Genomic DNA, 106,477 nt, shown 5'->3' on the forward strand with positions numbered 1-106,477 from the left:
TCTGTAATATTGTCAACAATTAAATAAAAACAGAGGAGAGGACAGGTCCAGAGCTCCGCCGAGAACTTAGGGGCGGGGCCTGGGGCGGGGCCTGGGCGGGGAGGGGCGGGGCGCCGGGGGACGGGCGGACCTTCGCGGGCCGCTGGAACTGCCGCCTCTCGGGGACGTCGAGGGGAGCAGAGAGTGAGTGCAGGCTTGTGGTGATCTCCGTGAGCTGCTGAGGCAGCTTCTCCTCACCTCCCCTAAACCAAAGCCGAGACCTCACTCTGCTTTTCTGGGGTGCGGTTCTCGTAGACAAGCAGGAAGGGGACTGGAGGCGGCCTTGCACATGGTCGCCCCCCCCCCCGATTGGTATGTCCCATCCCCGCCGCTGATCTGGCGGCTGCGCGCGCACCCTCGGGGCGGGGCGGGGCCGGGCGGCCTTGGGGCGCGCTCCCGTCCCGCCCGGGAACGCGCCCGCGCGCCTGGGCCTGGGCGGGCAGGCGGCGCTGCGGGGGCGCGCGCGGCGACTCCGCCCCGCCCCCTCCCCCGAGTCCCGGGTGCGCGGCTCGGCGCCAGGAGAGCGGGGACCCGCGCCCCCGCCCCGCCCCCGCCTGGCGCGTGGAGGCCGCTCGGCTCGCTGTCGCCGCCGTAGCCGCCCGCGCGGGATGACCTGGGGCGGCTCTGGAAGCCGGCTGCCGCGAGAAGTCTGGGGGCTCCGCCGGCCCGCCGAGAGGTGCGGGGTGGTCCCGCCGCGGGGTCGGGGGGCGGAGGGTCGCGGCGGGCGGCGGGCGGCGGGCAGGCCCGGGGGCGCGGGGTCCGGGGCGCGGGCGGAGTCGGGGGCCGCCCCGCGGTGGAGGGCGGGGTGTCAGTGACAGGGACCCGCCGGGCAGGTGGGGCGAACCTGGCGGAGAGCTGGGGCGGCCGCACGGCCCCGGGGGCCGGGGTCCCCGCCCCTCCGCTCCCCCCGCGGCCGGTGGTTTCTGCGGGGCGAGCGGGAGGAACGTGCCGCGCGGCGTGTCCTGGGCTGTCACGGGCGCCCTGGCCGCGCCGCCCCGCGAGCCCGCGTCCCTGCTCCGCGGGCGCCTGCGGGGCGCGATCGCTTCTCAGGACGTCGCCGCTCGCCGCCCGCAGCTTCCAGACCTTTGTTGCCTCCTCTCCGCATCCAGGGCTTTTCCGTCATAAATCACCGAGGGGGCCGAGGGACGCGCTCCGCCTGCCCTTGGTGGTTCCCCCGAGCCCCGGAGTCGGGGGCCGCTGTCCCGCAGGAGCGCGCCTGTCCGCCGGCCGCCCCGCCGAGGGTGGCAGGTGCTGCGGGCAGCCTGCGCTCCCGCGGAGACCTGGGCTGAGCCCCTGCTGGGCGCAGAGGCGGCCCGCGGGCCCTGAACCGGGCTCCTGGAGAAGCAGGTTGGCCTGAGCGCCTCGGCCCGTGGCCGGGACGCGTGGGAGGCCGCGCCCGGCCGATGCCCGCACCCCAGGCTCGCACCTGCGGCTCTTGGCGATGCCTGGTGGGCAGTGTCTGGGGGAGGTGGTGGGAGAGGGCTGGAGACGAAAGGGGTGTGTTCTTCCTATAATTCTAAGCATTCTTTTACATTTCAGAGCTTTTTTTTTTTTTTTTAGTATATTGTAGCTGAAAATGGGTGTGTATGGGGGGGAGTTCAACTTTTAGGACAAGATGAAAGGGGACTTCAGAAAATTTCTGGAAATTTTAAATCCGTGCTGAACTCGAAAGCATGGTGAGGAACCCAGAGAGGCACCCAGGCCCGGAGCTTCTGTTATGCCCATGTTGACATAAACCGCCTCCTACTTTTAAGCTTCAGGAGAATGGAGTGAAAACCTGTTTCGTTTTGTGAAGACCTGCCCTGGGTGTGTGTTGGGCCGTGTCCAGAACAGAAGCGTCCACGTTTCTATGAAAAACGCGACTGTGTGTTGTTTGACGTTCCAGGCGGAAACTCGGATGCAGTGTCTGGGAGATGTGTCTTGGTTGGAGTAGTGGAGTCAACCAGGAAAATCAGCTCCTGGAGGTGCAGTGTTTGTGCAGTAACCCACTTGGGATGCTGTGATGGACTGCTGCGGTTCCCGCCAGCCTCTTCCCTGGAAAGTACTTAAACAGCCCGACTCTCAAGTCGGGAGGCACAGAGAACTCTTAGGACGCCGGGCACGCTGGTCTGGCCCGCGCAGGGTGGGTTCTCCATCAGCCCTAGGCCTTGCCTTCTTTGCAGGTGGTTTGACCTTGAAAGGAATGAAGCTCCCTTTTAAGATAGGACCCCCTACTCCGTCCCCGAAGTATATATAGATGGATGGCTTTGTGTAGGAATGGGAACAATCCTCATAGTGCTCTCAAGAGATCAGGTAAAACTTGTTGACCAGCTCTCGAGCTTTCCCCTTATTTTTTCCACTTTGCCCTTACGCTTTCAGGACTTTCTGGACGATTTCATTTATGATTTTGTCAAAATCACAGTTGAAGTAAAATTCTCCTTCTCTAGAAATGTCTCTTTTGCAAAAACATTTAGACAAAAATTTGGTGATCGTTTCTAAGTCAAACCCTGGGGAAATGACTTCAGGAATTCAACATTATCATGGTGAAATCAGGCTGGGAATGGGAAATAAAAAATAACTAGTTTAGCCCAGCCGGGTGTGGCTCAGCGGTTGAGTGTTGACCTAGGATCCAGGCGATCGGGGTTCGATTCCCAGTCGGGCACATGCCCGGGTTGTGGGCTCGATCCCCAGTCGGGGGCGTGCAGGAGGCAGCTGATCAATGACTCTCTCATCATTGATGTTTCTCTCTCTCTCCCTCTCTTTTCCTCTCTCTGAAATCAATAAAGATGTATTTAAAAAATAATAATTTAAAAATTTGCTATTTATAACACTTAATTAGCTGTTGCCTTGTTATTAGCGTTTGTACTACGTAGAAGTGTAGGGAAGGACACATCAGAAGAGGAGAGGAGTTGTCTGCCAGGTAGTAGATAGACGATCTTACCACTTACCAGCAACTAATTAGATTAGAAAGGGAATTTGGAGTCTGGTTGCTAACTTTGAAGGACTTGATTTACAGTTTCTGATTGGTGCTTTTCCCAAGAAATTTTGTTAACTTGGGTCGAATTAGGGACTCTTTTACTGTTTTTATTTAAAATTTTGTGTTGTGTGTAAACATTCCATTTATTTATAAACATTTCATTTATAAGTGCTTGTTGTATATATGCTGCTAATTCGCTTTCAGGAGAAAAGGGAGGAGGGCTCTACTTGATTCTTTTCAAGTGTATGGAATATACTGACTGTCACTTTAAAACTATTAGATTACAATTAAGTGAAAAACTGGCTTGTTGGTTTGTTTTTATTTTAATCCTTCAAGTTTTCCCTCATTGTTTGTGCTCTTTCCCCCACTGTCAGGCTTAAAACATACAGTATCATTGTCATCTGTCCCCTGAATAATGGTCCTGAGGTGATATTATTAATGTGGCTTTTTAAAATCAAACTAATTATACTTGCCTAAAAGAGCCACATGTGTGTGATTCTAGCTGCCTGGTGCCTTTTGAGAGCCCTGGAGACAAGCTAGTGAATAGAGCTGAAAATTCATTCTGTATTTGATTAAATGGAACAGACTCGCTGCTCCTTACCCCAGCAGGGGCTGTGAGATCTCTTGATCCCCGAAGCGGCTCCGAGACCCTGGGAATTCCATTAGCGAGCACCTGAGGAATTTCTGCCCTGCAGTGCCTTTTTGTGTGTGTGTGTGTGTGTGTGTGTGTGTGTGTGTGAGAGAGAGAGAGAGAGAGAGAGAGAGAGAGAGAGAGAGCCGAGGGAGTGGAGTGGAGTGGCGAGGGGGGAGTGTGGGGGGGGAGAGACTGCATTAGAAGACTCCATATGTTAGCAGATCTAAAATCAAGGCATGACTTAACAGCTTATCTCATAAGAGAGGAGCCCAACCCAAAGGCAGATTGCTAGTCAGGACTCTCCTGCAAGCAGCACGGCGGTGTGTTCGCAGCCCTGCAGTGAACGCCACTGCTGAGTCCAGAAAGTCACTTCTCTGCTTTCCCTCTGAAGCACAAGCTATACACGTCACAGATTTGGTAAGTTTTCTCTGAATGATCTTTTGATAAGTATGTAAAATTGTGTTACAGTTTGGTCTTGCCTGTAAGGGTGGATGTATTGTTTCCATAACTTTTTAAACTGAGAGCTGAATCTGGCTTTCATGTGAAGCAAATCGTTTTTGCAGAGGTGAAATGCCTGTTTGAATAGGCACATTTTAGTTTGCGCTTTTGTTTTTGTATTACTTTATTGTGTATTTGTTATGTTATAGAATTTAAATTCATTTAGGGTATGTCTCTCTTCTGTTTTTTAAAGAAGTCTTTCTGATTTCTAGTATTTTTTTAAGGAATTGCTTTGCAGACTTGCTAGCAGCCACAAGTAAATGAAAATATATCTACTAAAAATATTCTGTAAACATTTTTGGAGCAAAGTTTTTGGGAAATATTAGTGCATCTGCCCCCCTCCCTTAACCCAAATAATTTTTTGGATACATTTTTCAGAATGTTAGCCCAGTTTGTTTCTTGTATACTTTTCAAGGAAGAGTTGTTCTGAATCTTGGATGCTGTAGTTAATTGATTTTCATCTTTTGAGAATAGTTGAACATGAATCTGAATTCTACTGCTTGTGGATTTCAAGTAATGCAGAAGAGTGCAGTAGCTTATTTGATGGTTAATTTGATATTCTGTTCTTGATTAAAACCATGTTGTATATCACAGCTCTTTCCATCCTATTACCATGTAGTCCTACCAAATTCTCCTCACGATACAGAATGTTTAGAAAATAAGCCTTTTAGAGAATATGTTTAATTTTTTTTTCCACTTTAATCCTGGGCACGTCTTCTACTAGTACGGCCAGATTGAAAGGACTCTTGAATGAATTGGAGTAAACACTGAAGTTAGCATTGTCCCTGTCTTGGTTCATAGTTGTCCAGTCGCTTTGCTGTGTGATGTATTTTGATAGCCACAAATAATGAAAAACTGCCCCAAAGAATATTGTTTCTATATATCAGTTGGAATGTGAGTAGGGACTTCAATTCGTGAGAGCCAGTGATGTATCTTTAATCATAGAATTAAGGAACTGTGAAGTTCCTTACACCTTACTTGAACTTAGGTTATATGTTCTGCTCATGTTTTGTTGCTTGGAACTGTGCTTGATTTTTTTTTTTTTTTTATATTCCTCTAATTCAAACAGAGAATTAAGAACTTGACATTTAGCTTGCCCCTCAGCTATTCTTGTTACGGACTGGCTCACCTCTATTTATGTGAGCTCGCACAGTGATCTTGACCTAAGCTTTGGTTTTCTGCTCTACAAAATGGGGTAATAACAATAGTATCTCTTACCACTGTTGTGGGGATTACAAGAGACAATGAAAGCAAAGCGCTTGGCGTAGGGTAAAACCTCTGTGAATGTGAGCTACTGGTATTGTTAGTAATTCCTCCTGTATGTTAGTCTACTTTGATCCAGACGTGATTTCCTTGAAGTACTAAATAATGAGGAATTCTCATAAGTTAGTGATCATGTGGGCACATGTAACTGTCGTAGTCTTAATGTGCTACAGTTCTCTTAATTTTGCAGTTGAAACTTGAAAGACACTTGGAAACAATGTGTTGCATTTTTTCCAGTTGAGGTATGATATAGAAGTGTACACAAGCACACATTTACTGTGCACTAAATGAAAGCTAGATGGAGTTTTACAGGTGCACACACCTTTGGTAACCATTGCCCAGATCAAGATATAGAACATTTCCTTAACCTCAGAAGGCTTCCCAGACAACACCTAATCTATTATGACTATAGATCAGTTTTTGTCATAGATTAGTTTTGCCTGTTCTTGAACTTTATAAAAATGGACTCATACAGTATGTGCTCTTTTATACCTGGTTCCTTGCACTGCTTATTACGTCTGTGAGATTCATCTGTTATCTTGTACGGTAGTGATACATGCATTTTAAATAGTTGTAATATCTTTTGTGTGTTTTGAAATTTGTAGTAGTTAATTTTATTGGCACACAGGGCAGATGTTCATTGGGGGAATAAATAACAATACTTCTTCCTAAGTTACTAGAAAATCAGATCCCAGTGGCTAGCTTAGAAAAATAACCATGACCTTATTTTTATACATAAAAATGGGTTGAAGGTAATATAATTACCTACAGTTACAATTCCACAAATCAAATTCTGTGATAACTGCATTTATCTTATTTTTTGTTTTTAGAAGGGAATAGAGGGAGCCTCAAAATAGAGGACCATCTAAGTCATCTTATGTCCTTCATTTCTAGGATTTAGTGCACTAATCAATACTTAGAATTGTACAGAAGCGACCATTACCCCAGCATTAGTGTAACATTCTTTTAAAAGGAAACAAAAAAACACAACGTTATTTTGAAAAAAAAAAAAAAAATCCACTATAAATGGAAGAAAATGGAGCTAGGATGTTATACTACAAGAAAAGTTTAAAGAACAGGACTGCTCACTTACATGGGCTATATAACCTTAACCATTGCTGGCCGGCCGTGCCTTTGTGTTTAGAATTTCTGTTTGTAGTGTTGGAATTCTCTAATATGGCAAATAAAATTTATCTCCCCAAACAGTGAAACAAGAATACCAGATGATGTTGATGAATCAAAAGTTTTTGTTCTTATTTAAATTTTGGAGGGAGCCGTGGTTGAGATGAATAATATTTCTGTCCTTGGAAATGTTGAAGGATTTTTCTCACTGCTCTGCTTGAACACAAGCCCCTTCTCTCTCAGGCGACACTGTATTTCCAGCATTTGTAGTTTTATTAAATCTATTATTCATAGTTCCTTGACACAAGGTCATTCTTCATTTACAGCCCTGTGCGGGGATGGGTTCCCCTGCACTCCAGAGGGGCAAGTTGTCCCCCTTTCTTCTTCAACCAGACCACCAGTAGCCAAGATTTCAATGGGGGTGGGGAGAGTTGAAGTAGTGATATATGATGCGTCTTTTGTTCCATCGGGACACTCAAAAGATGCAGATTTTGTTTCAAAAGAAGGAAGAACTGTCTGACAAATAGAGCTGCCTCATGATAGAAAATGCTCTTTGGAAGCAGCATGAGCTCCTTATGACTAGACATGTTCCAGTGGTGGTTGCAAAAGATGCTGTGGAAAGGTTCGCTTCCTTGGGGGACAAATTGGACCCCGTGACCTGTCAGGGTCTTTGCAGTACTGAGACTCCCTGAAACAGGCTTCTGCGTGCTGGCGCTCGCTTAAATGTGATTCTTAGTTTTCACTAATAAGTGAATGTCCTAGATTCTGCCTTTCCCAATATCCTAAGCACAGTGGTATCAGACATGATAATACCTTACAAGGCTAGTAGCTGCTTCCTTTCTATGTAGGTACACACCTGAGAATTTATTTGAAGCCATCTGTTGGCCTAGTTATTTATTCACCCCTACAACAAAGTATATATAAAGTAAAAATTAATAAATGTATCTCTTGTCTCTCTACCTATTTTCCTCCCTCCAAACTTTTCTACACTTGAATTTCAAGAGCGAGAAATATCTCACATGGGGGGAGAAAGGCCTGTATCAGTGACTTACCCAAGCAGTGAAACTATATTCTGGGGACCGTTATTTAATCGAACCATGTGCACATTTTGTATCTGTAAATATATGTTAATAATTGATATTTAGAATGATTGAAAGGAGTATAGAATCCCAGATCACCAAAATAATATTTTCTCTATTTTACAAAGCAGAAAAATATATTGAGTTTTTACTGTTTTATACTTATGTCCACACCAGAAGCCTCTGTACCCACCCTGTAACCCCTAAGATCTCCCTTACCTCTTCTCTGTTACCATTATCTTACCTTCCAGCCTTCTTTTTAAAACTCGGGAGAGGGATGAGAGGAGATCATCGTAACTCCTGCTTAAACGGGAGAGGGATGAGAGGAGATCGTCGTCGTAACTCCTGCTTAAACGGGAGAGGGATGAGAGGAGATCGTCGTAACTCCTGCTTAAACGGGAGAGGGATGAGAGGAGATCGTCGTAACTCCTGCTTAAACGGGAGAGGGATGAGAGGAGATCGTCGTAACTCCTGCTTAAACGGGAGAGGGATGAGAGGAGATCGTCGTAACTCCTGCTTAAACGGCTGCTGCCTCACCTTCCTGTCTCCAGGCTTGGTTTTCTCCCACCCCAATCATCCATTTTTCTCCATTTTGCCTGAGTAACGATCTTCCTAAAGCATTAATCTGACCATATGACTGCTCTTAAAACCAATTTCTCCAAAGCCCCCGAATCGCTCACTGACTAAAGCCCAGCCTTCACTAGGGCGCGGAGGGCCCCTTGCCTGCCTGGCGCCGGTGCGCTCCTTCCCTGAGCAGGCCTCGCTTCCTGTCCCGCAGGTGGGCGCTGTGTCTGCCTGGGCCTGACCTTACTCCTTAAGGACAGACAGTGGGCTCTCCCCCTGTCATCCCTCTCACCCCTTTCCTCGCACTGTGCCTGACAAGGGATCGGTGCTAACGGTGCTAACGCAGTGCTTCTCAAACTTTCAGGAGCATGGGCATTTCTCAGGAGGTGTTAAAATGCAGGTGCTGATTTGGTAGGGTGAATCCCAAGTCTTCCTTTCTAACAAGTTTCTGATGATATTAATGACTCTGGATAGCCCACACTGAGTAGCAAGGTGCTAAACTGTCTCCTGTAGATCCATGGATGATTTCAACACCGAATTTTGTTAAAAATCCAGTGAAATCAGTGCCTCTCCATGTCAAGTTCAGGTAAACCACGGCTGCAGATAATGAAGATGAAAGAAACTATAGCTAAAGAAAAAAATAGTGAACTGTTGCAGATACCAGGACATTTATTGTCACATTATTACTGGAACGCTTGTCTAATATTGCAACAATTTAATATATTTAAAATGTGTATTTTTGGTCTGTGCAGCATTAAATGTCTCTAGAGAGCTGATGTCATGTTTCGTGTGTTTGTTTTCAAACACTCATTATTACAGGAGTTCTCCTGGATGTATAGGGACTAAAAAGTACATTCTGGCTTCTGTCTCTTGCCAGGGAAATGTCTGACAGTTATTGGCTTTTTATGGTATCAGAGTAAAAGTAATTAATCGTCTCTATTTTACTATAATTTGGTATCTGTTCAGTGAGTAATCATACACACTGCCTGGTTGGAGGTAAAATTGGCAGCAGGGACGAATGTTTAATGGATAAAATACTACTTTTATCAGGCCATAAAATTACTGCAGTGACATCAGAACTTGGCAGCCTCTTTTATTCCAGTAAAAAGAAAAATAGCATCATAAGCTAGGGATAAGACATTTTTTCTTGCCCATTTATTTTGGCTTATTTTCATGGTTTTGGCCTCAGGGTGGGTGTATAACAAAATAACAACACGGAGTACCAGGCTATAGGAATTAGAGAGTGAGCAGTTTCAGCTGCAGTGGGCATGCTGTTTATCACGACCTCTGCTTCAGTGGTTCTAACTGTTCCTCTCAGATTGCTGCCTATGAGAGTGTAAGAGTGGGTGTGAAGAATCCTTACGTGTAAAACGGAGTTAAACTTCATTATCTGCCTTGATATTACATAGCTTGCAATATATTGAACAAGTTTGATGATTGGCTTATAAGATGGCCATGTGAGGGTGAATGTCTGAATGCAATTGTGAATGTGACAGTACAGTTTTGTAGGAAAGGTGCTGTTTGTTCCTCTTTATAAACACTGGTAATATGATGTTATTGGTAAAATAACATCGTATTACCAATCGAATCACTGTTCACTCTTGCTGTGAAATTTGATTTTTAGATGTTAGCATGTTTTCATGACAACTCATGTACCAGCATTTCAACTTGGTGTCCAACCTTCTGAGCAGTAGAGCAGATCCTGGGACTGCTGAATCCTGAGAAGATATTTTTATAATTCTTAATCGGTTACTGAAGTCTTGAGTAGAACTGCACTAAATTCTTACGATCATGTTGTGTCCAGGATTTACCTCGGGGGTTCATTTTACTGCGATCACCTTCTTAAACAAGGTCATAGTAACAAATGGGTTGTTTCTTCCATTAAATCTTAGATGTTCATCCAAAATGAAATTACAAGTTCTGTTCTGCAGTAAAGAGGATTATTTTAAAACCTAATTCTAAATATATACTTCTACTTACGAACGTTTTTTCAAGTCATAATCTGATTAGAAAGTTCCGGTCTCCTAATCGGTTTGTTTCCTATTTGTTGAAAATTGGGCATACTTTCTTCTTTATGGTCAAGTCCTTTTTGAAATTAAAACCAAAGCAGATCAAACTTCTAATCTGAGTTCCCAATTCCAAGCTCTAGTCATCATTTAAAAATTATTTTGTATTTTAGTTGGATTGGTCTTTTAAAAGAAATCGCAGTCCTCGCATTTTGACTGTAGCCTGCACAGGTCTTTCGTATAGTTTCCATCTTGCAGTTTAGGGCTAAAGATTCTCCTTCGTCCCGCTGGCTAACTGAAGCCAATTCTGAGTTATTACAAGACGGGTTGTTAACTGTGGTCTCTCTATTATTAGGCTAGCAAACACACTTGCCATTATTTGTCATTTCTTTTGTGTTTCAGGATGCATTTTAAAAGAGCTATTGTCATAGTGGTTAGGTCTTAAAATAATTTCACATTTGTTACTATGACAGCAGCCACAGTGGGATTTTTAATAATACAATACAGCTTGTACAGAGATTTGATATCAATGCTTTTGGCATCAAATAAATTTTAGCTCAGGGATTTGACTGCATGCATCTTACTGCTGTTAGCAGGAGTCTTCTAGCTGGAACCTTGTAAGTCGAGGCTATGTCCACCCCACCTGAAAACAACGATAGAAATTATTTTAAAGAAAAATTGTCACTGTTTTACTTACTTTGGCATTTCTCTTCCAGATAGGTAGATGATTAGGGAAAAGATAAGGGCATGATTAGCTCGGTAGAACAAAGCCTTCAATGCTTGATCAGATTCCTGGTTTCTTAGCTGGTTAGACATATGTAAGGAACACTTAATTCATTGTGGTTACACATGTCAGCTGATCATGGAGTCAAATTAACAGGCACCACATATCCAGCTCCTGAGGCCTTCAACAACCAGGAATGAGAACACAAGTTTTGAATTTTTATTTGTGCAATTAAGGATCCCCCCCCCCCCTTCTTGTTGAAATGTGAGTTGTCTGGGGAAAAATCCTTTCACATGACTTTAGTAGGCAAAGTCCCCATTTACTTGTAAAAGTTCTTTCTAATTCACTGAGAAGTACTAGCATCTGCTGTGTCTGATGCTGGTACCTGGAGTGACTGTGCCCCAGGTATCCTTGGGCAGTTTAATAAATAAACAATAATAAATAAATAACATTGTTTTTGCAGAGCAGGGCCCTTGTCTGTTTGGGTGCCTCCAGAGGCCTGGGGAAGGAGTGCGCTGTCTGGTCTGCGTGGCATGCACACCCGGGCACGAAGGCACTGGGACACGCCCTGTGCTCGCTTAGTTCCTTGCTGAGCAGTTATTATGAGCCCAGTTACATCTCCTGTCTCGTGGTTCTGTTTATTCCATACACAGAATAATCTCCTCCTCCTCGCTGTTTCCGATGGTGATCATTTCTTAAATAACTTTTATAGAGCCCATTGTACGTTGCAGAGTGTTTTACAGGGTTTTTTGTGTGTGTTTTTTTCTTTTGCTATTGACCATAAATGTATGAGATAGTAAAGTCTTCATGAAAATGGGAATCATGAAGGCAATAAACGATTAAACATTGGTTTCAGATACAAGAGTTTTAATGCAGTTCAGAGTCAATAATCTTTAAAGTCTCTTCTAAGATTGGAAAAGGAAGCTATTTGGAACTGTAGTCTTTTAAAACCGAATTTAGGTTATAATTGCACATTTGTCTGTGCTTAGAAATAGAATAAAGTAGTTCAGTTATAAGTTTTTTTGTCTGATATTTGTAAACCACAACTACATTCTGGATTCTGTTGACCTTATGGAAGACACTGAAGTGAATTTTGCCTAAGGTAAAATTGACCCCTTGGTGTCTTGTATTTTAAATCTCTTTCCTCTAAAGAGATCATTTCACTGTTTTTTTCTAGCTCCAGGAATCTTCGCTTTCTAACATTTCTTTACAGCAGGTACTTGGATGCTTAGAAATTCTTTAACAGTGTATTCCAGGTGAAAATGAAGTTTGAAATTTCTTCCTAATTCTATGTAAAGTGAGGAACGTAGCAAAGGTGGCTTTTTAGAAATAAATCTCATTTTATATCTGTGTCTTTCATTGTGGAATGAACCTATAATCTACATTGATATGCCCTTTGTCTTAACAATTGCTCCATGGTACTCCTGTATCCCAAACACGACAGGTGATGCCGAAACACAGTCTGGTTTTTCATTTCTTGGACGTGTTAGAAAATGAATACTAAGTTTGCAGTTTGAAGTGCTTCTTTCAGTGTTCTTTTGTCAATTGTTAGCCATTTCTCTTTTGTTGTATATCACTGTATAATGTTGGATAAAACAAATGCCAATTCTAAAGCATCTAATGCTGGCTAATTTGTTATTTCAGTGTAGATTAAAATGCCCAATGAAACAATTTAAAATGGTTTCATTACCAGTCAATGGCCGGATTGAGAAGGAAAGAAAGAAACTAGACACTCGTAAAGGCAAGTTTTGCTCTTCTTTTGTCGGAGTGAAGGCTGAGTTGTAATAGCAACAGAGTCCAGCTCCCAGTAAGAGGTGTGAGGCTGTTTATTTTCACTCTGGAGATGTATATACTACAGAAGGAAAACTCTGGCCTTGCTAAACCTAAGCAAATCATTACTTATCTACGACCTGGCAGGCAATTTGATTAAGGTTGACAGAGCTCGTATAATATCAGAACCAGGCCCTCGTCATGATTGATGAGCCTTGTCTGTAAGGTTTTTTTGTTTTTTGTTTTGAAAGGAGAAAAACTGAACAAGAATGAATATTTGTTCAGATCTCTAATTGCCAAGTATAAACCAAGTCTGTAAAGTAGTTTTATCTATAGTGACTAGTATGTATTAATTTGTATGCTATGTTCTTTGGTTATAATTAAACGGTTTTAAAATACTATTTCTGTGTCAGCAGCTTAATTTAGCTTTTACATGATTAAAATTTTGAAATTTTAGAGATTTTGTTTCACATTTTAACATCTTTCTTAACTTGGTTTTCTTTGATGTTCTATATTTAGTATAGTAGAATTCTTAACCTATAAAGAATTTTCCTTTTCATTTTCTAATAAAATTGAGTTATTTGGAAGTCCTTGGCTTTAATTTAAGACATTTATAACCCCTTGCTTTCTAAGTATATGAAAATGATTTGGACAATTGTAATAGCATCTCTGGGCTATTGAGTGTGTGACTGGAATGTGCCCGATGCTCTTGGCAACACTTGAAACCAGTAGTCTACATACAGGGCTGACTCCAACTAAAGAAGACAGTTTCTTGTTTTTTGTCATTTTTATGCTGCTCAGTAGAAATAGGTATAGGACTTGAAGACCACCCCCCCCCCCCATTGAAATAAATTTAGCATATGGAACTTTCTGATGAATGAAGAGATTGACTTGAGAATAAATTAGTTTTCTGTAAGTGGAATTTTGTTAACCTGGGAATTTTCAGGTAGGGTATCATAAGGATTTAGATGAGAGTCAGCTCTGGAGTCCGAGTGCCTGGGGTCAAAGTCAGACGCCATCATATTCTAGTGATGCCACCTCCCTGCCCTTTAGTTTCTGCATCTGTATAACGGTGATGGTGACTCATCAGGCAGGTGGATCACCTCATTTAGTCCCCACAAATAGAGTGATTGGCACTTGGTAGGTGCCTCTTGAAGGTGAGCAGGTGCTGCTGTTACTGCTATTTGTGAGATGGCTGGTATTGACAAAATATTACTGTGATATATCTGAATTAGTGGCTATTGAATCAAAAGGAGTAGGGCTTAAACTTTGGGGGAGCTGTAAATGTGGAAATAAGCTAGAATTGATTATGTGCTTTTGCTCTTGGGTTGGTTAGGACTTGGCTTGAGAGCCAGTTAGGTTGAGTGCTAATGGTGAACTTGTGTATAAATGCTCTTATCCCCAAACAACTAAACATCGTCTTAGACTTTCTTGCCCCAAATTTCAGTTTTGTTACTTTGAGATCTCCCCTTTCTCCTTCTCATCTCCCCAAACTCAATATAAACATACTTCAGTTTAATACCAGGAAAATAAAATTTAATTTATAGAAGATGTACTTTCTATCTCACCTTATTGACATGTTCTTAAAAGCAAGGGATAACTCGTTGGAACCCTTCGCCAACTTTTCTATTTCATTTTCCCACCAGAAGACAAATGTTGTCATGTAGGGGAAATCCCAGTGCTTTCTAGAATTTTTATATGTATACTTAAATAATCTTAATTCTTGTATGTGTTCTTTCAAATTTCCCACTCTGCAGTGGGGTGAGGGGTGGGGTGGGGGCTTACATATGGTTGGAGCACATAAACATTTCATTGGGATGGGTAGCATTAAACACCACCAGAAAAGTGTCATCCCCAAGTTGTTTCACAACCAGAAATACGTGGTGGGCAAAAGGAGATTTACAGTTGTTCGTATGGAAACACATGTAGGTTATGATGATTACAATTGCTTCGTTAACTCTGACTGTAAAGCCACTTTTGCCCACCCCTGTAGAATAGATGTGGGATCATCAGATGCAAGTATCTGACTTGGAGATAAGCCAGTTATGTACAGTCAGCCCCACCCTGGCCACTTCCCTATTTAGTTTCTAGCTGGCCAGGGGGACCCAAAGAACGGGAGCCAGGAGTTGTGGAGCTAGAACATGGCAAGTGGTGGGCTATGGTCCCCTTTGCAGCTAACCATTGCCTCCTTCTCCTGTGGTTTCCTTCTCTCACCTGCAGTGGTAGTAATGATGCTTCAGGAAGGAGATGCTTGTCTTACTTTTTTGTTGTTGTTGATATTAAATGTTGAGAATTCCATCCTATCCCCCGGATTGGCCTAGTTATTGTATTTTTATGACTGGGAGCCAGGTTTTCAGGGAAGCGCAGTAAATTTGGTGTTGATTCTGAACATCTTTGCAGGTGAAAACATTGTACCACGGCTCCACAAATGCACAGAATTGGAAGATACTCCATTTGGGAGTTATAAGTAGAAGATAAAGCTTGATTGTGTTATATCTGTGGATTCATACTGAAGTAAATGGACATAAAAACAAACCTGTAAAAGCCCTGAAAAGGGCCTTTTATTTAGAGACCTGTGTGTAGAATGGGGATTACTGTGTGTCGGAATTTCACCCCTGTCATTTATTAGCTGTGTAGTCTTGGGGAGGCTAATTGGAGCTTTCTGCATTTCCGTTTCCTCATTTGTAAAATGGGAATAATATCTATCTTTGAGATTGTGGGGATCGGCAATAATATATGTAAAATCTTTTCCCTATAAACCTAGTAATCGGTAGCTGTTGTTTTTCTTTGGAATAATTAACCTCACAAGACAGGTGTTTGGTAAGATGCATAAGTATGTAAACATGTTTCCACACAAACCAGTTATTCTCTGCTTGGTGGAAGCAAGAGGCAAGGGTGGAGCAGGGTGTCAGAATTATTTGGCAAGGGCTTCCACGCTGCATGTAGAGTCCTGCCTCCCACGATCGCTCCACGTGACGGCGGCCACCACTGTGCAGAGGCGGAGAGATGGCCGAGACCTGCTGACTCAAACACTTGAGTCTTTCCTCTGGTAGCTCTGATTTAAATACTTGTGTGATATTTTAAGGTTTTAACTTTATATTATCATAAAGATGAGCTTATTTATTTATCCAAATAATTAGCAGATTTGTATTGCCTGATATTGACAGGGAGTGACTGACTTACCTCACGTGTGTGGATAAATTAGCATATGGCAGATTGCTTACGGAATGTACTTGATTTTTATTATTGATTTACCAAATTCAGGACTTACAGAAAAAGCATTGGCAAGAGGTAGGACAGATGACTTGATGGTTTTAAGGAAATTTATGAAAACTATTTACCTTTTAATCTGGCCAATACTCTTTATGGATATTTAGAATTCCTCCTAGAGAGTTATCCTCCCACTTAATAATAGCATTATGTGGTAGAGTTTTGTTTTAACATAGCTTGCTATTACATGATTTCGACTACAGAAAAGTTCACACCATATTGCCGGAAACACGACTATGTACAATTAAAAAACTTGATCTTTTATTTATTTTTATTTTTATTCTTTTTTTAAAATTGGATGTATTGGGGTGACATTGGTTAATAAAATTATGTAGGTTTCAGGGGTACAGTTCTATAATACATCATCTGTATATTTCCCAAGTTGCCTCCTTCCATCGCCATTTGTCCCCCTTTTACTCCCTCCTACCTCCCCCCATCCCTCCTTTCTCTCTGGTAATCGTACAGTTGCCTGTCTGTGAGGTTTTTGTGTGTGTATGCTTAATCCCCTCACTGTTTCTACCCAGCTCCCCTTCCCCTCTGACAGCTGTCAGTCTCTTCTCTATATATGAGTCTGTTTTTATTTTGTTCCTTCGTTTCTGTTGTTCCTTAGATTCCACATATAAGTGAAGTCACCTTGGGAAGTTGTATGGTTAATCTCAGATTGCTGCTATTGTGCCAAGATATTTGGAGTTCTTTTGGAATTATTTTATGGCGCTTAAAATTTTTTTTGGTGTCCTTGTTTTTTTTTGGAAATAACCATTAATGAATAAATTAGGTGATAATGTTGGAGTTAAGACTAACTATATGGGGTTAAAAATCAGGTGTTACCATAACATAATGAGAATGATTTTTCTCTCTGGCTTATACATTGACACTGAAAATAATTAACAACAGATTTTCAGAAAAGTTTTGCACAGAGGAGCATCTGTGGAATAATGCACTTCTTCTAGGTTAGGTCTGTCTGCTGCTATGGTTTTCCCGTAGTGTATGTATGTGTGGTATATATATATGTGTGTGTGTGTGTGTGTCTCCTGGATCAGTGTGTCTTTGAATTATTTCTTTGGGCCATCCTGTTTACTGTGGTCCAGTATAATGTCACAATGCAGCAGCTGTTGTTTTGTACCCAGCAGAGTTGTTCAAGCAAGCTTTGCTTCATTTCTGGGAGATGGGCTAGACCTAGGCTAGATCTGCTTCTCCCAGTCAGACTAAGACTTCATGCTATATTGTGCTGTTTACGGAGATACTGTGATCTTAACTGATATGTTTTTCTATTTTCTAGTTCATCAGGACACTGTATCTTGCTCATTTCTTTGATTTTAACTTCCTATCAAAGTTTTCTGGGATGCAGATTTTCTTCATAAAGGCCAATGTGTGTTTTTACTTATCTTTAGACTTATCATTCCACTTGTGGTGATTGTGTGCTGACTGGTAATCTGTGTTTGATTCGTATGTCAGCCTATAAATGTGCTTGGAGTCCCATTATCAGCGCAGGGCCACTGCTCCGAGGTGCTCCAGCAGCCTCTACGAAGCCATGTCCTCCTAATACCCATCACCAGTTTAAGCAAAGCAGGGACTCCTATGAAATCTAGACTCTTTCAGTTATTTTTATGCAGCCAGGTTTAAAGATGGAATAAGGTGCTTGGAAACTAGTGTCACCATGTATCAGGTCTCTAGGAAACTTATAACTCAGCAGGTGACACAGAAGTCATGGTGACAGGTCCACCGCTCAGCCAGCATGAGACAGCTTCATCTGCAGCAGAGATTATCTTCTTAAATTTCTAATTTTTCCTTATTTCGCTTTTCCCTAAATGTTTGACTGTATATATTAGAATAGACTTCATGGAAATGAGCTCCTCCTTGAGGTTTTATTTTCTTGTTATTAAAACGAAATCTAAACCAAACCCCTTGAGGGTGAGTCTTTTGTAACTGCCAGGGAAAACGTGTTTCATCTGGGAAGGTCTAAACCAAGCACTGGACTTGCCAACAGCTGTATTAATTTTATAACCTAACACTTATCTGGAGCTCTTTTTCACGTTTTCATGTTCCTTCCTTTCATCCTCACCAAAGAACTTTAGCCAAATGTCTGTCCGGATCTTTAAGTGTCTGTTCAAGTTTAGCTAGTTCTTAGCAAGCTTAAAAATTTTGCTTTTAGCATTTGTTTTGTGGTTGCCATAACTCTTATTTTTCCCCCATGAAACCAATTCCAGTGACAAACTGGAAAATCTGCTGAGTGTTGGATTTGTGGCCAGTGTTGACTTTGTGATGCTTGCAAAGTAATCCCCTTGAAACTTGCTGTATTTTGTCTTGGTAATAATTGCTCCCCAATCACTTTTTAGAGTTTCGCTGTTTGTGTGCAGCTGTGCTTTTAAATATTTGTAAGGCTCCTGTATGACTCACTGTAGATGCCAGAATTATCTTATCTCCACAGTTCTTGGTTTCCTGTGCTCTAGAAGCAGGAGGAAATAATCTCCTTGAAAGAGAGTGGAACAGGAACACTTGACTGTTTCGTTAAACATACAAATACTGTGAATGGACCTAACTCTGCTCTCGCCCAGGCAACCTTCTCTTTTGGTGTGTAATTGGGACCACATTGACTCCTGTTGCAGCTGGCAGCCCTTCACTGTTGCCTTTTTCTGCTTGTGACCTTTGATCTCAGCGACCCTTCCTGGGGTTAGTCCTAGGCCCTTCATTGTGTTGGAGCTGAAGTGGCTCATGTGGAGTTGATTATTTCTCTGCTCATTTGGCCTTTTTGGTGCCATAACTCCCAGTCACTTCCATTTTCTTCTCTACTTTTGACGCTCCGCAGTGAAGGGAAATGCTTTGGAGGCAGCAGGATCAGTTTGTATGCTTGACTGACCCGATTGAGACTTCAGAGTGGGGGGAGGGTTGTGAAGTCTGTAGGTGTCAACATTTTTTAAAGTTGATCTGAATGATTGCACGATCATTAAGTGCTCAAATAGTGGGTACTGTGGAGAACTGCATTTCATACTGAAGGGCCTGAAGAGAGGGTGAGAAGAGAGGACTGCAGGTGATTGACCTGGGCTTGGGTGTTTGATGTCCAGCAGCTCGACTTCTTTATGTACCTCCTGCTGCCTCTGAGCTGCACGCACCTCAGCAGAGAACTCATCCCTGTTCATTGCACACGACTGCTTTAAGGGGTGCTTCAGTTTCTGAAAGAACGGGGAGGAACCCCGAGATGAATATGCTAACTATTGGATGGTATATTTGTTGCAACTAGATTTGTGGTAGCACTTTCTTTACCTCTCCTTTGCTCACCCTCCTCCTGCCCCTGCCCACTCCTCCAGTGAAATCACTGAAGGACGGATGCCAGCTGCTGCTCTCATTTTTCAAGACCCCATGTGGACAGCATGAAGACTGTCACTGATCAAAGGCTCCAGTGATCACGAAGGAGTCTGCAGTTGAGGAATGTGTCTGATTGCCCGAAACTGCGGTGCTCTTGAAAGATATATGTGTGTGAAATGCAGTGACATTTGAAACTCATTTTTTAAAAAGTCTGTTTCTATCCCTGAAATATCATTCTCTGTTTCTTCCTTTTGTGTGTAAATTTTTAAAAAAATATTTTAGTAGTATTGATAATATGAATGATTTTGAATGAGGAATTGCTGCCCCTTCAATGTGGTGTTTTTAGGATTCAGCCTGATGCCCCCTCCTCAATAGGGAGTCTCAGCTTTGTGTCTCACCTCCCAAATCTCTCAAGCAATTGGGGCTTCTTTCTGCTTGCCTCCTAGATGTCTGTCTTCGAGTTCCACTTATGTCCAACCCAACTCACTAGCTCTGCACCTTAGGATACGCTCTCTCCCTTCCTTGCCACCCCCAAACAGCAGCAGCAAACCACGGAAAACCCTGCCTCTTCTCATGTATTTCCTGTCTTAGGAAACACACGTAATCCACTCACTCACTTGTGCAAGTCAGAAATCTGGACAGCAGCCTCAATTCCTTTACTTATGGGGAAAGCATTGGGGAAACAGAGAAGTGGGCAGATAATGGATTCCAAAGACGTCTAAGAGATCTATTCTTCCTCAGTCCAAGTCACTCACTATCCAAGTTCTATCAGCTCTACCTCTTAAATATCGTTTAAGTATGTCCATGTCTTTAAAAGTACTTTTTAATCTATTAAATGTATCCCCTGGTATTTTTCTAGTACAGGTCCGGGTTCTCTTTCCCCCTTTAGCTATTCTCCACGGTGCAGCATGGGTGATTTTGGGAAGCCACAGGTCTCATCTTGTCCCTTGCCTGCTCAGAAGCCATCAGTACTCCCCTGAGGATAAAAACCAAACCCCGTCACCTGATTTATAGTATTTTATACTCAAGCTTTCACTCATCTCTGTGACTTACTGTCATCCTGTTCTTACTCTGCTTCCCAGCCCGTGTCTCCTTGCTCTCGCCTCTGATCCTGCGCACGCTCGATTCCTCCTGCTTGGAACCCTCCCCTCCCCTTGCTTGTCACCCCTCCCTCTTCCCTGCCCCGAACGCAGCCTTTGGTTCACCTAACTGTCTTCAGTCCCCTAAATCTAGGTTAAGTGGCCCTCTGGTTCCTGCGGCACCTGTACTGGCCTTATTCTGTTCCCACCTGTCCCTCCCTCACGGAACTGCTTTAATTTCCGAAAAGCATCGCCTCTTAGCAAAAACCATTTCCATTGATTTTGATGGAAAAGGTCATGGTGTGTTCTGTCCCTGTCCAAGAACATGAAACAGTTTCACAGATAGAAAAAGAAATCACTAAGCAATAGAAACAAAGTTGTAAAGTGATGAACAATAGTTTGAAAGTAAATAAATGCAGTTTGTTCCTAAATTAATTACAGCGAATTTATTGTGCTCAGCCAAGGAGAAGGAAGACTTGAGGGTGGCGACTGGGGACAGGGCCGCTGAGGAAGCCCCGGGAAGGGGTGGACAGGCAGGAAATGGACTTGCAGACAGGCAGTCCCTCCAAGGCACCTGGTTACCGTGCATTCACGGGCACCCGAAAGCACAGTTAGAGCACAGAAAGGCACCTTCACGGCAAAATAAAGGCTAACCACCGGGAGTGCTTCGCAGCTGGTGGAAACGTGTACTTCACGCGGATTAGAGAAGATGCTCGCTGTCCCTCTCTGGGCACCTATACGCAGAGCACCGTGTTCGGGTTCATCCGCATAGAGAAGGCCAGTCAAATTCTAGATTTGCTCACCAAATACCGTGGTGTCTTATAAACTGGTGGGTGTACCTTTGCTGTAATATCAAAGTACCACTTTTTAGTTCCTGATTGAAACAGTTGTTATGCTGAAACAAAAAGAAGCCACCCAAAAAGTGGGATAACTTTGCACGAGCCCTTATGGCAAAAAGTTTAGTTCTGTCTGATAACTGAGTCTGAATGTCGCCTTCACTCACGTGACGAAGCCTCAGGGAGGCAGATGTCCTGTCTGATGTGCTCATGGCTGAGCTCCCAGCATAGTACAATTCCCGACACACACCAAGTACAGTTTGTGGAATAAAAGATGAATTCCTCTGCTTTAAATTCTTAATACTTTTAACCCTCTCCTTGCACTTACGACACTTCTCTTTGTTCCAACGTTATGCTCACACACTCCTTTCTCCATTAAGCTGCAGTAGCCTTGAGTTCAGGAATTAGGACTTCATCTTCCGTATGTGCCCCTCACAGGATCCTGCTCAAAGTTGATGCCCTGTGTATGCAATTAATTGATTAAGTGACTATTTCCTGAGATGGTTAGGGTTCTTGGAGAAGTCTGCAGGAAATACTAGCTTCCTTGCTTAACTGTTCAAGTATTCAGCATGAAGGAAACTTTGACAGCAGACTGAAAGTTGGATGTGATTAAGGTCAAAGTAGTTCAGTGGGTTAAAAAAATGCATTGTATGTTTCACTTCCCTAATTGAAATTGTGCTGAATTAATCCGTACTTAATCAAAAATTTTTAAGTAGACATATTTTCTTTTTTCTTTTGTAGTTACCGCAGAAAACTCACATTTCCTCAACAGTTGGGAAGTAGCATGGTTTGAAATAGATTGTTTGAAAATATGGATCAGTTCTTTTAAAGAAGGAAATTACTGTTTTGTGCAGAATTAGATGCCTCTCTAAAAGGAAACTAACTTAAATAAGTTTCTATTTTGAAGAACAGTACCGACCCCCAAAGCCGAGTTTCTATTCACTAGTTAATCACAGTTATGCCCTACGCCTGAAAGAATACTTCAGGAAAGTTTGACATTGGCGTATAGGGAGGGGATAATTCCAAGAGAGCTTTGACCATCCTTAGGAAAGTAGAGGTGTTGCTTCTGGAACAAAGAAATCAAATCTAGAAATTCAGGAAAGGCTTTTCCCAGAGGATTATTCTGGCAGCATGTTGAAGAGGGGTTATAAAAGCATTAAGTTCACTGCCTGGACAATAAGTCAGGTAAATGTTAGGGAAGTATTTCCTTTCTTATTACTGTTAGTTTCCCTTTGCCAGCAGAAATGCTTCTGAGCCTGGAGTGGCAAAAAAGTACAGTTTGATGTGTAGGACAAATTCCCTCTGTGTAGATGAGAAGGGAAGACTTAAAGGTTTGTAATTCAGGAAATGCTAGCTATTCTTGAAGAACTCCAGGCCAGGACTCAGGGAGCAGTATTTGGGGCATATGAAGGTAGGGAACCCTCCAAAATTTTTTTACAGCATGCAGGAAAGAGTCCCATGATTTGGAGGGTTACTGGAGTGCTACACTTAGCTGTTCTATTCTGTTTTTATTTTTTTGTACCTACTCTTTTTTCTGGAGAGACCGTACTACCAGATACTTTCTTGGGAGCAAAGTGACCACTAAGCATTTTCTCAGACACTTAAATCAGCCACTCAGAACTACAGGGAGTCCTGGCCAATGTGGCTCAGTTGGTTGAGCGTGGTCCCATGCACCTAGAGGCCACCGGTTCGATTCCTGGTCAGGGCACATGCCTGGGTTGTAGGCTTAATCCCCAGTAGGGGGCATGCAGGAGGCAGCTGATCAATGGTTCTCTCTTGATGTTTGTCTCTCTCCCTTCCTCTCTCTCTCTAAATCAATAAAAACATTTTAAAAAAAGGACTGCAGTGAAAATACTAGAATTGTGTTGGTTGTTAACTTCCCCTGAAGATCTAAAGGAGGGAGGAGAGCTTCCTCGTGGTCATGTTAATTTCTTCTTAGACCAGTGAGTTGGATAAGCCATAGCAGTTCTGTTTTTCACATGGGGAATTGACTGGGTCTTTGCCAAAGTCCAACAGTAAGTCACGATTGAACCAATTTAAATCCAACCCCTTGAGTTATTTTATTATCTCTAGTAGTTTCAGGAAGTAAAGGGATTTTTTTTTTTGTAATTGAATGTTCAGATTGACAAGGTTTGTTTGATAAATGTGGCATGGACAGTGCCGATTCTTTTTGCATTACTTTTCTTTTAATTTTTAAAATTTATTGATTGATTTTAGAGAGAGAAAGTGTGTGTGTGTGGGGGGGGTGGAGACTTGTTGTTCCACCTATATATGCATTCATTGGTTGTTTCCTATGCGTGCCCTGACCGGGTATTGAAACTGAAACATTGGTGTACTGGGACAATGCTCCAACCGAGCTCCCCGGCCAGGGCCTTGCATTACTTTTATGTAAACTTAGAATATTGTTAGAAAAAGCCTTGCTGGATTAGACAGTGAATGTTGCTTTATGACCAATCAAATATTTTAATGAATTGCTCAAACTAATGTTTTATATTCACTCTTTGTTTAGCACAGTGTAAGGACTTAAACTATATGCCAGTGAGTGAGAGTCCCCCCCCAACTATCCCAATGGTGGTTGTTGGGGATAGATTAATACATTTTTGCCATCTCTTTCTTTTTGGAAAACAATTGGAATATATATTTATATTTATATTTATACTTATATTTACATATAAATATATTTTTATATATATATAGTTTTACAAAAGTTTGTACTCCTTGACCTAGTAATTCCACTTAAAAAAATCTATTCTAAGGACATAATGAGAGTGGTTAAAGATTTATGGACAAAGATATCCATAACAACATTATCTGTAATAGCAAAAAACCATATATACTTACATACACACATATATTAAAAAGTGTAACCTAACTATCCAAAGGGAGTGGCTAAGTAAATTAAAGTACATTCAATAAAGTATCTGTAGCTATTACAAATTGTGTTTATGAATAAATTTAGTAAGTAAAAATAATCATTAAATAAATGAATACAGCAGAATTTAAAACTATTGCATATATGTTATGATCTCAGTTATGTAAATATACACATATGGAAAGGATTAGAAGGAAAAGCAACAAAATATTGATGTTATCTTTAGGTGATGGAATTGTCATGTTTACTTTTTTGTATATTTATGTATTCCACATTTTCTATGCTGAATGTGTTTTTTTGTCAATGAGTATTTGTAGAAACATGTTAACAACTCTACCTATAAAAGTAACATTTTCATTGTAGAATATGTGAAAAAATGTGAATATTTTGTTTGAAATATCACCTGGTGTTATGTTAGCCGCATTGAGTACTTTAAAAAAATCCTAAGTAAGAAAAGCACTGAAGTCTAAAAAAATGACAGTGTGATTTAAATCAGAATTCTATTCCATCTGGTACGACTGAAATCAGCATTCTGATTCTGTCTTTAATTTTTGCATGAGAATATTTGAATGTTATATGCACTAGAGCAGAGGTCAAACAGCAAGTTATGTGCTGAAGTGATGAGTGGTGGAGTGGGCTGGATCCACTGGATACACTTACCATGACTGTTTCCTAATCAGAAGAGAGGATATGAGGAGGATGGGATAACGTTCATGCAGAGGAAATTAGGGCTGTTGTTTCCTTGCCAAGGCAAATTTTTATGGGTAAGAAAGACAACATACATGTTAAGGCCATTGATCTGTGTGTAAGAAAGTGGCAGGAGCCTTGTTCAATTGTAGTAAACTTGGCCAAACAAATTGTTCATTTGGTAGAGCAATGCAGGACATATATACTTATATACAAATTATATTATATACATTTTGTGTAATTATTTATATATAGGTGATATATAGGTTTTCCATAACTTGTTAGTCAAATAGCATTAACACTAATATTATTGAGTGTCCTTTTTCGACAAAGAGTACTTTTAAAAATGACATAGCATTGAGCAGTTTTTCAGTAGTGCTAGTGGATATACCCTGATTTATACATCATCTAACCTTCCTTGTGGTCAGCAGTGTTTATTTGGGAGGTTGGACCTAGGTTGCTATTGGTGGCTGTTGAATAAAATTTCAAGCTATCTGACCCATATATAGCAATAGAATCCAGGGCCTTGCTCTCATTATCATAATTCTCTAACAAACTGAGCAAGCTTGCCATAGATAAACCACCTCAACAAATATTTAGTAAATGACTGTTATGGTCATAAGTTCTTTCCAACCTCCAAAATCAACACATAGCATGTTGGAGTTCCCATTGAGATGGCAGTTAGGTAAGTGTGGTACTCGGAACCTCCCACAACCACGTCAAAATTACAACTAAACTACAGAACAACCGTTACTGAGAACTGCCTGAAGTCTAGCTAAACAGAAGTCCTACAACTAAGGATATAAACAGGAGGCCACATGGGGACTGGTAGGCGGTGCAGAGAGGTAGAATTGCTGGTCCCAAACCCACATGTGGTGGTTAAAAATTGGAAGGGATATCTTGGCTGTGGATGTCCTCCTGAGGAGCAAGGAGTCCCAGCCCCACACCAGGGCCCTCAGCCCAAGGTTCCAGTGCCAGGAAGAGAAGTCCCCACAACTTTTCGCTATGAAGACCAATAGGGATTGTGGCTTAGTGAGACAGAGGGCTGCTGGAGTCCCAGGTGTTCCTCTTAAAGGACCAGCACATGAACTCAGACTCACTTGCTCTGAGCTCCAGCACTGGGGCAGCAGCTCGAAAGGTGTGTCAGGGACATATGAGGAAGAACTGAATTATCTGGCTTTGGGGTGAAGGCTGAAGGGCCAGCCTTCTCCCAGACAGGTGCTGGCAGAGGCTGTTTTTCCTTTGCTGAGTCATCCCCCCACAGAACCAACAGGTGGGCACCGTTATCTGAGTCTCCATTAACCTAGCTAACACTGTTCACTCTGCCCTGGTGATTCCCAGAGATCCAGACCCTCCCAACTTTTAGGCCCACCCAAGCCATTTTCAGTGGCTTTTCCATACAAACAACCTGTCTTGGCTAATGCTTTGGACTTTCCTAAAATCTCTCAAAGATTCACAAACCCAAATAAGGAGCATCTGACTTAGGCGTGCCCCATACCTGTTGCTAAGTGGCCCCAGGCCCAGCATTAGTGGTAGTTGGCGTTCGTCCACAACTTGGCCTCTCCTGGGCACCTCCAAGCCAAGCACAAGTAGCAGCCATCTGCAGATTGCTTGTAGCTCATGCCAGATGGCCCAGGGCAAGGCACAGGGCAGTTGATCTTGGACTGCACCTCCCAGGAGGCCCCAGAGCCAGTGCTCCTGGTGGCCAGCTTCAGACCACACTGAAGCACTACCCAACTACCTCCACCAGAGACACCTTAAGAGGCAGACTCATTGGGCACCAGAGCCCTGCTGAAGTAACTTCTCTGTGGAGTCGGGCCATGCACAGCAGCTTCTCTGTTGGGGTCGAAGTAAGTCCTCTCAGCCCTTTGGCCTGGAGCTAAATGCCTCCCATTGACATGCCAACAGCAATCAAGGCTCAACTATAGTAGGAAGGTGCACACAGCTCAAATGGGGTGAACTTGGAGTGCCCAGATCCAGTAACCAGGGAGGCTGCACCACTGGGCCCTATAGTACACCTACTACATAAGGCCACTCCATAAGACTGGGAGACATGGCAACTCTACCTAATATATAGAAACAAACATAGAGAGACCGCCAAAATGAGGAGACAAAGAAATGTCCAAAATGAATGCGCAGAACAAAATTCCAGAAAAAGAACGAAACAAAACGGAGATAAGGAAGCTCAGTGATCTCAGTGAGAATATAAACAAAGAGATAGAAAACATAAAAATGGAGTTATAAAACATAAAAAAGAACCAGTCAGAAATGAAGAATGCAATAACTGAAATGAAGAATACATTACAGGGGGTCAGATCAGTGAATTGGAAGGTAAGGCAGCAGAAAACACACAGAACAGTAAAAAGAAAAAATCAAAAAAAATGAGGATAGTTTAAAGAACCTCTGGGATGACTTTAAATGTACCAACATTCACATCATAGGGGTGCCAGAAGGAGAAGAGAGAGTGCAAGGAATTGAAAACCTATTTGAAAAAACAATGATGGAAAACTTCTCTAATCTGGTGAAGGAAATAGACATGCAAGTCTAGGAAGCACAGAGAGTCCCAAATAAAATGAACCCAAAGAGGCCTACACCAAGAAACATCAGAATTAAAATGCCAAAGGTTAAAGATAAAGAATCTTAAAAGCAAGAGAAAAACGGGAGTTCCCACAGGGGAGCTCTCAGAAGACTCAGCTATTTCTCAACAGAAACTTTGCAGGCCAGAAGGGCTTGGCAGGAAATATTCAAAGTGATGAAAAGGAAGGACCTACAGCCAAGATTACTCTTCAGCAAAACTATCCTTTAGAATTGAAGGTCAGATAAAGAGCTTCTCAGACAAGAAAAAGCTAAAGGAGTTCATCACCACAAAACCAGTATTATAAGAAATGGTAAAAGGTCTTTTTTAAGAAGTAGGAGGAAAAAATGATAAAAATGTGAATAATAAAGTAGCAATAAATACATATCTATCAACAGTTACTTTAAATGCAAATGGATTAAAAGCCTCAATTAAAAGACATGGTGGCTGAATGGATAACAAAACAAGACCCTTACATATGCTGTCTGCCAAAGACTCATTTCAGATTGAAAGGCACACAAGACTGAAAGTAAAGGGATGGAAAAAGATAGTTCATGAAAATGGAAATAATGAAGAAAAAGCAAAACTGGGGTAGCAATGCTTACACCAGACAAAATAGATTTTAAAACAAAGGCTATAACAAGCAACAAAGAAGGACCCAGTGATTTCAATTCTGAGTATTTATCTGAAGAAACCCAAAACACTAAATTGGACAGACATACGTACGGTATATTCACTGCAGCATTATTTACAGTAGCCAAGATATGGAAGCAACCTAAGGGTCCATCAAGAGGTGAATGGATAAAGAAGAGGTGCGTATATACAACGGAATATTATTCAGCCGTAATAAAGAATGAAATCTTGCATCTGCAACAACATGGATGGATATTAAGGGTATTATGCTGACTGAAATAAGACAAAGACAAATGCCAGATGATTTTACTTATATCTAGAATCTATACAACAAAATAAACAAGCTGAACGTAGATACAGAGAACATTTTGCCAGTTGCCAGATAGGAGGTGGTTGGAGGGATGGGTGAAAAAGGGGAAGGAATGAAGAAGTACAAATTGGTAGTTACAGAACAGTCATGGGGATGTACAGTACAGCACAGGGAGTTTAGTCAATAAAATTGTAACTATGTATGATGTCAGATGGGTACTAGGTTTATCAGGGTGATCATTTAGTAAGTTATATAATGTCTAATAACTATTATATACCTGAAACATAATACACGCCAACTGTAATTGAAACATTAAAAATTTAAATAAAAAACAGCATGTTATGAGTAACCTAATAGAAAGCTAGATTAATAAAGGCTATTCCCGTGTGCTAATATTTAGGTAGCAACAATGAGCTGTGAAATTTTAAGGGACAGCCCTAAAGTAGCTCAGTAGGTCACATGCTAGGGTTAAAGTTGACTCAAGAATTTTTTCACTGCTTTTCAATAAATAAATAGTCGAGGAAAGATTTGGCAAAAGGAAGAAACACTCCTCCTTGTCCTCATTCTCTGAGGAAAGTGCCTCCTGTTAACAAGTTATTTGAATGTTTACTTTGCCTTGACTGCTGAGCGGTGGCGTGTCAGTTCTTACCCTTGAACCAAGTGAGAATTCAAATAAACCAAACAAGTTTTCACACAGATGGCCCCTTCTTCCCATGAGCGGTACCAATATATCCCCTCCCGTTTGTAAAAAGAGGTCAGCGAGGAAAAATCGGAAAGGCCCGTGAACTGATAGCCCGTGATGGGAATAAAGTGGGATTTGCTACTTGTAGATTTTGGAGTACCTGGCATTGAGAAGGAAGCATTTTCAGCTTTGCTAAATGGCTGTGCTATCTGTATACTAGAAAAGCCCCAGAAAAACAAGCCTTCCCTCGACTGCCATTCACCTCCATCAGCTCTCCCTGTTTTTCTGCTGCCCTTTTATAGCAAAACTCTTAAGGAGTCTCCTGTGCTGCTCTCTCCGCTTCCTCCCTGCCCGTTCTGTGGTGAACCCACTGTCCGTCTGTCCCTCTGCGTTGAAGCCGGCCTTGTCAGTGTCACCGGTGATCTCCGTTGTGCCTTTCTGATGCCGTCTCATCTTACCTACCTCTCAGCAGTGTTTGAGACAGTTAATGATTCTGCTAGAAGTGCATTCCCCCCCATTTTTCTCCCTGGATATGACATTCTCTTAGATTTCTTCCAGGCTCATCGATGACTTTTTCAGTCTCCATGGCTCCTCCCCTCTTCAGCCTCTGAAGGTTGGAATGTCCCAAGGCTCCTCCCAGGTCCCTCTTCTCTCGTTTTCCTCAGACAGAGCTCATACAGCGCTATGGCTTTTAGAGGACTAACATCTGCATTCCAGCTCTGACTTGCTCACAGCTCCAGACCCCTATGTGTCACTGTCCACTGACAGTAGTGCCGGGCTGCCTAATAGCTATCTCAGACTTAGCTTGGCTAAAACACCGTTGACTAACCCGCTGTTTGTCGTCTCCCTCTCTCCGAGCCTCCCCATTTCAGTAAACAGAGCTATTATTCATTCTGTTAAACCCAAACTGAGTTTTCCTTGGCACATCTCTTTATCTCACACTGTATCCAGGCCTTCAGCAAATTTTGTTGGTTCTGTCCTTAGAATATGTTCTGAATCCGGTTACTTTTCACTGCCGCCGCAGTTGGCTCACTGTCTGCCCACCGCGTTCTTGTCTCTCTCCCGAGTGATTACATGTCTCTACTCCATGTCCTTCTTCCAGTCCTGCGCTACTTCAGTCTAGTCACTAGCAGCCAGTGATCTTTTTAAAGCATCCGTGAGATCCCGTCCTTCCCCTTCTCTAAGTCCCCTAAGGGCTTGCCATTGCATTGGGAATAAATTACACAATCTTTTTTTAATTTGTTAATTACAGTTGACATACAATATTACATTAGTTTTAGGTGTACAGCATAGTGATTAGACACACCTTACGAAGTAGTTACCCTATTAAGTGTAGTAGCCATCTGACAGCATATATCGTTTTGTGGTATTTTTTACCTATATTCCTGTGCTGTACGTTACATCCTCTTGACTGTTTTTATAACTAGCAATTTGTACTTCTTAACCCCTTTCACCTTTCTCACCTGATTCCAAAAGCTTTACCATGGCTTTGAAAGCTGGGTGGACTCTGGACCTGTGCTCTTTTCCCGGCTCCTGCGCCCTCAGCACAGTGGTCCTGGGGCTTCTGCACACATGCTAAGTAGCTGCATCCCAGCATAGGCCTGCCCGTGGCATCCTGTTGGAACAACCCATGAGCCTGGGTCCCCCATGTGAAAAAAAGGGAAGAAAGTCAGTAGTTCCGATCTCATAGGGTTGTTGCGAAGATGAAGTTAATACAATAAAAGCGCCGAAATGGTGTCCGGAACATACTAAATACTCTGTAGATGTTAGCTTTTATTTTGTTTCTGTTATTTCTGTTTTAAGAACTGTAGAGGAGGAATGCATTTTGATTGTGTTGAGCTGGAGATTCTTGGGAGATGTAAAACAAATGTACCACAGGCTGTGCATGTATTCATTTGGAATGATGGATTCTGCAGAATAAGAGGTATCCCAGTACCTTGGGAGGAGCAAAACTAACAGTAATTTAGCGTCTAGAGGCTAGTTTGTGAATTGGGAAGATATGGATCATGCTCACAACTCTATTGACTATTGGGATTAGTGAGGTCAGCTGTTTCTGTGGTTGAGATTTTCTTTCCTCTGCATGTCTTTCAGTGCTCCAAGGCCTGGATTTTGCTCTGGAAACCTGTCCTGCCCGCGTCTGTAATCTGGCGCTATGCATCCGGATCCTGGCCCCTTACAGACACTGCTGCATGTTGTTCTTTTGGCCCTGTGCTCTTCTGTGAGTTCAGGTAAGAGGGGAACCATAGTGTTGTAGCTGAGCGTTTCCTCTTCTTCATCTTAAATAGCCTCCACTTCAGTATTTTGCTGGTGGTAATAGATTCTAAAGACATTTGTAAAATTTGTTTGACCAGCTGAATGATTTAAAGACGTTGATTAATTTAGCAATTTAAGAATCTCTTAGTAGTGCTGCTTGGACATTAGCAGGCCTTCCCATCATTGTGCTAATTTATTCCTTTTGTTGCCTTAAAAATAAATATTTTGCAACTGTGCCTTTCTTGGTAAGAAGATATGTTTCAAATTTCTGAATTTGGAAATTACAACAGGAATAAAATGCTGACTCCATACCACCAAAAAGAAATTTTAGAATCAGCATGTAATAGTATTCAGCTTGGAATGGGGGAATTTGGTTCAAGTCCCAGGTCTCTCATGACCTTGTCTAATTTATTACCTAAGTCTGTGCTTACTGAAAAGCTTAAATGTGTTTATTGTTAAGTGCGTACGGTAAGCCTGAGCCTAACAATGGCCCACAGGCATTTCTTTTTATTTTAGATCTTTGTAAAGATGTATATATGTTATACATGGATATTTATTCATGAAGTAATATTTATTTTTCTCTGTTAAAGAAACTGTACAACTATTAGATTTAGTAAGGGAAAATTGATTTAGTGATTTTATTACTTTTTTGTTGTTGCTAAACAGCAACCTCAGATTTAGTTAAGAGGCACTTTTCATAATCTTCATTTCTGATCAAATGTCCTATAAAAGTAAAATCAATAATTTGATTTTTTTTTTAAGTATTTTATTCTGCCAGAGTAACAGCATTCCTGTCCTCGGCCCTCTTTTCTGGGTGGAAGAGAGAGCTCTGTTTTGATACTTAAGTGCATGAACTCCTCCCCCCCAAGTTCCTGGAGGAATAGACATAATGAATGAAACTGTTCCAAATAACAAATAAAAATAGTAAGGTTGATACCCCATTGAGCCTTCTATCCAAAATAAAGACTTTGTAGTTCAGTGAGGCTTCCTAACTTTCTACTTCTACTTTCCTAAAAGCTGAACATTATTTCATATTAAAGGTTAGTGGTAAAGAAGAACCATAGCCTTATTTATAAAATAAATTGCTCTTAAAAGCCAAATCCCATTGGTAATATGGGAGAGAATTCTTTTTAGTTTGAAAGTCATCTCCTCTTTTTCAGACAATTACTTTTCATTTCTTAAGAGCTACTTCCTTAAATGAGCAGTTCGCTATCTCTCATTTATATCATGAGGATTCTTACCCATTTGCCTTAATTGTTAAGTTATAGGTTAGCATGTTGCCTTTTTTCCTTCCAAAAATGGGCTTTTAAGACTTCCCAGGACTTTCACAAGCATTAAGAGCCATAACACATAGATAAAGCAGGGGATTGCCTGTCGTTACGTAGATTGAGCTGAAGTGTGTTTAATGTACTTTCTTCCCATTCTCCCCTTCCTTCGCACACGGGGAATGCTCCCTTGTAGACTTGGCACCTTATTTTATTTCTGAGCCACTGTCCGCTGTCCAGAAACTTGGGGGACCTGTAGTTCTGCGTTGTTCTGCTAAACCCGTGACCGCGCATATCACATGGTTGCATAATGGAAAAAGATTGGCGAGAACCTTGGAACAGATTAAGATTCATCAGGGGACTTTGACTATTCTTTCTCTCAACCCCTCCCTTTCGGGTTACTACCAGTGCATCGCCAACAGCAGCGTCGGTGCAGTTGTGAGTGGCCCCGCCACAGTATCCATTGCAGGTGAGTTTAATCTTGTCCCTGTTATATGTGGGTTTTCCTGAAATTACTGTTCGTACTTGCACTTTGGGATAGTGGGAAGGGCATGGGTTTTGGAGGAAGATCACAGGGGTTCTCATCCCGTCCTTGACTCTTGTTGTGTGTTTAACTTGGGGAAATGTACTTGAACCTCTGTGAGCCTAGCCAGTTGTCTTCATCTGTGACAAGGGTATGGAAGTGAGTTTTTACGTAGGTAGGATGGTTTTCTACAGTGAGTTCTGAATTTCTTTGTGAGTATTTAAAAGTCCTTAATACGAGCAACAACAGAAAATCTGTTGTCTACTTTGACACTCAGTTATTTTATACAGTTCTTTATCTTTCTTTCACATCTGATTGTTTTATTTGCCTGATTACTGAGTGATTTTAATTTATGTAATTGAAACCAGGCTAAAGAAACAGGGAAATAATAACTGACTGTAAAGAAAGGAATGTTGAGTATAGAACTTAGGGAAGATCTGCAATTCATAGTTTTCTTAGTAAGTTTGAGCCATTTGCCTTTCAAACAGTGATGGATTCCAGTAATGGACACTGTCTTTGCAAGGGCACCCCTACTTACAGAACAAATCTAGATTCCCCAGGAGTAGTGAGTTTGTCATAACTGAGAACAGTAAATGTTTGTGTAGAGCTATGACCCGTGGACTGCTCCAGGACACACACTGGAGAGCGGAATTCGAGCGGCAGGCTGCCCACTGCGCTCAGCACTGGCGATAACAGCCTTCCATGCAGGCTGCGTCTGTAGTAACTTACACGGAAAGGGACTGAGACCAAGTCAGTATATTCAGATAATCCACATGATGCACAGCTTTGTTTTTCCATGTCCTGGGTTCATTCTCATAAACCGTTTTATTGACTATGAGCAGCTACAAACAGAATAATGGTGCATAGGGAAAATCAGTTTTGATGAGGGACTGGATTGAAAGGATCCATCTTGACAAATAGGAATAGTTATGCTTTGTAGTTCTCCCTAATGCTTTAAGAGCAGTTGTTTTTCTCATCTGGGAAAGGGTTCCATGACTTAGTTCTGGCCCTCAACCATGCACCTCTATCCCAACTACTCTTTGAGATAAAAAGATCATGCTACCCTATGAACTGGGATTAGCTGCCACAAACAACTGTGTTGCAGAAGCTGTTTCTAGTTTTTAAACTTCTTTTGGGAGAGAGAGTTCAAATTCACATATATTCATTTATCTATTTATTTATTTTAGTTCTTGGTGATTTTGACTCATCCACAAAGCATGTTATTACAGCAGAAGAAAAAAGTACTGGTTTCATTGGCTGCAAGGTACCAGATAGCAACCCCAGAGCTGAAGTGCGCTATAAAATCCGGGGGAAGTGGCTGAGGCATTCTACAGGTGAGAGTTTTCATGAAAAGCCAGTGGCACCCACAGGTCCAAATGTTTATTCAGGAAACTACTGTTAAGCTCTGTGTGCTGGGGATTGTGGGTACAAAAATATGTAAGATACATGTTCTCCACTCTCAGAAGTCAAGGGGAGACTAGAAGAAATGGTTACATTAAATAAATGATTACAGTCTACACTCCCAGTGCTCACCCCCTGGTCTCATTCAGGCCTCTACTCAGATAGACCTCCCTGAGAAGATCGCCCTCAGGGCCCTTTCTAAAATAACATGCCTGCTGCTCTCTTCCCCTATATTCAGCCTTACCTTTTCCTCAAAGCATTGTGTGATACATGTTTTTGTTTGCTGGTTTGTTATTTACCCTTTTTCTGCGCTGGACTGTCAGCTGCATGAAGGCAGGGCCTTTGCCTGCTTGCTTCATTGCTGTGTCTTTTGTGCCTGGGCCATCATTGGCAGAAAATAGGCACTTAGTACGTATTGTTGAGAAGAAAATGAATGGACGTGACCGAGTCCTGGGTGGTCAGTGCTCAAGGTGCAGGTTTCCCCAAGGAGGTGGTTGTAGCTGGTCATTGTGTCTTTGTCTAATTGGCTTGATTTTGTTACTCTCGTACTACTGACTTTCTTTTTTGCCTGACTTTTCCTTTCCTTCATTTAATGAATTTTCCTCAATTGCTTATTTGCTGCTAGTCTTATGTCTAAATTTAAAGCATAGCTATCAAAATTGATTTGTTTTCATTGGTGTCCTTTGTAAAGAGAGAGGCCTAACTGCATTCCTTTCCTTCCTCAGAGAAATACTTAATCCTTCCATCAGGGAATCTTCAGATTTTGAACGTATCCATAGAGGACAAGGGGTCATATAAATGCGCAGCTTTTAATCCTGTCACACATGAATTAAAAGTCGAACCCATTGGCCGAAAGCTCCTTGTGAGTCGTAAGTATTTGGGAAAATAATGGTAACTAGGAAGAGTCCTTGGAATATTCCTCATAAAAAGTTGACAAATGAGAGTTTGTTTTTCCTTTATATCATGTTTGTTTATCATGAGAAAGTCTTATAAAAATTAAATACATGGATGTATTATAGAATAGCACTGTACATGTTTTAAAATGTAATGATTCATTAGAGGAGAATTTTGCTCAAGATGACACAGTGGAATATATGTGGAGAACTTTGCCCTTTGCTCAACTAAAAATAAATTATAGAGAAAATATAACTTGATCAAGTTATATTTAGTGGTGATCAAGTTTGTGGCTAACTGAATTATGAAAAAATAGATATCTGTTCTCCTTCATACCCGACTTTCAGAATATGGTAGTTCAGTTGAGGTGGCACCAATAGCCAGAGCTTAGAGAAGTTCGGGGTTCCTGTTCTTGGTGAGAAGTCTGTGGTTCTAAACTGCTAATTCAGAAGTAGCCCTAAAGGATCACAAGCTCTTTTAATTTTTATTCTCAACTAAAAATGATTTAGCTACCAGATAGGACCTTGTAGTGTAAAGAAAGTAGATGGGGAGGTGGGAAAGCTCACAGATTTGCTAGGGAAGAGATTGGACGTGATAATAATCACTTGTTTTCTCTTCTTTTCCCAGGTGCTTCTTCAGATGATTCTCACATTCTTCACCCCACCCTTTCCCAGGCACTGGCTGTGCTTTCTCAAAGCCCTGTCACCCTGGAGTGCGTGGTGAGTGGGGTCGCAGCATCTCAAGTGCACTGGCTGAAGGACGGTCAGGACGCGGTGGCGGGGAGCAGCTGGAGGAGGCTGCGTTCTCACCTTGCCACGGATAGCATTGGCCCGGTGGATGCTGGGAACTATTCCTGTGTGGTGGGCAGCAAGTCTGGAGGCGTAAAACACGTCACTTACATGGTTAATGTACTTGGTAAGATGTTCCTCAGTAAATTTCTTTCCAGTTAGGCTATTTTTCTGATTTAATTGATGTTTGAATGGAAGATCTGATTGTGAACTATAAATGAAATGAGTACTATGAAGAAATATCTACACCAGTAGACAGAACAAGCTTCATTTTCCTAACGGACTCCTGAATTAGGCAGTATTTCTGGGTGTCGCAGAACATTTCACCTGGACATTCTTGGGAACCTCACCCCAGCCTGGTTACATAGTGCAGAGCTTGTTCTTCTTAATGACACAGAGGAAGGAGACTGGGATTCAGCAGGATGGAAGTTCTGGGCCGTTTTCAGGTGTACTATCCAGTAATGGTAACTAGTACTGACTAGAGAATTTCATCTCTAAAAGAAATCTGTCATTTTATTTTCCCTAATGCTTTCACTATATGAAGCTCATAAAATATGCATTAGTTTCACCTCCATTTCTATGTAAGCTTTTTATCTCAGAGCTATTCCTTTCTCCCAGCTCCTTAAATCACTATCATGTGTAGTAGCAGAAAACGTTTTCCTTTATCAAAACAGGTCTTCATGAAAACCAGAAAAAATAGATAGTAAGTGGTTTCATACTTTATATAGCTTTTGTAAATCTGCACATGTGTAGTTGCAACAGTGGCCTGAGGTAGGTCACACTGGAATTAATGTAAGTATACGGCATGTGGGCTTTCAAGTTTAATGATCATTAAGACTAGATTAATATGCAAAATAATTTAATTTGGGTGTATGTTACAAATGTAGATAAATGATTTACTTTGTTTAGGTAAAAACTCACTTGATGGATAGTAAAGGAAGTTTTTTGCCCAGTGTATACCTAACCTCATAGCAGAATTGGCCATAAAAAGAATTTAACTTCTGAATAAGAGTTTTTCTGTTTTGGCTCTTGTTTTGTGTGAAACCCAGGGCAATGATTACTTTATTTCAAACAAATCACCTGAAACTAATGCTAAGAGAAGCCCCAAATCAGAAACTCTGTGCGTATGTGGAGGGAGTTAAGTGGTTGGAGAGATCTATAAAAAGAGATTATAACATATTAGTAACGTATGGTTTATCCTGTTAAAGGACAGTTAAAATACGTTTCTAATTTTTTCTTGACCACAACAGATGGGAGAATGTGAATAAAGAGTACAGTTTGGTTTTAACTAGTTATTGGCAGGGAAGATTTTATGTGACTGGTGATAATTTATGTTTTGTTTTCAGAACACGCTTCAATTTCTAAAGGACTGCAGGACCAGACAGTGTCTCTGGGAGCCACAGTGCAGTTTACTTGTGAGGTTCGTGGGAACCCATCTCCCAACCGTACCTGGTTTCATAATGCACAGCCTGTTCACCCTTCCCCACGGCATCTACCTGCCGAGGATGGACTGAAAATCAGAGATGTCACCATGGAGGACTCTGGGCTGTATCAGTGTGTAGCGGACAACGGGATTGGATTTATGCAGTCCACTGGGAGACTTGAAATTGAAAAAGGTAGTCTGTAGGTCACGTAATTAATTTTAGGAAATTTTACTTTTCAGATAGGCTTTTGTCATGGTTGAAATTTAACTAAAGGGAATGACCCTAGCACCATAACAGGATTGTCTTGATGTTCCCCGGTCCTTTCTAGTTGCAGATCGACGTTTCCATGAAGAAGCAGCCTTTAATCAACCCATTAAACATTTTTTAAAAATATTTTTCAACAGATACGATGTAGTTTGAAAGGTATTCGGTAAAAGTTTCTCACTCCTGTTCCCCAGGAGTATCTGGTATAAAAAGAACTCCAAACCATTACAAAAAAGATAAATGATCCAGTAAAAAAATGGACAAAAGGCCCTTCACAAAGGAGGAAAGTATGTGACACAGAAACATGTGAAAATATGTTCAGCATTGTTAGTACTCGGGGAAATGCAGGTTATGACTAGTGAAGTTAGCATTTAACACGTAAGAGATTGACAAAATTCAGATGTCTGATAGTACCAGCTGTTGGTTTCTCAAATGTAGGAAGCTAGACTAGAGAAAGATATGCTGGAGGAAATGTCATTTGTCATCAGTATTCCATTGTAGGCGTACTTAAAAATAGCCCCAGAGAGGACCTGGGACCAAATGCAAAGCGTTGGATATTTTTCAGGGCACAAGATATGTGCCCTGACTGGGAATTGAGCCTGAAACATTTTGGTGTATGGGACAATGCTCCCATCAACCCAGCCACCTGGCCAGGGCTCGCAGGCTTTTTATAATCAGACACTCCCCCAAGAACTGACTATTTTCATGTAGGACTATTTAGTTTTTTTATTACTTTATACCTTTTTTATGTTAATGTTTGAGGTTTTGGCTTCACATGGTCTATATTTATAACTGTCAGATGAGTGGAGGGTGCTTATTGGGAAGCTCCCAACAGATTATATAATTCCTTTCCTTCTGAAGGACAGGAAATCTGTGTAGGAAATATCCGGGAGCCCACAACTATGAAAAAGCCTACTCTTTATTGACAGTTTTACTTGGTGCAAGTTGAGAAGGAAGTTGTCTTTGTTCTAATCATCACTGTCATGACTGTGTCCCTGCTTGCATGTGACATCACGAACACTTCATTTCAGTGAATGATCGTGTGCTTCACACTGTTCTGCGTGGAAAACACTGTTTAGAAACAGGTGTAAAAAAGATGTTTCTGACTGCTACTTGCTCATGACGTCGAGAACATTTGCACAATAAGACACCATTATTTTGCATTGTAGATACTGTAATATTCTTAATATTTTGTATGTGAATGACTTTTTTAGCAGGCAGTGGACTCAAGCCTGTTATAATCACCGCACCAGCAAGTACAGAGGTGGTAGATGGAGACTTCGTTACTTTGTCCTGCAATGCCACGGGAGTGCCCGTTCCAGCCATTCGTTGGTATGACAGGCATGGATTGATAACCAGCCACCCATCTCAAGTCCTTCGATCCAAATCCCGAAAGCCACACTTACAAAGACCTGGAGGCTTTGACCCGGAGCCTGCCCACTTCGTCATGTCCCGAGCTGGCTCCAGCTCGCTGTACGTCCAGGCCGTCACTCAGGAGCATGCCGGGAAGTACACCTGCGAAGCCACGAATGAGCATGGCACCGCACAGTCCGAAGCTGTCCTCACAGTGGGTGAGTTGCCATGAGTGTTTTTTTCCCAGGTGAATAGTTTTCTTTGATAATAGGGGATAAAGTGCTTTAAAATATTATTTTAATGAATCCAGCAATCTCTAAAGATATATTTTCCCCAGTGACAGTGATATATAGAACTGTAGTTTTTGGTATTTGGCCTTAACATGAACTGGACAAACACTGGCCTCCTTTTCTGATGTGTTTGCTAAGCTTGTAGTTGTCATATAGAAGCTCTCATTTGGGAAGCGCAAGGTATGACCCACGGGGAGGAACAAACTTTTCTGTACCCTCAAGGTTCTTCTGGCTGGTCTAATAATCAAATAGACATAAGACAGATTAGCAAGAGTAAGGAACCAAATGTAATGCATACACATGTATTGGAGCCCCACATGCACCAGAGACTCAGAGACAGAAAGGGAACATGGGTACATAAGACATCTGAGCTAGGGGTGTGGGAAGGTGCCTTGGGGGTGTCAAGGGGTCACTGCAGGATGGTAAGTAAAAAGAAGTTTGCCCTGCCCAATAGATAGGTCAGAAGAAGTTATCTCTCATAATCTTTCATGGGCAAGGCCTCTAATCCAGATTCCTCCAGGTAGTTAAGGTAGGGGGCAGAAGTTTCTCTTGAGCCTTCAGCTAAAATTGCCTTTAGCTCAAAACAGTACCACAGAGGCACATCTTGGGATGACTCATTCTGGACCCCCACAGAGCTCTTTTCATGATTAATGCTTTTGATTTTCTAAGTTACTGAAAATGTCACTGCAGACATTTTTAAGGTGAGCCCTTGCTCAGTACAATAGCCACAGTCTAAAGGGTTGGCTTTCGTGAAGAAAGTGGAGCCGTGGTACTACCAAACAACACCTGCATGTCTGTGTCCCCCATCTTACTCAGTTATTTTTCTAGTGGGGTGCATAGTATTAATTCTGTATATTTTACTGATTTTTTTGGTGATGATGACTTAAAAACATACAGTTTTTGAAATACTGGTAATAGAATATCAATATTATTAAAATTAATTCAAATCTGATTAAATTCAAATTCAAATTTTACATCAGTAGGTATTTAAATTTTTTAAATTTTATTTATTTTAGAGAGAGAGGAAGAGGGGGGAGAGAGAGAGAGGGAGAAACATCCATTTGTTGTTCCACCCAGCAGTGCGTTCATTGGTTGCTGCTTTTATGTGCCCTGATGGGAGACTGAACCTGCAACCGTGGTGTATTGAGACAACGCTCTAACTAACTGAGCTACCCGGCCAGGGCCCATCAGTAGGTATTTAGAGCAGCATTCTCAGCAGGTAGTCAGTTGAGTGGAGATTGTCACCATATTTGTGGTGCGAGAGTAAGAGCATCGTAGAGCAGTGCTCCCCTTACTCTTGGCAGCTGAAGCTCCTGCCCTGGGCCTCTGCTTTGGAGGGCTTCGTGCGACCCTCTTCTGCATGGGTCCTCAGGTCCCACAGGTCAAAGAGTACTTGGGTCGAGGGGCTGTGCTTACCCAGAGGTTGGTGCCCATGCTCCTGTAAAACAGGCCTGGGCTTCAGAATTCCCTGCTTTAGTTTACAGTCTGATTACACACAGGTCTTTCCCCTGGCCCATCCTCCAGAGTGTGGGCCACACCACCAGTGTGCAGGTGCCCTTAGACCAGAGGAGTGATAGGTAGACAGAGGGTGGGTGGGTGCACTGGTCTTTCCATTTGCCTGCAGGCAAGGACCCCAGCTCTGGGCGCTGCTGGAGGTGGAAAGAGGAGAGGGGAAGCCAGGGAACTCCATTTCACTCTGGGCTGCTTACTGCATGGATGCCAGAGGAGGGGATGATGTGAGGTTAAGCACGCAGGCTGTGTGAATCCTGCCTCTGCCACTTACGAGAGTTGTACCCGGGGCAAGTTACTGAACTAGTCTGTGCTTGTTTCTTCATGGGCGTAACAGGTAGAGTGACGTGCCCCACTCATACAGGCGATGTGAGAATTCAAGGAATTAGTACGTGTGAAGTGCTTACAATGGTGTCTAGCAACAGAAATCCTTCAATAAATACGAAGTATTAGGTTATGATTATATACTAAGTATTAAGTTATAATTACCCATGTGGTGATTAAGGAAGGAATAGTTACTGATTTTAGTAACCTTAAGAATTCTCAAATAAAGAAGGCATTGAGTGCTGTATGAGTTTATACATATATGTGACTATGCATACATGTGTGTTTATATATCTATTCTGCTAAGCAAAAGTAAGAGTGGCTCTATACAGAATTGTTAGTTGTAAGACAGATGTAATGCAGGTGCTACTTGCGTAGCATTTAGCTGAAGTGATTATTTTATGTAAATGTAGGGTAGAGGGAGCTGTAGAGGTAGGTCATAGTCATAGCTGATGAAACGAGATATTTTGTCTAAATGCCTCATTTTAAATATGACCTGAAGCCCTCAGAAGTCACATGAACTACCCTGTTTCAATTAGATCTTCTGAGACCTTTAAGATGGCCCCCTTCAGGATTTTATGTCTTGATAATACCATTTTTATGTACAGTAACCGCATCACCTACATCCTACCTAAGTGGTCATGCATTGCCTCTCTTACATGCTATCTAATAATTATTAAGATCCAGCTGAGTTCATTAATGCTCAGAACAGTACAGAACAATCTTCTTCTTTCCACCTGAGCCTTGTTAAAGTCCAGTGTACTGACAACCATTTACTTTGTTCATTGTGAAGGGCAGTAGGCAAGCTCAGAGAGAGATGCCTGCCCCCTCACCCCCAGTTTTTTTCTTTCCAGAGACCTTGGGTTTTGAGGCACTGGGTGTGCAAATATTTGTACAGTGAGTTGTAACTCTTCAAAACTACACTGGGAGCTGGCCTGGGTTTCCCAGAGGGTTTTGGGTGGGGGTTGTTGCTATGAGGGGTCATAGTGGGTACAACTTTGGCAGATAAGGTTATATTCCCTTTTTGATGAGCTTCAGCTCAGAGTCGTTAAATTCATTGCCATAGTTAGAGTATTTAGAAAACCACAGTTTTATTAACCTCTTTTTCAATTCAAAAAAACATTCTACCTTACAAAGTGCTAGATATCTATTCTGACCATTTCACAGAGTTATTTTGAAGACAAATTGAAATAATGTATGTGAAAAAAATTTTTGAAAGTACTGTTAAGGCCTTATAAACTGTATCTAGTATCTTGTGAGTGCTCAGACTATATTAGTGGGGCTAGTAAATGAAGATGAATGGGATTCTCTCTATAAAAACAGTTATGGAAAAGTCTCTGCGTCCTGACTAACAGAAGTAGAATCTTGAGACAGACTGTAGCGTACATTCTTCTCATGCCTCTCTATAAACTGAGGCATGTGGTATTTAATCTCTTCTACAGCCAATACCACTTCCCAGTGGTAACCTTCCCAGAGGTTCCATGAAACTCCTATTGATAAAAAGGTTTCTCCACTGCCCAGAGCCACAGCTAATTACCTCCACTTGCTGGAGTCCGTCTCTGCATCAGCAGGCTCCAGATCCCACCCCTAACATCAGCCCACGTTCTGACTCACTAGATAAACATGGCTGTTCCAGGAGCAATATTTTGAAGTCTCAGCAAGCTTAATTAGTTTTCTTCTGTATCGTTTTCTCACTAGCTTCTTGTTTTCTTTTACAGAGGATGCTTCTGGGACACCTTTTCTCTCTTTTAAACAAACAGAGAACTGACCTTACACTGTTAGTCCTGTTTTTGTTGCTTCTTTACTAAACTGCAGTCTTTCTCCTAACAACACACCCTCCCTTTACCAAAAATCTGACTTCATTGTGGAAAAGAAACTCTAATGTTGTTTCCTGTGCTCCCTTCCTCCACAAGAGTAGTCCAAAAAAGGAGACTTTTTTTCTTGTTCAGTGTTCATCGCACTTTAGAGAATGAGGGCTGTGAATCCTTAAGTTTTCTCATGGTGGGAATATATTTGTTCTCATATGTTGCTCTCTGACTTTTTCATAGCAGTACTGCTAGCATCCTTCTGCCAGCCCTTGTCACTTAATTTCTCAGAACCCTAATTTCTTCATCTGTAAGTGGGAATATCACTGTCTAAGAATGTTGCTTTGCAAATTAAATGAGATAATGTTTATTACCATCTAGCACAATACTCGGTGCATAATATGTGCTCAGTAATTTTGTATGTGTGCAGCCTGTTGTTTTGGCATGAATGAATTATTTTTACCTTCCTCTGGGTATTCCACCTGCCTCTGGGAGTCAGTATAAGGCTGCCAGCTGTATTATCTTTCCTTAGATTGGCAGTGTTTTTTAACCTCCGTAAGTTTTGTCCAGATCCAGGGCTTGTTTGGAAATAAGTAAATTCCTTTCTCTCTGCTGGTTTTGTTTCATGGCTTTCCCCTTCTTGAACGCAGATTGTTTCTGTGTTTACGATGGGTATTTTAGTTATCCGTTGCTGAGTAACTGCCCCAAAGTTTAATGACTCAGAACAGCTGCCTTTATTGTCTCTGACACTTCTGGAGGTTACGCAGGTGCAGCTGGGTGCTCTGCTGGCCTTTCTTGGGGTCCCTTATGCTGTTGTCATCAGGGGCGAAGGGCTAGGATATTCAGAGTGGCTTCTTTGTGAGGCCGGGACCATCCCCAGCTCTCTCTGTCTCTCCATGTAGTTAGTCTCGCCACAGGGCCGGCTGGGCCTCTGTATGCGGCAGCACAACACCAGAAGTGCCAGGCCTTCTTAGTGCTCGTGCCCGGAGAGCACAGCCTCCCCTCTCCCTCCCATGGGTTCAGGCCAGTCGCGAGGCCAGCCCGCGCTGGGCGTGGGAGAGGACCGCCCAGGGCTGTGGATAATGGGAGGTGTCTTTGGAGACTAGTACCTGGTAGGTAGGTCAGAGCCTAACCCCTGACCATTCCCTGTTCCCAAGGGAATCAGCTCCGTGTGTTTCATTTACCAACTAGAGTTAAAGCTCCATGTTCACTGCCCAGAATCTTCCGAGGTTAAGGTAGCAAATTGTTGTTGTAAATGAGAAGGAATGCTAGTGTAGAGCAAGGAAGAAACAGAGTCCTTTAAACCACTAAACTCTTGCATCATAGAATTGATTTTTCAAACACTTAATGTGCTCCTTCGTGAATAAGAGGTAGCTACTGGAGGTGAGATGTTTCCATGAATTATACATGGAAACCGCACCTGCTTTAACTTCTAGGGCTGATCTTGTATCAGTGCGGGTAGGTGGGTAAGTCACTGCATAGAAGATACTGAAGTAATGCATTTCTTCAAACTGTCTCCCCTCTTCCTCTCTCCCTCCCTGCCCCTTCTCTGCAGTTCCTTTTGAAACGAACACAAAAGCAGGAATATTCACATCATCTGATGCCACTCAGAGTGGTAAGAGAGATGGTTCAGAAACTGGACTCTTGGGTTCACTTCCAGTGAAGGAACATTCCAGTGCAGTGGAATCACCATCGGAGAAAAGCACGAGTGGGGCCTCAGTCCCTGATGCCCCCATTATCCTGAGCCCCCCTCAGACCCACACCCCAGACACATACCACCTGGTCTGGAGGGCGGGGAAGGACGGCGGGCTGCCCATCAATGCCTATTTTGTGAAGTATCGAAAGGTAATGTCTTCTCGCACGTCACCTTTTCTCACACCTAGCACTGTGTGAATAGCGTATACTTACTGTCCTCTACTTTTGGGAGTGGCAGGAAAGAGAACAAGACACTCTGGAGGGTGTTTGGGAGAAGCGTCCCAGCTGGATCTACCAGCGTGTAAAAGTAATAAGAGTGCAGTATAAACAATTTCCCCCAAATTTGGATTCAGAGAACCCAGTACCTCCTCAATATATTCTATCAAACGTTTTAACCCCTTGGGTATAAAGTGCTATATAAACCACTTTTTAAAAAGTCATCCCCCTCTCTAGAATAGTAGTATTGGTAATTTATTGCAATAAACTTTGGTCCTTTGTTGATGTTTCAGATGTTTTCCTGCCAGAGACTTGTGTTAAAGCAAAATTAAAAAATCACCTCTGTTTAATGAGACTAGCAGATGAATGAAAGGGAAGAGATGCACTCACTTTTAAAAATGTTTTTTGTTCAAGACATTTGGTGTCCACCATTTAATAGTAATATTTTTAATATCTGGAAAAATTAACATCATGAGATTTGAACGTTTATTTACTTTTTCTAACCTGAGAATTCTAGATGCAGGAAGTTTCACTGGAATTCTTACCACATAGAAACTTCCAATAATGTTGTCTCTTGGTTCCATTAGTGGAGACATAATGGATTGGATCTTGTTTAAATTTATTTCATCCAACATGTATTAAACAGTGTCAAGACATAAAGCAAGACTGCTAGAAATATATGACACATAATTATATAATACACAATACACAAACATGTATACTGTATTCTAATGTATTACATGTATCATGGATAGTATATACTATTATTAATACACATTATTAGATACTTATTTTATTACCCCAGTAGCCCAGTAAGAAAGGAGTATTGTTTCCACTACAAGTAAAGGGAATAAACTCTGGGAAATCATTTCACTTGCTTGAGGCCTCAGTTAGTGGTAGGGAGCAGAGCCAGGAGTCTACAGTGAGAATTCCCAAGTTCTTGCTGCAGGCCTCCTTGTAACTCTTATATTAATATGAAGAAATATTGTGTCCCTTTTATTTAAAATGGTACACTCCTTCCCAAAATTCACCTGGAATTGAGTAACTTCTAGTTTTGATGAAATTTGAACGGAAGCTTTTCCTACCCTTTGTCTCCCTGTTTGATGGCCTGTTTTCTCTTGAGTAGCTGGACGATGGTGTTGGCGTGGCGGGGAGCTGGCACACTGTTCGAGTCCCGGGGAGTGAAAATGAGCTCCATCTAACGGAGCTGGAGCCGTCGAGTCTCTATGAAGTTTTGATGGTCGCAAGGAGTGCAGCGGGTGAAGGACAGCCTGCCATGCTCACCTTCCGAACCAGCAAAGGTGAGTAAACCCTCCGTAAGAGGAATGAGCTGGCTGCCTTGATGTCACTTTATTAGCAAGTATCCCTTTGGGTAGTAGACATTCTTATGTATAAATTCATTAAATAAGCTTATTATGGTACCTTTTTGGGCCACATTGGATGGCTGTATTATTCCATCCCACTCAATATTTCACAGATATTTTTGAGAGCTTATGATATGTATAGGCCTTAGGGTAGGTGATGCAGGGAGAACAGACATGATCAAGATGACATACATCCGAATGGAGCTTCTGCTTTGCTAAGAAAGGTAAGACATATCCATAAATACCAACTACAAGGCAAAAGTTCAGTTCAGCTAATATTTACTGGGTGCCTTCTATGTGCCCGGCAATAGACAAAATATACAAAACTCCTTGTTTTCATGGAGCTTACATTCTAGTTGGGAGAGATTTATACCTAAGTTATAAGTATATTAGAAGGTGGTGAATGTTAGCAAGAAAAATAAATTAGGGGATGGATGTAGGAAGTATATGAGGTAGCAGTTGTCACAGTTTAGGGAGGTGGCCAGAGAAGTCTTCAGTGAACAGCCGACAGCAAAGCAGAGCATTATGGAGGCGAAGTAGAAACCCATGTGGCTATCTTGGGAAAGAGCATCCCAGCAGCGAGAATAGCAAGAGCAAAGGCCCTGGGGTGGGGTGTGCTTGGTGTACCCTTGGAACCCTGAGGCCCTGTGATGGGAGCAAAATAAGTCAGAACACTCAGGGAGGTGACAGAGCGGCCAAATCACACAGCACCTTGTCTACACTGACTTTGAGTGAGCTGGAAGCATTGCAGGAATTTGAGCAGAGTTGTGACACAATCTGCTGTGTGTTTCAGTGGACAGTTCTGCCTGTGGGGTAAGGAGGAGGGCAAGGGTGTAGGCAGAGACCAGACTACGGTGAGCACTAGGAAAGACTGACAGAGGAAATGCCAGCGGTGTACAGAGAAAGCATATTCCTTCAGTGGGGAGCTTGCGAGGGTAGGCCAGATGGAAAAGCTGCCATCATGGCCTGGCCCTAAATGACCAAGAAGATTCAGGGAGCGAAGACGGGGACTGGGTGGGAGAGTTTTTATTATGGCCCGATAATAAAGGAGGCATGACCATTGAGCAGAAATTTCAATTGGTTTTTGAAAATGACCCTTTCATGTAATTACTGAGACTGGCCAGAAAAAGAGTGAGTCTTTCTTATTTGAAGTGTGATCTGAGTTGATCTTTATAGTTAGTCTTCAGTTATTTACAGAATCTGACCCGTTACTGAAAGATAAGCATGTATTTCAGTTTTAAAATAATCACCCAGTTTCACCTTTTACCTCTTAAAATTTTAAAACTTAACAAGACAGTTTTCCTGCACAGAAACTTAACAGATGCTCTTTAATAATGAATTTTATGTTTCAGAATTAAGAAATACGCACAGTAAAAAGAAAAAGGGACAAAGAGTTTGAAAGCCTGGACCCTGGTCATTTGACTTTTGTGTGTGGGGTTTTTTCTTTGGGTAAATTAAAGTTAGCCAGTGAAGAAAGACCCCTTTTAGTTTTCCCTTTAAGGCACTAGAAGCAGATAAAGTAATTTTTAAAGTCAGTGCCTCAGAGCAGCTGAGTATTTACAAGGTGGGTCTTAGATTTAGACACTGTGACAGGTAAGTCCATATATTTACATCTCTGTGCCAGTGAAATTTCACGGTATCTTTTCTTACTTTGCATATCCACAGAAGCTTATGCTACAGTATTGCTTTTTAATCTTTCTAGAGAAAACAACCTCATCGAAAAGCGCCCAGGCCTCCTCCCCTCCAGCGGGCGTTCCTAAGCGCCCTGTGGTTTCGGAGGCTGCCGACCACTTCGGAGTGGTCCTGACAGACTCCTCCAGGCACAGCGGAGGTAAAGAGAAGAATCTTCCTTACTCATATTTTGTTTGTTTATAAATGTTTCAGATGATTTGGGGGGCGAGTGGGACGGGCTATTTATTATTTCAGGTTATATCCTACCATGTACTCTTCTAGGTCCTATTTCAACCACTTTTTAAAATGCCCTGTAGTATGCAAATCTTGGTAACCCAGTGGCATGATTGGTGTTTAAGATAATACACTCAGATAAAACATCTGGTGCTAGGTTTTTATAACTCACAAAAAGTATTTTTCTGTCTCTTCTCTGGCAGGGAAACCAAATTTATATTTTGAACTCTAAAAATCTGACTTTTTTTTATGACTTATCAAAATGGTGGTACCTAAGATTTAGGTGTTCTTTTTTAAATTGAAAGATTACAAGTCACACTCAGTTTCATTGCTATATCTTGTCAATCTTACGGTTTTTAGATATTGTAGCAGTGAAATCCTCAAAAGACGTCTTTTTAGTATTTGAGTTTCATAGCTATCAGTTCTGCAGTGAGAGTGGTAGACGCCACACTAACTGCTGGAGCAGCAGAGATAAGATAGATTTGCCTACAGGAAGTTTGCTGGGTGATACAGAAACTAAACCCATAGCAGTGTAGTGGGCGATACGGACAGGCTACCTCACAGCAGTGATTTTGATTCATTACGTCTGAGATCTACACTTGTTGCTGTGAGATCACAGGAGAAATGTCTGAATCACCCACTTGATGGAGAGGAGGCCACGTGGTGGATGAGAGCCTCCCTGAGCTAAGCCTCAAGGACATGTAGGTGGGTGAAGAGACAGAAAAAGAGGTCCTAGGCCAAGGCAGCTCTTTGTGCAAAGACACATGTTCTGTTTCATTGAGGGATTTAGAGGTTAGAGAGTTCGTTAGCGTGACTGGTTGCTGGCGAATGAGGCTAGAGTGGGGGAAGCAGGTGGGTGCCTTGTACAATGTACTTAAAACTTAATCTTCCCCTGAAAGCTATAAAGAACCCTAAAGGATTTAAAGAGGGAGGGAGGACGAATGGCAAAAGCTGAGGCTGGAGAAATAATGAGGATGGCGACAGTGTGAAGGTAAAGAGGACGCAGGTGACAGATAAGGCAGTCGAGTCTGCACTGAGTGAGAGGGAGAAATATGGTGGCTTGGGCTTGGGCAACTGGGGCCCATTTACCAAGAGGGGTAATAAGAATTTATAGGTGAAGATGATGGATCCAGTTCTGGAAGTCATGAGTCTGGCGTTGTCCAAGCAGAGATAACCATCCGAAGTGATTTATTTAATCGTCACAGCAGCCCTATGAAGGGGGTGGCATGACTGTTTTACAAAATAGGAAACTGAGACTCAAGCGGCTATGCCGCTTGCCTGAGATCATCCAGGACCCCAAAGAACTGCTGTTCAAATTCAGATGTCTTAGCTCGAGTGCAGTGTTCTTTCTTTTACCCTTTAACTGTCACATGCTGTTTCTCTTAGATATTGAAGATATCCTCTGTAGAGACTTTTTCCCTAATAACTTCCTTTTTCTATTCAAACTGTGGTGTTCTTTGATGAGTTTTAACTTCATATGAATCAACATAAGGAAGTTGTTTGGTTACATAGTATTTAAAAAGAGATTTACTAACAGTCTATTCATTCTGTTTCCATTGCCTTCTAACTTGAAAGGAATACAGTAAGTATCACTCAGAGTCGCCTGCTTTGAATATATTCCTCTTAATGCATTAAGCAGTTTGTCTTTAAAATGCCACAGTCTTCTCCATACAAGTACCACATGCAGCAGTATTTTGTTCTTATGTATTTGAAAGGGGGTTGAAGAGGTGCTGAAACAGAGGGTGTCGCTTGAGGAGTGTGGCATACGCTGGACAGAGACCGGGCTCCCTTGGGGACTTCACCTAAGTAATGTAACCATGGCCAGAGTGGATCCTTGTCCAGCTCCGGAAACTTGATTCCTAGCATGCCCAAGAGAGCTGGTCTCTTGAGAACTAGCTCATTTTTACAAAATTCACAGTTGAGTGGCAGAATCCTAATTTGTGATGTAACTGTCATACTGACCAGGTTGTTTCTATCAGCATTCTGTCCCTGTTGGAATGAAGTGCGAAGCCCGTTAGGGCCACACAATTGCTTGGTCAGCAGGGAGAGTTAGGTACACAGTTTAAATGGCTGATGTTTCCCCTGCCCCAGAATCTAGACCGTCTAACCTGTGGGGTAGGACCTCCCCTCCCCTTGGCGGTTTGAACTGAAAACTGCTAGACATTAGCTCTCTGACCCCTTTTCTCTGTGTTCATGCGGCTGGTCGTGTGTTTCATCTGTTTTCTTTGATGACATACCCTGTCTTCCTGCTTTCATCCTGAGCAGTGTTCTCTTTCCCTTATTATCAGTATTGATTTTGTTAGTCAAATTTTATCTCTATTCACGGCTTACAGCCTGCGTTTTGGAGTAGCAGTCCTGTGAGGTGTGTTAAGATAGGATAGTAACAGGTAATGTAATAATCTGGAGAGTGTTTGCTGGATGTGTTTTATGTAGCTTGGATGGATCAAACAAACATTTAAATAAGATAACATAATTTTGAAAATTTACTATAAATTATGAGCACAGTCAGACTTGAAACACCCAGTAATAATTACTGTCCACTGTTTTAGCCACGAACCCAAATGAGCATGGTCACAAAGATCATACTCTCAGCTTTTCGCAGACAGTTAAGGTTAGTAGGTTATTTTTACTTTCCTTCCTTTTCCTTCCTGTATTTGCCTATTTCATTGCCTTTTAACAGGAAGATCTGTCAAAGTTTGAAGAACCTTTAATTAAATGGTATTTGCCACTTGCCCTTTCGGTTTATTTCCACCCTTCTTGTCTCTGGCGCCGGGGATTCTGAAATGAATGTTTCCGCTTCTAGTCCCGGAGGCCCCTGACCGGCCCACCATCTCCACTGCCTCAGAGACGTCCGTCTACGTCACCTGGATCCCTCGGGCCAACGGGGGTTCTCCAATCACTGCCTTCAAGGTGGAATATAAACGCATGAGGAGTAGCGATTGGCTGGTGGCAGCTGAGGACATCCCTCCTTCCAGGCTCTCTGTGGAAGTTCGTAGTTTAGAGCCAGGTAGTACTGTTCAAAGATTTCCTTTTTTTTTTTTAACCATCAATGTTGACTTCAGATGCATAGCTTTAATAACCATATAGTTTTAACTGTTAAAGTAATAAGAGCTTATTGCATAAAAATTTGAGAGTAAAGAAAATGTAAAGAAGAGAGCAAGTCACCTGAAACCCACCTATCCAGAGATAACCATTGTTTACATTTTGGTATATCTCTTTCTAGTCTTTTTTCTCTTTTGAGTACAAACTGGGATCATGCCATATACATTGTTTTGTGACCCCATTTTCCCATATTGTATCATATGCATCTTCCAATATCCTTAAAAGTTCTTCAAAAACTCAACTTTTAATAACTGTGTTTCTTCCAGGTAAGTATACCATAATTTACTTAGCCTCATTTTGTATTTCTGGGTTTTAGATTATTTCTAACTGCAGATGAGTAGAAACAGTGTTGTGGTTACCTCTTTGCATGTATTTATGTCACTTGGTATGAGTGAGTATTTTAAGAGGAAAGTTGTTTGATATGATGCATCTCAGCATAGTTACACCTAGTGATTGTTATAGCACAGTTGTCATATTTTGAGTATTGTACCTTCAGTTGTCCTATTACAGCTTTTTATAAAGATTCTCGTTTTTTTCTCTCCTCAAAAGGTTCAACATACAAATTTAGGGTCATTGCTATCAACCATCATGGGGAGAGTTTCCGGAGTTCGGCATCTCGCCCTTACCAGGTGGCTGGGTTCCCCAATCGTTACTCTAACCGACCAGTCGCCGGGCCTCACATCGTGTACACAGAAGCTGTCAGTGATACGCAGATCATGCTCAAGTGGACGGTAAGCGACACACACGGCGGCTCGAACGGGATGGTTTTCTGGCCGTGTTAACAATGTACTGTTCTCATGACACAACAGTAAACAGCAGATTTTGGAACTTCTAAGTGAGGAAATTGAAGGGCACAGATATTTGTCTAAAAGCACGTATTATAAGTAGGACAGGGTTAAAAATAAGATTATTGTTGCCTCAGCTCTCATCCAAATGTTAACGTAGTTGCCATTTCATGATTTATTCATTTTGAACCAAATGTACTTTTTTATGCCTTTGAACCTTGTGAAATATATTGCTTTATTTTTGGTTGGCCCTGCAGTAAGCTAAATGCTCTTAATACTTCTGAATTAAATTTAAAATGGCCATCAAGGATGTTTGCAAAATGAATCGAGAGAAATGCCACACAGATAACTAAATCTTAATGGACTTGAAAGTTAAATTTATTTTTGTCTTTGACAAGTTTTTGCTTCTGTTTTTTAGTACATTCCATCAATTAACAATAACACTCCCATTCAAGGATTTTACATTTATTACCGGCCAACAGATAGTGACAACGACAGTGATTACAAGAGGGATATTGTAGAAGGTAAGATCCATCAGCAAGCTGGGGTCCCAATAAAGAAGTTTTGGAAGGGGAGAGTTTATAAATATTATGAAAAACATCATCACAGGTTAAGATAGAGTAAAAAAATGAAATGGTATTTGTACTAATACTTTGAATTTTTCCCAAAGAAAGGTAATTTTTCAACTTAATATATACATAGTAGCTTACATTTTGGTTGTAAAAACTGACAGTTACAAAAGCATGGGGGAGATATAATTTGTCAGTAGTTCATCTGAAAATAATTTTTGTTTTCTGTTCTGTTTAAATGAGTAGTAACCTGTATATAAAAACTGCAACTTCTAGTTATATTTTAAAAAATAATGTCTCAGTGAACAGTTCCATTGAAGTTGGTACTAGAAAGATCACACTTTTAGAGATGCTGAGGAATTGGGGTATATGTAGAGAAAAAACCAGGCAAGATGGTGAAGGGTGTTGAAACTGCCTTTCCCCTACCTTTAAAGTACAATTCAGAACTTCGTGTGTGGTCTGAAGGCACTGTCCCAGGTTAAGAATCTGGCTGGCCCCTGCCTGCACCTCCAGCCGTGTCTCACGCACCCCTTCCTGTCTCACTGTGTCCTCTGTCACACACTGGCCTTCCTTCAGCTTCCTTGTGTGCACCAGGACCTTTCTTGCCCCAGGACCTTGGCACATGCCAATTCCTGCTCTCTGTTGTGCTCCCCTCCCAAGGCTTTATCTAGGTTCTCTACTTTCCTCTGTTGCGTGCTTAAATATTTCTTCCTCAGATAACCTCCTCCCACTTAATTTCTAATCGCACCCTTTATGAAATTTATCATAGATGTGTGTGTGTGTCTGCATATGTGTGTATGAAGTTATTTGCTTAAAGTTTGTCCCCCTACTAAATGTTAGCCTCCTGTGAGTAAGGGGCCTTTTCCCAATGCTGTATCCCCAGTCCGTGATGCAATGGCAAAGTGTTTAGTATTTATTGAATGAATGAGTGAATGAATGAAGTCCAAAAAAAAACAATGAAACGTCTGGGATGATCAGTCTGGAAAAAAGACGACAAGCAGCGTGATAGCTGTCTTCAGATATTTAAGGACTGTTATGTGGAAGAGAAACCCAGTCATTTGGGGGAGGGGCAGTTAAAAGGAAATAGTATAAAGGAAGAATTCTTTAATGTAGCATTTCCCATTAAATAATACACTCCCTAGTTTTGGAAGTGCTCTCAGCAATGTCTTGGAAGGGGTTCTTGCTTTGGGAGGAAGGCTTCTTCCGAGGTCTTTTTTCACCCCTAGATTCTGATTCTTTGAAATATTAACGTCCTAAGGGACCGTGTCAGAAAATTGCCCTGGGCCAAGCTTATTTTCACATGACTCCTTGACATCTAATACTGCATATAGTCTTTGTTTTAAGTAGTCTTACAATAAATTTCTTTAAATATGCTATACACATCATATTTCTTTAAATAGTGTAGCATTCCTCTTACTGTTTACCCATTGGAATTATTTTTGTAATATAATTAACAATTTATCATCTGAGTTTTAATACCTGGCACATAGTAGGTGCTCAGTAAATATTTGTTGAATGAAATTGTCTTTCTTTTCTTAATCTGGAAAAGTAGAAAAGAAATTCATTCCTAAAATTTTCTTTAAACATAAACAATTGGGGAAATGTAGAAAGATAATTGTTAGTAGCAAAACAATTGTCTGAAGTCAAGATAGCAGCTGCCTTGAGGGAGAAGTGACTGGAAAACGCAAGAGGAGGACCTTTGCGTGCCAGTCATACTCTCTTCCTTGACCTGGGTGTCGGCACCGTGTTCAGGTTGTGAACATTCAGTGAGCTGTGCAGTTATGGGCACTTTTCCTCCTGCATATTTTACTTCATAAAAAGGCTATTTTTAAAAAAAGAAATGGAAAGAATTGTTAGTGACTGTTCTACATCTTAGTCCTAGCTAGGTCTTCATTTTAGTTTTGCTGGGTTAGGAGCGTGGGACTGTCAGATTTTTATTTTTTAAATCTTTTGACGGAGGTTAAACATTTGTTATAAAATAGTTTTAAACAAGGCAAATGTAAATAAAATTAACACCCCTCTCTGTCTCTGTCTCTGTCTCTGTCTCTGTCTCTGTCTCTCTCTCTTTCTCTCTGTCTCCCCCCACCCTCCTAGTTCTCTTATTTGGAAATATCCACTGGTAAGGTTATAAACTGTCTCCTGTAGTTACAGCTGTGAACTTTGTGAGCTTTGTGCTGTGAATATTGAGTGTGGAACTGGGAAGTTACTTTAAAGGAGCGCTTGTATCCAGTGGGAGGGCCTTGACTGTGAGTTTCGCCTCACGGTTCACAGAGACCGTGTTTATAAACGAAGCCGACGGAGCAGTTAGATGTTTAAGTGGGCTGCACTGTGCTGTGTAATTTGCTTATTTCTTATTTTCGAGTTTATGCATTTGAAATTCTTTCTGTGGCAGTTAGAAGCTATTGGCCTGCTCTCCCAAACCAAGGAACACACGTGTTTCTCCTTCCTGCATAAAGCTGTCTTTAAAGTAAAGGCTTAGGTTTTCCTATGCATATTGACTCAGAATCGGTCAGGCTTTTGAAAAGAATTTGAAACTCGCATTATTGAGGAATACAGTAAGAGGACATTATATTAAGTTATCCTATTTCTGAATGAAGGTCCACGTCTAGATGAATTGTAAGTGTTTATCGAATACTAGGGCTTTTTTGTTGGTATTTTTATCTTATCAAGTTGAGTTTCATATAAATCAGAGTCACCAGTCATTTAATCTTTACATCGGTGCTTTTGGTTTCTCACCTTCTGTAAAATATCATTTGAGGGGGAAAAATGCCTGTTGATTTTAAACCTAATAATGTACTTAGTTTTATTCATCAGTGATCAGTAAAAAACAAGCTCTTTCTGCCGCAGTTTCCTGTCATTTTAGCCATTGGAATAATTACCATAACAATGGGACATTAGTCTGTTGTTTTCATGGTTTCCTCTTACTAGTAACATATCAGAAGCTTAGTTTAATTCCGTGTTACTGCTATGAACGGAAAACTTCAGATCTAGTATAGTAAATATTCACAAGAATGTTGATAGTTAGGGCTGGGCTAGGAAAGACCTAAGAGTAGAGGAAAAAACAGAAGTTTTTTACAAAGATTTTGGAATTTTACCCTGGCCAGTGTGGCGCAGTTGGTTGGAGTGTTGCCCCATGTCCCGAAAGGTTGCTGGTTCAGTTTTCTGTCAGAGCACATGCCCGGGTTGTGGGTTCGTTCCCAGTTGAGGGACATGTTGGGGGCAACGGATCTATGTTTCTCTCTCCCTCTCTCTCTCTCTCTCTCCCCCCCTTCCTCCCTCTCTCCCTTCTCCTTTCTCTAAAGTTAGTAAAACATATCCTTGGATGAGAATTTTTTCTAAAAAAAGAAAGACTTTGGAATTTAGAAATAGGTCTGGTCTAGTCTCAACCAGATTTTGAGTCAAGTTTCTTTTAAGGTTCTCCTTACATTTATAAACAGGGCATAGATTTGCTCACTTACTGAGCCTTTTCAGAGTCCCTTTATCCTAGAACAAGTAGGTTCTTCATCTTATAAAATATGGGTCTTTATAAATGAGGGGTTTTGTATTGGTGACCTGGGGAAGGGGTTGTGCTTTTGGATTGAAATATTTTTGTCTGTGTTGAATTAGAAAGGAACCTGGTGCTATTGGTCCTGTCAGGCAAATAGATCTGACTTGTATGTGTGTTTTGGTTTTTTTTTTCTTCCCCTTTAATTAATTCTTAAATCAGTTGGTGGTATAGTTGAGTTTCTAAGAAACAGTGGAAACAGTTTGAAAAGGTATTTCCTAAGAGGGATTAAAGGGGCTTGAGGAGTTAATTAAATTTGGCAGAAGTGTCCTGTTTATTAAAGTTTGTCACAGGTCCATGGAAGTAAAAATGGAGAGAGATTTATACTGGAGTGTTCAGTTTAGGAGTGTTTCTAAATGAAATGTTGGCTGTGCGCCATGGATAACAGAATCATTCTATTAGAGGTACTTGTGTGGCTTGGAGACCCTGACCCGAAAGAAGAGAAATCCTGGGGCAGTAGCCAGGGGTTTCCCGTGGTGGATTTTGCCTTTCGATTCTTCTCACCCTTTCATCGGGCCTTTGTTTGTATGTCAGTCCACGTCACGTTCATACAGTGGAATCGAGGGTTTTGCTAAGGCCTGTCTTGTATTGTGCATGGTCGGTTGTTCTGTTAAAGGCACCCCTTGCTGGTCTCATGTGCAGTGTTGCTTCTTGCTGGGTGGACAGAGTGGGTTAAAGGATTAAAGCACCTGAGGGTGTTTTCTACCTAAGACTCACCAGCCATAATTTGTAATGAAACAAAGTATTACTGCCAACACACAGGTATAGCTTTAATTCCGTTTATCTCTTTGTCATTTTTTCCATACCATGTAATAGAAATGCGACGTATCTGTGATGCATTACCAGAACACTTACATTACGTACATTTTTATTGCACACACTGACTATATGCTAATGGGTGCTGCTCCCACCTCATTTTGAAATTATTAAGTAATTATATTGAGTGTCATTTGGCTTGTGTGACATGTGAAGCTTACCCTTACCTTCCTTTTCAGGTTCAAAGCAGTGGCACACAATCGGGCATCTGCAGCCAGAAACCTCCTATGATATTAAAATGCAGTGCTTCAACGAAGGGGGAGAGAGCGAGTTCAGTAACGTGATGATCTGTGAGACTAAAGGTAAGGGGGTGCAAATTTGTGCTTTTTCCAAACTCTGGATCATCCCTCCTACTATGGATATATTTACCTAAGGAAACTTCTGCTTTGGGCCTTTTGTAGGTGCATACAGTTAGACTGTCCAAACAGAAAGTATAATATGTTGGCTAGAGCACTTGTCTAAAAATAGTTTACACAGGCATCAGTCACACTTATTCATTTCTCTGTCACTCTCAGTCACTTCTTTTCTCTTTTTCTCCATCAAGAGAACAGAAACATTTGCGAATTTCTGAGATTGCTGTGAGAATTAGAAAACTAAACAAAACGTGTAAGAATTTTAAGGATAAGTGCAACATGTGTTTGAAGTGTTTCTAAACACAGTCGCTAATTCTAAATTGAAATTCTCAATATGCTTATATACCTATTTTAACTGAAATATTACCATCCTTAAAAACAGAAGATAAAATAGAAACAGCTAGTGTGGATATTCACAAATCAAAAGCACTCGTGTTCAGCCTCAGTCTGACAGAAAAAGAGACATTTTTCATTGTCTTTTTTTTTTTAATCCTCACCTGAGGGTATTTTTAATTGATTTGAGAGAGAGAGAAAGGGGGCGAAGGAGAAACATCACTTGGTTACCTCCCATCTGTGCCCTGACCAGGAATTGAACCCACAACCTAGGTATGTGCTCTGACTGGGAATCGAACCCAGAACGTTTTTGGTGTGGGAGACGATGCTGAACCAACTGAGCCACCCCACTGGCATCTTTGTGCCTGTTTTTAAGAATCAGGGAAAACTTCCTTGAGTCCTGTAGTAGATCCCCACCCCCGTGTCTTATTGGCCAGAGCTCGGTCACAGGCCCCTGCCATGGTGGATGAAGGATCAGGATCCACTCCCGAGTTCCGTGGCACTCAGTGGACACCTAAACAGAGGTGGGGTCCTGTCAGCATGGGAGGAGGCTGTTGAATGGGCCGGGTAGCCTTTAGCACCTGCTACAGGTGATTTTATTGTCCGGATTTAAATGAGGAAACTGAGGGTCAAAAAAGATTGACTTAGTTCCATCTTTTAATTCTAAATTGTGCCTTGCTGTTGCAGAATTCACATATTGAATCAACATTTAAACATATACATACATAGACCTTTAGACTTAACTTGAATTTTATTTGGTTAGCACACATGTAAGTGCCTTTTTGTATCAGACACTCCGATGTGTTCACGGACATTTCTTATTTGCCCACTGAATGGCAGGTGCCGAAGGCCCACTGTTCCCCCAGCCTCAGATCATAGACTGGCGGGATTTGTCTTTCGTTCTCTCTCTGTTTTTGTGTGTTTAGGTGTGTGACTATGTTCCAGGATCTTCATGTGTTTCATGTCGCCTTTCTTATATCACATTCTGAGCTGTCTCTTACTGATGTTCGTGGGTGTGTCCCTCTCGCCCTCCACTGCAGAAATTTTTAACTTTAGCAAGAGGTTGGCAACAGATCATCAAGTTGGTAGAATTATGAATAAGTTAAGGGTAAATAAAGAGTGAATAAATCTGAAGGACTTCCCTGGGAGTAACCATGATCTTTAACGTATAATCTGTAACATCCGTTTTGCCTCAGAAACTTGTTTGTTTTCTTTAGAATTGGCAGGGACCTGAGAATTGTTTAATCCAACATACCGTAATTTCCTTTGGAGTCTCCGCCAAGTATTCATCTAGCTCTCAGCGATGGAGAGCTCTTCCCTCCAAAAGGTGGCCTCTCCTTTGCCACCCCCAGCTCTGTTCTGTACAGTTAAAGTTGCTAGAAAACTGAACTGCAATATGGAAGTAGATTTTTTTTAAAAGATCACTCTGCTCATATGGGTTGTTAGGGGCCATGACATGAAATACAGTGTAATAAGTAGTAATCGTACCACAGTTGAACACTGCCACATGCAAGGCTCTGTTCTACGTGCTTTATGCGGGTTAACTCGTTTACCCAATTACAACCTTGTGGTGGAGCTGTTCCTATTATCCCAGTGTCCCACATGCAGAAACCAGCTCATGGAGGTTAAGGTCACACAGCCTAGGACAGCGGCGGAGCAGGACATAAACCTAGGCAGGCTGCTTCCGGGCCACACCGTCCTCCACTGTGCCCACTGCTTTTCCATGATATTTAAGGCCCTAAGAGCATGTTGTTTGGGGACAGAGAAAAACGGGGTTTGAGTCCCATCTATTGTTAGCTTTTGTTATCACTGTTATATCAATGAACTAAGTAAAAGTACTACATTTATGGGAACTCCAAACGTTTTGTATTTTGAAATGCCTAATATTTATATGCGAGGTTTGGGGGATTGTATGTAATTGTTCTAATAGTCCAGAGTCACATCTTCTAATATTAGTCACATGGTAGAGGCATAAATATGTAATTCTGAGCCTCATTCAGCTCAAAGTATACCAAATGGAAAGGAGTTTCTATCCCATCATAAGTTGAAATACTTTTATTTCAGTCTTGAAATATGAGCCTTCTACAAATACAAATTGAGCAGATAATCAGCAGTTTGGGTTAGACCAAGTGCATATGTTTTCCTGATGTTCTGTTTTCTCTAGAATTTGTGGACTAAAACTTTGGCATACCAGATCTGGAAACCTTTGAGCCCTCTTTGTGACTCATTGGTGGTCAGATCATCTCAGAAACAAGTGTAAACAGACTGGCGTACATTCCTGACTAGACCTCCTTCAGAGAGTAAACCATTCCGTAGAGTCTGCGTTCACCCTGACATCATGTTTTCCTTTCTGTTTCAACCAGTGAAGCGTGTTCCTGGAGCCTCCGAGTACCCTGTCAGGGACCTGAGCACCCCGCCCAGCTCTGCGGGAGGCGGAGGCAACGCCGGGCCTGCAGCCAGCCCGGCCCGAAGCAGCGACATGCTCTACCTGGTGGTGGGCTGCGTGCTGGGCGTCATGGTGCTGATCCTCATGGTCTTCATCGCCATGTGCCTGTGGAAGAACCGCCAGCAGAGCGCCACGCAGAGTAAGGCATCCCCAGCAGGGTCTTCTCTTTCTTGGAAAAAGAAGGGTAGGAAAATATTGGCCGAATAAACATTGATTTCTAGCAGTTCTTGTGCTAGTGGCGTAGAACACACCAGCTGCTCTTCATTCAAAGGAGGCGACTTTGAAACTGGTTTAGCTGTCAACCCGAGTAAGCGAAGCATCTGATTAAATTGCCCAGCAGAAATAAACAGCAAAGCCAAAGCTAAGCTGGGCTCTAAGCAAAGAGCTGACTGCGCCCTGGGAGACACCGGCTTTGTCAGACCGCCAAAGAGGACAAGTGCTTGAAGCAGGAACTCTGCGGTGGCAGGAACACCTCCGACTGTACCAGTCCTGTCAGCAGGGACTGGAGAGGCATGAGGGACAGGAAGGTAGTGAGGGCTTTTCCAGGTTACCATCCCTGAATGACACATATTAAGATAACACAGGCCTGTTTCGGTACCTGATGTCCCAAAACTGCTCAGGTGGCATCTCTCCCCCAAATGCATCTGGTAACAGAAGTGCTTAGTGGTCAGCGATGGCCCTGCATTCACACACGCCATCTAGACGCCTTCCCTTTTCCTCCTCCAGTTCTCTCCCCTCACCGTCCTTCCCGTCCTGTCCCCAGCTGTTATAAAACAGGGTCATCAGTCAAGCAGAGATTCCGCTTTGGTGGGAGGAAGTGTTTTGGTTTTCCCTTTGGCCCCAGTGTAAGAGAATGAAAGAAAAGCCAAGGAAGACGCCAGCAGTGACAGGCGGTTTCGGCTGCGATCAGCCAGTTCCCTCATGGGATCCCTTTGTAGTTTATCACTAAGGGGACAAAGTGGCTTTATTGGCTTGGTCCTTCCAGGAGGTAGGCAGGGAAGAGGTGCTAGTGAGGGTGGTGCCAGGCTCAGAGGGTTGAGATCGTTTCTTGGGTCTTTTTCTAAATGGTTTTAATGGCGCTGACTTTAATTGTGTGAGCGTGGGCTGAATTATTAAAAGGAAAGTGATGATTTGGTTGCCTGAGCAAGATGAATCTGATTAAAGTTATTTTCTGTAACTTGATAATGTCTAAAGATGGAAATTTAAAGTAGTTATGTCCATTCAGTTGTCATTCAGAAGGCCCTCGCCGACTCTTCTGTGTGCCCGGCTCAGAGGCACAGCGGTGATATGCGGGCAAGGAAAGGAAGCGCGGCCTCTGCCCGCAGTGTGGAGTCTCAGGAGCAAGGCGAGCAGGCCCCTCCCAGCCACACACTGTGCGAGCTGCTCACGAGAGGAGGGACCCTCATCCAGCCCCTCTCACTCTAACAAGGCTGAAGCATTTATCAGACTCTGACAGCAGATCCTGGGAATTCCGATACTGTGCTTTCGAGGGGGTATTTTACTTTTTTTAAATGTTCCTGGTAGCTGTGCCTCCGGAAATCGGAATTTTGAGGCCGTTGTTTACGTGGTTTTAATATAAGAAAATGGAATAATTAGCTTTTGCCTTTAGTACCCACAACTTCCGAAGTAGCTATAATAATGAAGGAACTATATGAGTAGTCAGTAGTTGTATACACAGCTCCATCCTTAGAAGTGTTATTTATTGGTACTTGAAGTATCCTGCCTATAGTTCGCCATTTGTTGTTGTTTTATACAGTTTCTTTCTGCACTTTGAACTGTAGGGAGTTTAAACTCTTAGTGTTGCCAGGACCTTGATCGTTCGGCTTGCACAGTATATTAATTCTCTTTCACGTAATTGCTCTCTGGTTAATTTCTCTTCTCATTAAGAGTCATAATTAGCTCAGAGTCCCTAGATACCTGCACGCAGTAAAGGAAACGACAGCAATGACTTCATTAAAGCATATCTCACGAGTAGGCTTTCCCTGGACACCTGTGGAGTGTTTTATTTTAGTGTGTTTGTAGTTTCTTAATGGCTTTATTAATAAAACTTCCTAAGCAAGAAGATTGTCCTTATCAGTACCTTTTTTTTCTTTTTTGTTATCTCCTAACAGAATATGACCCGCCAGGATATCTCTACCAGGGCTCGGATATTAATGGGCAGATGGTGGAGTACACCACCCTGCCCGGCATAAACCGGATAAATGGGAATGTTCACGGAAGCTTCGTAAGCAACGGGGGCCTCAGCAACGGCTGCTCCCACCTCCACCATAAGGTCCCTACTGGAGTCAACGGAGTCATGAATGGGAGCCTCAATGGAGGGCTTTACTCTGGGCACACGAGCTCTGTAGCCAGGACACGTGCGGATTTCGAGCACCCTCGTCATCTAGTGAATGTAAGAGACCCGATTATAAATGAAACCTCCCTGTGCCCCATGGTGCCAAGGTCCAAGAGCAGGGTGGGCGCGCTGGCTCTTTTCACTGTGGGAACCTCGCTGGTTCACTCGCACGGAACTGGTGTGTATCCCTGGGAACCCCTTGATCCAGCGTAATCTGTGTAAGATTTCTATTGTCAGGTGATAGATATATTCATCAGTTTGGTTTATATTTTTCAGTGATTTAGCACTGAAAGTAGAACATGTAGCAAATAAACTGGAAGTTATTCTTGAGATGAGATGGACAAACCATTGGGTGAAGACTGGATCAGATACTTCAGATTTAATTCATTGAGAGCAGAGTTTGAAAACTCCTGTCGCTGGAGGATTCTGATCATGACACTGAGTGGAGCAGGTTAGGGATGAGACTGATGTGGAGGAGAGGGCGTACGGGAGGGCACACTTGCTGTCAGCGGAGCAGCTGGGATTCTGTCCCTGTTGGCTGCAGGACCCAGTGTGGCCAGATCCCTGCTTCTTCAGAACATCTGTAAATATAGGTGAAATCGCCAGATTTTTACATGCTGGAAGCGCATTCTGGTTTTCAAAATCATCACGTGGCCATGCAGAACATGTCTGCGAGTCCCAGACCACCTCTAACACATTGTGATTTCGTTTGTTTGTTTGTTTTGCCCAGTGTGTGGTGTTGGTGCCTGTAAGAGTTTTGCATTTTACGGTATTAATATTCAGCCACAAGAGGTGATAAACCTTTAAAACCACTTTAATTAAGGAATAACTAGCTGATACAGTTTAAGTTCTGAAATGGGAACAGAATGCGTAGCATATTTTAGATGTATTTTGGTCAGCGAGGTTCTTGGCACCAGGAAGTTTGGCTCATTACGTGGTGTGGATACGCATCCATGTCATTGTTCAACCAAATAGGTAATTCTAGTTGATCAGATATAAGTTTCTGTCATGGTTCTGATTACAGTTAAATTTGCCATAACTCATAATGTGCTACAATTGGAAGAAGTTTAGTTTTCTTATCTTAGACTTTAATAAAGATTTATTAAGTATTTGGAGAACAGAACAATAATATATATTCGTATCTTAAAGCTAGAAGTCTAATAATGGCTGTTGTGTGACCTCACCTTAGTATGATGTAGAAAAAATATTTTATTTATTTTACTCATCTCATCACCAGAAGAGACTAATGATTTCATTATTTTGTGCGGGAAGACATGGCTTATATTCAGACTTCTGAAACCTTTTTTGTCACTATTCCTAGTCCAGACTACGAACATTATCCAAGAAACTGGAGGAGAGAGCATTCAAGTCTGAGTTGGACATGCTGTTTCCAAAGGAAGGGAAAATGAATCTGATGTTTGCTTTAGTATTTGAACACAGCACTTTGGGCTTTTGAACAATGAATTGCTATTAAAATAGTAGTCAACCCATTCGGTGTGAAGTTTTAGAGGTTGTCACCTGTGATTTTAACTCACTCATTTTCTTATTCTGTTCTCCTGGGTGGGAGGAAATCTGGAAATTTAAAAAATGATGGTCAACATAAAAATCATGAACTAACTTTAATATGGTTAGTGATTCAAATAAGTACATTACCCTGTAGATTGTTCACTTGATTTTCCGGAGCTTTGACGTTTACCCCTGTGGACTGAATATAGCCTAGGAATAGTCTTTCTTTCAATGTTTTCTTAAAAATTCCTGTCGCTAGTTGGATCAAGAATGTTGAGAGAGATTTGCAGTGTTTTTGGTTTGCTTGGATTCTGGCTGTTGGTGTGAGATGAATGGAAATGGAAAGTATCCTGGGAAAACAATTGCCTGAACTTTTCCTAACCTTGAAAGCCTGCTCTGAGTCTGCCGAGTGACAACCTCTCCCACCCTTATCAAATTCGCTTCTGCTGTTTCTCATCTGGGAGCAGCGTTTTCACTCCGGCTATAAGGCTGGTTCAGTTCTTAGCTTCGGTTGTTAAGAACTCTTGCCATTGTGTATGTCAGGAGAACATTGCACAATGAGGTATGTGTTAATCTGGGCATTTTTCTTAATTGCTGGGCAGTTTTCGCCAAAAGCAACATCAAAATATTAATAGTTCCCTCCAAATCATTGCTGGCTGAGAATCTGCTCCATCTGGAAAAATACAACATGTTTTAAAACGTCGTGTAGTCAAGTGAACAGACCTACTCGAAATAATCACAGGAAATGAGGATGGGTTTATCTTATGACGTCATCAGCCATTTCCACCCTGCTTCTCCAACTGGCATCGCATGCAGTTCTTCCACGGCTGCCAGAAAAGTGCAGGAACGGGAGGGTATAGTCCGTAGTGTGCTTTGGGCCCATTACGTTGGAAACACTGAGGGAAATGACTAACCTCCATTGATTTGCCCCCTTCAGTACAGAGACCCACGGGAAAACCTGGCATTGAGTTTCTGGAGCACAGGGTTAATGCCGTGCAGAACGTGCTGGTGAATATAGGTAGATGGTGAGCACAGCATTGCCTTAGGGAGCAGGTTGGCGTGGGCCACGCATCCGCTATTGCCCGGGGCCTTTCTGACCGTGAGGGTTGGTCAGCGCTCGGGGCGCCCTCAGCCCTCTTTGTACTTTCTCCCTGACCAGGGCGGCGGAATGTACGCAGCAGTCCCTCAGACGGACCCGGGGGAGTGCGTTACCTGTCGAAACTGCTGGAACAACAATAGGTATGTTGCTAGGTATTTGCACGGGTTGGTGTGAGGAGGTGTATGACTCCTTTTATTTTTTTTCCCTTTAGCAAAAGAAGTTCTTCAAATTTTACCTAAGACGTAAAACTCTGAATAAGAGAGGCTGTTACTGATTTTTATTTTTTTTTGCCCCTGCTTTACAATTTTTATCTTTCTATGCTTTAGCAATATTGACAGTATTACTTTGTTTCTAAGATATTAAAAGGTTTGATGTTTTTGAAATCTTTAAATTAGAGTCATTCTCTGCATACAGACTTTATCTTTTCTCACCTGTTATTTGCTACTCTATGTTATAGGGTGTTCTCTACTCATGATATGAATGAGAGCATGCTTGATTATTAGGGAAAACCCCGTGTGTATAGTAATGGTTTTTCACAGTTATAGTATTGAAATTTTCTTACCAGATTTCTCAGTGTTTTTTTGAAAATTCTTGAAACCTTAAGATAACTAAGCAAACTCTTGCTTTATTTTCGTTTTCTGTTTAAAAAATAACAAATGTAAAATGTATAACAAATGTTTAAATTTTGACAGGATATTTAGAAAGCTTTTGTGCTACCTGTTAAATTCAAGGATTGTAAGATTTTTGTTGTATTGTGTCTGGCAGAAATCTTAGCTCTCCCTTTTATGTAATGATAGTATTGGTTTACATGGTCTCACAAGTTTCTCCAATGGCTAAAACTCTGCAATTTAAAAATGATCTCATAGGTAGTACATAAAGAACCGGAGTATGGACTGGAGTTTGGATATTGCATTATTGAAATGGGATTTGACCCATATTTTAAAACTTAGTTATAAGGTTAGGTGTTGTGTCTGAGAGTTACCAAAAGCAGAACTTGAAGGAGGGTCCCGTCGACCATAGAATTGAGGGCCTGTTGTTTCAGCATGAGTTCTAAGAGCTGCAGACAAAAGCAGTGAAGCTGCCTGGAGACTTCTCTTTATCTTTTACTTAACCCATCTCAGGGTTTGTGTATCAACAGGAACCATCTTTCTATTTTGTGTACTAAGATTTGCTCGTTACATTTTTAAATACTACATGCCTCTAGCTAAATGTTAAGATATCCATAACATCGAAGCGATATTTTTGTTCTGAGCCTCTCATAGACTTTATCACAATCTGTTAGTAACATGCTGAAGGACTAGTAAAGATGTTTTATACACCTGGTAAGTAATCAGGTGGATTTAATGAAAACAAAAGGCATTGCCTAAGTACATGTTTTCCTTTGTGGTTCTGGTGGCCATCAGCAGGTCCTGACTCAGTGTAGACTGAGAATGATGTTATGAGAGGGCCTCTAGCCCAAGAATTAATAGATGGAGGCTTTGCCACTGTTTAAATCTGTGATCTTGGTAAAGTTATATAATCTGTCTGAGGTTATTTCCTTCTCTGAAAAATGGGAAAGTGCCCTAGGTAATGTAAAATCGCCCATAGCATACTCTGTGGAATTGGGTAATCTGCTGCTGTGTACTTCTTTATGATGAAGTATCATCCTATTTCCTTAAAAGAATTTAAATAACTTATGCCATCTTGCACTCACAGTCGTGTGTGTGTGTGTGTGTGTGTGTGTGTGTGTGTGTGTGTAGTATTTGGAGGTTTTTATTATACATGATTTTTTAAGACATTGGTCAGTTAGCCCAGCCGGTGTTGCTCAGTGGGTGAGCATCAACCTAGGATCCAGGAAATCGAGGTTCGATTCCCAGTCAGGGCACATGGCCAGGCTTTGGGCTCAATCCTCATTGGGGGACATGCAGAAGGCAGCCGATCCATGACTCTCTCATCATTGATGTTTCTGTCTCTGTCTCCCTCTCCCTTCCTCTCTCTAAAATCAATAAAAACATATTAAAAAAAAAAAAAGACACTAGTCAATTATATTTCTATTAACTTTCAAATTGGTGACTTCTGGCATTTCATGTGTGGGGGTTTTACGTTTTTTTTGGAAACAGTGAATTCTCTTCAGCCTGAAAAACCAGCTTCTGTTTGTCCCTGGCTAAAATCTTCTTCCCACATGAGGGTGCACCTGTGTAGGGCACGTCTTTGCTTGCCTGCGTGGCCTCCGAGGTTAGCCAATGTCACATCTGGCTCCCAAGAGCTATTATGTAATTGGACAGTTAATAACTGGCCAGATAAATATTGATAAATATCTACTTTCAGCTCTAGAAAACTGGACTCATTAAATTCAAAGCTTTTAACTCTTTTAACTTTGTAATTGAAACAGGCATCTCTTCTCAAGATCCCTCAAAATGGAAAAATTTAATAAGCTTCAAATGCCGAGAGGTAGATGATATATGATTTACTCCCCAGATATGCTCAGTGTTAATTAATTTATACTTGTAGAACATCAACATTATTACTAAGAATAAATGTGCATTTTCTAATGCCATCTGAACTAGTGTGCACACAGAAGGAGCATAATTTTAGTCAAGTTCCATGAGGGCTGTCAAGTAGGCATTTTAGAGCTTTTAGCTCTTCAGTCAAAAGAAACATTGAGCACCGGCCAGACACTGGAATAGGTTCTGAGGTGCTTTCAGGCGGAAGGAATTGCAAGAAGTCGTGGAAGCAGGAAGGGTAATAATGTTTACATAAGGGTGAATAGTCTAATTCAGTGGTTATCAAACTTGAGCGTGCGCTAGAATCACTTGGAGTGCTGGTAAACCACAGGCTACAAGGCTCTGCTCCCAGAGCTCTGACTCAGTAGGTCTAGTCAGGCCTGAGCACTTGCATTCCTAATGAGTTCCCAGGGATCTGCTGCTCGTCCTGGGACCTGGCCTTGAAAGCCACTGGAATAATTTGCCTGGTGAAGTACAAGTAGAGAGTAGCAGGATATAAAACTGGGAAACCGGGCCGAGTTTTATCGTGGATGACCCTGAATATCAGGGTTTAGTAGTTTATTTAATGAACATTTACTGAGGCCCGGCCAGCGTGGCTTAATAAGCTTGAAGTCTAGTGAGTAGAGTTTGAAGAAGCTCACTGAATCTTATAGTTTTATATTTAAGGAATGGAAATGATCTGCATTGTTTCTGTAATATACAATACAGAAGGGATATGAGATTTGTATATTAATCAGAAGAGGTGGGGGATATGGGTTCAATGTTGAGAAATATTGGGCTGGTAGTATCATAATTTTTTCTAAGGCTTTTCCGAAGGGGAATGGGCCAGTCAGAGATGTGTTCAGGTTTGACGGATGGCGGTGGCAGCACAGGGGTGGGACTGGAGGGGGAGAGCAGTGTTTCTGTAATGAAGACCGTAGCCTCCGTCAGTGACCTGGTGATTGCCACGGAGATGGTCATGGAGATGAGAAACTCAATACAGTGGTTTATTGAGGAAAGCTGATGCATTTGGTTTGGGGCATTTAGAGTTTCAAGTGCCAATTGGGTATCTAAGTCAAGGAGACAAGTGGAAACGCTGGTCATGGGTTGGGGGGGAGACTGGAACTATGATATATATTTAGGAGCCATTTGTATCAAAGTGATAGAACTTAAAAATGGATGGAATCACCAAGGCCCCTCCACATTCTTTCTTCTCTGCCTTCTTAGGTTTAAACTTAAACTCATTTCTTGGAGTGGACTTTTAGGAAAAAGTCATTGCCAACCTTAGGTCCCTTGATCAGACCTCTATTTTGGTAATAAACTATTTGCATCCCTCTATTTTAATAATAAACTATCTGCCTTTATTGTCTAAACTGGAGTGTGTTGACGTGAACATTTCAGAACAGGCAAGGGGAGTGTGTGCTGTAGCAATGTGTGGAGTTTAATTTGTTTCTAGGGCTTTGTGGCACATTATGAATGACTGTCTCACTGTGTCCAGTTGATTGGAACCCTTTTCAGGTTTTAAGAGTAATATATAATAGCTCACTATCAACAGCTAGAGAGAAGCTACCGAATAAGCTTTTCCGGCATCCAGTTCCGTACACTAAAGACAGTTGAGAAATCCTTGTGCAAAGTGGGTATTTCTAGAGTTAAACAGATTTTAATCTAATAAATCAAAAGTGTTCCACCCGTGTTGTCTCCTCTCCTCAATTCGAAAGGCAGCACTGTAGTTCTGGATATGTAATCAAATGGAGTTTGTCAGCTGCTTGGCGAGTTTAATGGGAAGGGATTGACATTAAATCTGGTCTGTTTACCATCAGTCTTGATAATTTGTTAAGAGTAGAGAGGACACTGATGAAATTCACAGATGAATGAGCTGAGAAGTCCCATCAGGAAGGAACAAGAAATTACGGGTCCTAGAGAGAATGGAAAAGGACAGGAAGTAGCCAAGTAAAAATCAGCTTGGAAAAATGTATATAATCCATCTGGGAAAAAAGTATAAGCTATGCACAGCTGATAGTCAAGAGGAAAAATAAACTACTGGGAGTAGTGCTTTAGAAAACACGGCTCTTCCAAATGATCTCCAGGTTTTTACATAACAATGACCTTGAAGCCTGTTGCTGGGTTTGAGAATGCACTTGCACCAACTGACCCTGCCACTGATGTCAGATATGCTCAGATTTTTAATAACAGTGTAGAGATGAGTATGAAAACATTTTATGATAGTAGTTCTTCCGGGCCTAGGGTTTGATCTTCCCAGTTGGTCTGTTGAGTATGAAAACAAGTCCTTGTTCAGTTCACCTGAACCCTGTCCCCTGCATGCTAAATGTTATGATCCATTCCCTCTCCTGTTTCTGATCACTTAGCTACTTCAGAGCCAAGGGACAAACACACAAAACCTAAGATTTGGTTTCCCTTCCATCTGTGGTAATCTGCCTAATTCCCTAAGAAAAAACCCAAAGCACTGTGTCTAATTTTTAAAATTGATCAATACCTTCCTTCGGGGGACTTAATATATCTCCTACCTCTAATAGGGAGAGGAGGGAGGGCCTGTTGTCAGGGAGTCGGGGTTAAGATAGTGCTTTTGGTCTTTTATTTGTAAGGATGTGTGTGTGTGAACTTGTCATGTTCAGTAATGTACTTAGTAATTTATTGTCACCAATAAACTAACTCCACAAAGGAAACTCGCACTCTGGGGCTGGTGTCATTGCAGCATCCAACAAAGAGTGTACAAAGAGAGTGGTGGACAGCCATGGCCCTGGAGGAGTGTCATCAGGGTTCTGTTGCGTAATGACTGACCAACTCCCCCAAATAAGGGCCACGTCAGCAAAATGACAGACAGTGGCAAGAGGAAGCAGCGGATGTGAGCTGAAAAACAAACCACTACCAAGATGTGACTGCTTCAGAAGTCTCAAGAACAGAGTCATGAAAATAAGTGTCAGACTTCCAAGAGTTTCATGGATGGTTACTCCCTGCCCTCTGGGGACAATCAGAAGAGGAAACAACGCAGAATTCACCTCGTGGTCTAATCAGAGGAATTCTGTATGTGATCATGCTTCGCAAGCATCCACCTGTGCAATCAGAAATGGAACACTTCTCCAGAAGGTACCTCCGAGGTGCTATACAGTTTCCCTGGAATGTCCAAAATATGGTTAGTCAAATACTAAAGCAACATATTCTTCCAAGCTTGATCCTGCGCTACTATTTCAATCTGTTTCCTAGTTTGTGCCATTCAGATTATTGGTTTAAAATATTTTAATATTTTGGTGACACTATCTTACAGGTTGGTCAGACAAAGTCCCTCCCATTTACTAAAAGACATCTTGGTAAACAGACCCTACACTCCCTGAATTCTTGCAAAACGGTACAATTTGTGTCAGTGGCAAGATGCAGAGTTCTTTTTACTCAATGTCTTTCAAATTTAAATGTAAGAAAAGTAGTTTCATTGATCCAGAGACAGTTCAGTGAAAGCTTTCACTCCATGTTAAGTCAATAGCTGCAACTGAAGCATTGTTTGAAAAGCCTAAGTAGTGAAATTATAAACTCTTTGTATTGATTAAACGGTATAATGTGCATTGCAAGAGCGTCTTAGTGAATGTTACATACTTGCAGACAGTCATTTGTCCTGTTGCTTTCTCTCCTTGTAGATCTGGGTCTCTTAAGTGTACATATATACAGGTATTATTTTTGTGATTATCTGGTTGCTTCAGAAATTTTAGTTAAAGCACTATCAGTAAAATTATTTTTATATGCAGTTTGCCTAATTATATTCAGGACAGGTTTTTTTTGTTTTTTTTTTCAGGACAGGTATTATATTCCTTTTCTGTGGACTGTTCCTCTATGCTTATTTCCTAGCATGGAACCCCCAAGTTAAAGCTATTTTTATGCTGACACAAATAGACCTCTGGAATTTAACTAAAAAGTAATGTGACTGAAGTATTTACATTTGGTTATCTAACTGGTTAATTACTGATGATTATGAGTTAGGATTTGATAGAGTAGAACATTTTTAATTCGTTTGGTTTATTTGTTGAAAGTTGGGTTATAATTACTTTAACAGCCTGACTCAGATTATGTTCCTACTGTCAGCACCACTCTGTCAATTGAGGGTCACAATTCGGAATAAAAGTAAACACTGCTGTGATTTTGTGTTTCACTTTCCTGAAAAATAGATGCTAAAGAATAGGTGGTAGGAAATTGTACTTTGCTGTTGCTAAAGACCTATGATGTCTTTTCACACATATTTGTATTTACTCTGCTTCTTTACTCCCCGCACGTAAAACCAGGTGATGGCATCAGCACATAGTCATCACCGGTGTAGGTGGCCTCCGTCCTGACCATTCCTTCAGTCCTGCCCCATCAGATAACTCACCTTCCCTGTCACTCTCACAAAAGTGATGAGAAGACATTAACCAAAGATCTTATATACATATATGCATAGCCCATGTACACAGACTAGAGTGGTGAAGGCCTAGGGTGGGGCGAGGACTAGCGGGGGTGGGGGGCAAAGGAAGAGAAATGGGGGACATCTGTAATACTGTCAACAATAAAAATATATATTAAAATAAATAATAAAATTTAAAAGCAAAAAAATCTCATCCTTTGCTTTAAATTAAAGAAATGAGCAGGAAAAAAAGAAACAGAAGAATTTTAAGCACCTTATTATCTGGTGAGTCTTCGTTATTTTATGTCAGTGTTATGAAATTTCATTCATGTGAGCTTTATATAAACAAATTATTAATGTATAATATTTTGTTTTTAGGGAACTGCCCTGGTTTTGCACATTCTGGCAAGTATTTTTTTCTACAGATTAACTTGACTTCTTTTAAATGAAAACTTTTCTTCTGAGCCGATACTTTCTGCTTTTAGGTTTCAAGTACCTTTGTGTTACTTCCAGGTTCATGCAGAGAAATGAGACATGCAGCCAGAAGCTCCTTAGTTTGTTTTACAGCATCACCATGGGGATTTTATTAAGTGCCTGCCTTTGCTGTACATCTCACTGTGCTAAGAGCTTTCTCTGACACTGAGGACAGTCACTGTCTGGCCTCCAGAAGATTGAAGTTCAAGTCAGAGAGCGGTGAAGGCAGTAGGTGTCAGAAAAACTGGACACCGGAACCCATACTGAACAAGGACAGAAACCTAAAGGGTAAGTGTATCCGTCATTCTCACCTGACTATGCATGTCTGTCTTAGTATTGGATATGGTCTAAGGTATTTTGAATAATTAGCTTAATTGTTGCTCTCTAATAATAAGTCTACTTGCTTATGAAAAAGGATATGAAAATGTCTGACGTTCTAATGTTTATTATTTATTTAACATTTTTGAGGGCCTACTGTATGCCGTTTACTATGTGCTTGCTGCTGGACATTATGCCTTTAATTAGTCTACTATATGTTAGTACTTTTACCACTTCCTAGGCAATAAAATACTTTAGAACATGTTTACTCCATTTTCTTCTCCACTGTTTTGTGTTATTTTTGTCATATGTTTTCACCTACAGATATTTGAAATCCTCCAAGACATTACACTTAGTTTTTTGTTATCATCATTTATTCAGAATTCTATTTTTGTGGCTGCTCCTTTCTCTCTTTCCTTCCTTCTGTCCCCTGCTACTCATTTTCTTTCAACTTGAGCTGTCTTTAGTATTTCTTCTAGTGCAGCTCTTAGGGTGACAAATTCTCCCAGGTTTAGGTATGAAAATGTCTTTAATTCATCATCCTTTTTGAAGGATATTTATTACTGTTTATTGAATTCTAGGTTTACAGTTACTTTCTTTTTATACTTTAAAAAATGTTCCATTATTTTTTATTGCTCCCATCATTTCTGTTGACAAATCAGCTGTTAGTTATTGATAATTTGCACTTTCTATTTTGTTTCCACCAAGTTAATTATTCACATTCAAAAGTGTAATTTTCTTTGTATTTATTCTACTTGGGGGTCATAGAACATCTTAAATCTTTGTCTTCAGTTTTTATCAGTTTTAGAAAATTCTTGGCCTTTATCTCTCCCAATATGGTTCAGTCCCATTTTCCATTCTCTCCTTCAAAGAGACTCCTGTTATATGTATTTTTGATCTATGCTTCATATGTCTCTTAGCTTCTCTACATATTTTCCATTCTTTTGATTCTGTGCTTCAATCTCAGCACTTTGCAATGATGTGCTTCATGTTCAGTAAACTTTGTCCATCTGTGGCCAATTTGCTTCTAACCTCATGGACTGAGTTCTTAATTCCAGCTATTCTACTTTTTAGTGTAGAAATTCAAAATTACTATTAGTAGATTCCAGTTCTCTGTCAAAATTCTCCATCTTGCATCTATTTTCTTGACTATATTCATGTAGTTCTTTTAAAGTCTGTACCTCCTAACTCAATATCTGTATCACTAGCTTTTTCTCTTGTTCCTGTAACCTGATATGTTTGGTAATATTTTATTATATTCTGGACATTTATATAAAAACTCAGGGGCTCTAGAAGATGTTCCTTGCTATACAAAGAATTTACTTTTGCTTTTGGCAGGCAGTTAGTTAAAGGGCAGATCACTTTAACCCAATCAGGAATGAGTTAATTTAAGGCTGAATTTTAGTCTTTATAAAAACCTGTCTATTCCCGTTTCATCATTATCTTTACAACCATAACCCTTCAAGGGTCCCAATTAAAAGCCTTGAGCTGGGCCTTTTCTCTTTGGCAAGCTCTAAATTTCAATTTCCCTTTTCCCCAGCCCCCAGGAAACTGACAAAAGCTCTGCTCAGCTTCTTACCTACCACTTCCTGCTTCAGGTCTCAGTGTTTCAGCCTGTACTGATTTGGGCAAATGCCTCAAGAAGGAAAATAGTGCCAAAACTCAGAGTTACATTGACCTTCTCTCTGGAATCCCAGCTACTCAAGTGCTTTGGTAGCTCTTCCATGACTTCAACAGATTAAAATGCAATTTCTCCTTTTTAGTTGTTCTTGGCTGGAGACTTGTTCTGATACAAACTAATCAGTCATAGCCAGAAGCCAGGAATTTAATCTTTAAGAATTATTTCCAAGAAATCATGGTATCCATATAGATTCCCCTGACCAGAGAGATGTTTCTGGTTTTTTAAAATCAGAACCCTTCTTATTCTCTGATTCCATAATTGCTATCTAGTATAATTTCCTCAATTATGAGACAACTGAGTCTGAAATAGAGGAATGTACACCAGTCTCTAGTTGGTAATGTGGGAAGCCACACATCTATAACTCCTGTCTAGCTTGAGTGCTCCCAGTGTCTTTTATGTCTTCTTATGGAACACTTACTACATTATATTGTAACCATTTGTTTACTTCTCCATCTCCTCTGCTAGACTGGGAGCTGGAACTCTGTTGTATTTACCATTATATTTTTAGTGTCTACCATAGTATTTAGCATTTAGGAGGTATTTAGCAAAGGCTTTTAGAATAAAGGGCTCTTCTAGATAAGGTTACTTATATATAGATGAATAATACCTTTAAATTCTCATTAGCAGTAGTTTGAATTCAGAAAGGTTTTTTTTTAACCCTGACTTTGCCCACATTTTCGATGAGTACCCTATTTAGAATCTGTGGATTCCCATGAATTTTTAATGCATTCAGGGGATTTTTGAGTTCTCTGGGCATTGAGACAGTGGATGACACTAATGATAAAGTACCAGAAGGGAAGAGGCTGCTAACATGGGTAACATGGAAATTTAAAAATGGCTATCAGGAGATTAGTACTCACCTTTATCAACATCCCAGATCTCTGAATTTAAGGTTTGGAGTTGAGTAAAACATACAACCAAACAAATAAGGACTGCAATACTCTTGTGGAATCATAATCCATCTAGCCCAGTGCTCTGGTTCTGGCTCCAACAAGCCTCCCTCTATACCAGTGCTTCCTTTACTTTTTATTGGTTTAAGGCATGCATGGGAAGACTTGGGTTTCATTTGAATCAGGTATATATTTTTGCTATATTATTAAAAGTTAAAATTACAGTTCTATTAAATTATACTGTACTCAAATTATTCTGTAGGAACAAATACCTGACCTACCTACTTTGCTTTCATTCCAGATGATTGGAATCCGAATTCCACCAAATGTGTAGTGAGTATATTTCTCTGTTTGACTTTAAATTGGACTTATTTAAATGAAAGATTTGGTTAACTGACAGCTGTCTCACTCTCTTCCAGGTTCAGATCTTTCTTCATGCTTTGCATTTGGTGTTTCCAGTAATTTGAGCCAACAGAGCTGTTAGCAACAATTGCATGGACTTTCTTTTACTGATTTTCATATGTCTCAGAAACATACCATCCCATGTTTAAAGGATGGAAATCCAAAGAATTCTTATATTTATTTCTTAACATTGTTTATCTGTGTTTCCTACCTAACATGCCCAAATCAAAGCCATATGGAATGTCTTCTCCAATCTTTGCTTGCTCCCAGTTTTAGAAATAAAAAATATATTTCTGAGTTTCCAGCTTCTGTTAATGGTGGAATAGCTTGATCATCCACAGGCAATAATGATGACATGTGGACAATTTGAAAGTATTGGAGAGTAACCAGAAGCAGGCAGTAATATGTGTAACCTTGAAAGACAGCAATGACATTTATTTATGGGTTTTGTCTGAGAGCATTCTTCAGGCTTGGGTCACAGACCCAACAGAAGGTGTCAAAGGATGGAGTTCAAGGCCAACAAAAGAACTAAAAAATTAGAGGGGAAAATCCATTAAAAAAAAAATTACATCTGAAGAAACAGGAAAATGTGATACTTCCTCAAGAGGGAAAAATAGTCAGTAGAAACAGACCCTGAGATAACTTGATGTCACACCCAGCAGACAATGACTTTAAAGTAGCTATTAAAAATATGTTCAGAAATTTAAAGGAAGACACACACAATGAATTTACATATGGAGAATTTCGGCTGTGAAATAGAAACTGTAAAAAGAAAAAAAAAAAAAGCCTAAATGGAAATTCCAAAGCTGAAAGCTATAATAACTGGAATGGAAAATGTACTGGATGGGCTTGACATCAGATTGGCGGCAACAGAAGAAAGAGTCATGAACTAGAAGACCAATAGAAATTATGTGGTCTGAAGAATGGAAAGAAAAATAAAACACGTATCTTGGGTGAAAACCGGAAGTAAACGTACGGCAGGATTGAAGTGAATGCCCGGTGCTAATACTAGCAATTAAGTCTGCAAAGAAAACAACTGAAAAGAAACACAACCTACATTTTGAATATCTAATCCTTGTAGTGTTTCTTCCAACGGTGAGAGGGAACCTGTTACCTGATTTCATAGTATGTTTTCCTCTATTTTCCTAAGGCTATTTCTCTTATGTAGACACTAGTTTCTTGGCTTTACGTTCTCTTTTTTCTCTCTTATTCCCCTCATTTCTTCCAGTGGCTATGGCTTTTTCCTTATGTGTGCTACATTCAGGAGCCGGTTAATTATGAAATAGCTAACAGTGATGGGCCAAGGCAAAGGAAGCGTGTGGGACTAGGTCATCCCATAAGGTTCCGTTCCTAAGCGGTTTGCTACCTGATTTATGCACCTGCTGTGTTCCACCTGAACTGTAATTTTAGAGTACTTGATACAGCAAATCCTAGTGAAGCATTTAGGTATTTTTAAGTACCAGCCTCTCTTCGGAATCTGTGATACAGAATACCAAATGATATTTCAAAATCAGTGTATTTTAATTATTGATCCCTCCAGACAAAATAGTTTCTTTTGGTTTACACTTTGTAGGTGCTTCACCAAAACTAACGGCACTTTCAGCAGCAGCCCCCTTTCTGTGGTCCCAGTGGTAGCACCTTGTCCCCAGGATGGTTTGGAGATGAAGCCCCTCAGTCACACGAAGGTACCTGCATGCCAGGCTTCCACAACCCCTGACTGCAGCCCGTCACCTGGAGAGAGCAGCAGGGACGATGTCGCACCAAGACCTGCTCCACATACGTGCTGCCAGGACAGCGGGAATGAGGTCAACTCTGGTTCCTCAGAAGATGCAGCAGAGTGCCACAGAGGTACAGGGGACGCCATACGAGCTAACTTTCTAGATGGTCTTCATCTAGCTAAAGGCAGGAAGGTCATACAGAGTGTTCTCTCTGGGATCACTCACTTAGGTCTCAGGAGACTGGGCGGGGGTGGCGGATACTTGAATAGAAGTTGACGAGGTAGATGTTGAAATTTTGTTATTTACCTCCTTCCTCTCAGGCTGTTGATCCCGTTACATTCTGGAAAATAAATCCAAATAGGTTTTGATTCAGTTTGCACCTGGCCAGTAGACTTGCTCGAAGAATGTGTTTTGTGGCCATGGACCTCTGGTTCATTTGAGTTGGTTATTTGGGGGCTTTTAAGGGCTTGCTGTAACCCTGAGTGAACTGCATAACTTCATCAGAGCTCAGCTTTATTTTAAACCTTTCATACTTTTGTCTCCCTCAAATTCAGACTAAACGTAACTGGGCCCTACTTCAACTCATTCTTTATTGCTCAAAGTCATGTGTTGAGACTGCTTTGTAAAAACCAGCCTTTATGATTTCATAATGCTCCCAAATCTTTGTGTCTTTCAGGAGACAGCTGTGTCCATTCAGAAACAGAGAACAAAATTTTAAGTTGGAATCCTCTTATTTTGCCATCTGCTTCAAAGGACTGTACTGAAAAGACAGCGTGGTCTCCTGGGATTCCATTAGACAGCCCCCCCGGGGTCCTTCAGCAGCCCCGGGAAACCTGAGGACGTGCACACGACTAGTCTCATTCCCCCTCCAGGCCAGTCGCTGCACAGAACAGGCCTGGCAATGGGCCGTGTGAAGGACATTAATTCAAATCAGAGAAAAAGCATTATTTATTTTTGTAGTAGTAATGTCATATGAATGTATCTTAAAATGTGTGCCCTTTTATATTATTTATGCCTTAAAAGTTTTCCTATCTCTTCCTCCCCCTCAGTAGGAAACAGCCTAGTTTGCATAGTTTTCAATCATCTCAGAGCATTCCATGTTTTCCACGCACCTCAGTGACAGAGCGCCTCGTGCAGGGACCCGGCCTGTTGGCTGACTCAGCTGAGGGACTGCAGGCCCTTGAAGTTTCACATATTGTCTTTCAATATTGTCTTACCAGACTTGCTGAGAACATTTTGAAGCAACCACAGTTGTAACCTGCTGTTGACAGTAGCAGATCTCATGATTTTTATTAGTGCCTTCCACAAAAGTGATAGCTGAGCTGGTGACTCACTCTGTCTGCACATGGGTACAAGCCACATTCCGTCTTCTCGGCACTGATCACACACAGGGTCCTGGACGTGGCTGAGGCACGCTTGGGCTGTCGCAGCCCACAGAAGGGAACCAGGGCCAGAGAGGACAATGCCTTCAGGTCCTACTGCTTTAAAATTGCATTTGTTTATAAAATGCTTATACCGTGGGCCTCTTTGTAACTTTCTAAGAGCAGAAACAAAAATAAGACTTTAAGTTGATGACTTTGAGAGAAAGATTGACATTTTAAGAAGGAAGGGCAGGGAGGTTTGCAAGGGCGCCCGGCCGCAGCAGCTCTCATCAGACGAGGGCTGTGCCCATGGTGCTGCACCAGCCCAGCATCGTCCTCACGTCCAGCGTGGACGGTACCTGGAAACGTGGCTGTTAGAAGAGGCTCAGCGTGGGGGTGAAGGAGGGTAGGGATTGAAATTTCCTGACATTCTCAGATGTCATTGTGAACAGGCACCTAAGCTTTGGTTAGCAAGCTCGTCAGTCACAGCTACGCTGCCTCTGAGTGACAGGGCGTTTGCAGCTGCCTTTGGAAGGTTTTCTCCACATCTTAAAAAAAAACAAAAAACACTGTGTGTTGAGTAGCTGAGTCCAGCTTTAATGGATCATTGCTCCTTTGTGGAATGTGTGTCCCTTTGGGGAAAGAAACTGAAAATTCTCTTTAGAGTCCAGCAGTTTCAGCATAAATGAAAAAGTTCTACAGTTTCCCAGAAATTTCAGTGAAACAGACTAGAATACTGTGTTGGTCGGCTGTCTACATACGTGTCCCCGTTTCCCTCACACGTTCATATGTTTCATAAATAGAGCTGTTAGTGAGATGTGCTGTCGGAGCTGAGTCACTCTGCAGGCATCCCCCCGAGTAAAACAGAGTGAACGGAACTTCCCCGCCAGGTAGCAGGGATGCCGGAGAATCGATTTGTCCACTCACATGTCCAGGCCTGTGCCGAATAGCATTTCTCCGTGTTGCACAGATGCAATTAGCTCTGGAGGGGTAGCTGCGTCCTTGACTTCGGTGACTAGCAAAGGACCAAGTCCCGGGACACAGACTATGAAAGCGAACGCCGTGTTTGCCGGTCAAGTTACAGCGATGCTGTCACAGAGCGAGTTTTGGTCATTTTGATTCAGGAAACTAGTAGCGTGAGCCTAGGTCATAAACTGCTTAGAATGATGGAGTTTGAACACGGGATCTGCCCACCAGGAAAAGAAAGCGACTTTACCTTCAGGGCAATCTCATTGTGGACTGCTTTATTTATATGATTAGTAACGCTGTTTTAAGTGTTATCCCTTTTATTGTATTTTATTTATAAAAAAAAAATGCCTTTATATATTAAGATATATAAATATAAATATAACTATATATATAATTGCCTTTATGTGTAGGAGTTATGAGTTCTCCCTCATCAGGAGTTGTTCTGAGTTTTCATGCCCTGCTCAGTCCCCAAAACTAGTTCTGCCTGGTGTCGCTTCACCAGGAAGTCCAGGGACGTGGTCCACCGCAGGAGGTGGCACCGACATCCGTGCAGTAATTGCTGTGCACGGGACGCCCAGCTCAGAGTTGTCCCTGCTCTCTCACTGACCCTCACAGCAAACCCACAAGTAGGTGTCGAAGCCCACAGGCCTCGCAGTGAGCCGCAGGGCCCGAATCTGAACCCAGTTGATGTGGAGCCGTAATCGGAGCTCCTTTCGTTTTTCCACGCTCCTTTCCAAAAGCACTGCGGTTCCCTCGTGATGGAACCAGTCCAGCTCCGCATGCGGCGAGATCCCCTGACGCTCCACCAGCCAGAGAAGCTGCCCTGTGCCCCGCGTGGGCAGAGCTGTGCGCTGTTTCTCCGCCTTCCCGGAGCCCGTCTCTCCCTTTGACCCCACCCCACCCCCACCAGAATCTGACCTTCGCATGGCTTAGGGACACTGTAGTCGGCCCAGCCTCCTCCTGTTCCTTTTCTCCTCTGTATTGTTATTTTTAGCACTAAACTGCCCCATTTCTCTTATATCCTTTCACTCTCTCCTTTTTTCAATAATGCACTGGTAGTGTGGTGACAGGTGACAGTCTGGTGACAGGTGACAGCCCGGTGGCGTACGGGATGTTAGTTAAACTGCAAGGTTTTGAACCTTATGAAGTGGTCTTTTCAAACATTTCTCCCCGAGTTTTGTTTCTGTTGAGCAAGTGTGAAGGCCAGCCCGCGGCCGTGCGCAGCGGGTCAGGCCGGGCCGCAGATCTCATCGCAGCTACAGCACTGCCAAGAAGCTCGTTTTGGGACCGGATCTCACCTGTGTTGCTGCCTTTTAAAGTAATGACTTTGAGATGCATGTTTTTGTATCATATTGAAAAGTATGTTTTGTTTTCCTGAAAGCTGTAATAGTACGTTTGAAACTGTACATATTTTAAGTGATGTAGCTTTGACAGGTCCTATTTGATTGATATGATGTTATATTAAAAGAGAATGCTGCTTTCATGTGGAGCTGCAGTGAAGAGGGGACGCTCAGATACTCCGTTTGTATAAAGCTGCTTGTAGCTTGTCACTGGGGTGAGGGGGTGTCTTACTCTGAAATTCTCCGGAACCTCCACCCTGCCCTTCCCTGGAACCCCCCACCCCCCCCTCCACCCCCTGTGCAGGGTCCAGGAGCCCGGTGAGTTAATCCCTTCCGTTCTGACTGCAGCGATCCAGGCCCCGAAGGAGCAGGATCTGGGACAAATTTGGGGGGGGGGGGGTCTGGGAAAATACCTGAGCCGTGAGCAGGCAGACCCCTTAGGGGATCGCAGTGTTCCTTTGGAAGGAAGCGAGGGGAGTGGGAGAGGAGCACCAGGATGGGGAGCGGTCCTGCCTCACACAGCTCTGAGGTCCCCGCTAGAGCTGGGCCTCCTCAAGAAGCAGCTGTTTTACTGCCCTTAAAAGTCAGTGTCTGGGCTGCTCTGACCGGAAAGCCAACAGGGTCCCTTGCACGGGGTGGGCCTTGTTATCTTATTCCCCGTATTTAAGCAAGGCTTCCCTAAACCTTAGCCCGGTCCTGAGAGCTCTGAGGGAACCCCAAACCCCCTTTCTCATAAGGTCTCAGATCTGAGACCCTGAGAAGCAGCTTCGGGTCTGTGGGGCTTCCACCCCCTCGGCGCCACTCCCGTTCCTGGCAGACCGTCTCCAGCTCCGGCGTCCCTCCGAGTCCCCTGCGGAGCCAGCTCCCAGTCTTGACTCTTCTGGTCGAACAAGCACTCATTTGTGTTACGCCGGGTTTCAGACACACTCAGAGGCGGTGAGTCATGCCGGCAGCTGGCGCAGTGTGACTGGAACAGCCCTGGTCCCCTCTCGGCCAGCTCCCCTGGGACAGCGGCAGGAGGCTGCCTCTGCGGGCCGCGGGGCACGGGCTCCCGGAGTGTGGCACCCGCGCCCCTTCGGCCCCTGCAGGCTCGGTGATATTCCTCCACCAGATGTAGGAGAGAGACCCTGGCCCTGGCAGCTGGCTCTGCCACCGGCTCTGAGAAGCTGGTCCTACCACAGAACCTTGTGTCCTTGGGGAGGGAACTGAGACGTGGAGAGGAAAGAACTAGAAGGCCGTGTCTCGCTAGTTGAATGAAGGGAACACATGCTACACATCTCGTTTCCCATCTCCTAGCTCCCAGTAGGAGAACCTGGGCCACCTGGACCCGGGAGCAGCCTCCCCTGTGGGAGCTGCAGCTGAGATGACCCTCGTAGTGAGAGCATGGGCGTGATTTATTGGGAACTGCTTGGTGCTTGGGCTTGGCCTGCGGCTCTGGCTCACGCAGCGCCAGGCTGTCTCCAGCACCGTCACCTCTGCCCTCGGACACCGCTGGTCTCTCCAGCTGCGTGTCTTACCCGTCTTTCCACCTCTGTCTCTCACCGGTGGGGCCAGGACTCCCCTCGTATCCAAGTTATTTGGGGCCATGTGGCTGGGCCTTGCACCGGATGCAAAGGCTGGGCATTAAGTGGGGAAGGGGACTTGGTGTCTTAGCCACCTTGCTTTTAGGACCTAGTGTGACAGGGGATCTCTCCTCCACCACCACCACCCCGCCTGCCTCCCCTGAGCACCTTCCTCTCGGGGCCTCACGGTGTCGCTGTCACTGTGATGGTGACGTTTACTGGAGTATCCGTGGATTCCTGAGGAGGACCCGAACCCGGGGTGATGGGTGGTGTTTCAGTGCCTGAAGAATAGACATGAACACAGGAGAGGTGCCTCAGGGGTGTCCCAGGTTGTCCTTAGAGGACAAGAGACCGAGTGTCACACATGAAACTCAGGGCTGCCCTGCTTACAGTCACCTTTGGGGTAAACTGGCGCTTACCTGCCTGTGCCCTTGGGCCTTCCGCTGAGCCCCTGGGTGGGTGACTCTGCTCCCTGAAGGTGAAGTGGGTGAGTGAGGTTAGTGACATCCACACCTTCCCAACCTTCCTTCCCGGTGAGAGGAAAATCCTGACCCCGGAATGCCAGGTCCCCCACTCACATGGGAACAAGCAGCTGACGAAGGCCTGTAGACAGAAAGGGAAACGGCATTTGAGCCACCAGCCCTCCCTTGCCCACAGGCTCCATGCTAGAGCCCAGGATCCCAGAGGGGAAGCCCCGGTGCCTGAGGTCAGGGTTGGACACACTGAGGAGATGTCACACATCGGAGAGCCCAGATTTCCTGCCCCCCCAGGGGTGGGGGGGTGTCCTGCAGCTCCCTGAGGTAGGTGGAGACCTGGCCACCTTCTACGGTCAAGAACCCACCCCCTTCAGTTCCCACTCACAGGGGAAAGTCTCGGGGTGCCGGGCAGCGTACTGAAACACCAGCAATGAGGCCACCATTGCCACCACCATTCCTGTGCCTGCTGCACCCAGCACGGCTGGGTAGGCGCTGAAGGGGGGGTCCGCTGGGAGGGGAGAGCACCGGTTGCCGGGGACAGGTTTAGAGCCAGGCCTGAACTTGGCAGCAATGGCTTATAGGGTACTGAGCAGGCAATGCCCTGCTCAGCCAGGGCCCCCTGCACCTGAGGTGGGTGACCAGGGGCAAGGCTGGGCCCAGAGCACCTGGAGACCAGGTCTCTCCCATGGAAAGAGGTGCTCTGTGTGCCTGGTGCTTTTGAGGTTGGAGGCCCCCGCCAAGCCCCCTGTGTTTTGCACAGAAGGCAGCGGGCCAGTTATCCTGGCAGCTCGCCGTGTAGTGAGGAATTCCCAGGCTGGAGAGATCAGCGGAAGCCGAGCCCACGTGTGTGCCCCAGGAGAGGAGACTGAGGCACAGAGAGGGGCCCTGTCCTTAGCTAATCTCCCCTTTCCCTACTTCTGATTCAAGCTGAACTACGGCTCCCCCCATCGGTGGGGCTCCGGGCCTCTCGGGAGGGATGGGAGAGACAAGTGGAGGAAGCACCTGGGGGAAGGTGGGGGAGAGGAGACGTGGGGATGGAGGAATCCAGCAGCAGGAGGCTGAACCAGGGCTCAGCTTTGTGGGGCCCGCCCAGCACCTGGTATCCTGCCCTCCGAGGGATGTCCAGCTGTGCGGTGGTTCAGAGCCAGGATGCGGAAGGCGTAGAGCACCCCCGGGTCCAAGCCCCCCAGCCGCCGGGTTCTGCTCTCGGGCTCAATGTCACCGGCTGCTGTCTCCCAAGCTCCGGCTCCTGGGCCCTGAGCCCCGGCCCTCCGCTGCACCAGGAAGCCCGTCAGGTTCCCAGGGCCTGCAATGGCCCATTGAAGCTGCACCTCTCTCCGCTGTCTCCCATAGGTCAGGCGGCTGATGGTGACATTGGGAGGAGCTGGATACCCTGGGGGTGAGGGTGGGAACGCATGCAGACACGTGCACGCCCACAACTGTGTGTGTGCACGTGTGCTGTGTGCCCAAGTTTGTTCCAGTTTTGCTGGGAGCCCGAAAAGGCCCTGGACTGGGATGTGTAAACTTGATCAGTTCTGCGTGGTTTGGGTCGGTGTTACCCTAGACTTCCATTTCTAGGCCTCAGTTTCCTCATCTATGAACCAAGGCAAAGGAGCTCATGCCGCCTGCATGGGGCTCTGTTGGCCTGTATTCTAGACTGCGCATGATTCATGTTCAATAGCCATCTAGGTTCGTGTTTGTGAGGCCTGTCTGTGCCTGAGGGAGCTGCCCCATCCAAATTCCGAAGGAGGAATTCCAGTGCCTTCCACCTGCAGGGCATATGGGGCTGGAGGGTGTCCATCCCCCTCGCCACACAAATGCACCCCCCACACTCACTCAGCACCTCCAGCAGGACGCTGCGACTGCTGTTGCCCAGGGCGTTGCGAGCCACACACTGGTAGGTGCCCCTGTGGAGAGCCGGGTCTGCAGCTTGGATGCTAAGATGGAGCTGGGCGCCCTCGGGGTGCAGCATGAATCCAGAAGTGCCTGCTTCCAATGGCTGTCGCTGGGGTCCCAGCCAGAGGAGGTGGGCAGGCGGTGTGCCCCCCAGGAGGGCACACCCCAGCCAGGCCTCTTCTCCCTCCAGCACGGACACCTGGAGCTTAGTCACTGCCAGCTGTGGGGCTTCTACAAGGACAGAGAGAGTAAGGCGAGAGATGTCCCCTGGGCCCCGGGCTGTGGGAAGGCTCAGGGGTAAAGTGCTGGCCAGGGATGGAGGGGAGGGGAGAGAGAGAAGATGGGGCTGTGGAGTTGACAGCAAAGCTCCTCTTGGGCCTGCCTGCCTCCTCTGTCAGGCTTCCATTCTATGCCTGATTCCTACCACATCTGGGCCAAGTTTGGAGATGACAGTGGTGTCGCTCCATGTCCTCTGCACCCAGCCCCAGGCTCCCCCTGCAGGCGGGGCCCCGCCTCCTCCCTCTCAGTCCCCACCACGTGGTCGGTTTTATGGGCTGATTCCTGAAGACCCAGAGGTCCGGGTATCAATGGGGCTCTGACAGAATTTCCAGCCCTGAGTAATAGGGAGGGAAATATTTCGGGTCGAGGAATTTCTTAGAGCTCCTGAAAACAGTCCAGTCACCAAGCCTTAGAGACTGAGATGGAACTCATTTTGTGAGAATTGTTATATATAACGGCCCCTCTACTTGATTTTCTCACACTTTTTACTTCAGTGTTTAACTCTTTTTCTTGAGTTAATAAATGGGACTGGCAGAGCCAGCAGACAAAGAAAGGAGCCTGACCAAAGGCAACTGGAGCGAGTGAGAGAGGTAAAGGCCTCTGACACCTGAAACATTAATTTGAGTCAGGAATTCGATCAGGCGTCTCTCCTGCAAATTGATGGAAATGAGGCAGACAGGACCCCTAACTGGCTAGATGGGTGCTGCCCAGCCATGTGTGACTACTAAGCACTTGGAATGTGGCCAGTCACCCTTGAGATGTGCGGTAACTGTAAATACACCGGATTTTGAAGACAGTAGAAAAAAATGTAAAATATCTCATTAATAATTTTCTGTTACACATGAAGTGATCATGTATTGGATATATTGAGTTGAATGAAACATTTCGCCTATTTCTTTTTGCTTTTTTAAATGTGGCTACTAGAAAATTTAAAATTATATGTATAGGCTGGCCGGCGTGGTTCAGTGGTTGAGCCAGGAGATCGCGGTTCGATTCCCAGTCAGGGCACCTGCCTGGATTTTGGGCTCGATCCCCAGTAGGGGGCGTGCCGGAGGCAGCCGATCAATGACTCTCATCACTGATGTTTCTATGTCTCTTCCTCTCCCTTCCTCTCTCTGAAATCAATAAAGACATTTAAAAAATTATATGTATGGCTCACATTATATTTTTATTGGACCACACAGACCTAGACTAAACCCCCGATTTTATGGATCAAAAAAACTTGAGTCCCTGGGAGGTGAGGTGACCAGCCTCTTCGCTCACTCTACATTTCAGCACAGCTGTCCCCCAGAGCCCCTCATCCCGATTTTAAAGGGCTGCTCCTCCCTTCAGTCCCAGAACCCAGTCACTAGCCCCCGCTCACCCAGCTGAAGCCGGCAGTGGGGATCGGGGGCTCTGAGGGGGTGAGTGCCCTGGCAGGTGAACTCTCTGCCAGCCAGGTCGCCCTGGGCCTGCAGGAGGTGGATGGCCAGCGAGGAGCTGCGGCCGCCCAGAGGCTGCTGCTGTCCATCCAGCCAGCTCAGCAGGGCAGGGGGCTCGCCTCCAGCCCACTCACAGCTCAGCATGATGAACTGGTCTCCAGCTGTGGCCATGGTCCAGCACGAGGGGCTCCGGAGGGGTTCCCCTGAGGAGGGAATAAATGGCTCAGCATAACCCTCCAGGGGGAAGAGGGACCCAGCAGGCCTAGCCCATCCCTCCCTCCTTCACTTATTGCTTCACTCTCCCATTACCCCGTTTACTCAGTCAACTCATTTATGTTTTTATGCATCATTTATTGAAGGCTGACCATGTGCCAGAGAAATAGTGGGGAACAAACACTAGCAAACAGTTACAATACAGTTTGACGAATGCTGGAGTATAAGTAGGGAGACAGCTATCGGGGTGCAGGGAGAATGTTTGAAAACAAGATGACGTTTGAACTTGGTCTTGGTACATGGATAGGAGCTTCCCATGCGGAGAGAGTTACAGGCACAGTTCGAGACCAACATGAAATAGAGCAGGAGAGGGAGAGCACAGGAGGGTGAGAGCCTGCTGCCCCTGGAGGCTGGGGGCAGTTAGGAGAGTGTCAGGGTCCCCAAGCCTGAACCAAGGACAGGCCACCATGTAGATGGAGACCAGACTGGGTGGAAAGAAGCTGGGATGTAGGGTCTGGGCTGAGTGCCGCCACCTCTTTGTTACATGGCAAGTCTCAGAGTCTGTGGTCTGGAGCCCCACCCAGGTCCCAGGGCCCCTCTGTCCTCTCCCCTGACCCCTAAATGTCAGAGCCCTATCTCCCCCGTCCACTCACACACTGTGATCCTGCAGACGGCAGGCAGGGCCAGGGCTGGGTGCTGGCTGGTGCAGGTGAAGACGCTGCTGTTGGGCAGCTGGGTGGCGGCGTGACTCCAGGTGACATTGCTGAGGGCAGTAGGGCCATTTCCCCGGGGCCCTTCCCACTGCAGCTGGGCAGCTGGAAGCCCCCCAGGCCAGGTGCAGACCAGAGTCACAGCCCCGGGCGTGGGGAGCACTGTACAGGAGGGCCGCCCCTCGGGGGGATCTGGGGGACAAGTGGGCTCAGGTGGGGCTGGACCAGGCCACACTGCCAACGCACCGACACCTCTGGGGGGCCGAGGTGTCAGTGTGGGGGAGCAGGGAGAAGTGGGTGCGCAGGGACAGGCCACTCCCTCTGGGGGGCTGGTGAGCAGAAGGCTGAGCTCTCAGGTCAAGGAGCGGTGGTGTGGGAGTTGGGCAGGAGGTCAGAATTCACTGGGCAACCCCAGGGGCTTCCACGGAAGCCCCAGCAGGGAAGTGTTCCCATGTCCCATTGTCATCTTTGCCTGGCTACTTTGTCTCACTGTCCTTACCCTGCCCTTCTCTGTGCCTCAGCCCAGTCCTGGGGACCCTGGGAACAACCACTTGGAATGGAGTGTCCCTCTCCCAGCCCCGTCCCATGGCTCTTTAGCTTCTTTCCCTGCTCTGCAACCCCATTTGGTCTCCCGGACCTGCCTGCCCCCCGCTTCTGCCCCATTCCGCACAGGGCGCCTGTATTTCCCAGAGCCCAGGCCCGCGGAGGCTCCGGGGGAGGGCCCCCCCCACACTCACAGTAGACGGTGAGCTGGACGGCAGTCTGTGTGCGGGTGTCCAGGCGGCTGTTGTGGGCCAGGCAGGTATACAGGCCTGTGTGGGTGCGGCTGGCGCTGCCGATGGTGTAGGTGGGCCCGGTGTGGACCTGAGTGTGGTCCCGGAGCCACGCATAGTGACTGGGGGGGTTGGATGCAGCCAGGCAGCTCAGAGTCACTTCTTCCTTCTCAGGGGCCCAAAAACCCCCCTCAGTGAAGCCCGGTGGCTCCATGGTGATCACAGGACTGTCTGGACCATCTGGAGGGCAGGGAAAGCCTGTCACACCTCCCCAGTCTTCGTTCCTTCACCCACTGCTGAATTTACAGCTGCGGCAACCACTATGCTTAGGCCTCTGAGGGACCAGAGTGCAGGGGCCCCAGGCACAGTCCAGTGCAGGGGATGGGGTCTGCGGAGTGAGCCCCCAGGCTGTGGTGGCCCAGGGGGCACCTGTGACTCTGAGAGGCTTCCCTGAGGGAGGGGTGGGCTGGGCTGAGGTGGGGGACAGGCGAGAGCTGGGTAGGCAGGAGAGACGCAGGGCGCCCAGCCCCCCCACACGGCCTGGCGTGAGGGGTTCTCAGGACTGGCTCACTTGGTCCCTCTAGACGGGAGGGGGAGGGAACAGGGCGGGAAGGTGCCCTGAGCGCAATCCCAGCAGCCAGCGCTTTCCGCTTCTGTGGGCCACCGCCTTCCCCTCTCCCCCGTGTCTTCTTTCTCCCTGACTCCTGGAGAGGACTCACTTATTTTGCTGCCTCCGTTCTGCTTCTGCATCTTTCCCGAGAACTGTTCACCCGTCTCCTCCACAGCCCTCAACTCACAATTCCCACGAGCCACCTCCTCCAACAAGACAGACATCCCTGCTCCCTGAACCCTCTAGGCCAGCGCTGTCCAGTAGACATGGGAGCCACAGATTTTAAAATCTCCGGTTAGCCAGGTATTCAAGAGACAAGATCCCCTAACTCCACCAAGCAAAAACATCAACAGGTTTTAATAATTTTAATAATTTTTATTTAACGGAGTACATCCAGAATATTATCATTTCAGTGTATAATTAATATAAAAGTTATTGATGAGCTATTTTATAGTCTTTCTTTGGACGAAGTCTTCAAAATCCACTGTGCATCTTACACTGCAAGCTCATCTCAGTTTGGTTTGGCCACGTCTCGCGTGCTCGAGGCCACGCGTGGCCCCCACGCTGGACAGCTCTGCTCTAGACCATCTAGTCTTCACCTTTCCCACAAACACTGATTCCTTTCAGAAGCTCATTAGTGCCCTGTGTTCCCCTCTTTCCTGAAATGACTGTCCTGGCCTGTTGTCCGCTTTTGCCTAGCTGGCTACCCCCTCCTCACTGGCTGCTTTGGAGTTCTTTGTATGTTCTGAAAATAATCCTTGTTTGCTCTCAGAAGTTGCTCTTGGGCCAGCTGGTTGCCCTCTCTTCCCACAGCGCCCCCTCCCTGTTTTCTCAGGTTCAGGTGGTGCCTGAGAGTCCTTGAGGCTTAACCCAAAGGCGGACTTTCTGGGCCACCCCTTTACTGTGGGTAAAACTGTGACTACGAATCTATGCACATTTTCCCGGGAGGAGGGGCCCATGACCTGGACAAGGTTAAGCCCCCGTGTACTGGAGCCCCATTTGGCACCAGTGGGTGCAGTGCCCAAGGCTGGGGTAGCCCTGGGGGGCCTGAGGTGCGTCAGGAGGCTGAGTTAGGGTGGATGGGTGGCTGCCAGCCCTGACTCCCTTCCCCCACACCTGTGTGACTCACAGATGACGTCCAGGAAGGCTCCGTCACTGCTCAGCTGGTTGACTGCATTGTGTGCACTGCACACGTACCAGCCCAGGTGTGTCCGATTGACAGGGTCCAGCTGGAGCTGTTGCTCTGTGACCCCCACCAGGGCCTCCTCGGGGCCTCGGGGTGCCTGATGCTTCCAGGCAAAGCTCATGGGCTCTGTGCCCTCCCGCACTGCGCACGTGGCCACCACAGATGTCCCCTCCACTGGGGACGGCTTGCTCAGCCGCACTTGAGGCTTTGATACAGGCACTGGCCAGAAAAAGAAGAGGCTCTGTGTTTGTCATCGCAGAACCAGGCTGTGACCGGCTGTGTCAGTGACCCACCCCTTGCTAGCTGGGGGCTGGCGTGTCCACTGGGTTCCCGGGCTCCCCAGGCTTCCTTGTCCCGTGGCCACAGGCCTTGCAGAACCTGGGCGCTCAGGACACAGCCCACGCTGGCAGCACATGCGAAGGGTGCAAAGCAGCACTCGCAGTGGCTCAGGCCAAAGCCCCCAGCAAGGCCTCACCGAGCACGGCCAGGCTGAAGTGGGAGTAGGCGGTGTGCAGCCAGCCTCCGGTCGCGTGCAGGGCCTGGCACAGGAAGCGGCCGCGGGCACCCTCCCGCAGCTCCCCCAGCACCAGGCTGCTGTTCTGCAGGCTCACGGTCCCCAGGGCCGAGGCCCCGGCCTCCACCTTGAACTCTGCTCCATTGGTGACAGCCACAGGCAGGGGAATCAGTGAGCCCAGGGGGGTGAAGCTCCAGAAGACCACCAGGGGGGCAGGTGGGGAGCCACAGGCCAGCTCCACGGAGCCACCCCTCACTCCCTGGATGGATGCCACCTCCTCATGGGGCTGCCCTGGGGACAGAGACAAAGCAGGACATCTGAGCTGTACTGGGTTCTCCTGCTTCCCCTCCGTCCTCAGAGCCGCCGTTCCCGCTCTGCAGTCGGGCGGACTGGGCAGGGGTGCGTAAGATAGCAGAAGCCCCGCTGGAGTTGGGGGAGGCAGAGGTGGTTTCTGGGGGAGCCTGCAGCCTCCTGCTGGGCTGTGCCATAGGAGCGGCAGGCTGGGGGGTCCTTGACCGAGATCAGCGAATGGACTGGAGCAGAGGTTCCCACCTTCGCAGGCCATTGGACTATCTGGAAAGCTTGATAAAAACACAGATTCCTGGGCTTCATTCCAAACTATAGTCAGAATCTCCAGGGCGTCAGCACCAAGCACTGTATTTCTAACAAGTGTCCAGAAGTTGATCTGATGATCAGCCAGATGACGCCTCGAGGGTCAGGAGAACTGTGTGGCCACTGGCCATCCAGGCTCCTGGGTGCAAGGACTCCAGGGGGTTCCAGACCCACCAGCAAAGGAAAGGCCACACCTGCCTGGGTCGGCCCACCCAGCATCTATTCACTTGTCAGCTGTTTAAATTATAAAGTGCCTGCCTCGTGCCAGGCACCAGGATCACAATGACAAATGAGCCACCCTATAGTGACTCCCGTGGAGCTTTCAGTCTGTCGGAGAGTCCGACATTAGCTAGTCATCACGGGGTAAGGCTGCCGAGGCGGGCACGGAACCCCAGCATCTGCCCGAGCCCCGTGTGTTCTCCTGCCCCTGTGGCCAGGTTTCTCCAAAGTGCTGACAGCCCCAGCAAATGGGGATTAAAATAAGTGCGTCAGAGGAAACTGAGCCACAGAAAGAAATCACACCAGCCTGCCTTTGCTGAGTGTGAGGCCCGTCCTGGCCTCTTCCCTCATTACCTGCCGACCTTAATCGTTACAATAACCGCATCCCCTGAGACTCTGAAACACGAAATCGCTTGGTCCAAACCACACAGTAGGTGGCAGAGCTGCGTGGAGCCCCGTCTGACCCCCGTCTGAGATTCTCCCGGCTGCTATCGCTTTCTCCAGGGAGGAGACCGTCGGAGGGAAGGGATCAAAGGCAAAATTCTTTCCCAAGAAGGGAAAGAACCCAGAAACTGGTTCTTTCCGATCCCACCAGCTGTTGGCGCCCTGACGACCACCTGGCTTCGGGGAAACTTGATGGAACCGATCTGGCCATGTCACTCCTGCCCTCACAGCCGGGCAGAGGCCCTCAGGACACCCCGGCTGCTAAGGTAACGCAGAGCGCTGTGTTCTGGCCCGGCCTCCCCCCCGACGGCCTCGGCTGCTCAGAGCGCGCTGGCTAAGGTCAGGCAGGTCAGCGACGTTGATGGACTTCCCTGAATGGCTATGCGAGTGGGAAAGAGGGATCCTGAGGAAGAAGCAGGAGGAAAGAGTGGGATGGGAGTGGGAACGGCCACTGGGCAGGGTGGGCTGAGAATCGCTCACCTGAGGCCCCCAGATGCAGAAGGCAGAAGGCCGTCAGCAGCAGGAGGCTGGGTGGTCTACGCGGGGCCTGCTGACTCTCCGCCACCCCCATCGCCCGGGGTGGCTGCCCGTCTGAGACAGAGCCTGCCTAAATCTTGGGCTCCATCTCCACAGAGCAAAGCCCAGCTCTGGGAGGATGGGGTTCTGGCTCAGGTTGCCAACCTCAGCCCTCCCAACACCTTCGCCCCCAGTCTCCCGTTACCCTCACTGCCCTGATTGCAGGTGAATTATTTACCAGATGATTCACTGCATCCATAATGCAGAGGTGGGGAAGGCAAGACCTGGCCGGGCACACACCTAGGGAGGACCCCGAGTTCCCGCGTTTTTATTCTATGACATGATAAAATTAGAGAGTCACTGACATAGAGCTGAAAAAGGCCCAGCCTCGTCGAGTCCAGCCACCTGCCCCATACAGGGCCCCCTCAGGGATCCTGAGGTTCAAACCCACCTTTAGGGCCTTTGTCCCCTCTGCTTGCCTCGTGTCTTGTTAGGAGAGGCAAGTGGAGCTGGGAAGGAGCTCTGGAATCAGAAAACTCCAGTTTGGGTTTGACCCATGAACTGCGAAACATTAGGACATTTCCGAGCCTCTACAAGCTTTCGTTTTTTTCAGAGAAATGGGGATAGTAACATCTTCTTTCTTGTAAAGATTATTGTGAATATTAAATGAAAAGCTTACATTAGCATATGGGGGGGCTTCTTGGGTGCTAGTAATGTCTTATTTCTTGACTGGAGTAGGGGTTACCGTTCATCAAGTTGTACATGCATTTTTTTATATACTTTTAGATATGCTTGATAAAATACACACACACGTGCACAGCACTAGCACGTAGTTGGCGCACCCTCATGCCTGCTCCTATCTGGATTTGACCTACACAGGCTGGACCCGGAGCTGGAGTCCTCCCGACCAGGGCTCTCTGGATCCCAGCTCGCTCTCTCTCTCCCTCTCCCTCTCCATGTCCTGCTTCCCTAGCAGTTTTCGAGTGACAGCTTGAGATGAGGTCAGAGTTTTCCATCCTCTGGCGGCAGCTTGGGAGGGTGAGGATCCTAGACCCCAGTGAGACTAGGGATCTGGTGTCTGGTGTCAGGTTCATCGGGCTGAGCAGGGAGAGGAGACTTCAGAGCTTGGGCCCCTCCTGCGCCCAGAGGTGCTCACTAGGGCACCCTCGGCTTCTCACTTGCCCTAAGACTGTGGCTAGGCATCTGTCCCCCTCTCACGCAACCCGCGGCCAAGGACCCTCCGCGCCCTCCTTAGGATCTTGAGCCCCCATTGGGCTTTAAGCAGAATGGCAGACGGTCACTGGGGCTCAGGCTCTCATGAAGTGGGGCTCACACGCGTTTGGCCGACTCTATTGTCCAGGATACATGGCCCCCCCACCGGAATATCCTCAGAACTCCATGAGATGTTCCTTTGGGAGCAAAGAATGGGGATTAGACGGCTGACTTACCTCTCGGTGGGCAGCAGCCCCGTCTCTAGAGCAAATGTGAGAATCAGGCAGGTGAAGTGGGAAACCTTTAAAGGATTCTCTGGCTCGCAGCAAGCGTCTATGTTGGCCCTGGAGTTAGTATATTCTGCTTGTGGAGTTAGCACCTTCTTACCCAGGAGCACCAGGGTAATAGCAGACTAGGAGGTGCTTCTCAGCCCACTGGGTCTGTCTCCTTAGCAAGGGAGACCTTGGGAGGGAGAGTCGGGGAGGGAGGTGTATTAGAGAGGATTCTCCAGACAAACAGAACTGATAGAATGTGTGTATATATAGAAAGAGACATATGGTAAGAAAGTGCTCACATGGTTATGGGGGCTGGCAGGTTCCCTGATCTGCAGTCAGCATGCTGGAGACCGGGGAGGGCTGAAGGTGTAAGCTCCAGTTAGAAAGCTGGCAAGCTGGACACCCATGAAGAGCTGATATCTCAGTTCCAGTCCAAAGGAAGGAAATACCAAAGTCTCAGCTCAAAGCAATCAGGCCGGAGGAGTTGCCTCATCTTTGGGGGAAGGTTGGCCTTTTTGTTCTATCCAGGCCTTCCACTGATTGGATGAGGCCCACCCACGTTGGGGAGGGCAATCTGCTTTACTGGGTCCACAGATTCAAGTGTTAATCTCATCCACAAATACTTTCAAAGACACACCCTGAATCATGTTTAACCAAATATCTGGGCACCGTGGCCTAGTGAAGTTCACCAGTAAGTTGACCATCAGAGAGGTGAATGGACCCCCGATCCTGCAACCTGGCTCTGCCAGGCAGAGCTGCAGCCCCCCCTGAGAAGGAAGAGGGAGCACAACGGGAGTAGGAGAACAGGCCCAAGGCTCCTGTCTCTGCTGCCGTGGGAGCTCGGGGCCAGGAGAGACGAGAGAGTACAGTGGTCAGAACACAGCTTCGTCTCTTTATTACTGTGTGATGTTAGCATGCTACTTATCCCCTCTGAGCTTCCGTTTCTTATATGATTTTTTCTTAAGAAGAATAAACGAGGTTATGCATCTATAGCACCTGCCTATTAAAATTACATGTGCCCCTGGACCTGAAGAATGTCAACAATTCAGCGATCATTTCTTGAGCATCTATTAAGTGCAAGGCACCGTGCTGCGTATGGTAGGGCGCCGAGCTTCCTCCCCTCCCCTCTTTGCCAAGGAGCAGCAGCCAAGCCTGGCCTGGTACTGCACCCGCTCTGGGCATGCTCAGTGCTCCTCATCTCCCCTCCTGCTCAGGCCCTGTGAGCTCCTTTGTCCACAGCCCACCTGCGTCCCACGGGCTCACACCAGCACCTGCATTCTCATTTCTTTGCGACAACCTGGAAAGTGGGAGCAACCCTGAGTGGCCTCTCAGCTAAACTCAGGAAAGAGGAATTATAAGGATGGACTTGAACATCGAGAGGTTTGAGGTGACATTTTGGAGAACAAGGCTGAGGGCTCTGAATGGGTCCTTGGAACCTCCCTTGTGGCACAGAGGCCCCCCTGCAGCCTCCTGGAGAGACCCGCCTCAGCCTTTCCCAGGGACCCGCACTGGCAGGCGTGGCACTAGCCGCACGGCCTGGGCAAGCAGCGTCCCCTCTCTAAGCTACATCGCCCTCGTCTTTAACAACAACCTCGCACGTTAGGGACACGTAGGATGCAACCGCACCTATCGAGCACCCGTAGGCGCCTAGCACATGGTACACGTTCGATAAATGTGTGTTCTTGACCTCTTCCTGTTCAGGTTGAACTGGAACCCGCCTCCCTCACACCCCCACCCTGGGGCCCGAGTTCCCCTGGAGCTTTAAGGATCATTCCCATCCCTCTCCAAATGCAAGTCAGCCCCGCGCCAAACAGCAGCCCAGCCCTCTCCCTGCGCCTAAGAAACGACGCCCGGCCGCTGACCGCAGGCACGTGCTCGGTGAGCCGGGGCTGCCCGACGGCCCTGCCCCCACGTCTGATGCAGGCTTGGACTCTCTGCACTTCCCATGTCCCAGGTTCCTCCCCACCTCGGTCGCTCTCCAGTTGTCCCCACCCGCCCGAGGCTGTGTTGACTCCAGCGGGGCAGGGGCCTGCGGAACTGCTCCGTTCCTTCTCTCTGACGAGAAGGCTCAGTTACCTGCTGTGCTAGAGTTTTGTTTGTCCGGCTAGCTGACATTTATTTCCTGGCCACTGGGCACGGTCACTCCGCTGCTTTCCAGGCCCCCGCACAGGCCCGTGCAGAGGCGGGCGGGAGCCGGCGGCCCCGTGGCCTCAGTCTTTGACCAGGGAGAGCTGTGGCGGCAGCGATGTCCAGGTTTCTGGGAACCTTCTGCTTGGCGATGGGCAGTTGTGAGTCCCATGTGTCAAACTCGGGGCCAGGTGCCTCCGGTCCGGCCTCCTCCTGCCTTGCGCTCACCTCCCCTTCTCTGAGCCGACCCGCAGGGCCCTCCCTTCGCGCTGTGGGGTTCACCCAGCTCTCCTGCCTGCTGTGACATCTGAGCCGTGGTTCTGGAAGCCCAGGCTTCTGGAGGAGCAGGATGTGAAAGGATGGGAATAGCTGGGCCGGAGCGGAGGAAGCAGATGCTCCTGAAAAACAAATGGCTTTTCCATGTGTGTCCACGTTGCCTTGTTGGAGGCCAAGCATAGGCCCTCGGGAACCCCAGCAGATGAGCCGAGGGCTGGAGAGGAAACGGCCGAGGCTCAGCAGCCCAGGCGACATGGCTCCTGCTGCTTTTGTGGCTGAGAAGTGGGGGAGGAGGCACGAGGGCCGAGGGCCTGGCCGGGGTCACTGCTCGGGCACTCCACTCCGTTAACTGCTCCGTGGAGGAAGTGAGTAGATGAGTGAGGTCCTAGATGGAGGGGTGAAGAAAGACTGGGGACCAGGAGAGGAAGGAAGGGGAAGGGAGGGGAGGCTGGGGGGCTGGGAGGCTGAGGCCAGGTTGTGGCTGTGGAGGCCCCAGGGCAGGAGGCCGGCTTCTGCGCCAGCTCTGCCTGGTAACTGCCCTCCTTCCATCTGCTTTAAGGTTCTGGGAGCCCTTTCACAGCCAGTCCTTCCCCGGCCACCGTGAGCAAGACACGCCATTGGGCCTCTGTTTCCAGATCAGTTAAACATGTGGCTGTAATGCTCCCCGGACGCTTCTCAGGGTTGTTGTGAGAGCCGGAGGGTGGACAGTCGGAGAGGAGTGAAAATGTACCACTGTGCAAAGAGGGCGGTGAGGGGAGAGTCCACCTGGGGACGGGATCAGCGTTCAGGTCCTGACTCAGTTGCCCAGTAGCTGAGTGACACCAAACAAGTAACTTATCCACCCAAGTATCAGTTTTCCCCCTTAAATTGAGACACATTGTTTATTGGATAATATTAGAAAACTGTTAATTTTATATGATCACAGTTTTGTGATTATGTAAGACAATGTTTCTATATTTAACCAGATCTTCAGTTCCTCGTGGCTGCGGGGATTTTTTTGGAGCAAAAGCTGCTTCCCACCCAAGTTAACACATCCCAGTTTGTAAAAGCTGAGCTCATTGACAGGTTGTGTTGGGCGTTGTTGGAGGAAGTGGCAAGGAGGAGAAAGGAGGGTGCCTTCGGAGGCAGCTAGAGTGGAGAGGAAGGGGTGTCCCCAAGTTTGGGGACAGGTCAGAGGTCCCTGGGTCCCTCGGTCCCTGGGAGAGCATGAACCTCACAAGGCAGAGAAGTGGAGAGCCCCCAAAGGCCAGAACCCTGAGGAGGTCAGCAGCACCTGTGAGGGCCCATGGTCAGAGCTTCTCCCTGGCGTTGGTGCCTCACGAGCCCCCTGGATCTGGTGGGAGCCTGGGAGGGGCAAGGGCCCCAGTAAGGGAGTCCACTCTGATTTTAAGGAAAATGAAGGAACAGGCGCACACACCTGAGTTCATAGAGTGACAGTCACGCCTACCTCGCTGCTGTTATTATCATCAGTGTTGCTGCTATTATTTATATGAGGCAGACTGGAGCCTGGGCCACAGCACAGTTAGGTGTGTGGATTGCTGCCCCAGGGAGAGGACTGCTGGGACTGGCAGGGGTCCCTCCCTCAGCATAGGACCCAGGCCCTTGCCTGCCCAGCTGGCACTGGGGCTTCTGCCATGCGCAGAGTGACAGTGTTAGGACTGTTTTCTGTAGTTGAGGATCTGGTTCGAGAACTTGGCCTTGGCTGGGCCCAGCGGGTGTCTGTGTGCCCAGGGCTACCGGAGCCAGGCCGGGCATCTGAGATGGGTGGAGGAAGCCAGGGCCCAAGGAAACCTTTCTTCTCTCTCCCTGTCTTCTGGCCTGGTCTGCCCCCATCTCCCTGCTCCCAGTACTCCCCCCCCCCCAGCCCCCAACCTGGCTAGATTCTCCAAGTTCCCTGGCTCGGAGCAGGAGGGAGTAGGGAGTTTCCGGAATGTCTCTGCAGAGCTCCAGGGGGAGGCTTGGCAACTGGAAATTGTCAGCAGTCTCCTTGGCGACTAGCAGCCAAATAATTCTGGGAATGGAGGCGGGAGGGGACCTCTCTGCAGGGCAGCCAAGAGAAGCCGCCCTCAGCCCCTCATTACCTGTGTCAGTCCGGGCCGATCAGGAGACAGAAACCACTCCAGTTACTTGAAAAGAAAGAATTTAATATAAAGGATTGATAACTAGGTATAAAGTTGTTAATTAGGTGACGGAAGGGTAACAGAAGCATGCTCAGGCACCGTGGAGGCCGCAGCTGCAGAGCAGCCCCCCTCTCGGGGCTGGGGAAACCAAAGCACCAGGGCGCAAGGACTCAATGACATTTTGAGAAGGGGATCAGAGCCTGGAACCCAGACCTCTGAGGACAGGGTGCCTGCCAGCTAGGGCTGGGGTCTCTGGGGCAAGGGTGTGGGGTGGATGCTGAAGCTGCAAGTGTTGGAAAAACTATAAACTGGGTTCAGCTGCTGCTTCAGGAGGGGCCTGCTGCTGTGGGGTGACGCTCGCTTACCGGGAGCACAGGGAGGGAAACAGGCAAGAGCATGTCCACCCTTCCTCCTCCGGCCTGCAGCCTCCCCCTAGTGGCCCCGACTGGGAGACTCTAATAGGAAGCATATGGCAACACAGAAATGGGGGGCCACTGCATCGCAAAGCCATGCAGAGAGGACAGGCCTGGAGCCGAGAAGCAAGAACCTTCAAGTGTTCGTCACTGTCTTCCGGCCCAGCTCTAGTGGAAAGAGCAGTGCCAAGCACATAGTAGGTGCTCATCTAATATCATCGTCGGGCCTCTGCGTTGGTTGGTTCCTGCAAGGGCATGTGGGAGGCCTTCTCGAACTTACTCTGGCTTTTGTTGCAGAGTTACTGACGTTCCCAGGCTCCGACAGCTGGAAGGAATTTGTATCATGGTGATGGAAACAACAGCAGTGAAAGAATGTTAGGTAAGAGTGGCCCCAGGAAAACTATAAATCACTGTGATCAAATCATATATTAAGGGCAAAGGACAAGATAAATTGATCTATGGGATGGAATTAGAGCCAGGCCCAGGAACACATCCCAGTGTGTTGGACTGTAGGATAATATACAATAAAAGCAGTATTTCAAGCCAGTGGGGGCAAAGGGTAGTTTATTTAACAAACTGTATGGGAACAACTGGCTATCTGTCTGCAGAACAAGGTTAAGCTCTCTACCTCACAAGTTATTAGAACTAGATTTCAAATAGATGGAAGATTTAAATGTATTTAAATTTAAATATTTAAAACAATTTAAATATTGTTTTATATTTAAACAATTTCATAGGCAAATATTTAAAACAATTTTAAACAATATTTAAAACAATTTAAATATTTAAAATAATTTAATAAAAAAATTAGGAGAATATTTATACAACCTAGGCTTGAGGAGATTTTTCTAAACAAAACAGAAAATCCAGAAGCTACGGGGGAAAAGATAGACAGAAAATGTTTAAATTTTAGAAGGAGGAAAGATAACATACAAAGTCAGAAGACAAATTGTAAACCAGAGAAAATGCTGCTGATAAAGAGTTAATGTCTGGCCCTGGCCAGTGTGGCTCAGTTAGTTGAGTGTTGTCCCACGCACTGAAAGGTTGGGGGTTCGAGTCCCAGTCAGAGCACATGCCTGGGTTGTGGCTTTGGTCCCCGGTCGGGGTGCATATTGGAGGCAACCGATTGATGTTTCTCTCTCTCTCTGTCTCTCTCTCTTTTCCTCTCTCTCTAAAATCAATAAAAACTATATATATACATATATATATGTGTGTATATATATATACACATACACACACACACACTCATATATATATGAAAGAGAAATCACCTAGTAGAAAAATGGGCAAAACCTATGAACAGGTGACTCGTGGAAGAGCAAGTCCAAATGGCTAATACATTGTCAAAGAAATGCAGGTTTTAAAAGCCTGCCACCGCTTTTCATTTATCAGGCTAGCAAAACGTAAAAAGAGTAACAATAGCCAGGGCTGGAGAAGATGCGGGAGAAACAGCACTTTTTGCCACAGACTTTTGAGCAAGGGACCTGGTAACATACGTGAGAACTAAGAATACGCGTCGCTTTGACCTGACTACATCATTCGTGGCGGTTTGTCCTAGCAAACCCCAGGATGAAAAAATATGCATGCAAAAGATTTAGAGCATTTTTTGTGGTGGCAAGAATACTCGCAATGTTATGTTATGCAAGTATATAAAAGAATAAATTACACAAAAGACAGATGCTTATGATTCTCCACTCGGGATACCTCTGAAGTCTTCAAAGTCACAGAAACAGAAAGAATACTGGTCGCCAGGGGCTGGGGCAGAGGGAAGGCAGGAGCTGTTTAACGGGTAGAGTTTCAGTTTTGCAGGATAAAAAATAGCCACACGTGGCTAGGGGCTACCATATTGGACCACATAGCTTCAAATGTTAAAGCTGAAACTCTACCCATTAAACAATTCTCATTTTCCCTCTGCCCCGCTGGTCAGAGTGCAAGTTGAGAGGGCTCTGGAAATATACTGAACACTGCTGAACTGTCCTCTCCAAAATGGCTGAGATGGTAAATATTGCATTACACATCCTTTACCATGATTTAAGAAACAGAATAAACTAGGCTATCATGGTGTTAGTGAGAAAGTAACTTGCAGAGAAATCTGTGTGGTCTGTGCGAAACAATGACAATGAATGTAAATAAATGTCCTTTGGGGGACCCAGACCCACCTGGGCTCCCCAAGCCCAAGGTTTCAGGCAGGAGCGAGCACTGAACTGAGCTCTTTGGCTTTGTCAGCCGTCGGTGGCAAAGCACCTTCAGACTCCGGCCCTACTGTCCCCCCATCTCAACCCACCTCCACCAAACACCAGCTCCACACAGGCTCTGGCACTGCCAGCCGAGGCCCACAGCTGTTTCCAATATCTGCACAAACTTTATTGAAATGAGAAACCCCGTTTATCATTCCTCAGGCCCAGCTCCTCCTGATTAGGTACATACGACCTGACCTGTTGGCAGGGCCTGAGCCAGCAATCAAAAAACAGATTGTTCTGAGCGGGGAGCAGAGGAGAAGGAGCTGAGGGGCTGGGAGGGGCCCAGAGGAGTGTCTAGCCAGCCTGGGGCAGATGGGGGATATTCTCAAGCTGAGGGAAGGACAGGGCTGAGTAAATTCTTTAAAGGCCACTGGTCTGCTTGTCTTCTCAGGCCATATCTTCTCTCTCTGGTCCCCAAGCCTCTCCCAAAAGATATATCCTCCAGTGGGAACATCTCCCTATCCCCAACCTCTAAACTCAGACTCAATTTCTCTTTCCTTTCATCTCTCAGCTGTACCCGGAACCCCTCTGGACACAATAAAAAAATTTTTTAAATTAAAAATAAAAATGCATCTCTCCACAAGTCCTCTCTTCCTAGAGCTACAGAACCTTCAAAACTCAAATACTGAAGATAACTTAGAGGTGACTTAAGTCTAACTCCCTCTCAGCTTAGACTCTCCCTCAACAGCACCCTGACCAATGGGGCAGAGGGGAAATGAGAATTGTTTAATGGGTAGAGTTTCAGCTTTAATATTTGAAGCTATGTGATCCAATATGGTAGCCCCTAGCCACGTGTGGCTATTTAAAAATAAGTCCCACATCTGGGTATACAGATGACCCTTAAACAACACATGGGTTAGGGGTGCTGACTGCCTGCACAGTCAAAAATCCACATGTAACTTAAATTGGCCCTCTGCATACATGGATTCCCAACAGCCAGTTGACCCTTGAGAAGTGTGGGTTTGAACTGTGAGGGTCAATTGAAAGAATCCATATATAAGTGGATCCATGCAGTTCAAACCTCTGTTGTTCAAAGGTAAACCGTGTATCCAAAGGAAATGAAATTATCTTGAAGACACAGCTGCACTCCTATGTTCACTGGAACATTATTCACAACAGCCAAGATATGGAAACAACCTAAGTGTCTATCAGTGGATGAATGGATAGAGAATATGTGGTATAAATATATAATGGAATATAACTAAGTCATAAAAAAAAATCCTGCCATTTGCGACAATATGGACGAATGTGGAGAGTGTTGTGCTAAGTGAAATAAGTCGGACAGAGAAAGATGAATACTGTATGGTATCACTTATAAGGGGAAATTTTTTAAAAAGGAAAAAAAGTCAAACTCACAGAAACAGAGAGTAGAATGTTGGTTGATGGGGGCGAGGTGGGGGAGAGGAACTGGGGAGCTGTTGGATAAAGTGAACGAACTTTCAGTTATAAGGTGAGTAAGTTCTGAGGATCTAATGGACAGCATGGTGACTATAGTTAATAAAAATGTATTGTATACTTGAAATTTGCTGAAAGTAGCTATTAAAAGTTTTCACCAAAAAAAGGGTAAGTATGTAATGTTATGAATATGTTAATGAACTTGACTGTGGTAATCATTTCACAATGTATACATGTATCAAATCATTGCATTGTATACTTTAAATACAATATATATACAATTTTATTTGTCAGTTAGAACTCAATGAAGCTGGGAAAAATGAACTAAAGCTAAAAATTCAATTTCTTAGTCATACTAGCCACATATCAAATGATCAACAGCCACACGTATTGGACAATATGTAAGAAATGCAAAGGATCTCTTATATTATCCTAGTTGTAAGCTAACAATTAATCTGCCAGTTTCATGGGTGCTGACAGAAGATATGAAACTCCCAGGTCTGAGACAAAGGACCTTATTATCTACCAGAGTATCAGCATCTTCTTGCTCCAGTTTCCCGAGCACCAATTCCCACAGGGCAAATATGAAGAGGGCCAGCCAGATAATACCAGCACATGCAGTGGGAACCCTAAGTTCAGGGAATCTGCATCTTTTATAATGGGTAGGAGGCATGTTGTTCTTTGCTCTAGAGGAAGACACTAACTCTACCTTCCAAGGCTGTCTGTTGGCTATACAAACATCCTTGAAAAGTTTCCAGATAAAAGGCATTCAGGGCCTCTGCGTAAAAAAATGTGCAGAAATGCAAGCGACCCATGGAGAATTGTCTCCCAGCACGATGTTGAACTTTTCCATCACTGCAGAAGGTTCTGCTGGACAGGGCTGCTCTGAGCAATGGAACCGGCTGCTATACGTGCTCCCAGCACTTTGGAATTCAGACCTGAGGAGTTGCAGAGAAAGGAGCCAGCATTTCTGGCTAAGGGTAAGCTCACAGCCACACACAGATATGCAAATTTCAGGGTGTTTCTTTGATGTAGAGTTCACTCACATCACACTTCTTGCCTTTCTTAACTGAACTGTGAAAGCTGGGTCTGCTGTAACATTTATGGGCTGCTGCACCCTGGGCTGTCATGGGTTCTGTGCTCATGAGGACTCTGAGGATCCATGACGGGCAAAAGTGACACATGGCCGGGAACACTCTTGAATGGTCCAAGACGGCAGTGCACTGGTGCCCAAACTTTGGCAGGTGTCAGAATCCCCTGGAGGGGTCGAGGAAGGAGCTTTCTGAGCCTTGTTCCCAGAGTTCCTGGTTCAGGAGGCCCACGGTAGGCCCAAGAGTTCACACTCCTGAGACCTGCTCAGGTGATGCTGACGCTGCTCACATGTGACCCGGCTGTGACACTATCTGTCTTACTAATATTTATGCTTTAACACATGTTGAAAAAAATATAGCCCGCACATCAAAGTAGTTATATTTTTAATTATTCGATTTAAGGATATATTTACATATATACGTAGTTCAAAGATTATCTTTCCCCTTCTGCCCAAACTTCAATCACTCTTTTAACACCTTCGTCATTTTTGCCAAAGAGGGAGGATTCATGCAGGCCCGCAGTAAGGTCCCAACTTTGCTACACCAACAAACCACCCGCCACCTTTCGGGTCCCCTCCCACAGTTATAACATGATCTTGTTACCTCTCCTTGGGATTTCCCGGGACTTGTGAGAATCTCCTTCCTTCCTTCCTTCCTCTCTTCCTTCCTTCTTTCCTCGGGAAGCAGGCACAGTTCCCACCCTTAGGCCGCTTATTGTCCAGGGGACATGCTCTGTTACTTTTCAGTGCTAAGGAATTGTCAGGGCTCATTACAGTCTCAGGTTCTCCACCTGAAGGCAAAACCACTGCTCCTTCTGCCGAAGCCTGAAGGCTCTGGAAGGAGGGAGACAGTCCCAGTTTAGGGGGTAGAGAGGGATGGTCAGGCACAGGTCTTGCCAGCTTCCCTCTGCCCTGGGCAAGGTGGCACCATCCTTCCCTTTGGGGCAGCTGTCACTTTTCCAATCATGCTGCTTCAGGTAATAACAACGCCTCCGGGTAAATCCTGAGACTGAACCCGTGAGCTGCCAGGCCCAGAAAAACGCCATCCTAGACCAACCCATGGTACTGTGCTAGAGCAATAGGTCCTGTCTTAATGGGCCCAGCCTTGTTTTGTTTTTTAATCGTCACCAAGGATATGTTTTTATTGATTTTTAGAGAGAGACAGAAAGGGGGGGAGAGAGAGAGAGAAACATTGATGTGCGAGAGAAGCATTGATCGGTAGGCCCCGCCCCATCCCTCCCCACCAGGAACCCAACCCGCAGACTTTTGGTGTCCTGGGCGACGCTCCAACCAACTGAGCCACCCAGCCAGGGCTTAATGGGCTGTCTTAATGGCAGCGGGGCACAGGGAAGTCAGACCCTAACAAGAAAGGAAAACAAATATTCTGTGACCGTGAGCCTGGAGAGACCTGCCTGGCGGAGCCCTCGGGCGGTCGCTAGAGGAGCCGGCTGCTCTTGTCCACGGGCGGCTGACTGGGGGACAGGCCGGGAGGGAGGCCTCCCCTCCACGAAGCCCTCGAGCCACGCTTTCGGCTGAGCCCCCCAGGCTCCAGGCGGAGTTTCCATCGCACCATTCCTTCCACGGGCCTCTGGCCCCTGCCCTCCTCGCTACAATGACCTCAGACGGACATAAAAACGCTGAGCTCAGCACAAGTGAGGGAGACATGAGCGTTGCCTCGGGGTCCCCGCGGACCCCAGCTGGGTACGGTGCCGCCCTCGGCTCCCCTCGACAGGATAAAGTGAACTCATTTATTCGGTTGTTTTAAGTGAGCTCACCCCAGGCAGTGCCAGAGAGCAGACATAAATCTCTCCCGGCCCGAGTCCCTGCCAAACACCTTGGACAGGACTCGCTGCCTGTTCAAGACAGTTTTCCTGCCTCGACCCACGAGGGGGGGAAGGCACTAAAAATCCAGGGGGTTGGGGGGAGGGTGTCAGCAGATTCTGGGAATGACAAACTTGTCAACGCTTTGGCTAATAAAAATTCTTCCAGTAAGAAGGCAAACTTTCTACCTTAGAGGTTTTCCTTCGCGCTCTCGGTGGGTGTGGAGGGCGACCCTGGCCACTTGGTCTGGCTGCGGGTGACCCCGGGCCGGGAACGAGGGTTTTCTCCCATCTCTGAAGGCGGCATCTGCACCAGAGGTGGGGCCGCTGGTCGCATGTCGCCCTCTGGGCTGTGGGTACAGCCTCAGCTGCTTCCAAACCAGAGCAAACTCAAGCGGGCGGTTTGAAAACTCGTGGCCAGAGAAACCCCTTGCCTGAGACTGCAGCCGCTCAGGGACGGGCGGGCTGGGGGCGAGGAGCTGTGTGTGTGTTACCCTTCGCTAAGAGGTTTCTTGAAAATGTTTATTCTTTGCAAACACGGGGATGTAGAAGGAAAGCCACCCACCACCTTACTGTCTCTATAACGTATCAAGTGGTTTTGTGCCTCCAAGTTGTCTTTTTTTTGTTGTTAATCTTCACCCCAGGGTATTTTTTCTTTATTAGGGAGAGTGGAAGGGAGGAGGCAGGAAGGGGGGTGGGGAGCATGGGCTGGGTGCTGGGGCCTGCAGAGAGCAGGATGAGGGGGTCTCCCCCCACCTCAGGGCCCGTTAGAGGTGAGGCAGGAACAGCAGTCCCATGTTCTCCACCAGACGAAGCAGCGAGGAAAGGGGCTTGAGAGCTGGAAGGGACCTTGGGGGACAAGGCACAGCAGGTGAACTGATGTCCCAGCACAGAACGGGCTGGTAACACTGTAGGGGGGCTGGAACCCAAGTCTCTTGGCCCCCCCAAGACACCCCACTCCCCTCACTCTGGGAGATGAGTCTGCACAGGGGCCTGCAGGGCCCAACCGGGGTGCA

At 44.7% G+C, this 106,477-nt stretch overlaps 2 protein-coding genes and 1 long non-coding RNA gene across 5 annotated transcripts; 2 read left to right on the forward strand and 1 right to left on the reverse strand.

Annotated features, from left to right (window-relative positions):
* Nucleotides 1–624: 624 nt before the first annotated feature.
* CDON (cell adhesion associated, oncogene regulated) lies at nucleotides 625–79,061 on the forward strand. 3 transcript variants are annotated; one of them, XM_081123035.1, is made up of 20 exons: nucleotides 625–715; nucleotides 30,994–31,130; nucleotides 32,617–32,889; nucleotides 34,131–34,277; nucleotides 35,070–35,213; nucleotides 35,866–36,153; nucleotides 37,373–37,642; nucleotides 38,929–39,285; nucleotides 44,551–44,840; nucleotides 46,033–46,207; nucleotides 47,973–48,101; nucleotides 50,979–51,182; nucleotides 51,827–52,008; nucleotides 52,481–52,586; nucleotides 57,171–57,293; nucleotides 60,041–60,262; nucleotides 62,235–62,515; nucleotides 65,124–65,203; nucleotides 77,248–77,522; nucleotides 78,069–79,061. In XM_081123035.1, the coding sequence occupies exons 2-20, from the start codon at nucleotides 31,055–31,057 to the stop codon at nucleotides 78,227–78,229; spliced, it is 3,783 nt and encodes a 1,260-aa protein (XP_080979161.1). In that variant the 5' UTR covers nucleotides 625–715; nucleotides 30,994–31,054; the 3' UTR covers nucleotides 78,230–79,061. The 3 variants fall into 3 exon arrangements, with proteins under 3 accessions (XP_080979161.1, XP_080979162.1, XP_080979163.1); XM_081123036.1 differs by lacking the exon at nucleotides 625–715 and adding an exon at nucleotides 3,960–4,046; XM_081123037.1 differs by lacking the exons at nucleotides 625–715; nucleotides 77,248–77,522; nucleotides 78,069–79,061 and adding an exon at nucleotides 70,239–71,103 and having other exon boundaries at nucleotides 31,026–31,130.
* Nucleotides 72,227–76,440, forward strand: LOC308549906. Its single transcript, XR_013997814.1, has 4 exons — nucleotides 72,227–72,314; nucleotides 72,423–72,671; nucleotides 75,574–75,605; nucleotides 75,692–76,440. It is a non-coding gene; the product is annotated as an uncharacterized lncRNA (long non-coding RNA).
* Nucleotides 79,062–82,807: 3,746 nt separating the features above from the next.
* On the reverse strand, nucleotides 82,808–92,548 carry VSIG10L2 (V-set and immunoglobulin domain containing 10 like 2; the record flags this gene model as incomplete). The annotated part of the gene is made up of 12 exons (XM_081122760.1): nucleotides 82,808–82,905; nucleotides 83,044–83,096; nucleotides 83,203–83,227; nucleotides 83,486–83,608; nucleotides 84,197–84,493; nucleotides 84,937–85,227; nucleotides 86,639–86,899; nucleotides 87,563–87,811; nucleotides 88,357–88,632; nucleotides 90,132–90,407; nucleotides 90,664–90,993; nucleotides 92,458–92,548. The coding sequence occupies 12 exons, from the start codon at nucleotides 92,546–92,548 to the stop codon at nucleotides 82,808–82,810; spliced, it is 2,370 nt and encodes a 789-aa protein (XP_080978886.1).
* Nucleotides 92,549–106,477: the final 13,929 nt, after the last annotated feature.

The sequence above is a fragment of the Miniopterus schreibersii genome (assembly GCF_964146895.1).
Source record: "Miniopterus schreibersii genome assembly, chromosome: 20".
Taxonomy (NCBI): Eukaryota; Metazoa; Chordata; class Mammalia; order Chiroptera; family Miniopteridae; genus Miniopterus; species Miniopterus schreibersii.

Bases quoted from the DNA above. Each gene is read 5' to 3' on its own strand.
- CDON (XM_081123035.1), top strand. From the start codon at position 31,055: ATGCATCCGGATCCTGGCCCCTTACAGACACTGCTGCATGTTGTTCTT. The intron at 34,278-35,069 runs GTGAGAGTTTTC...TTCCTTCCTCAG, and splicing joins GTGGCTGAGGCATTCTACAG to AGAAATACTTAATCCTTCCA. The intron at 44,841-46,032 runs GTAATGTCTTCT...TCTCTTGAGTAG, and splicing joins ATTTTGTGAAGTATCGAAAG to CTGGACGATGGTGTTGGCGT.